Source organism: Phoca vitulina, unplaced genomic scaffold (assembly GCF_004348235.1).
Source record: "Phoca vitulina isolate PV1807 unplaced genomic scaffold, GSC_HSeal_1.0 scaffold11, whole genome shotgun sequence".
NCBI classification, from domain to species: Eukaryota; Metazoa; Chordata; class Mammalia; order Carnivora; family Phocidae; genus Phoca; species Phoca vitulina.
The window spans coordinates 47,042,238-47,150,219 of NW_022589714.1; the positions used below are offsets into that span (position 1 = coordinate 47,042,238).

The 107,982-nt window shown below is 49.5% G+C and overlaps 3 protein-coding genes across 5 annotated transcripts in view; all 3 read right to left on the reverse strand.

Annotated features, from left to right (window-relative positions):
* The window catches only part of LOC116635817 (E3 ubiquitin-protein ligase makorin-like), a 5,887-nt gene extending 2,631 nt beyond the window's left edge, over window positions 1–3,256 (reverse strand). The window contains exons 1-5 of the mRNA XM_032410122.1: window positions 3,251–3,256; window positions 2,827–3,070; window positions 884–978; window positions 528–700; window positions 327–437 (exon numbers count right to left, since the gene is read on the reverse strand). Coding sequence (XP_032266013.1) covers window positions 327–437; window positions 528–700; window positions 884–978; window positions 2,827–3,070; window positions 3,251–3,256 — 629 coding nt within the window. The remainder of the gene's footprint in view (window positions 1–326; window positions 438–527; window positions 701–883; window positions 979–2,826; window positions 3,071–3,250) is intronic.
* A 12,448-nt stretch (window positions 3,257–15,704) lies between these two features.
* PPARD (peroxisome proliferator activated receptor delta) lies at window positions 15,705–95,712 on the reverse strand. 2 transcript variants are annotated; one of them, XM_032409962.1, is made up of 8 exons: window positions 95,586–95,712; window positions 91,484–91,567; window positions 30,036–30,266; window positions 21,550–21,704; window positions 20,653–20,791; window positions 19,216–19,418; window positions 18,587–19,037; window positions 15,705–17,834 (listed from the first exon to the last, which is right to left on the reverse strand). In XM_032409962.1, the coding sequence occupies exons 3-8, from the start codon at window positions 30,163–30,165 to the stop codon at window positions 17,587–17,589; spliced, it is 1,326 nt and encodes a 441-aa protein (XP_032265853.1). In that variant the 5' UTR covers window positions 30,166–30,266; window positions 91,484–91,567; window positions 95,586–95,712; the 3' UTR covers window positions 15,705–17,586. The 2 variants fall into 2 exon arrangements, with proteins under 2 accessions (XP_032265853.1, XP_032265854.1); XM_032409963.1 differs by lacking the exon at window positions 91,484–91,567.
* Window positions 95,713–103,958: 8,246 nt separating this feature from the next.
* DEF6 (DEF6 guanine nucleotide exchange factor) overlaps window positions 103,959–107,982 on the reverse strand; it is a 20,492-nt gene continuing 16,468 nt past the window's right edge. For both annotated transcript variants that reach the window (XM_032409966.1, XM_032409964.1), the window contains 6 exons: window positions 107,789–107,897; window positions 107,285–107,583; window positions 106,039–106,205; window positions 105,733–105,931; window positions 104,743–104,833; window positions 103,959–104,544 (listed from right to left, as the gene is read on the reverse strand). In XM_032409966.1, coding sequence (XP_032265857.1) covers window positions 104,321–104,544; window positions 104,743–104,833; window positions 105,733–105,931; window positions 106,039–106,205; window positions 107,285–107,583; window positions 107,789–107,897 — 1,089 coding nt within the window. In that variant the 3' untranslated portion in view covers window positions 103,959–104,320. The remainder of the gene's footprint in view (window positions 104,545–104,742; window positions 104,834–105,732; window positions 105,932–106,038; window positions 106,206–107,284; window positions 107,584–107,788; window positions 107,898–107,982) is intronic.

The window sequence follows — 107,982 nt, forward strand, 5'->3', positions numbered from 1 at the left end:
GGGAAAGGGAAAGGGAAAGGGAAAGGGAAAGGGAAAGGGAAAGGGAAAAGAAATCAGAAGTAGAAGCCAAGCAGGGCTTTTCATTTTGCTGAGAAAACCAGAGTTGCCCTGCATTGACCCTGAGCCAGGCTGGCAGAGAAACTTGGGCTTGATCTGCTGCTGCTGTCTCTGTCACTTTCCAAAACAGTGGAAAGAGCTCACATCCTCACCTGCCATCTCCATGGCTCTGAACTTCTAGGATTTGGGGGATCCCAGGCTGGGAACCAAGGCTGAGCCGGAGTAGAGCAGGGGCCGCCTTCCCCTCTCCCCTAAGCTGCCAGGCTCACCTGGTCCGAGCCTTGAAGTTCCCGATGAGTTGCTCCTTCGCAGCCCCCTTGCTCACCCAGAATTTGTGGGGGATGATGTAGCTGGAATGGACCCGGCACTGGGGACAGGCCCTGCGGGGGTGGTGGGGCGGGAGAGTGGTCACGAGCCCAGACCTGTCGGAGGGGTTTCCCTCCTCCTGCCCAGCTCCTCCTGACACTGACTTGATGACGTCCGGCGGGAAGGTCCGCTGGCTCCTCCTCCACGTGCGCAGGCAGCCCAGGCAGTGGGCGTGGCTACAGTTGGGCAGGATGCCGAAGATCCGCTCAGCCTCTGGCTTGTCCCACACCTTGTCCATGCAGATGCCACACACAACGTCCCGACTGTCCTGCTCCCTCTGCAGCCACACGCAGGGTCAGGGCACATCCACATCCACACCCCCACTCCCCCGCCCCCCAGACACACTGCCGCCGCACATACAGCCCCGGGGACCACGGAGCCCTCCTCCGGCTGGCCTGGGCGGCTCGGAGGTCCAGCCTGGCATCCTCTGCCACTGCCCCTCCCCCACAACCTGCTGCACCTCCTGGTCCAGGCTCTGAAGTGGGGCCACCAGCTCCCGGAGGGGGTCTGACGTAGGCTGATGCTCGCGGGACTCGCTGTGTTCCACGTCAGCAGCTGTTGGGGGAAACTGGATCCATTCATTCATTCATTTACTCATTCACGCAAGCTCCACCTCCACGCACACAAAGTCCGGCCCCCAAGTAGCTCAGAATCCAGGCAGAATTGCAAGTCTCTGGTACAACCACTGAGAACCATGCGGTCCGGTAACAGCAGCTACTGGCCACGTGTGGCTAGTGAGCACCTGAACTGCAGCTAGTCTGAACCGAGAGGTGCCGGAAGTGTAAAATGCACGTATTTCCAAACTGAGTACCAAAAAGACTCTAAAATGTTCCATTAATAACTTTTTTATGTTGATTACAGATTGGGATAATATCGGATATAGAATCTTTGATAAATTGGGTTAAATAAAATATAATATGAAAATTAAACTTCACCTATTGCTTTTTACCTTTTTTTTTTTTTTTTTTTAATAGTAGGCTCCACACCCACACCCAGCATGGAGCCCAACGCAGGGCTTGAATTCAAGACCCTGAGATCAAGACCTGAGCTGAGATCAAGAGTCAGACCCTTAACGGACTGAGCCACCCGCTTGCCCCTGCTTTTTACCTTTTTAACATGGCTACTAGAAACATTTAAATTGCATATGTGAATTGGGACCACTTTGGAAAAGAGTTTGGCAGTTCCTCAAAATATTAAACACAGAGTTACCATATGATCCAGCAATTCTACGTCTAGGTTTATACCAAAGAGAAATGAAGACATATGTCCACACAAAAACTTGTACATGCATGCTTATATCAACATTATCCATAATAGCCAAAAAGCAAAACAACTCAAATGTCTATCACCTGATGAATTAATAAAACAAAAGGTGGTATTTTCATATAGCAGAAGAGTATTTGGCCATGAAAAAGAATGAAATACTGGGGCTTCTGGGTGGCTCAGTCATTTGAGCATCTGCCTTGGGCTCAGGTCACGATCCCAGGGTCCTGGGATCGAGGCCCGCATCGGGCTCCCTGCTCAGCACGGAGCCTGCTTCTCCCTCTGCCTCTGCTTCTCTCTCTCTCTCTGTCTCTCATGAATAAATAAATAAAATCTTTTAAAAAAAGGAATGAAATCCTGATCCATACTACAACATGGATGAACCTAGAAAACATTATGCCAAATAAAAGAAGCCAGCCACAAAGGGCCATATGGTGTGTGATTCCATTTATATGAAATGTCCAGAACAGGCAAATCCACAGAGAAAGTAGTTTAGTGTGTGCCAGTGGCTGGGGGGGGGGGGGGGGGATGTGACTGCTACTGGGTTTCTTTTTGGGGTGACGAAAATCTTCTAAAATTAGTGGTGATGTTCATAGCACTCTGAATATACTATCTTACACTGGATTGTATGCTTTGGTGAATTTGTGAATTATATCTCAACAAAGCTGTTAAAAAATTATATGTGTGACTTGTATTTCAGTTGGACAGCACTGAATTAGAGCAGTAATTAAAAAAAATAACCACATTTAGTGTTTACTCTATGCCCGGTACTGTGACCTAAGCACATCACATTCATGAACTCATTGCCCTTCACAGGACCCTGGGAGACAGGTTCTGTTATCAGTGTCCTTTTGTAGATGAGGACACGGACATCCAGAGAGGTTAAGGGACTTATCCAAGATCACACAGCTGCTGAGTGGTGGAGCCGGCTTTTGAAACTAGGTGGTTTGGCTCCACAGACACCATGATACTCCGCTTCTAAAACATGGACAATGACAGAGCTGGAGGCAAGTGTCCCTCTAGCTGGGAATCTTGAGGTAGGAAAGGGATAAAAGAAATATAAACGTTGCTCAGAGACAGCCCAGGAACCCTGGTCTCAGATCCCACCTGTGTCCCCCCCAAGGGCCACTGATGACTTACATGATGGTGAGAGGGAATTCCAGGGACTGCCGCCAACCTCCTCGGCCTTGCTGGCCAGCCCCGCCAGGCCAGGCTCCATGCTCCAGCGGGCCCCGGGCCAGTCCCAACCCACAGCCACGGAGGGCAGGTAGGGGGGCTCGGAGCCCCTGCGGGTCAGCCCCAGCCGGGGTCTTGGCAGGGTGACACGTGGCTCCGAATGGCGCCGGCCCCATTCCAGGTGGCCAGGGGCTGAGGGTGCTGATAGCTGCATTGGGAAAGAGATGTGCGAGGAGATCAGATAGACCCTCCAGGGCTCGGAGCGAGCTCAGCCTAGAATTTGGAGCTGAGAGGGGAGAAGAGGCTTTGGGAAGATGCATGGTGCATGGAGGGAGGATTCCTCCTGTGTCCCCCACCCTCTTCCCCGTTTTAGGAGAGGAGTGCTTACCTGCATTGGTCTCCGTGGAAGCAGAAGCCTCGCTGGAAGTATCTGCAGACTTGGGACACCTTCCTGTCTTGAGCAAAGTAGTAGCTCAACCCCCAGCGATGGGCCCCTCGGGCAGAAGTCCTAAGAGATTGAGTCATGCTCAGCCCCTTTGTGATCCTTAGACAGAGAGGCTGTAGGATCGCAGAGCACGTGCTCTGGAGTTGGTCCTGCCTTCAAATCCTGACCTTCTGGGGTGCCCGGGGTGGGCAGCTCAACCTCCCTAAAGCTTGGTTTCCTCACCCTTAAAATTGGGTTAGCAATGCTTCATTGTTACCTCAGGATTGTTGCGGGGGGTTGTTTAAAGATTTTGCACGATGCACGTAGTGGGTGCTCAGGAAATCACAGTGATTACTCTTCCTTCCTCCAAGCACAGAGTCTTTCTGGAGTCAGAACTCGGGGTTCAAATTCCGGTACCAGGGCCAGCCTCAGGGGCATAGATCTGTGTCGTCACACAGGGGCCCTGCCCTTGCTTTAATGACCTGCTGTTGCCCTTTTGAAAGGATTATATTTAAAATATATATATATATATTTTTTTTTAAGATTTTATTTATTTATTTGACAGAGAGAGAGACAGCAAGAGAGGGAACACAAGCAGGGGGAGTGGGAGAGGGAGAAGCAGGCTTCCCGCTGAGCGGGGAGCCTGATGCGGGACTCGATCCCAGGACCCTGGGATCATGACCTGAGCCGAAAGCAGACGCTCAACGACTGAGCCACCCAGGCACCCCTAAAAAGTATTTTATTTGAGAGAGAGCATGAGCGGGTGGCAGGAGGCGGAGGGAGAGGGAGAAGCAGGCTCCCCGCTGAGCAGGGAGCCCGACGCGGGCTCGATCCCAGGACCCTGGGATCATGACCTGAGCTGAAGGCAGACGCTTAACCGACTGAGTCACCCAGGGGTCCCTGAAATGATTACATTTTTGAACAAGGGCCCTGATGTTTTTTGGAACTGGGTCCCACAGATTACATAGCCAGTTCTACCTGATACCACTCCTTCTTGGTTGTGTGAGCTTGGACCACTTTTCCATGCCTCAGTTTCTTTATTTGTAAAATGGGGATAATATTAGTACCTATTTCATGGGGTGAGGTCAAATTTAAATGACACAATATATTTAAAAACAATATATGGGGGCATCTGGGTGGCTCAGTAGGTTAAGCGTCTGCCTTCGGCTCAGATCATGATCCCGGGGTCCTGGGATCGAGCCTTGCATCGGGCTCTCTGCTCAGCGGGAGTACACCGCTCTGCCACTCCCCCTCCTCTCATGCTCTCTCTCACTCAAAAAAATAAATAAAATCTTCTAAAAAATAAAATAATAAAGACAATATATATAGCAAGCCCTCAATAAATATTAGCGGTTTTCATCTTCATCATCACAACTACAGGGGCTTTTGAGGGACAAGGTGGGAGGCGGAAAAGGGAAGGAGGAAGCTGGATGGCAGGTGTTTATTGAGACTCTACTACATGTTCAGGCCTGGGCCAGGGCGCTGGGACAGCTGTCCACTCTTGTCATGTGTTTCCTTGCCTGGAGGGCAAATGAGACCACACATGAGGTGGCCAGGGCATCAGGGATGCGGACAGAGGCCTTATTCTAGTTGCAAGAGAACACAGACTGCTAGCTCAAGCTGAGGGTCTGCCGCAGAGTGGCCAGCACCATTCCCCAGAGAAGGTCCAGTGGTGAGGCCCGGGCCGAGACGCAGGCAGAGGGAGAGAACGATGGACGACAGGCCCCCGGGCTTGTCAGTGAAGGTGCCAGATTGTGGGTCACATGCTCCTTCATTTACAACAACAGCGTGGGACCCCGGGATGAAGAACCTGCCTGTGGAGCTCCTGCCGAGGTGACAGAGCAGAGAACCAAGAAATCAGGGCCACAACTAGCGGAAGGGGAGCGAGACATTCACCTCAGACACAAAATTTCGAGGGATGCCCCCCAAAAACCTCACTAATACAAGAAATAATATCTTAAAGATCAAAATTCATGCCAAAAAAACCTACGATGACCAAAATATCAAACTTTGAAACAAAGAGAGGATTCAATCCCACACAATTTATCTGATTTGCCTCCCCCAGTCCAGGCCCTGCAAGAAGGGCACAACCGACCCAGACAAGCACAGGCCGTGAGAAGGGTTCAGCCAGGGATAGACAGCTGGTAAGGTGGGGACCGACTTTTGACAGGGTGGCCAGGGAAGGCCTTTGAGGAGGTGCGAGAGGTAATAATCATTATTCCAGTGAGGGTTGTTCTGTTATTACATAATAATATAATAATAATAGTAGTATGGGGGCGTCTGGGTGGCTCAGTCGTTAAGTGTCTGCCTTCGGCTCAGGTCATGATCCCAGGGTCCTGGGATAGAGCCCCACATCGGGCTCCCTGCTCGGCGGAAAGCCTGCTTCTCCCTCTCCCACTCCCCCTGCTTGTGTTCCTGCTCTCGCTATCTCTCTCTCTGTCAAATAAATAAATAAAATCTTTAAAAATAATAATAATAATAATAGTAGTATGGTTGCTACTTTTATGGAAGCTATTGTGAGGGCCAGGAGTGTAATGTAAGATCATTACACAGTAATTATTGATGAGAGACCACTATGTAAATTTTGGCATAATTCAGAGGAAATTCAAAGAATGTGCTTGTGTGCTTGCGTGCTCTCTCTCTCTCTCCCTCAAATAAATAAATCTTTCTTAGAAATTGATGTTGAACCCTGGCTTCTTCTAACAATAAGCAATATTTATCCATGGACACATGAGCTTTTGCGGGGGGAGAGAAAAAGCAACTGTCCCGTCTATCTCAGGAGAAAATTTTCTTTCTTTCTGTTTTTTTTCTTTAGGAGAAAATTTTCTAAAGAAATTTTTTTGTTACTTAATTATTAACTGTTAAAGTATGTAATATATTTAAGTTGTTTTGATCAATTGAGTACTACTAATAACAACATCCAGAAAAACATAAGTTTCACAAATACTTTTGTTGCAGGAACATAGAATATTGTCATCAGTAAAAGATGGAATCTGAGAATAAAAATATGTTAAGATAAAACTCTGTGAGGAAGTGAAATAGAGAAGGCACTCAAGGAAAAAAAGGAATTATGTAAAACTGTAAGAGCCTGTATTTGGGGCGCCTGGGTGGCTCAGTCGGTTAAGCATCTGCCTTTGGCTCAGGTCATGATCCCCTGGGGATCGGGGATCAAGCTCCCTGCTCAGCGGGGAGTCTGCCCCTCACCCCGCACTCTTGTGCTCTCTCTCATTCTCTCTCTCACTCTCTCATAAATAAATAAAATCTTAAAAAAAAAAAACTGTAAGAGCCTGTGTGTGTGTATATATATACACACACAAACACATATAAAATACATATATATTTTTAGATGGATGACATTATATGTAAAATCTCTCTGGTAGTTAGGTGCCACTGGATACATGAAAAGAATAATGTACTTATTCACAGCCACCCTGCTCACCTGCCATTTCTGGTCAGCTGCCCACACAGCAAGTTCACTGGCAAGACCCACAGCCAACAGCCCAGAATACCTAGGATTGAGATTTCTACTCAGAATTAGAGCCTGCCCCAGCCCAGTGCTCCATGGTACCTTGTCACCATTCTCACTGCCTGGCTTGGAAAAAGTGAGAAGCTGATACAGGACTGAGGGCAAGTTCTTGTGGGCTCAGGGCTTTGAACATATCCCTCAAAATCTTGCCTCAAGTGCCAGCCTTGGAGAGGAAAGATTCAGAAATGACAAAAAGCATTTGATTTAGTGATATAACTTCTCTTTAAACACATCTTTTAAAAAGCTCTTTTGGATTTTTTTTTTCCTAAAAAGTTATTGTTTTATTTTTTTAATAAACTTTTTTTTTTTTTTAAGATTTTATTTATTTATTTGACAGAAAGAGACACAACGAGAGAGGGAACACAAGCAGGGGGAGCGTGAGAGGGAGAAGCAGGCTTCCCGCCGAGCAGGGAACCCGATGCAGGGCTCGATCCCAGGACGCTGGGATCATGACCTGAGCCAAAGGCAGACGCTTAACGACTGAGCCACCCAGGCGCCCCTATTGTTTTATTTTAAAGTGGGACTATTTGGGGCCACCAACTACCTCCTTCACAAGCTGAGCGGCTCAGCGACAAGAGCTCTCCAAGCGTGTCCACAGGGGGCGTCAGCCCCTTCGATGAGCCACAAGAAAAGGGGCTAGGGGCTTTGTGATCAAATCCATTTGAGTATCTCTTCCTTCTATATTTTCTTAGAGTCATGCTATATATCGTTTATTGTACGTGAACATATAAAAGGTTCTGGTAGGGGCACCTGGGTGGCTCAGTCGGTTAAGTGTCCAACTCTTGGTTTCAGCTCAGTCATGAACTCAGGGTTGTGGGATCGAGCCCCATGTGGGGCTCCGTGCTCAGTGGGGCGTCTGCTTGAGGATTCTCTCCCTCTGCCCCTCCCCCAACGCTCTCACACACTCTAAAATAAATAAATAAATCTTAAACAAACAAACGGCTCTGATAAGCCCTGCAAAGGAGCCTGTCCCATCTAACCCAGCATTGCTTAAACCTGTTTTTATTGTTATTTGTTTTGGGCCCTGCACCCACCCACCCTTAATGTGCCAATGAAACACACATTGCTTGTGAAAACACCAAATTAGTTCATTTAATTTTGAAAACAAGCCTTAAAAGTCAGGAGTCTTTTTTTGTTTTCCAAATCTGAGGCTCAGAGAAGTAAAGTAACTGACCTGGGACTCGGAACAAGAGCTAGGACCCAGGTGTCCTCATTCAGCCCAATCGTTCTCTAGGTAACCAAGATTCACTTGTCAGGCGTGAGGGCTGCCTGACTGGGGGAATTTCTCAAGCCAAGCTCTGAGGCCAAGGGGGAGGGACAGAGCAGCCGAAAGGCCCAGGTAATCCAGGCCTGGGAGGCAGCAGAAGGGGCTTAGTGCCTGGGTTGCTGGAGCAGTGAGCATACCCAAAGGAATGACTCTCTCATGGCATAATGTTCAACCTGCCCTGTTTCCATTCAAACGTTTACGAACATCCGGCTCCATGCTAAGTCCTGGGGCTATAGAGGTGACAGGACATCAGATCCCACCCACTGTTTGGTGTTTCTGGGCAGAGAAATCTTTGCTGAGTGGAAGAGAAAGAAGGCAACTGGGGAACGGTCAGACCTGAGCTAGCCCTGACGGAGCTGTGCAGCCTGGGTGTGTCTTTTCTCCTCTCTGGTCTCAGTCTCCTCCTCTGGGCTATGAGGGCATGGGAAGTGATCTCCAGACCCTTCCAACAGTGGGGTGGGGGCAAGGAAGCCCCTCCTTGGCCTGATGCACCCCACATTCTTAGACACTGGGCTTTCGAAAGCCAGGCCGAACCTCAAAGCCTTTTCTCCCACCTTCCCTGGGTTCCCCTGAGACCCAGACCCCCTACCTGCATGGCCGCTGGGAGCCGGGGCTGCTCTCTCTACCGTGGCCGCTACCATCTGCCCGCGTGGAGCCCATTCCAGCTGCAGCCCCCAGTGAGAATCAAGCAGGCTGCTCCGGTGCACCTTTATCCTCCCTCTCCAGGCAGGGCAAAAGGAGGAGGGGCTCCCCAGCCAGGCCTGCCCCTTCCCTTGGCCCCAGGTCTGCAGAGGGGAGGGATAGAGGGCGGAGGCAGGACGGTTGGGAGGCTGCGGGGTTGAGCAGCCCAGTCCAGGCTCCAGGAAGTGGGTGGGGTGGAGCATGAGGGCCTTCAGGGATCCCTAGGTGATTACTGGAGTAAACTGGGGAATGGTTTAAAACTTCAAGGGTGCAGAGGGGCAGGGTGAGGAGGGGATACAAGGACCTGAGACCTAGGACCAAAGGTCTCGGAAGCTGCGAGTCTCAGGGCTGAGGAAGTAATTTGTGGTGTCCGGGAGGGGTTTACCACTGAGGAGTCCAGAGTGGGGCCTCCCTCAACTCCAGGGCTATGTAAACCCCACATGTGGAGCTGAGGTTGGTGGAGAAATCAGAGGGTGGGCTGGGAGGCTTTGGAGCGTTCAGGAGATGGTATAAGCCAGGCATGGGGTCCAGGGAGGCCTGTCCAGAGGGGCCACGTACTGGACAGATCCAAGAGGCTCTGGGGACCTGCCTCTGGGACCAAGATGTTCTTTCTACAGAAAGTCGCTGTGGCCTGGTCTATGTTTGCCATTGAAGCCAGTTTGCTCCCCTGGGCACAGAAATTAGAAGAGTCTATGCCTCAGCTCAGCAAGGGCTTCCATGAGAGGTGGCCAGGAGGGGGTTTGCCCAAGGCTTTATCCAATGAGGACACCTCAGATTGGATGACAGTCCGTCCACCAAGCAGAGCCTCTCTCTTGGGCAGGATAAAGATCTGGTGGATTCATAGCTTGCCGTGGGGAGAACCATGGGTTGGGCCCAAGAAGGATGCGGAGATAGGGGAAGGAGGACTGTGAGGTTTAACAGTCCTGTTCTATTTATTTTATTATTTTTTTAAAGTAATCTCTATGCCCAACGTGGGGCTCGAATCTCAGGATCCCGAGACCAAGAGTCGCACACTCTTCTGGCTGAGCCAGCTGGGCGCCCCTCTGTGGTTCTATTTCTAAGACTCCCTCAAGTCCCATCTTATGCCTCCGAAGCTCATGCTCTCTCCACTAGACTGCACTGTCCCCTATGGAAGAGAAGTTTAAGAACACCAAATAAGAGGAATTCACTTAAAAATTAAAGGAGCGGGGCACCTGGGTGGCTCAGTCGTTAAGCGTCTGCCTTCGGCTCAGGTCATGATCCTAGGGTCCTGGGATCGAGCCCCGCATCGGGCTCCCTGCTCGGCGGGAAGCCTGCTTCTCCCTCTCCCACTCCCTCTGCTTGTGTTCCCTCTCTCGCTGTGTCTCTGTCAAATAAGTAAATAAAATCTTAAAAAAAATAAAAATAAATAAAAATTAAAGGAGCAATTTTAAAATTGAATTTAAACAACTTATGTCTATCAGTACATTGAGATCATAGATTGGGACCAATAGTCTTGGACATTTTTGTTATTTCCTTTACTTTTGTTGGCTCAACATTATTATAAGACCACTGCTCTGAACACTGAGCTATGGAGTCCACTTTGGATCAAAATTATTACGTTTTATGTCCAGTTTTTATTTTAATTCCAGGTAGTTAACACACAGTGTTATATTAGTTTCAGGTGCACAATATAGTGATTCATCACTTCCATCCATCACTCTGTGCTCATCACAAGGGCCCTCCTTAATCCCCATCACCTATTTCCCCCCATCCTCTTGACCCCCTCCCCTCTGGTCACCATCACTTTATTCTCTAAGAGTCCGTTTCTTGGTTTGTCTGATTTTTTTCCCTTTGCTTGTTGGTTTTGTTTCTTAAATTCCACACACGAATGAGATCATATGGTATTTGTCTTTCTCTGGTGGACTTATTTCACTTAGCATTATCCTCTCTAGCTCCATCCATACCGCTATAAATGGATCAAAATTATTTTTAAAAAATTTTCATCGGTGCTGCCAATCTTCCCTCTGTGGAGGCTGTGACCACTTACACTCCCACCAGCAGTATGGGAGTGCCTGGTGTTGCACACCCTTGTTGCCAACACGATGTCATCACACTTGTTAGTACTTGTTAATTTGGTGATTTAAAAAACAGTATCTCGGGGCGCCTGGGTGGCTCAGGCGTTAAGCGTCTGCCTTTGGCTCGGGTCATGATCCCAGGGTCCTGGGATCGAGCCCCACATCGGGCTCCCTGCTCTGCGGGAAGCCTGCTTCTCCCTCTCCCACTCCTCCTGCTTGTGTTCCCTCTCTCGCTGTCTCTCTCTGTCAAATAAATAAATAAAATCTTAAAAACAAAACAAAACAGTATCTCATTGTAGTTTTAATTTTTATTTCTCTTATTATGGGTAAAATTGAGCATCTTTCCATGTTTGTTTTTTAGGTAAATGCTATGCCCAACGTGGGGCTTGTAATCAAGACCCCGAGTTCAAGAGCCCTATCTCTACTGACTGAGCCAGCCAGGTGTTCCAAGCATCTTTTCATATGTTTAAGAGGCATTTCTTTTTCTGTTCATATCCTTTGACCATTTTTCTATCAGTTGTTGACCTTTTATTTATTGATTCATAGGTGTTCTTTATATATTAAGGAAATTAGCTCTTTGTCTGATTATGTCACCTTTTTTTTTTTTTTACATGGTTGATTTAAAATGTCTTATGGTTTTAGCTCTGGGAATTAATTTTTAAGATGTATGTATAGTAAGGTGTTTCATTTTTTATTTTATAGACTCTTAAGTTTTGTGTATGCTGCATGAAACTTAGAAACTTTTGTGTATATAATAGACTTGAAAGGTCTATCCACCTCAAGATTATACAAAAACATGGGGCCCCTGGGTGGCTCAGGCGTTAAGCGTCTGCCTTCGGCTCAGATCATGATCCTGGGGTCCTGGAATGGAGCCCCGCATCGGGCTCCCTGCTCAGCGGGAAGCCTGCTTCTCCCTCTCCCACTCCCCCTGCTGTGTTCCCTCTCTCCCTGTCTCTCTCTCTCTGTCAAATAAATAAATAAAAAATCTTTAAAAGATTATATAAAAATCTTTTCCCATGGGTTTCTTCTAGTTTTTTTTACACTGTAAATATATCAAGTGTATCCATTTTCCTGTTGATGAACGCTATTTTGTTTCCAAGTTTTTGTTATTGCTGCAGTGAAAACCTATAGGAGTCTTTATGTAGTTTTGTGGGTTTCACACCAGGGTATGGTGTCAGGTTGGTTTCTCCAGGAAATACATTTGGAGGGTTACTTGCAGGACACTCTGTGGGGAGTGCTCTTTGGAACAACAGCTGTAGGGAATTGGAAGGAGGCGGGACGGCATAGAGAGAGAAGCTAAATTACAATGTAGTTGCAGCAGAAGCTTGGACTCTGGAGCTGGGGTGATCCTTCAAGCTGTCCCAAACAGGCAGGGTGGCTTGGTCTCATACCCCAGTGTTGGCTATAGGCTGCCCCTGGGAGGTGAGCTTATCCTGGGCAAGGCAGCTGCCTTCAGCAAGAGCACTTTCCGGAGAGGAAATCCGCTGGGCACCCTGCAGCCATGGAAACTAAGGGCTACGTTCCCGGGGGATGGAACCTCCCTGACACCCCCACAGCCCACAGGCACATTTAAGCTTTACTAGGTTTTGCTAAGCTGTTTTTCAAGTGGATTATACCAACTTCTACTCGCTTCTCAGTGTGTAAGAATTTGTACTGCTGTTCTTCCTGTCGACATCTTCCATTTTGGTTTGCCTGTACTATTTTCTGGATAATTTCAATAGGTCTTTCTCGAGGTGCAAAAATGACCTCTTTGGTGGTATCTAACCTGCTTCTTCTTTTTTAAAGATTTTATTTATTTATTTGAGAGGGGGGGGGGAAGCATGAGAGAACACAAGCAGGGGGAGTGGGAGAGGGAGAAGCAGGCTTCCCGCTGAGCAGGGAGCCCGATGCGGGGCTCGATCCCAGGACCCTGGGACCATGACCTGAGCCGAAGGCAGATGCTTAACGACTGAGCCACCCAGGAGCCCCTCTAACCTGCTTTTTAGATCGTTGGGTTTTTTTCTTTTTTCTGGAAGTTCTAGGTATTATTTTTTTAAGATTTTATTTATTTGATTGAGAGAGAATGAGCAGTGGGGAGGAGCAGAGGGAGAGGGAGAAGCAGACTCCCCGCTGAGCAGGGAGCCCCACACAGGGCTCGATCCCAGGACCCTGGGATCATGACCTGAGCTGAAGGCAGACACTTAACCAACTGAGCCACCCAGGTGCCCCTGGAAGTTCCAGGTATTTCTTTAAAAATGTTTTTTTCCCTTAAAAAACAAATTTCTCCTTATGGTTTTTGATTTTTTCTTTGTATTTTTTAATAATATAAACGATATTTCTTTTTTTTTTAAGATTTAAAAATTTTTTTAAGGTAATCTCTACCCCCAGTGTAGGGCTCGAACTCATGACCCGGATATCAAGAGTCACATGTTCTATGGACTGAGCCAGCCAGGCGCCCATATTTATTTCTTATAATATATTCAGGTTATATTTTTGGATGTCCCCAGGTGCTCTAATTTCACTGGTTGTTATGGCTATTTGTTTTCATGCAGGATTTTCTTCATTTTTTTTTTTTTTAATTTTGTGGGAATTCTGTACTTCCTGCCTGTACATGTCATCCAGAGAGGTTTTGCATCTGCTTCTTCCGGGCTCCCCAGGGATATTACCAGCCTGAGACCCTGTTTCTTTCTTTCTTTCTTTTTTTAAAGTAAGCTCCACTCTCAATGTGGAGTTTGAACTCACAACCCTGAAATCAAGAGTTGCATGCTCCACCCATTGAGCCAGCCAGGCACGCCCCATCTTTCTTTCTTATTGAAATAAACGTATTGCATTAGTTTTTTGTTTTTTTTTTTAAGGATTTTTTTTTTTTTTTAAATATTTTATTTATTTATTTGAGACAGAGAGAATGAGAGAGACAGAGCACATGAGAGGGGGGAGGGTCAGAGGGAGAAGCAGGCTCCCTGCCGAGCAGGGAGCCCGACGTGGGACTCGATCCAGGGACTCCAGGATCATGACCTGAGCCGAAGGCAGTCGCTTAACCAACTGAGCCACCCAGGCGCCCCTTTAAGGATTTTATTTATTTATTCGACAGGGAGAGAGCAAGAGAGCACAAGCTGGGGGAACGGCAGGCAGAGGGAGAGGGAGAAGCAGACTTCCTGCTGAGCAGGGAGCCTAACGCGGGGCTCGATCCCAGGACCCTGGGATCATGACCTGAGCCGAAGGCAGACGCTTAACCAACTGAGCCACCCAGGCGCCCCTTATTGCTGAAGTTTTAAAAGAACTATTACAAAGATAGTAGCTTCTAATTCTCTTAAGGTTGCTTTCTTCTCTTTCAGTCTAACTGATTCATTTGTCCTGAGTATCATTAAAAAGAGATCGACTTGCTCCCCAAGTTTTGCTCATGGGTAAAAAGCAGAGGTCCTAAGGCCCTGGATCAATATGCCTCTTCCCAGCTGAGTGGCCCCAGGCACACTTGCTAATCTCTCTCATTGTGCGTCCTCACCTGTAAAGGGCAGGTGATGGTATTTACCTGTAGGGTAGTGGTGAGAATTAAGAGGTGACGTATGTAGAATGCCCGACACGAACTAGGAGCTTAATAAAGAGTATCACTTAGTGATATTAACAAGTTGCCAGAATGAAGTGATGCTGTCTCTTTGCAGCCAGGTAACAACAGAAAACTCGCACAGAGACAATACCTTCTCCCTCAACTGAGTGCTATCTAGTTCTTTGGTATCCTTTACTCTTACCTCTTTAGTGCTGGGAAGAGGACTGGCCATTAACAACTGAGCCAGTCTTCAACTTGACGTGAGCAAAATCAATCAAGCAAACCAGAAGATTCCATCGTAAGCAAGGCTATCAATTTCAGAGACGCCCCTGTTCTAAGCATTCCTCTTCCTCCTCCTCAGGTCCTCCTGTTCCCCTGGGCCTGTCCCTCTCCTGGCTGAGATGAACCCTATGGGGCTTGACAGAGATCAGATCGCTCCGGCCAGCAACAGAGAAAACAGGGAGGCAAGTGTCAGACTTGAAAGGGACTCTGATGGCGCTTCTGGCGGGAGCGGCTGAGTTGCGTGGAGCTCCAGGCTTCCTGCTCAGGGCATGAGGTCCCGGGGGCAGAGCAGCGGCCGTGACGGCCGGCACCCTGGCAGCCCTCGGTGTCGTGAGCGTGGACTCTGGTCCTGCAGTCACCTTGGCGGGCGGCTCCGGGCTCCTGGTTTCTGCAGTGTCCGTGGGGATTCTGGTGATGCTGGCCACTAGATGATCCCATTTCCCACACAGCCCTAGGGCTGACGGTGTCTGCCCAGTTACTAACGGATGGCCTCAATTTCCCCCCTTTTGATCTTTCACTCCTTTTGATAGTTTGGTCACAATTTCCTAGAGTACATTCCCCACTCTGGAATGTTTCGGGGTGTCTGTTTTCCTGGCTAGACAAGCACCGAAGTCTGCCCTGAACTTGCCTCACTGCAGTCGAGCCCATGGGCTGTGGAGGGCCCGGCTCTCTGTGAAGGTGGCACCCCGGGAAGTAAAGGTGAAAACTAGGGTGCTGGCTGAGGAAAGCCCTGGTCTCTTGTGCGGGTGATGCCTCCTCCAGGGCCCTTCGGAGCCCTTCCCAGGCCCTCCTCACGCCAACAGAGTTGGTACCACGGCACCAAAGGTGTGTGTACCGTTCTCCCACTCGTCCCCCAGATGCCCCGTGCAGGGCAGGCACCTCAGTCCTCCACCTTTGCTGACCGATGAGTGGAGAGCAAAGCAGGTGATTGGAAAAGGTGGATCAGCTCTCCTGGCCTGCACCCCCAAGTCTCATTTGCCCAGCCTGGTTTCCCCCTTTGCACACTGGATAGGGAGGAGGGGGAGGAATCCGATCAGCCCCCAGGAAAAACCTGTAAAAAACGGAGTCAGCCTACATCAATTCTTAAATATTTAATTCCCATTTATTTAAAGTTCTGTCAGTCTGTGTACACTATTTATATTAAAAACACAGGAAGCTGGGGATCCTAGCAAAAATATACATTTCGATTTTGGAGATTGTGTTCGGACACTGAGAAGAGCCATATCCTCAGCACCAGGCCTGGGTGGGGGGGCGGGGGGGCGTGGTGGCGGAGGGGGTGGGGGCAGGCACAGCATCTCTCCCTTCACGGCGCTGGCTCAAAGGGAGCACCCTAACCCCGATCCTTGGTCAGCTGGGGGTGGTGGTGGGAGCTGTCAGTGGAGACTGATCCTAGGGCATGGAAGGCAGGGGCAGATGGACGGGACTCTAACCTCAGGTCTTCCCCAACCTTTCTGAGACCCTCACCAGTCCCTCACCCTTCCAGGCCAGTTTCCTTCCTGGTGAAGCAGGCTGGGTGGGCTGACTTCCTGCTCAGACACAGCATCCAAGCTGGGCTTCAGTCCCTCCTCTGAGGCCGAACACTTCACCTGGGAGGAGGGGAAGGGTAGATGCAAGGGCCAGAGGAGTGGGACTGGGCCTGGCAAGGTCCTTGGTCACCAGAAGCTGTGTAGGGGGAGTTCCCGGTGACCGGCTGGGCTGAATACAGGGGAAAGGGAGAGCAGCAGAACTGTTGGGACAAATGGATGTCACACTGAGCGGGATCAGTTTATCCCTGGCACCTCCCGCATGAGCAGGTGCTGGGCTGGTTCAGCAGGGCACCCCTGCCCACCAAGGGATCTGGGAACGAGGGCGCAGCTCTGCCCACTCACCTGGAGGCCCCTCTGGCCCATCTGCCTCGGGGAAGGGAGGGTGAGGGGTGTGGAACCAGGTAAAGTGATTCAGTGCTTGTGTGTGCTGGAGTGTTGGGGGGTGGGGGCGTGCGTGAGCTTCCTCTGGGCTCCTGGTTGAGGCTGAGGCCAGGAACTCCTGAGAAACAGGAGTCATGGGTGGTGGCTGCTGCAGAGTGGTGGGAGAGGGGCTGCCGATGACCCCAAGGCCTGGGCTCAGAATTAAGTACACCACTTGCTGCCTTTTCTGCCAACCTCCGCCTCCCTTGAGGCTTGCTCCTCTTCAGTGGGGGCCCCCACCTGAAGGGAAGCCCATCTCCTTCCAGGCTAGGGGTGTCCCCTGGCGGCCAGCGCAGGGGACCATCAGTGACACTGGCCTGGAAGACTGGTGAAAAGAACAGAGAGGGCGTTGGTAATAGTGGGGCTGGGGTGTGCTGCTAGAGAGGGGTTGGGTGGGTAGGGGAGGGCGGTGACAGTCTGGGGGAGGCGTCCTGGCCCTCAGGGCAGGGCCCCCGTGACTGGGGGCCATTGCTGCAGTCAGCCCGGGCCCTGCGTGGCTTCCCCAGGAAGCCGGGCCCAGAGAGCTTAGTGTTTCTTTGGCTGGCCCATGTCCTTTGCTGTGAAGACAGGAGAAGTGAGGTGCCTACCCTTACAGGTGACTGTTGGTGCGGAGGGCAGGCCCATTCCTCCCTGCTCCTGGGGGACAGGGGACGGGGCGGACAAAAGCAGAGGACCTGTTCCATGCTGCTGGTGAAGTAACACAAACTGTCTCACAGAAAGAGAAAGAGGGACAGACATAGGGATGGGGAGAGAGAGAAAGGGAAGGCCAGGGAGGAAGGAAGAGGGGAAACCTACAGAGAGGAAGAGAGAGAGAGCGAGCAAAGAAATTAGAGAAGAGGATCTGAGAAAGAGGCAGATGAAGAAGGGGAGGGAGGGAACGCAGGGAGCAGGAGGCCGTGTGTCTGAGCGCAGGAGTGTGATTCCACTGCTCCGGGCCCACGTGCGCCCAGGGCTCCGGGGCTGCTCTCCGGAAAAGTCCCGTGAGTGGCGTCTGTCCCAGCTCTGTCTGCCCGCCCCCAGAGGCCCTGGGCGCACGCCCTCAGTACATGTCCTTGTAGATCTCCTGGAGCAGGGGGTGCAGCGAGGTCTCCGTCTCGGTCTTCTTGATGCGCTGCATCATCTGCGCGTGCTCGGTGACCAGCTGCCGCAGGTCAGCCATTTTCTGCAGCAGCTTGGGGAAGAGGTACTGGGCGTACGGGTGGTTGGCCTGCAGGTGGAACTCGAGGGCACGCAGGATGGTGTCCTGGATGGCCTCCACCTGGGGCACGTTTATGAGGCCTGGCCGGTCTGTGGGGACACAGGGCAGAGGTGTGGGAGGGAGCAGGCATGCTTGGAAGGCTCTGGGGGCGGCAGAGGAGCTCCCCTGCCTCTACCCAGGGGACAGCAGACCTACTGCTGTGACAGACCCAAGCCCTGTTCTGTCAGTGACTGTTCTACTGAGTATTCTAGCCCCTCCACCCCAGGTCCCGGCCCATCTCCTTCATTTGTTTGTTTTTTCTTCTGAAAAAGGCAGTATGACCTCATGGTTAAGAGACTCACTGTCTGGATTCAACTCCCGTCCCTACCACAGGCTAGCGAGGAGGCTGTGGGCGGGCCACTCGGCAGCCTCTCTGACTTCAGTTTTGTCATCTGTAAAACGGGGTGACAGAAGTACCTTCTGCACAGGCTGCTGCGGGGACCAAATGAGTTATAATCTAGGAAAAGGAACCAGAACAGTGCCTGGCACGAAGTAAGCTCTATGGCACTGTGAGCAGGATGATTATTCTAGTTATTGCAGCGGAATCTGAAAAATGCAGGCAAAATATGGAGAATTTCTCCACCGTCAGAAATCATCCCCGTTAACATATTGGCATTATTTCTTTGCAGTCTTTTTTCTGTCTCCTCTCCATCGAGAAGAGGGAGCCGGTCCTCCATGTAGTCGGAGCATCGCGTGTCGCACGGCTCTCATCACAGGGCACCTCCCCACACTGTGCGCGCTCAGGCCTGGCGCCCCGCGGTGGGGGCCCGACCCCCAGCAGGGCGGCCCCACCCTCACTTACCTCCACAGAGAATGATGGCCGCGATGAAGAGAGCCAAGTCACTGTCATCAAGTTCCAGGGCATTGAACTTGACCGCAAACTCAAACTTGGGCTCGATGATGTCACTGAAGGGCTTCCGGAGGCTCCGCAGGAACTCCCGGGTGACGAACCCAGTGCCGTTGGCCACCAGTAAGCCATCCTTGTTGACGATGGAAGCCAGCATAGCGAAGATGGCCTCGTGCACACCGTACTTGAGAAGGGTCACCTGGTCGTTCAGGAAGAGGCTGCTGAAGCTGGGGATGCTCTTGGCAAACTCGGTGAGCTCCCGCACGGTCTCGACCGTGGTACACTGGCAGCGGTAGAAGACGTGCACGCTGATCTCCTTGTAGGGGGGCAGGCCGGTCACCAGCTGCTTCCACACCAGGCCCTTCTCCGCTTGCCACAGTGTCTCGATGTCATGGATCACAAAGGGCTGAAAACCAGGCCCCGTTAGAGGCCAGGCCTTGGGAGGACCCCCGCCCATGTGCTCCCCATGCCCCCAGCCTGTACCACGAAGTGAGGGGAGGGAGGAGGCCCGGTTCTCCCAGCAGTCAGGCAGGCGGCGGCAGGGCCCAGAGCCCGGGGCTGCCAGGCCAAGCAGTGACACTCACCGCCGTGTGGCTGGCCTTGCCGGTGAGGATGCCGCGGGCCTTCTTTTTGGTCATGTTGAAGTTTTTCAGGTAGGCGTTGTAGATGTGCTTGGAGAAGGCCTTCAGGTCAGCCACCTGTGGGTTGTGCTGATTCCCCTCGCTTGCCGTCAGCCCTGCCACCAGCTTCCTCTTCTCGGCCTCTGGCATTCGGCCAAAGCGGATGGCTGTATTGGGGGGTGGGGGGTGAGGGGGGGTGATTGAGGAGCCCAGGCAGGAGCTAGCACCTCTAACCTCCTTGTCTCACAACAGGTATGTGGGCCAAAAATGGAGACACGTTTTTTGAGCCCAGGACCCTCAGAAGCTCTATGGCCAGCACACTGGAATGTTGGGGGACCCCTCCAGAATGCAAGCGCTGGGGGACAGGGATTCTGTCTTGTTCACAGTGCCTGGCACGCACACAAAGGCCCTAACTCCTCAGGGAGTCAACTGAGCCACTGTGCCTGGAAGGCAGTGCAGTGTGATGCGTAGGAAGACAGTTTCTGGTGTCAAAGGCCTGTGCCTGAGTTCCAGCTTGGCAGAAATAGGCAGGCTATTTCACCTTTATTCATAAGAAAAATGGGCTAATACTGAAATCTCACTGGACTGTCAAAAAATAAGAATATTCACACAGTAAGCACTAAAAAGTTAGTCATTAGTAATGGAACAGGATAGAAATCTGGCTTCTCTAAGAGAAAAAGTGAGAAGAACTGAGTTGGCCCTGAGATCTCCTAGGAAATCCGCTCAGCCCACCCAAGGAACAGAGCTCGGGCAGATACAGACTGAAGGGTGGGACCAAACCCCAGATCTGCCAGGCCCCACCATCTAGGAAAAGCTTCAGGTGGAGGGCTCGGTCCCGCTACCATCTAAAAGGCAAGACAGGGTAGCTGTGAGTGGAGACATTTAAACAAGAGGCTCTCCCCAGTCCTCTGGGAGGGCAGGGCGGGGTCTGACCCAGACAGGCAAAAGGGGCAGGTGGCTCTGCAAAATCCTACTGTATGGGGTCTGAAGACAAGACTCTGTAGGAGGCCCAAGTGCAGGGCGGGATCTGTCTCCCGGGAGAGGCCAGCCTCCAGGAAGCTCCTGCCTGGCTCCTGGCAGCGGACCCGTGTGGTCCCTCACTGGCTCCTGCCTGCCTTCAGTAACCAAGGAGAGCTGAGGCGATCCCCAGCTTGGGCAGTGGCTTTTTATGCTGTCTCGGGTCACCTGAGCCAGGCTTGAGGTGCTGGGTCAATTCCCAGTCCCCCTCTGGGCCAGCGAGGGTGAGCGCCCCAGGCCGGGGCCCCACAGCGGACGCGGAGCCGGAGCCGTCCGGGGAAGGCCGGTCTTCGCCAGCTGCTGCGTCAAGCCGCACCTGCTGCGCGCAGGGCACCGCTCCGAGGGCCCCCCCACCAGGCCACGCCAGGCCCGGGCGGCTCTCACCGTTGTGCGACATGCCGAGCGCCACGCATTTCTGGAAGCGGCAGTACTGGCACTTGTTGCGGTTCTTCTTCTGGATCTTGCAGATGCGCTCGCACTTCTCGTACTCCAGCTTCATGCGGATCGTCCGGCGGAAGAAGCCCTGAGGGGCGGGCGAGAGGTGAGGCAGAGCCACAGGAAGCTCAGGGTCCTGCTCTGCCCCGTGGGTTCTGTGACGTCAGGGGCCCCAGTTCTGGGTGTAAATGTCAACCTTCCTGAAATCTGGAAGTAATTGGGAGAAATTTCTTTTGGAGGGGAGGGAGGAGGATAGTAAACAACTCTAAAGCCTTTGAGATCTATCTATATTTAATTCTTTATTTTAAATGCTTCCTTGTGAGTTTGGTAACCTAAAACTGTATTGTGGGTAATCTGGTTTATTCATAAAAGTATCTGGTTCTAGGTATTTTCTAGGCGGCGGTGTGGTAAAATAATATGTACAATTTTGATGGGCGTGCAGGTAGGAGGATGAACCTGAAAGCACCCCTGGAGAAAGAAATGTAAAGTTTCCTTTTTTCCCTCAAAAAGGCCCTTCCGGGCCTTGAGGTGCAGGAAACACTGCCGCCAGGGTGATGGTTGAGCCCAAGACCCTCATTCTGCCCAGCCGGTGTTCTAGAGCTATGTCCCCAGGGGGCGCCAGCAGCCAGCCAGCCCACATGAGAGGCTGGGGCAGTGCTGGACAGGGCAGGCCTCACCAGGGACCAGCAGGACCCAGGGCGGTGGCCTGGAATGGGCCCAAGGGCCTGGCAGCCGCCCAGGTGAGAATTCCACAGTGGGGACTGTGAGGGCCCGGCCTCTCTGGCAGGTCAGCTCTCCGTGTAAACACAGCCCCAGCCGCCAGCCACCACTCGCCGCGGGCCCTACCTTGCACCCCTCACACGCGTGAACACCATAGTGGAAGCCCGATGCCTTGTCCCCGCACACACGGCACTCCATGTTGAGGCTGCCACACGAGGCCCCGTCACAGCCCATCTGCAACTGGTCCAGCAGTGAGGGTGGCGAGGAGCTCCGGGAGAGGTCTGCAGACACACGACACAGGGGTGCCTTCATATTCGGCCAGGACGGGGGTAGGGGAGGTGACCAGAGCCCATGGGGCAGAGCAGGTGATGGGAAGAGCCCATGTTTCTTAAGCAGCCCTCACTCAGCTCAGACACTTAAGAGCTATGTGCCTCAAGGAGTCAACCTTTCTGAGGATCGGTTTCTTCATCTAGACCATGGGGCTTTTCCTCAGACCTGACATACAGCAGGCGTTTGGGGAATGGCAGCTATCACTATTGGGGGGGAAGTCAGAGCCTTCCTGGGCTGTACTCACCACTGGGGAGGAGGAAGGGGTGTGTGTGTGTGTGTTTTGGGGGGGATGATTGTGTTTTGGGGGGAAGGGAGCAAGAGGAGGAAGACAGAATCTCTTCAGACTGAACTTGGGAAGTAGCCCTCCTAGCTTAAGAGGCTCCACTGTGTGGGCCCATGTAGGGTTGTATGAAATGAGTGTTAGGGAGACTGCAGCCCTCCACCCACCTCTCCTGGGAAATTCGATTCTTGTGTGGACTCCAGAGATGCTGTAAAGGATATCTCAAGAAGCTCAAATCCATTCTTACAAAACTTCCTGCTCAAGTAGAAAGAAGGCAGGTACCATTCATGCTGACTGGGCAACATACTGAATTTCCCCAGGTTTTTTTCTATTAAGTGTACAAGATGTTTGAACCAGGTGTTGTAAGTATACGCAAGGAAAGCACTAGACTAAGGCAATGACTTCAGGGTGTATGTGCTGTCAGCTGACTCGGTAAGAATTTCTGGGAGTCTCTTTGGAATCTCTCCCCTAGACACTCAGCCATGAGCCCGGCCATGAGCCCGGCCCTGAGCCCCAGTGTCCCGGCCCAGGGCCAGCTGCATGACCCCACATGCCGCCTGTCCTGCCAATCTGCTGTTCTCTGCTCTCTTTCCTGATGACTGAGCAACCTCCTCAGGGCCAGGGGCTAAATCCCCAGACCAGAGAGTCAGTGGCTCAGAGCAGGATGGCACCTTAGGGAGACCCAGGCCGTGAAGCTGAGCCCAGACTTAACATTTCCCAGGCTGGTGTTGCTCCTGGTCTGTCACCCAAATATAGGTCACTCCACAAAATATCTTGATTTCCCTCCCACAGAGTAACCCACCCTCCCTAGACCGAAGTGTACTCCACTCTTCTCACACCTTCCTCAGCTCCGCCTTGGGCCCTAGGAGTGACAGCAGGAAAGCCTTCAGCCAGACCCTACCTGGGCCACAGGGAGGGGAGCATGAGCTGACCACAGAATAGAGGACCAGACAGCCCGCTGCCCTCCTGGGCTGGTAAGGGCAGGGGTGTGAGGTAAAATAGCCTGTCCCGTCCCAGGGCCTTCGCTCCCGACCATCGGTCATTCCAGGGGGTGTAACGACCCGCCTCAGCCCACAGATGGGGGAGAGTGGGCTCCCTCCGTCTCCTGGGCAGTGCTGCAGGGGGGCCTGCAGCCTGGGAGGGCAGAGCCACTCTGGTTTTCTCCATAGCCTTTGCCACCACACGACAGTCCGTGTGTGTTCACTCAGCGTTGGGTGCCCTCTACCAGAACGTAAGGGCCACAGGGCAGGAACTCTGCCCCCAGGGTGCTGCTACGGGATGGGAGCAGGCACGGGACAGTGACTATGGAGCAAGTAAGTGGACCTCAAGCTCCCTGGGTTGGTCCTGCACTCGGCGCCAACCGGCTGCAGGGGCTGGGCAGTCTCCGCCTCGCCTGGATGCCTCCGAATAGGGGCAAGAGAACTCATGTTATGAGCTGTCAGGAGAAAATGAGATCACGTGTGAAAACCCTTTGTAGAGACCTGTGTGGCGGCTGAGCAGGAGGGTTTCCAGCCCTCCCCCCTCTGATCTGTGTGGTCTGTGTGCATGTTCCCTGTGTCACTTCGTGTAAGCAGCTGTGTTTTGTGGCTTACACATCTGCCTCCTCTGCTAGACGTGGGACATCTCTAATCACGCCGCCTTTGGATCTCTAAGCTCACCTCCACCACCGAGTCTTGTCCGCAGCCACCAACCTTTTGGTGGTGCCCTCTGTGTTCTCCCTCCTGGCCTCGGAGGCCGGGCAGGGGTCTGGGCACTTGCACTGCACGTGGCAATGCCACCCTCTCTTTTCATTCAGCGGACATTTGTGAGCACCCGCTGTGTGCACGGCAGGATCCACACCCTGCCCTCGACTAGCTGAGGTGAGAATGAGCTAAGAAAGCTGGAATACGACACGGCGAGTGGCAACACTGGCTGAGGGGCGGGCAGAGGGTGCAGGACTTGGAAGGCGCCACCACCAAGCCTGAGGCTCTCGGGGAAGGTGACTGCTCCCCTCTTGGGGCTCAAAGATGAGATCTTTGGGAGACTCCAAGTCAGCTTCCAGATGCTCGGGAAGAGCAGGCATGAGGGTGAAGAATGTGACTGAGTTCAAATCGGTGTCTTAGGCTCAACACCCAGCTCTGCCCTCTGGGCCTCAGTTTCCTCCTCTGTAAGATGGAGAGGACAGGAGTATCTATCTGAGTCATGGTGAAAAGTAAGAGTTACTACAGAGAAGAGCCCTCGGACCTGGAAGTTCACATCAACATCAGTGTGAGTTAGGACGGTGCTTATCAGAAAGCTGCAATTCTGCACTCCCCAAGCTCTGTACCCTACACAGGCAGGGACCGTGACCTGTCCTCCTTCTGGCTGGCTGTACCTCTTCCCCTGCAGCTTCACGGAAATCCAAGGTGGGGGTGTCTCTGCTTGTTGAGGCCCGGAGAGCCCCCAGGACCAGACCAAGCCTCCTTTCACTTCCCCTGGCCTGCCACTGGCCCGTGGCTCAGGAGCATTAGGACCGCTGGGAACCCTGGGAGAAGCCAAGATGCTCCGGCCCCACCAGCCCCTGAGGCAGCCTGAGCTCCGGATCCTGAGGAGACACCCCGGGCGAGTGTCTCAGAGGTTAGTGCTGCAAACGAGACTGTGGAGAAACAGGCCCAGGGCACTATCAGGGCGCTGGGCCATGGCTGTCCCGCCCCTGGGTCGTGAGCAGACACAGGCTGCAGAACCTGAAAGCAGTTGGCAACGCTTGGTGGTGGCTGGCTAGTGGAACAAGGGCACCCCCTGCCCGTCTGGAATAAAAGAACAAAAATAACTGGCAGGCGGAGAGAGGCAGGGGAGATGAGACGCTAGGATGGGCAGACGTGTATGCGTCCTCCAGGGGTAGGTTTTGTGCCGGAGTGCATGTGCAGTGGGGATACTGAAGTGGTGGGGGCTTGGGAGTGGGTTTGCTTTCCTTTAAAAAAAATTTTTTTTTAAGATTTCACCTATTTGGGGCGCCTGGGTGGCTCAGTTGGTTAAGCAACTGCCTTCGGCTCAGGTCATGATCCTGGAGTCCCTGGATCGAGTCCCGCATCGGGCTCCCTGCTCGGCAGGGAGTCTGCTTCTCCCTCTGACCCTCCCCCCTCTCATGTGCTTGCTCTCTCTCATTCTCTCTCTCTCAAATAAATAAATAAATAAATAAATCTTTAAAAAAAAAAAAAAAAAAGATTTCACCTATTTGACAGAGAGAGAGAGAGCACATGTGCAGCAGAGGCAGGGGGAGAAGCAGGCTTCCCACTGAGCAGGGAGCCCGACACAGGACTCGATCCCAGGACCCTGGCATCATGAGCTGAGCCGAAGGCAGATGCTTAACTGACTGAGCCACCCACGTGCCCTGGGAGTGGGTTTTCTAAAGATAAAGGTTCTGTTTCTTCCTGGCTGATCACCTGGCTTAGGGTTTTATCTTTGAATTTTACCCAAAAGTAATGATGGCAGAATGCTCCCCATTCTAGGGACCAGGTTCTGAAGGTCCCACTGCCTTGCTGATGACCTCCCGGTGGGAGACTGGGATTCTGAGAGGCTGTCCCCCTTACCAGGAGTCCCTGCCCCTCAGGTATGCTGGGTGGGGACACGGGCCACGCCAGTCTGAGGGCCGTCTGCCTGCACAGCGGCTCTCCCCAGCCAGCCCAGCATCGTCCTCCCCTGGCTCCTCCTGAGCTCTCAGGAAATATACTTGCTCACCCAATGGCCATCATCTGGGCTCTGCCCTGCCTCTGAACTTCCACTCCAGACACACCCTGCCTGACCCCCCCAAGCATCTCATGAAGGCCCACCTCTCCTTCTACCCCAGGAAGGGAGGGGGAAAGAACCAGCATTTATCGCCCACCCCCCAAAAGCTTGTTAGTATCATTCAATATCACCTTGGAAGATAGTAACAGACACCATTTAAAGTTGAGGAAACTGAAACTTGGTGAGGTTAAGGGACCTGCTCAAGGTTACCTGTCTAATACCTGGTGGGACTGGGCCTTGAACCTAAACCTGACTTCCCTGTGAAGAGTGCGTGTCTATACTAATAATCTCTTTTTTGTGCACGCCTCCCGTGTACCAGGCGCTCTGCTGGACCCTTTATACCATTAATCCCATGGGAACCTTAAAATAACCCTTCAAACAGGTCTTCTGACCCTTTTATAGGTGAGGTTAAGTAACATGCTGACAGTGGCATTAACCAGATCATTAATTTTATGTGTCACCTTGGCCAGGCCATGGTACTCATGGTGACCAGTTTTTGGTCAAACACCAGTCTAGATGTTGCTGTGAAGATATTTTTTAGATGGGATTAACATTGAAATCATTGCTCTCCATAATGTGAGCAGGCCTCAGCCAATCAGTTGAAGGCCTTCTGGAAAAAGACCAAGGCCTCCCTAAGGAAGAAGGAATTCTGTCTCTGGACTGCCTTCAAACTTAAGATACAGCCTCAAGTACCCTGGGTCTCCGGTCTGCTAGCCTGTCCTGCAGAATTCAACTTGCTAGCCCTCACAGTTGTGTGAGCCAATTCCTTACCTGTGCGCACGCGCACGCACACACACACACTCTATGTATGCACACATCCTATGGATTCGGTTTCTCTAGAGAACCCTGACTAATACAGTAACAGAGTTAAGAATTATAACCTAGAACCACCTAACCCCCGGGGCTGAGCTCTTACTATTCATTAGTACTAATCAATAATTCATGATCATGATAACCGATTAGACATGTCACTGCTGAGGATGACACCATGCCATCATTCAAATGTTTAGGCTCAGCGTAAACACTAACCCCAACACCCAGGCAGTGAACTATCAGTTGCACCATCTTGGATTACAAGTTCAGCAAACAGACACTATTGACCTTACTCAGATCATTTACGTATGGATGAGAGTTCTCTTGCATATCTAGTCTCTACTGCTGGACGTACGCTGTTGTCATAGCTGTGAGAGTGGCCAGGAGGGGTCAACACTATTTACTTTGCTGGCAGAGTCCCACAGGCAAATAGCTTCTGAAGTCAGGGCCAATTCTGTGGGACTCTGGAGCTGGGTTACTAAGCAGCCTCCTTACTTCTGTCGTCCTGTTCACCTGCACAGTGGGCTTCTCAGGGCTGGCGTGCAGCCTTGTCCTCAACTGAAAGGCCAGCCCCTGCCTGGACACCCACTGAGTGCTTGCGGAGAGAGGAGGTGCCAAGGCCAGGAGGAAGGACACTTGATCTTCCTCAGCCCCAGCCCGCACTAAGACCCCTGACCTCTTCCTAGGGTGTGGATATGATACCCATCACTGAAGTAGGAGGGGACAGCTGCCCCCACCCCTACCCAGCTCGGGGACCCTGGGCGTGTGAGTTTCCTTGTTGCTGAGTGCTAATGGGGAGATCTGTCTTGCCTGCCTCTTTGTCAGATGTTGAGCTCGGGACAGAGATGCAGAACCTCTGAGGGGTCAGAAGGGAAGCAAACTAGGGATCTTCTTGCTGTTTCAAGGCTCGAGGCTGTGTCCCATCCTCCTGAATTCCTGAGGGGACTCGAGGCCAAAGTCACAGACTCATGGGGCAGGGTAGAGAACCTTACCCGGCCAGCCCTTGAGGTGGGCAGACTTTAAAGGCAGAGCCTGAGAACGGAGAAGTGAAGGCACCAGCAAAAGCCACAGCTGACAGTCACCGACTTGAGATTCCTGCCCTGGTTTGTGTGATTCCCAGCACAGGACGAAGCTCTGTCTCCAGGGTCCCTCACCTGCTGGCCTTTTTTGGGAAACAAAACTGCTTTACCTTTTTAAAGAAAAGCCACGCGTTTGCTTCTTAAACGGTGAGAGTACTGTAGACTTGAGAATAATACGTAATGGTGTGCACCACCGTATGATGCATCCTCTCCGCCATGATCCTACTCCCCTGAGTTAATGGCACAGTCCTTTGCATGTACACTCTTCTAGTGCCTTCCATGATACAGATTTTTAAGCAGTGGGATCCCCCATTTGGCAGGAGCTCTTTTTCCTGTCAGTAGATTCAGACCCACCCTATCCTTGTTAATGGCTACACAGCATTCCACAGTGTGGCTCTACCACAGTTTACATAACCAATTGCCCACAGATGGGCGCCTGCCAATTTTTTGCTTCTCTGAGCAGTGCTGCAGTAAATAAGTGTGGAAATCTCTGTGCACTCTGAGCGAGTATTTACATGGGATACATTCCTAGGAGGGGAACTGCAGGGTCAGAGGAATGAAAGAAGCGTTCTCCTGCATACCCAGGCTGCCCTTCCACCCTTGGTGGCTGGAGGGCCCTTAATCCGACAGGCTAAATGACATCTCATTTTGAAGATGTCTTCTTTGATTGGTGAGTAGACTGAAAAACATTTTGTTTTCCGGCCATTTGTATTTGTCCAACCATCAACTGCCTGTTTCTATTTTTCTGTTGTTTGTCTTATAGAATTTGCGGGAACGTTTTCTATACAATGGCTTTAACACATAATGATTATATTAAAAAACCTCCTCCTGTTTCAATTATTGAACAGGGAAGTCTTTCTACCTCTATTGTTTTATTGGTAAATGCAATCCATTAAAAATCACATCACACATAGCACTGCAAGGGTGGTTGGGCAAATTTTTCCCAGACATCTCCCTAAATCCCACTGATAAAGCTCCCCGAGATGCCATCCCCACGTCCACCTCGCCCTGCCTGTACACCCAGGCCCTGTGCTCTGGTCTGCACGTGAACAGGAGTATCATGTGGGGATACGGCCCCCACAAGGGTGTGTAGGAAACTCTGGTTAGCCATTCCTCTTCTGAGAAAGGCTGGTCTCTAAACTCATTCCAATCACCAGCCAACTCCCAACCAGGGGTTGGGAGATACTTTTTCTTGAGTCCTGAAATCACACCAAGCCCACTTTGGTCATTCCTGGGTATGTGGGTGGGATCAGAGGGATGGGATAATGGCCCTCCCCTTACCCTACCCGCCACGTGCCCCGAAGAGGAAGAAGCTCTGCAGAATCCAGGAACTTGTTCTGCAGGTTCAAAGTAGTGTGGCTCCAGGATTTGGGCCTTCTTTAACTATAGGCCAGGCAGGAACCTGCTCTCCTCAGCAGCCCTGCCCTACCTTAACTCTGACACAGGGCTCCAGAGACCATCCTGTGGGGTGGGCCTACTCCTCTGCCCTCAATCACCACCCATGGCCGGGATCTCCTTCAGCTGAAACCAGCGGTGAGATCAGGATGTCCCTTGTGGAAGCGCATCCTCTCGTGACCCTGAGTTCCCTCTGAGGGTAAGGGAGCAAAACTCAGCTGAATGTGCTGGCGCTTAGGTGGAGGGAGAAGGAGAGAAGCGGGGGGGTTCAGAGAAGGGGCCAGGGACAGGGAAGGGGCAGCATCAGCAGCAGGGAAAACCAGGGGCCAAGGAGTGGATTCTGGGTGCCCCTGAAGGTGGACGTAGCATGATGATGATGAAGAAGATGGGGCGAGAATAACACAGGGTCCCAGAGAAGAATGTCTACACTGCTAACAATGGATAAACAAAAGGGGAACCGACAAGTGAGATAAGAGCAGCTAAAAACTGGCTAGCTGCACAAAAGTAACCTTAATTATAGTCATTCGGACTAGCCGCTTAGCATTTATGCCTAATTACGGGGCCGCTCAATGATGAGTGTCAGCAGCAGGTCACTGCAGCTGTCGTGACTGATCGTTACAGCCGCAGGTACAGCTGATCTTTCCAGCGTGCTGTTAATGCAGATTGGCTCCGGATCCCTTGGGCAGCAGCAGTGGGAACCAAGCGGATGACGACACGCATTACAAATGCAAACTCATTTAATTCTCACAAAAGCCCCTGTCCACATCCCCTACAGGCCCCGTGGTTTTCACAGAAAGAAGAAGTGCAACTGGCCCGAGGTCCTGCAGCTGCAGGGCAACAGAACAGGGGTGTGAACCCCGGCTGTCTGGCTCTGCCCCTCTGTGCCCCATGATGCTGTCTGCAGAGGGCACGGTTCCTGCTCGGCCCACTCGGCATCCTCTACCCTGTGTCCCCCGCCACCCCCTCCTCACCTGTACAGCTGCTGGAAGGAAGTGAGCGCTCTGGTCCTCCATTGAGTTCTGGGGCTCCTTCTGCCTCTGCCACTTCCTTTTTCTCCTCCTCTTCCCGGACCTCAGGGGCTTCCCCCGGTGGCTGCTCCATGGCTGATTTCCCCTCGGCGCCACGCCTGCAGGCCCGGTCATAGCTCTGGCATCATCTGGGTCTGAACGCAGACGGACCTCTACAGGGCAGCTGCCATCAGCCTGGGCCAAGGAGACAGGGAGAGGATGAGAGGGTGTGAGAAGCGCATGTGAGAGGGCTATCATGGGGCGGGGGGGGACAGCAGGGAGGGGGCTCCCCTGCTCCTGCTCCTTCACGGCAGGCACGCCTCCTCCCTGTAGTGCTAGCCCATGGGCTCTGCTCCTTGCACCCCGAGTCACTTCCCCTCCTGCCCTTTGTCTGCTTGGTTCCTGAGGCAGGTCTGTGGGGTTCCGAGCAGTCTCCACAAACCAGACAGGGTGACACACCCCTGCACCACCTTTCCCTGCCTCCTCGGCCCCATCCTGCTCTTGGCGCCACATCAGAATGACTTCAGGGGCTTCTTCCAACTCTGTGGTCCTCCTGGAGGTCCTGATATGCATTATACTTCCTAACCCCCGCCCTGTCCCCTCCAGCACTCAGGCTCTCCTACGCCGCAATTCCTGAAGGGAGTAGGTCCTATCCTTCCTGTGTTTGGGTGTGGGGGGACAAAAAGACCGGAGCCCCTGCGGTGCTAGGCTCACAGCTGGCAGCAGATCTGCAACTGGACGCTCAGCAGCACAGCCATCAGGTAAGGGGAGATGTGCTCCGTCCAGGAATCTTTCCGAGGTAGGGTTACTGGGTGGTGACTCCTCTGTGGAGGAGGCAGTTCCAACCCTTGGCAAGTGACATATTGCCCACAGATGCCACCATCAGTGGTAAGACCATGAGATGTTGTGGGGCAGTCGTCCTGGCAGGGAACAGTAGGGAGACACCTTGAGACTGGGGTGGATTTTGACCAGAGATGGCACGGAACTTGTCTTGGGGACAGAGCATGAGAAAAGACTCAGAGGCAGCACAGCAGGGAGTGGTGAGGAGTCCCGGTGGCCAGGGAGTGAGCACTGTGGGAGCGAGGATTTGGAGGGACGGCCGGGAAGGTGGGCTGTGTCCAGGCACGCATGCATGACTGACTCTATCCTGAGGCAGTGCAGGCTGTGGGAGGATTGAAAGCAGAAAAGACCTGCTTTAGGGCGCCTGGGTGGCTCAGTTGGTTAAGCGACTGCCTTCGGCTCAGGTCATGATCCTGGAGTCCCGGGATCGAGTCCCGCATCGGGTTCCCTGCTCAGCAGGGAGTCTGCTTCTCCCTCTGACCTTCCCCCCTCTCATGCTCTCTCTTTATCTCATTCTCTCTCATATAAATAAATAAAATCTTAAAAAAAATAATAATTAAAAAAAAAAAAAGAAAGAAAAGACCTGCTTTAGGGAAATCCAAGCATCTGTGGGCCTTCTGGATGTGCCACGGGCAGCTCGAACTCAACCTATCCAAACAGAACCCACCATCTGCCCCCAAACCCGCCCTTCCTCTGGTAATCCCTACTTTGGTGACCCACATGTCCATCTACCCGCTTATCAAAGCCAGAACGCAGGGGTCAACGGAGACTCTTCCCTCTCCCCCACTGCTCTACACTTGCAAACTTGGCTGGACACTGCAACCACTGGGGAGTTTTTCAAAATATGGATGTCTGGGCCTGTCCCCAGAGATTCTCATCTGATGGTTGTGGGGAACTGCTTGGGCACTGGAATCTTTATTTTTAATTCTCCTGGTGATTGTCATGTGCAGCCGAGCTTGAGAACCACTGTTCCACAGCAAGGCCACTTCCAACGGACAGTAAATCCTCCCTCTCTCATCATTCCTCTCCAGCAGGCTTTCATTTTCCCTTGTTTGGACTGACGACAACCTCTTCAAGTTTGTCAACAAAAGGCAGTTTGGAAATTCAGCCCTCAAGTCTAAGAGCTGGGAGTTGGGAATCTGGAGCTGTGGGGAGCATCCTCATTGATTTGACAGTCACGGAAGGGATTCAGTTCACCAAAAGAGAAAGCAACGTGTCAAGGGAGGTCAGGGGAATAGGCACCAGAGCAGTGGCCAGACGCAGGAGAGACGTGGGACAACCAGACAACTCAGAGTCATGGGAAGGGCTGTTTCACGGGGGAGGGCTCAACCGTCTCAAATGCTGCGGAGTTGAAGGGTGATAAACTGACACATGACCCCTAGATTCAGTGACCACCAGGTCATCAGTGACCCTGTGAGGCAAGTTTCAGTCAAGTGGTTAAGATGGAAACTGGGGCTCTGAAGAATAAGTGGGAGGACAAGAGGCAGGACGGCAAACGGAGACTAGGTTTTTGGTAAATATGTCAAGGAAATAAATGTACTGCCTCGAGAAAGTGGCAAAGCCAGGAAGAAGTTTTTGGACTAGAGGAGACTCAAGTAAGCCGTGGGTAGAGGAGAGGTCTGCAGAGAAAGACCGTCTGAAGATTCCAGGGGGAGGCTGGGGCAGAATGACTGATGAGAGGGGACTAATTCAAGGGCACAGGAGGAGGAAAATACAAAGAAGTATCGTGGCAATTGGGGAGGGGGTGATTAAAGCTCATCCAGGATGGCCTCACTGTTTTAGTTAATAAAGTAGGCGGGAAAGTTGTCCACTGAGAGTAAAAGATGGGACTTGCAGAAAGCAAAGAGGGTGGGTGGACGCACTTTGGTAAACATGACAGGGAATTAGCTGGAGAGCAATAAAAAGAACTGTAGCAAAGCCACAGTAATTAAAACAGTGTCGTACTGGCACAAGAATAGACAACCAGTGAAAGAATACAGAGTCCATAAATAGATGCAAACACACATGGAACTTCAACATGTTACAAAGACAGTACTTCACATCAAAGAGAACAAATGGATTCTCCAATAAACAGTAATGGGACAACGGAGTAGCCATCTGGAAAAATTAAGATGGATCCCTACCTCAAACTTTATATCAAGATGAGGTCCAACTAAATAAAAAAAAAAATTTTTTAAGTTAAAACAAAAATATATGCATTATTGCGCACCTGGCTGGCTCAGTCCATGGAGCACACAACTCTTGATCTCAGGGTCATGGGTTCAAGCCCCATGTTGGGCATAGAGACTACTTAAAAAAATTATATATATATGTGTGTGTACATACATATACACATATATATAAACTTTCTACATGGTAGAAAAAAATCATAACAAAAAACAGATAATAAACTGGGAAAAAATATTTGCAACTCTCATCAAAGGACTAATTTCTCTAAAACATTTCCTATAAGTAAGTAGAAGCAGGGCACCTGGGTGGCTCAGTCGTTAAGCGTCTGCCTTTGGCTCAGGTCATGGTCCCAGGGTCCTGGGATCGAGCCCCGCATCGGGCTCCCTGCTCAGCAGGAAGCCTGCTTCTCTCTCTCCCACTCCCCCTGCTTGTGTTCCCTCTCTTGCTCTCTCTCTGTCAAATAAATAAATAAAATATTAACAAAAAAAATACAAATTAAAACAATTCTCAAATACACTTTCTACGATCAGATTAAAACAAATGCTAACACGTTGCTAAACATGTGGGGAAACACAATCTCACACATCCCTGGTGGAGAGGTAAGCTGGCACGACCTCTGAAGAGGGTAATTTGCCTACATTTCTCTAAATTATAGGTGCGTATATCCTATGACCCAGACATTCCACTTCTTTGTGGAAATCTTTGTGACATTTCTGTAACCTTCCAGTTTTTTCAAAACAGAGTTTTTTTTAAAAAAGCTAAAAAATTCTGGCTTTCTGGTTTCTCTTGAAAATTGGGCAGACCTGGCCACTGGGTGCCTGCATGGCCCCGACACCATCCTGGGAGCTGAGCCGTGGCCTCCTCTTCATGTGGACAGGTGCTCGCCCCCGGCACCCGCGCTCTCGGCTACTTCCTGCGGTCACTCCCTAGGCTGCTTCACTCACGTGCACTGCATGAGGTGTCCCCTCCTGTGGGAACCCGAGTCTGGTTAGCATAAATCAGTTCCTCAAGGATCAATGACTGATCATCAAACTAGACCCGGAGCAAGGCCAGGGAGGGGCTCCCGCCACGTGGCTCCGATTACAAGTGGCAGCCTTCTCGTTGTTTACCTAACGCCATTCCCCCTTCTTCCTTACTGAGGCCCGATTGCTTTGGATCAGGCACGTGCTTAGCCAAACGCTCCATTTCCCAAGCTCCCCTGCGGCTACTGTGTTCACGTGACACAGTGCTGACCAATACGTAAACAGAAATCTACTGGGAGGGCCTTCTTACAGGTTTTCTCCCGGATCAAAAGAGACAAACGTTTACCTTCCCCCCTTGCTGCCTGGACTAGGAATAAGGGCCCGGACGCGGAGCAGCAGCAGACAGGTTGAGAGGGCAGGGCGGGAGCAGAGAAGGGGTCTCGGGCCGCTGCTGAACCAGCCGTGGAGCGCCTGTCTCCAGACTCCTTGCTGCGGGAGACAACGAAACGCCTGCTTTACGAGGCCCTGTTTGCCAGACTTCAGCTGCCGGCAGCTGAACACAATCCTAACTGAAACAACACGATATCGGACACTTAGCTGAAGAGGAGAATGGCATCGTGGGAGGGGGTTGACACCGACACTGGGAAAAGGACCTTGGTGATCACCGGGGGCAGTTTGTGGACATTGTGGCATGGAGTAAACTCTCCAAAAACATCAGTTATTCTCTGAACACCAAGGACCAGAGACCCCGGTTCATCATGCTCCAGGACTGAAAAGTCTGGGGCAGGTGAGGGGTGAGAAACCCTCAACCAGGCCTGTGCCTGGGGGCTACAGGAGGCTTCTCAGGAGCAGCACCAGGGTCTGGGCAGCGTGCTGACAGAAGGCTCAGACAACGTGACTTCGACAGAGCTGCAAGCACAGCGGTGGCAATGACCACAGGGTAAGTAGTGTGAGGCTGAGAACAAACTGCTTCTGGATCTGCGGAGCTTGGCTGTCAGTGGACACGGGGAAATGCACACCAGACTGTGGTGACGAGAGCCGGGGAGAGAGGGACATGAAGATTTGGGGTCCCCCTTAGCAGCTGGAAACAGAGGAGGGAAAACTACAACCCTGTCTTGTATAGATAACTTGACAAAATATTTTCTCGCTCATTCCCTCATACCCTCCGATCCTCTGGGTGACTCTGGGGAGACGGGACAGAGTTCACAGTCAGTCCTGAGTCCTGGAAGGAGGGGTGGGAGGTGACTGAGCCCCCGCTACACGTCACGTCTGGTGCATGAAAGACAGGCTCTGCTCACTCCTCCCGAGCTCCCACAGGCAAGCCCTGTGAGCTGCCCTGCGGAGGTGAGGGAAGTGACAAAAAGCTCAGGCCTGCGGAGCCTGACAGAGTGTCTCTCGGAGAACAACGCGAAGGATAAAGCAGAAGACCACAGGGTTTCAGACACAACGGGGTCTGAGCCTGGCCAGGCTTCCGAGGAGCCGCGTGCACTGGGCCACCTTACGCACCTCTGACGCCTTGAGCCTCAGTTGCTGCTTCCATATACCTACTGGTAGAAGGTTCTTTCACATGACCAGAGGAACTGTTATCAGCTTCCGGGGGTGCAAGTGGATGCCTCTTGAAACAGATGCGGTTCTGGGCTCTGGCTAGAGTTCTGGATTTGGGGCCACGGTCCCTGGATTCCAGGCAGATGTTCGTCCCCTGACTGGAGTTGTCTCTTCTGGCTGGGACCAGCGGAAGGGGGAGGGGAGGAGCAGTCTGGTTGTTCTAAAACCCACACACATCCCTTGGGCTGTTTCATGTTTAGATGTAACCGCTGTGCTGCAGCCCATCCCTGCACTTTGCCAGAAACCATCCATTTTCACACAGCCCCGGCTGTTCCATTTACAGCTGAGGTCTGCCCATCTCCCGGCAGCCATGGCCGCCCCGCCCCCACCCGGTGGCTCTTCTGCGCTTGCCAGGTCAGGAGCCACTTTGATCCCGGGGGCCCTCCCTCCACCCCACTGGGCCCACGCCCGCAGGCTGGCCCTATCCCTGCAACGGACCTTATTTCCCTTCCTTTCTTCAGCCCTAGCACTTAAAGTAGCACACCCTGGCACCAGGTCTAACTTTGGTGTGGCTGAGAAGCCCAGGTTTTTGCTACTGCGACCCCCATTACTGTGCCAGAGCCAGAAACCCCGATTGTGTCCCAGCTTCACCCCACTTACGAGGTTGGTGCTGTCAGCAGAGAGGACAAGGGTCCTGCAGCCAGAACAAGGAGGTGCTGTTCTGTTGCCCTTGGACAAAAAATGGAGTCTCTAGCAAAGGAATTTCTTATAAAACAAATGCCTGACTACCCTGATTCTGGCATGCACACATGTGTGTGTTGTTTGCATACATGCTCACACAAGCCTGTAGTGCAAGCAAACCCAGTGCTCCCATTCCAGTACCCTTTTTTTTTTAAGATTATTTATTTATTTGAGAGAGAGAGAGCACCTGTGTGAGCAGGGGGAGGGGCAGAGGAAGAGGGAGAGAATCTCAAGCAGACTCCATGCTGAGCATGGAGCCAGACGCAGGGCTAAATCCCACGACTCCGAGATGAATCACCTGAGCCAAAATCAAGAGTCGGACGCCTAACTGACTGAGCCACCCCTCCAATACCCACTCTCTTGCCCCAAGAAGAATGTCTGGCCTTCTGAGGGAAGGTGGGGGGAGGCGCATGCTCCATCCATTTGCCATTGGGCAGGTCTAGTTCATGGGCAGAGGTAGGAGCTTGGCCCAAGTGACCCAGAGCTGTACAGAGGCCTGGTCTGGGGCCGGAGCAACCAAGCCACCTGGGGCCCTAATCCATCCCCCAAGGTCTGGACATCCTCAGGAGGTGGAGCACCCCTGCCACCCACCAGCAGGCTGCATGCTCCGACTGGGCTCAGGCAGTGTGCTGGAGCCCCACTCATCTCTCAGCGCTGGGGTGCAGCCTGACAGCCTTCTCCCTGCACCAGAGCCTAAGCTGGGTCACAGCTCTAAGCCTCCAGCTCCCCACCTCCATCACAGTGGTACCAGCTTCCATTCTCCCAGGGCTTACTATATACCAGGCTCTGTGTGCACAGACATGTAATCCTCACAACAACCCTAAGAGTCAGGTACTGTTACTACATCCATTTAACTGATGAGGAACTTACGCACAGAGAGGGAAAGTAACTGGCTCAAGGTCACACAGTAACTGGAACAGCAGGATTGGAGTCCAGGCAGGCTGGTTCAGGTGTTAATCACTGCACTGCGTGCCTTGTGTGTGGTGCTGGGTACGACTGTTATGTCCAGAAGACCGTATGTGCCTGCCCTGTTGGATCTAGGAGGGGCTCTTAGCCTCGGTGTGGAGCCATCACTGTTGAATTCTTTGTCTAGCTGCCAATCCCCAACTGTTTTTCTGTCAAGAATACCCTGGGTCAAAGTCCTTCTGGATACTCCCTGCCAGAAAATGACTGCCGTGTGCTAAAGACAGCCATAGGCTCTGGTCCCTGGCTCCTTCTCCAGCCCCATCCCACTCGCCCTGTGCGGCAGCACCACTCTCCGACCCTACAGGCTCGTACTGGCCTCAGCCTGGCATGCTGCCCCCTCCACCTCTCTCCTTCAAGAGTGGGCTCTCCTGCACCTCCTCCCTGTGGAAGCTCTCGCTGACCGGCCCCATTCTGTTCCTTCCTAAGGCAAACCTGAGCCGGGGCCCTCCAGATCTGCGATCACTGCAGCAAACTGCACTGTCAGGCAGCTGGTCTGGCCTCACCAGGCTGTTCTCAGTTTCCCAGACAATGCCCTCTATCTTGCTGAGGTAGGTCCCCAGCACCTGGCACAGTGCCTGGCATCCAGTGAGTGCTCAGCACACACTTGCTGGACAAATACACAGACATTAACCTTAGGCACAGTGTTTTTTCAGTCTTAGCATTGCCACCGTATCGGTTTTCGTGTATTATCACCCCTGAGATGCAATACTCCATAGAAGTTAATTCCAGGCGCTTCTGTGTCAGGCCGGATTCAGACCTTGGCTCTGCCCCACCCTCTCTGTGACTTGGGGAGGAGACTAACTTCAGAGTTCCTCAGCCCGACATCTGGGACGCTACTCCCTAGCGTGAGCAGAAGTCAGGAGGTTTAAATAACCACACAGCCAGGGCTGAGTAGTGCTGAGTATCCGGTAAATGCCCAACAAATAGGGACGGCGGCTGCTGCCGTGATCATCACTGTTGGCTCATCTTCAGGGATCACAGGGAGCAAGTGACATTCCAGGTCTAAAAATGGGCTAGCCTACTGGAATTCCAGGGACCTAAACTGACCCAGAATTTCCCAATTCCCTGCCTTACAATCAACTGTGTAGAAGAGAACCGACAGGGAGCTCCCTACTCTGGGCACGTGCTTCTCCTTCAGACAGCTGGGCCCAAACCTTCCTCCGCTTCCCGTGCTCCCCCGCCCCAATGCAGATGACCCAGTTGTTGCCCTTTCCCCCCTCACCCACTGCAGGGGGATGAGGGTCAGCAGTCTCCAGATCAAGGGCAGAGGTTGCCCCATATCCCTGGCTAGCGCTTTCAGGATCAGCAGTGAGAGAGGCCATGGGAGAGTGGGCCTGCTTGGCTCTGTCCCAAGCTTTCCCATCAATCATGAATCCGGGTACTGACCCAGTGCCCTGGTTTTCCAGGCCAGCAACTCCATGGGGCTCTTTGCTCCCCATTTGCCAATCCAGGTCACCCCATCCCTCTCAGGGCATAGGAGAGGTCTGTGTGGCCTTCTTGCTGGCAGGCCACCTGAAACCAACCCCCCAGAAGTAGTGTGGGGGCTGGTTTTATTCAGAGAGATCTGGAACCAGAGAAAACACAGGCAGGAGGCCACCCTTGCCCCTCACATTATGTAACTTTTCCAGTTCCACCAAGAGTCAGCCCCTAAGCCCTGCGGAGTGGAGCTGAGCTAAAATAAAAGGAAAAGCCACCTCAGGGAGCTACTGAGAGTGTGGCAGGGAAGAGATGTGAGTGTGAAAAAGAGGGCTCTTCACTCAGGATCCGCGGGACCTGAGTATGCTGGGGGGCCCGGACCCCCAGCCATCACCTCTCCCACTGTAAGGGTTAAGGCGCTGAGCACTGCCCTGGCTGCCTTGGGCTGAAGCCACTGAAGACTAAGGAGATACCAAAAATCTCCAGTTTTGGGGCGCCTGGGTGGCTCAGTCGGTTAAGCATCTGCCTTCGGCTCAGGTCATGATCCTGGGGTCCTGGGACCGAGCCCCATGTCGGGCTCCCTGCTCAGCAGGGAAGTCTGCTTCTCCCTCTTCCTCCCCCACCCCCATCGTGCTCTGTCTCTTGTTCACTCTCTCTCTCAAATAAATAAAATCTTAAAAAAAAAAACAACCCTCCAGTTTTTACAGACAACAGAATCTCAGTGATGTCAAAACATGTACATAAGGCAATAGAAACAAAACTGGAAAGACATGGCCCAAACTGAATGGTATTTTTCTCTGAAGGGTCCAGTTATGTGCTTCTTTTCTTTTCTTTTTTAAAGATTTTATCTATTTATTTGACAGAGAGAGACACAGTGAGAGAGGGAACACAAGCAGGGGGAGTGGGAGAGGGAGAAGCAGGTTTCCTGCCGAGCAGGGAGCCCGATGCGGGGCATATGCTTCTTATTTTCTTATATTTTTCTGTGTTCTCCAGTTTCTTCACCATGAGCATAGGTTACTTTAATGATGGGAAGGGATGGGGGGAGACATTTAAAGAAGTGTGGTGGACAAAGAAAACGGAATCATATGCTGAGATACTGCTGTGGTAAAAGAAAGGCCTGCCCAGAAGAGACCCAGATCTCTCCTCCTGGAAGCCTGAGGGAGGAAGGAGGACCCACTGCTGCTCAGAGAAGGCTCCTAAGGTAAGGGTGGTTGTGCCAATGGGCAGAGGGCCACACCGGGGGACCTTTCCAGAACACTTCTCGTCTGAGGGCCTCAGGTGCTATGGCTCCTAGTGCTGTCAATGCCCTCCATTCTTCTTCTGGGCCCTGCCAGCTGCTTTCATTCACTCACTCAACAAATATTTGTTAAGTACCTACTATCATGTGCCAGGCTACATGAGGCAAGCAAGCAACACAAATATGGAACTAGGAACCACAACCAGGGCTCCGAAGGACAAAGGCCAAGCACAGTGGGGGCACACTCAGAGCGTGCTAGCCTAGCGTGGGTGGTCAGGGGAGGCCTCTGACTGAGAGGCAGGCCTGCAGGGTTCTGGGCCATGGGGAAGAGAGATGTGAAAAGGCCCCACGGAGAGAAGAAGATGGCATGGCCCCTTTGAGAGCACAGGAAAGCTGGTCTAGCTGGGGCTGGAGATCACTTCGGGCTTCAGAGGGCAAGCTGAGGATGTGGGTGTTTATCCAAAGAGCAGGAGAGTGCTTAGGAGGGTTGTGAAGAGGACGGGCAGCATCAGAGCTGCATATGAACTTCTCGGGCTGCTGTGGAGGACGGGTTGCAGATGATTTCAGCCGGGCTCTGAGAAGCCAGGGTTACAGCAAACCTAGCTGGGCACCGATGGGAAGGAGAAGGCCGCCTCCCAGAGCCCTGGAAGGCTGGGCATGGGACGCAGCCGCCTAGTCATTCCTGGGAAGATCTGCGCGACAGAGCGGAGGGGTGAGGCCCTTCCACGGTGCTGTGTGCTGCTCCAGCTGCCCCATCTGTGCCTTCTCAGTAAAACATCAGTGCAGGGTTAGATGACCTCCAAGGCCCCTTCCTGCTCCGACTTCCTTGGCTCCAGCCTCCTAGCACTGTCCTGGTCTTACTGATTCCCAGCTGTGACATACACACGGATCTGGGGAGCAGACGTGGCACGTGGCACTGCTTGGCAGGAGGCTGACTGCCGCAAGTGGCCATGTTCCTGGGCCCGACAACTCCATGCAAGCCCCCCAAACTCCCGACACACAGCTCTCACGGCCAGCACGCCAAACTGTGGGCCAGTGGCCCCGCTCGGGGAGCTACGTGGCGACAGGGCACAGGCCAGATGCCACTACACATACCCTTTTCTTCTTAAACAACAAAGACCAGGACACCGGCCAGCCCTTTAAAGTGCACGAAGCGCCTTCGGGTACACAATCCCATTTAATCAACCCGGTGGGAGGGCGGCAGACAGACTAATGTGTGTTGAGCACTAGAATGGATTATTTCACTTTGAAACCATGATGACCCTCCCAGGGAAGCTCTAACTCCTGCTGGCCACATGAACAAACTGGGTGAGGGAACAGAGGCTGGTGGCAAGGGAGGGGCAGCGCACTGAGGGGGTGGCCAGGTCTAGCGAGAGGGAACGAAATTCTGCCCAGCCCAGGAGAAATGGGACTCACAGTTGGAAGGGGGAGGCAGAAACGGGGGTCAGCAGGGCTGAGTGACTTCTGAACCTCTCCAAAGGGAGGGGAGACAGGAAAGAACCCTATAGCTAAGCCAGGATTGGTCAGTCCTGTCCAGGAGAAACTGTGGCTCCCAAGTTCAAGCTTCACCTTTAACAGTGTTCATGTCCTTTGACCTTGTAATTCCCCTCATAGGAAAATGCACTGCGCTCTTCAGGGCAGTGTTATTTATAATAATGAAATTGTTTTTTATAATAATGAGAAATATTTATAATGAAAACGAACAGAAATGACTCTATGCCCAATACAGGAATGGTTACATAAATTAGGCACCCCCTGAAAAATGGAGTACTATACAGCCATGGAACTCATGTTTCCATACAGTATTTAATAACTTATTTTTAAGTGAAAAGTAATAAAATACAAAATTACATAGACAGCATGATTCCCATAAAAATGACAAGAGAAAGAATGGAAGGAAGTTCCCTTGTATGCATAGGGTGGTAAGTGATTTACTGTTTTTATGTTGCTGTACTTTTTGAACTTGATGTACCAAACATGTATTATCTTCATCTTACACTTAACCCATCAGAGTATGTGATACCATTGCTGGATCCTCCCTCCTTTACATCTTTTCTTACTTGGCTCCCAGGCTTCCTGGCTGCTCCTACGCAATCTCTTTTGCTGGTCCCAGTCAACTCCCAATCTGAAGGTCTCTTTCATTTTCCAGCTACACTTGCCCCCTGCATGATCTTAAACTGGCTCGTAGCTTTCAATACCTTCAATAAATATGCTTATGACTCCCACATTTATTTCTCCAGTTCCAGCTTCTCTGACATCTCCACATGGATGCCCAATGGTATCCGAATGGAGCCCTTGACCTTCCCCCAAGGTCTTTTCCATCTCAGTAAAGGGCATCTCCAGCCTTCTAGTTGGTCAGGCCAAAACGGTGGAGTCAGTGAATCCTGTGGGCTCTGCCTTTAACAAACACCCAAAACCGAGTCACTTCTCACCACCTCCACTGCTATGATCCTGGTCCAAGCCAACATCCTCTCTTGCCTGGATTATTCCAACAGCCTCCCAACTGGCTTCTCTGCTTCTGGCTTTGCCCCCTACTCTCCACACAGCAGACTGATCCTTTTAAGTCAGATTCTGTCCTTCCTGTGACCAAATCCCTCCAGGAGCTTCCTGCCCATCTCTACAGTGGCCTGCGAAGCCTTCCGGAACGGGGGCCCTGCCCTATGGCTCCCTTCCTGGCATACTATGCACAGGCACACGGCCTGCCTGCCGGTGGTCTTTGCAGCTGTTCCCTCCAGCTGAAAATGTACTTCCTCAGGGCTCTGCTCCCATGTGACAGTCAACCTGATGTCGGGGAGGGTCAATGGCAATGAAAAGATGTGACCAGCAATGGACCCATGAGCCAGACCCAGGTGACTGAAAGCTCCCCACCCCCTTCCCAGTCTTTGGAATGTGCGTTCTGCTTGTCTTTCCCACTCTCCGGAGGCTGTTCCAAGGACACGGCCTTGAGATAGTGATGTGGTATTGAAAACAACGAGGTATACATGACTGACTCCAGTTAAGACCTCTTTGTAAGCTTTTAAGATTTGGTGGGTGGATGTGCAGCTCCATTTGTCTTGCTGCCACCCAAGATAAGCCTTGCATGTAAGCTCCCTTTCCTTATTCAAACTGCCACTTACTGAAGAACCATGAGAGACCTCTGAAAAACAAACTGAGGGTTCTAGAGGGGAGGGGGGTGGGAGGATGGGTTAGCCTGGTGATGGGTATTGAGGAGGGCACGTTCTGCATGGAGCACTGGGTGTTATGCACAAACAATGAATCATCGAACACTATATCTAAAACTAATGATGTAATGTATGGGGATTAACATAACAATAAAAAAATTAAAAAAAAAAAAAAACTGCCACTTACTAACCTGGAGTGGCCTGCCTCTTTCTTCGGTCTCTGCCTGCCCTCTGCTCGAAGGGACGCCTGACCACCTAATTTAAAACCATCCCAGCCCACCCCCAGGTAATTCCATTTCCCTTCCTGCTTCAATTTTTTCCATAGCTCTCACAACCATCTGGAATGGTGTGTGTGCATGCATGTATGTGTGTGTGTATGTGTGTGTGTGTGTGTGTGTGTATATATACACACAAAAGTTATTTTTAGGGGCGCCTGGGTGGCTCAGTCGTTAGGCATCTGCCTTCGGCTCAGGTCATGATCCTGGGGTCCTGGGATCGAGCCCCACATCGGGCTCCCTGCTCTGTGGGAGGCCTGCTTCTCCCTCTCCCACTCCCTCTGCTTGTGTTCCCTCTCTCCCTGTATCTCTCTCTGTCAAATAAATAAATAAAATCTTAAAAAAAAAAAAAGTTATTTTTAAAAACTCATTTGTTTACTGATTGTCTCTCCCCAAAAGAATATAAACCCCACAAGGCAGAAATTTTCACCTGTTAGATTCACACTGATCTTCAAGGCTTACAGCCACTACTGGGAGACAGTCATTGCTCAATAAATATGTACTGAAGGAATGAATAACTTTTTATAACTGAAAAAAAGATTTCCATTCATGGCCCAGCCTGAAATAGCCCCACAGAGATCTGTCCTCAGATTCTGTTTTCCAGGGGTATCCGAGCCTGCTCTCCAGACCATTCAAGAGAGGAGCTCATCAGGCTTACAATAAACTGGTAGAAATGCACTGTAGGGAAGACAGGAGTCCAGAAACAGCTGGTTGAGGGTACCCAGGTGTGGTCCAGGCCAGCTTGTTTGCTAATCTGTCAGGTGACCTTGGGAGGAGATGGTTCATCTTTCTTGGCTTAATTCACCTCCCCGCCCGCCGGGAGGGAGTGTTGGGTGCATCTATCTCCCACCTCCCCTTTGATTCTAAAATCCTCTCACTGAGCAGACCCTACGGGTAGTAGTCAATGGAAAAAGGCCTAGGTCACTCACAGCCTTTAGCTCCTCTCAGGGTAGGGATGGGGAGATGGTGACAAATCCTCAAGTGCCTTTAAAGTGTTTACACTCCAGTCAAGGAGGAAGAGAAGACCATACCTACAAAAACCTCAAGAAAAGCTGCACACAGACGGGGAAGGGGGTGGGGGGAATGGCTAAGAGGAAATGGCTTCTGCTGGAGGCCTCAGGGAAGGTTCAAGGCTAAGGAGAGCTGGGTTGTCCAGAAATGATCTCAAAAGTAAAATATGCTCATCAGAGAAAACATTTAAGAATTCAGAGAAGAAAATAAAATCAAGGAGTGGGGAGATTGCTTTTTAAATACAGACTGAGGGGTAGGGTGTTCTAGGTTGGGGAAATGCAGGGTCTTAGGCCCAGGACGGGGTAGATGGAGAGAGACACAAGCAGACAGGGTGGCAGGGACCAGAAAAGGCTGGGGAAGGAAGTCATAGCCAAACCATAGCATAGAGAACCTCCTCTAACTCTCACATGGGGCCTACCCAACTTCTGCGTGAATCACACTGTACAAAGTGTTTCTATGTGCCGGGCATTATTGTAAGCTCCTTACATGTAGTGACTCACTGGGGCTTCACAAGTGAGAACTATGAAGCAGGTACTATTATCATTCCCATTTACCGATGACAAAACGGAGCAGGAAAGAGTGAAGTAATTTCCACGCCCAACTGAGCCAGGATCAGGATACAGAGCCATGAGCCAGTGTGCCTTCAGGGTGGGAGCTCTCAACCTCTCCAGTGGACTGCTTCTTGCCTCCACTCCTGAGCCCCTCTAGTGCTAAAAAGGCTCCTGTATCCTGGCAAGTAGACCCATCCTCCAATGAACCTCCACTCCTGGTCCAGTCCTGCCTGATCTCTAGTCACCAAGTCCCTACCTGCACCTCCTCCCCCCTCAAGCCGTCCTGTCCAGGTGAGACCTCTCAGTTACCACAGCAATTGTCACAGGACCCATTCTCGACCCTCCTCCTCCTTCGTTTATCATGCCCTCCTACTGTGTGGCTCCTAAAACCCCCAATGGTCAAGATGAAGCTAGAGCATTGGAGTGGCAATACTTTAAACCTATCTTTCCTCCTAAGTCAGTAAGGGGCCAAAGTGTCATGAGACGCTTTCCTCTAGGTGCTGTTTATTAACCTTTGGATAAGGCAATTCGACAAATTACAGTGACTGCCTGGGCCCTGCTGAAATCCAGACCCCCAGCATGACTCTTCTCTGTCTGGAGGTGAGAAGAGAGTGGATACGGTGGGGAGAGCATTAATGCTGGGCTATATGGCAAGAGTATTCCCAGCTCGGTCTTTAATATGCTGTGTACCTCTGGGCGACCTTCTAACCTGTCTGTGCCTCAGTTTTCCCATCTGTGAGATGGGATTAGTATCCACACGCCTTCCCCAACGGAAGAAGCAAGGCTCTGGTGAGATATTCAAAGTGAAAAACATTTGTATTATACAATCTATACACCAAACTATCAATGGTGGTGATCTCTCAGGGGTAATATTTTGTTTCTTCTCTTATGGCTTATGTGATTTTTCTAAATTTTCTATAATGAACATGTGCTGTGTTTAGTAAGCAAAAAGAAAAAAAAAGTTTTAAAAGCATGATACAAACAGAAGACATCATTATTTTAGAGAAGCAAGATGAAGCAGAAGAAGCTGAAGAAGTCAATCTCATGCTGCGACCTTCTGGCACATTCCTGCCACGGAGCTCTCTGCAGAACCCCCAGAGCAGCAGGTGGCCCACACGTGGGGCCATGGCAGGATAGCCCTGATATGCCGCTGGGAGGGGATGGCGAGGAGTCACGTTGCACATCTGCCTCACACCCATTTCGTTTAAGACAATGATACAGAGCCGACACACGTTTGCCCAGTAACCCTGGGCAACTGCAAAGGGAGAACAGTCTGGAATGGGAGAGAGGAAGGAGATGTGTGATGGTGGGAAGATTAATAGTTTTTATGAGTGTATAGTTGTAATTGTTTTTAAAACAGGCATCAATGTCTTTTGCAAGGAAGCTGAGGAGAAGAGCCAGGAGTCTCCTTCAAAAACTTCTTGCTTTCTCCCTAACGAAAGCTCTGGATCTCACTTGAGTGAAACCAGCTTGGGAACTAAGGGTGAATGTGGACACCGGAGAAAGCAAAGCTTGCCTGGTGTTGGATCTCAAAAGACATTTTCAGAATTTGCTTTCTGTTCTCCCTTTCCTTTTCTTTCTTTTTAACATTATTTGAGGGGGGGGGGGGGGGGGGGGGGGGGGGGGGGGAGGGGGGGGCAGGGAGAGGAAGGGCAGAGGAAGGGAATCCCAAGTAGACCCTCCCTTCCCCCCGAGCGTGGAGCCCAACATGGGGCTTGATCTCATGATCCGGAGATCAAGACCTGAGCCAAAACCAAGAGTCAGATGCTTAACGGACTGAGCCACCTAGGTGCCCTCTCCCCCCACCCCCGCCGCTTTCCTTTTCAAGTACACACCTATGTGGTTGCTCTCTAAGGTCCCAGATAAGGGCCTAGTTAACAAATATTTGAAAAGCATGAAGTCCCCCAAAGAGGAAAGGGAGAACCAGAGGTGAAGGAATGAAAGGACAAATCAAAAAGAGTATTCAAATCTCAGGAACACCAGAACATACTTTTTCAACATCAAAGCACCTTAGAGAGTCAGAAAACTGGCCCACGCCCTCACCTTCCAATTTGCATATCGCTTTGACAACAGCTTCTGGATTTTACGCCTGCATGACAGACAGCCTTCAGAGTTCTCAGTGGGAAAGCTGGTCAAAAATCTGCCATCTCACTTCTCAGGACTCAGAGCCAGGACGAGGATGTGCAGGACAAGATGGGGAAATACCAGGCATGGAGCGACTTAGGGATGACACTTGGGGAATTCATTCAGAGAGCGGAAGGCCTCACATGTTGGGTCATGTCAGGCTCCTGATACAGATTTCTGCCCTATCCGGCAGGAGGAAGAAGGGGCTCCCTTGAAAGAATCAAGTAAAGCACTGCCACTGTTCCCCGAGTGTTACCACCAGTGATGATGGGGAGTCTTGTCTGTTCCTCTGGGGTTCTCTCCAGGAGGACCCTCTGTCCCTGCCTACCTGGGGGTCTCTCCAAGATGCAGTGCCCAGGGAGGCCATCAACCGGGATAGAAGAACTCCCCAGAATTCCCCTCTGGGCCCACAAGGCACAGCTTGCTCCTCGTCAGGCCACTCTGGCCCTGCCCTGAATTTGGCCACTTCCCCGGAGGCCTGTGAAGACAAACAATTCAGGGAGAAGCAGCAGGAACTTGGGAAGGCTGCCTCTCCCGGACTCTCAGCTCCACAGCAATAGGACAACTGGTCCTGACAAACCAAATCCTGACTGAGCCAGAGCCACTGTTTTCCTCACAACAACTGCTCCCAGGAAGGGCACGAGGAACAGACATTACTCACCAAGTGCTCAGGTGCTACTCGCTTTGGAGAGAGCTGCTAACTGGGAAGATGTCGGTCTGGTGGGCTGGTGGGCCGCCAGAGCAGCCCTGGAGTACTCCAGAGTCACTGCCGCAGCCTTCCTTTCTGCTTGCCTCCTTGAGAACCTCCACCCAAATCCTAGGGCGTCCAGAGCACGCAGGCAGTGTCTCCCCACCCACAGTGACCTGCTTGGCAAGGTTCTGCACACCTTTCCCCCATTAATACTTCCTGTCTCCCTCCCTCCCCCCAGGAACCCAGGCAGGCTGAGGCAGTACCCCCTCCATCCATCTAGACTGTCCTTGGAATTCACGGGCCAGTTTGGGGATCCTGGGCACTGATCCTAACAAAAGCCAAGGCCAGGTCCGGGAAACCTGCACTTACCTGTTTGGGGAGGCGGGGGCTGGAACAGGGCCAGTAGCTCACCTTTGTAACATCCACACAAAAGCATTTATTCCAAAGGTGGCTGAGGAGAGTCCAACAGCCCGCCTACCAGCTTACCTGAGGTGCTTGGGCCTTCCTACAGAACAGCCTGCCACGTGCCAGGGAGGAACCTGCACACGAGAACCACCTCTCTCTGACCTCTCACCTCGGACCCTGCAAGGGCTGGTGTTCTGCTGGATTCTGAGCAGTAGTACTTAGAGCTCGCTGCCACCATGACAATGACGGGGCGCCTCCGAGGAGGCAGACTGACGTTAAGGACAAGGGCAGGGCTTTGGCTCCAAAAGAACAGTCTGTGAATCCTAGCTCTGCCACTCACTAGCTGAGTGGCCTTGGGCAAATTGCTTCACCTCTCTGAGTATCTATTTCCTTTTATGTACAACTATTCAGCCCAGAGAGATGATGTAACTTGTCTACAGTTTTGGGGAGAGATGGTCGTAGAGCTTGGTCCCCCATCCCAGTTTCCTGGCTTCCAGGGCCTTTTTGAGAACACCAAGATGCTTCTCAAGAGCAGGTGCAATTGACAGAGAAACGAGTCAGTGAAAAGTTCCTTCCAAAGTTCTCTGCCTTAAAACAAAAGTAGCCTTCCCAGACACCAGTTTAACCAGGTGATTAAAGTTAGCATCACCTTTACTGGGGCCAACTGGGACCATCATGTTGCCTGATGTGGAGCATCAGGAAGCACTCAATACCTATCTGGGTTCTCACCAAAAAAACGATAACCAGAATCTACTCGCAAGGAAATGACCGAACAAATATGAAATGTGGACAATCGATGACACAGTGTCAAGCAAATGAACAGACTGTTAGCAACTGGTGAATCTTACTGAAGGAAACAGATGTTCACCACACTATTCTTTCTACTTGCCTGTAGCTTGGACCTATTAAATGAAAAGCAGAGAGGAAAAAGGCAGTTCTGCCTTCCGCTCACCCATGACTCTTAACAAAGACTCAGTTGTATCATGTTCTGTTATCTATCCAGTGTCCGGAATATAAAAATCCAAGCTTCTCTGCTTGTCATTCTTGAATGACACTTCTTGGCACAGCAGAGATCTCACAGAGTTTTCTAGGTTCATCTTCCACAGAACTCTACAACCTGAACCACCTTCGTCAGCCACAGCTGTTTACACACTGCTTCCAAACAGCCAGCCATTAGTTGGAAACCCATTTATTGAGCCAACAACTTTCATGGAGTACTCTCTAAGGTCATGCACCCACCTTGGGTAAGGCACCAAGCCAGGCCCCAGAGACACTGTAATAGACAAGACTCGGTGGCTGCCCTGTGGATCTTATCTGCTAGGGAACCCTACAATAGTTGGCACAATAGTTGGCTTTTGTCAAGTCCTGCCTTTTGATCTCTCGCTCTCTCTTTTTTAAGTAGGTTCTACACCCAGCGTGGAGCCCAATGCGGGGCTTGAACTCACGACCCTGAGGATCAAGACCTGAGCCAAGATCAAGTCAGATGTTTAACCAACTGAGCCACCCAGGCACCCCCTGCCTTGTGATATCTCTTGACTATACTTCCATATAAGACTTCCTTCTCAACATTTCTTGGGAAATTTACCTATTTTATTTAATCCCCAAACTTGAGAAACATCAATTGAAACGTTGGGAAAAATAGGAAAAAGTATGATAATACTCTGGTGAGAATTAAAGCTTAACAATCAATCCAGAGATGTTACTGGTTCGAAGGAATCCACTGACTTCAAGTCAAACAAGAGCAAGAAGCTAACATGCAGAGTTGAAGGTTAAGGCTGGCATCTCGGAACCAGGGCAGGAGTGCGAAGGAGAGAAGTGGTCACAATCTAGTCGAGTCTTGCTTGTAGCCACTGCCACGTCTAAGTGTGTGTTTATGGCTCTGTTTGCCATTAATGGTGAGTCATTCTTGTAACTATGTATTAATATATTTATATACATAGTATGTACAAATCCTACAAGTACTATTCTAATGAATAAGTTTGGAAGGAAAATAAGTCCCTAAATTGGCAATTCTGACACACAATTTTGTGTAGTGCTCTAAATTTTGTTAGGAGATCCACCTGTTAGGTTATTCAAATACACTCAATAATGTTCACTGGCATTTTCCAGCATTTGACTATTTGATATGGAAGAAATACAGACAAAAGATGTGAATATTGTGGAATTCTAGGACACAAAATCAGAAATGGATCTAAAATCTGAATTAATAAAGCATTATTGATTAGTAAAAGCAGTAACTAAATCAAAATTGGGGCAAGCAAAGTATTTTCATCACTAAAAAAGGAAATGAGCCTATATGAAGTAATATGTACCTCAATGTCTGACTCGAAGATGCTTTTGGACACTTGCATAACAAACAAAAACCAATCTGATTTGGGATGCCTGGCTGGCTCAGTTGGTTAAGCGTCTGCCTTCGGCTCAGGTTATGATCTCAGGGTGCCGGAATCGAGCCCCACATTGGGCTCCCTGCTCAGCGGGGAGCCTGCTTCTCCCTCTCCCTCTGCTGCTCCCCTGCTTGTTTTCTCTCTCTCTCTGTCAAATAAATAAAATCTTAAAAAAAAAAAAAAAAAAAGAAATGGGCAAAAGATTGAATAGATACTTCACTGAAGAAGATAAACAAATGACAAGCACACAAAAAGATGTTCAACATCCTTAATCATTAGGGGAAAAGCAAATTAAAACCACTACATACCTATTAGAACGGCCAAAATGAAACAAAAAGTGACAATACCATGTGCTGATAGGGTTATAGAGAAACTGGAACTCTCATACATTGCTGGCAAGGATTCAAAATGGCACAGTCACTTTGGAAAAGAGATTGGCAGTTAAACATATTCTTACCGTAGGTCTAGCAATCCACTCCTAGGTATTTACCTAAGTGAAATGAAAATCTTTGTTCAAACCAGCATGTGAATGCTTTTTCAAAACTGTCAGGAACTGAAAACTTAAAGGCCCCTCAACTGAAGAATGGATAAACAAACTGTGGTCCATCCTTACCACAGACTACTACTATTCAACAATAAAAAGGAACAAATGCAGGCAATAACAACAGATGAATTTCAATACATTATGCTAAGTGAGAGATTAAAAAATGCTATGTACTTTATGACTCCATATGACATCCTGCAGAAGGCAGAACTATAGGAAGGGACAGTACAGCAGGGGTTAATGATATGGGGAGGTTTGACTATGAAGGAGTGGGTCAAGGGAATATCATTGTTTTGAGGGGGTCATGGCACAGTTCTTTATCTGGATCATGGTGGTGGTTTATGACTATAAATTGCCAAAATTCACAGAACTGCACACTAAAACGGATGAATTTTAGTGTCTGGAAATTTAAAAATAAAATTTTGTAATTATTTAAGAATAACTTTTAAATATTAAATGTTTGTGGTATTATCTTTAAATCATTCAATGATTTCTTTTTTTTTTTTTTTAAGATTTTATTTATTTATTTGACAGAGAGATAGAGAGAACAAGTAGGCAGAGAGGCAGGCAGAGGGAGAGGGAGAAGCGGGCTCCCCGCCGAGCAGGGAGCCCCATGCGGGGCTCGATCCCAGGACCCTGGGATCATGACCTGAGCCGAGGGCAGCCGCTTAACCGACTGAGCCACCCAGGCGCCCCCATTCAATGATTTCTACTGGGCATTCATTTTGTGTTAATGTTCTCATCCTTTAACATTTTCTATTATCAAGTATCCGTATCAGGTAGAGATCATTTTTACATGTTAATAAAATATATAATATAGTCTTGTCACAATACAGTGTTCCTAATAATAATAATAAACCATGCATTTAATATTATATCTTTTTTCATTTTTTTACAGAAAAACCTCTGAAACTTTTACCATAGAAAAATAATTCAGTTTATTATGGTCTCTCATTCTTATTTAAAAACTCATAAATCCAAGAAACAACAAGTGTTTCTGCCCTACAATCCAGTAATCGTACTACTGGGTATTTGCCCAAAGAATACAAAAACAGTAATTCAAAAGGATACGTGCACCCCTATGTTTATAGCAGCATTATTTACAATAGCCAAATTATGGAAGGAGCCCAAGTGTCCATCGACTGATGAATGGATAAGGAAGATGTGGTATATATACAATGGAATATTATTCAGCCATAAAAAAGAATGAAATCTTGCCATTTGCAACATGGATGGAGCTAGAGAATATAAGGCTAAATGAAGTAAGTCAGTCAGAGAAAGACAAATACCATATAATCTCACTCATATGTGGAATTTAAGAAACTGTAAAACAAATGAAAAAAGACAGAGAGACAAACCATGAAACAGACTCTTAACTACAGAGAACAAACTGGTGGTTAGCAGGGGGGAGGTGGGTGGGTGGGGGGTTGGTTGAAACAGGTGAAGGGGAGGGCGCCTGGGTGGCTCAGTTGGTTAAGCGACTGCCTTTGGCTCAGGTCATGATCCTGGAGTCCCGGGATCGAGTCCCGCGTCGGGCTACCTGCTCAGCAGGGAGTCTGCTTCTCCCTCTCCCACTCCCTGCTCTTGTGCTCTTTCTCTCACTCTCTCAAATAAATAAATAAAATCTTAAAAAAAAAAAAAAAAAAGAAACAGGTGAAGGGGATTAAAGAGTGCACTTGTCTGGACGAGCACTGAGTGATGCACAGTATTATTGAATCATTATATTGTACACCTGAAACTAATATAACACTGTATGTTAACTATACTGGAATTAAAATAAAAAACTCAATAAAAATTCAAAAAATAATACAAATAATAAAAACTTATAAACAAAGGTTATGAAAGATACAGAATAACTTGTGATTTGGGCAATTCCCGGGAAATTCAATTCCTTGTTCCCAAATCCTGAAAAGTTAGGAGCTGTCGGGAATTTGGAAGCACCAGAGCCTTGACACTTTCCCAGGCAGCCTTGGCTATGACCCCCATGGTAACCTTCTACCCACCTCTAGCCGGAGCCCTTCTATTAAAAAATTGTTTATGGGATTTGGGAAGTATGCGCACCAGCAACTGACCTAGACTCACTCCTAAAGGGGGAGATGCCAAAAGGAGTAAGTCAGAGACTGCCCTTGAGGACAGCTAGCACACAGAGAGCTGTGTGATGGAGGTCACATGGGCAGTGGACACTTTGGAGGAAGAAATATTTCCAACTCAGGAGAAGCAGGGATCGTTTTGGAGTAGTTGTTAGGGCCCTTCTTCCAATGGGCCAGAAGGCTGGCAAAGGCAACTCCCAGGGAAGGCCAAGGTGAGCCAGGCAAGGCAGCTGAAAACACCAAGCACGTCTGGGAATGGAGAGCTTCTTTTGGCTGGGAGCCCACCTCTCTGATGGACAGATAAGGGGCCCAATATGGCCGGCCTTGACTTCCTACTTCCTAAGTGGGACTTAATTCTGAGGCAAGGGGGAAGGCAGAATCAGAGAAGTGTTTTGGTTCCAAGGCCTGTAAGACCAGAGAGAGGCCGAGAGACTCTCACTAGGGGGTTTCTGAAACAATACCGTTGAGAGAGGATGAGGGTCCAAAATCTCATCTCTCATCCCTTCCAAATGCTACACTGTGTTCACCTGGAACTTTCCAGCACATCAGGCTCTCTGCTCTGGGCCCCCGCACAGGCTGTTCCTTCCATCGGCGACACCTCACCCCTTTCTTAACCTAACACCTCCTCATCCTTCAAATCTCAGCAAATAGAACACTTCCTCAGATAAGCCTCCTGCAATGTGCTCCTAAAGTCCCTGTATTTCTGTTTTTTGTTTTTTTTATTTAAATTTTTTTATTGTTATGTTAATCCCCATACATTACATCATTAGTTTTAGATATAGTGTTCCATGATTCATTGTTTGTGCATAACACCCAGTGCTCCATGCAGAACGTGCCCTCCTCAATACCCATCACCAGGCTAACCCATCCTCCCAACCCCCTCCCCTCTAGAACCCTCAGTTTGTTTTTCAGAGTCCATTGTCTCTCATGGTTCTTCTCCCAAAGTCCCTGTATTTCTGCAAGCACAGCCCTTCCCACACTTTCTTGCTACTGCATTTTACTGATTGATTTATTCTGGGGATATGCTATTTATTTATTTGCTTGTTTCCTTGCTTTATAACAGGAAATATAACATACCCATGATTACAGGGTGTGGTTTGCATTAATCTTCAGTGTGTAGCTCCACAAAGTCTTACATTTATATACACTACCACAAGATCACCCGGCTCAAGATCCCAAACGTCTCCAGCTCCCCAGAAGGTTCTTGATACCCCTTCCCAGTCAGTGCCCCGAATAAGAGGTAACCACTAGTCTGACCTCTATGAGCATCAACTAGTTTTGCCTGTCATGCATACAGTGTCTCCTGGCTGGAGTTTGAGGGCCCATGGAGTTGTTCTGTTGCTCTATGGACCCCAAAAGGGCTGAGCACAGAGCAGGCCTGTGAACATCTACTAACTGAACGACGAGACCAGGCTAGAAGGGGAAGCCAGAGTGCCCGGGCCCGGAACCCCGGCCATGCTTGCAACTCCATGCCTCTGCTCATGCACTCTCCTGCCTGAAATGCCCCCCCTTTTTTATCGGTCTCATTCCTACCCCCCATCTTTTTTAGAGGTTTGGCTCAAGTTCCATCCCCTTTGGGGAAGCTAGCCCTACGGCCTCCTCCGCCCACTGCATTCATTCCCCAGAGGCTGCTTCCCAAGTCCTTTCCGAGTATATGTGGATGAACCTCTCAGTCCTGCTCCCCAAACAATCGGAGTCTCTCACAGCAGAGACGCTGTTTTACTCTTCATTAAATGAGAACCAACCTCTCTCACCTCCTCACTGCTCACAGAGTATCCTGAGCTGCAAAAATTTATTCTGGTCTGTCTTCCTCATAGGGCTAGGAGGATCACACCAGAAAACAGCTGTAAGAATGTTCTATAAGCCACAGTTCACCTGACAAATCTAAGGCATTGCTGGAAAATTATTGGCTAAACTATACATGCACCAAATGTACAACAATAAAGATTAAAAAAAAAAAAGAATGCAGGGGCTCTGTATGTGTTGATGTGGAAAGATTTCAAAGATATACCTAAGCGAAGAGCCAGGTGTCCAAACAATTTAGTGTGCTCCCCACTGCCACAGGGGATAGGAGGAGGAAGAGGAAACATACATACACACTTGAGTCTGCGCATGGAAAATTTCGGAAGAATACACAGGAAACTGATCACCCTCACCTGTACCCCTGGGTGGTGGGGCCGCAGTCCCACAGCCAGCCAGTCGCTTTTGGTCCTATAACTGTCTCGCCTGTCCATGGGGTATTTTTATATATATATAGACATTTTAACATAAAAACAAGGTAAACTGACTAAAGTTCATCCTGAGGGTAAACTGAGGACAGCCTGTTGACACCTGGACTCAGGCCCCAGAAGCCAGGTACACATTGCAATAGGCCTGATACCAGGCAAAATTTCAGCACAAGTCAGAGAGATGACAACAGCCTGTGAGCTCACCCGGGGCAACCCCTGGGGCCTCGTAAGGAGCAACATCTGATGCAATTCTACCTTTTGCTTAGCAGCCCAAAGCTGGGAGCTGAGAGCCTAGGGCCACAGCGGGAGCAAGGGATCCATGGCCACAGGGGGCAAAGTGCTGCCTACCCTGCCGTGTGGCTCAAACTGACCTGGGCCTGGGAGGGGCCTGGCTTCCCCACCTCCCGACAAACATGCGCACACAAGGTTGGGAGAAGCAACCCAAGGGAGGGGGCAGAAGGACCAGGGCTCCCAGGGGGCTGCTGGGCTTCGCAGCTCTGAGAGCTCCATGCAGCACAGGCAGGGCTTCCGGGGGTGGGGGAGAAAGACTGCAGCAACCTTTCTGCAAGGGCCTGTCTCTTTCTCTCATCTGCAGGGCTGCCCATTTCTGAAGCCTCACCCTTGACCTTGATGAATTACAGGACCTTCAAGGTCAACCAACAAACTCCAGCTGCCAGGTGAGCAGTGAGGTGGATTCGTTATCACTTTCCTGGTTTATGTTTGGGTGGGCTCTTGGTTGACGTCTCAACCTTGAAGTTAGACTCCTTGAAGCTATCCCCTCACCCCCTAATGAGCCCCCAAGATCCACACACTCCAAGTACCTAATGAACCAAATACTGTTCAACCGAGTGCCAAATATCTCCCTGGATCACCTCAGATGAATTACTACAACAGTCTCTAAGAGGGTCCCCTGCCTCCATTCTTTGCTCCCTCCCCAGTCTGCAGCCAGAATGACCTTTTAAATCACAAACTGAATCATATCTACTTCCGTGCTTAGAACGTCTCAAAAACTTTCTGCCACCGTAAGACCAAACCCATCACTGCTGTTTTCACACACTGTGACCACATCTTTAGATCTCTGTCCCGGACTCCTCACCTGCTGACTGCCTGAACACTACACAGAGGCCTCGCGGGGCCCCATCACGCCTCCCAAACACCAGTGATCCCCAGGTCAGGCCCCAGGCAGCCCTGCCCCTCGTGCCCAGCAGATGACAAGTGCTCATGTCCTCTCCTGTTACCTCCCCCTGCAACTCCTCTGACGCTCCTGTACTTGTCAGTGGGACGCCATCCCTGTGTCACACGGGCTGCAATACCAGCATCAGGCCCTCCCTCACTACTGACTTTTCAACCATCCTCTGTCCCCTTTCCCTGACTTTGCGCCCCCACCTGGAACTGCCCCTAGGCACCCCCTTGCTGCAGTCCAGCCTCCCTCCTTAAGCCCAGACATGATCTGTCACAGCCCTGCCCACAAGTCTCCTGCAGCTCACTGTGCTGAAAAAATAAAATCCAACTCCTTCATGTGGCATCCAAGGCCTCCCACGCTCTGGCCTCAATCTATCATAACAACCACCGTGGGTAAGAGCAGTCACAAGGAGTGACGTGGACCAAGTGCTTCCCACGTGCCTCTTGATCTCTGTAACAACCAGGATTACAATTTGGCAGATGAGGAAACTGAGGACAGCAGGGTTAAGTCACTTGCCCAGGGTCACAGTCAAGCTCATAAGGAGTGCACTGGGTCATAAATGACAACCTTTTAACCCATTAGTCTTCCCTGAAGATTACATCCTTCAGGGCCAGAATACACCTTTAAAAACAATCTTGGCAGCAAGCTTCCTGTTGCCTCCGTGACATCCCAAAGAGAACTGGGCAAGGGGTGGAGGAGGAGAAAGGGCAAGTGGTGTTCCTGAGATCAAAATCAAAGAGACCACAGGTCAAGGAGACACCAGATTACTTCACGTGCATGAAATATTCATGCCTATTTTATGGGACTGGGAGAAGGATTTTACTCCTCTAAGAGGTTTCGTTTTATGACAAGCTGCCAGGGGCAGCACAGCAGAGCCAAGGCCAGGGGCCTGGTGAGGAACACCCGTCCCGATGCGGGGCCCGTTCCTGGAGCACCGTCTCCTGGCAGTGCCACACCTGTCCCAGGGCAGAATGTATGGCTGCCGCCAGCCTCCAACTGCCTGTGGGCCTGCGACCTGGACCTCCAGACGCGTGGCCTCAGCCCAGAGCTTCCCACTCAGCTGCCCACTGTTCCCACTTCCTCAGGTCCTAGGGGCTGTTGCGGGGCCAGAATGAAGGGGCAAAAACAAGCCCAGCAACGACGGGGACAGCAATACAAGGGAGAGCAGGCAGAGGAGAGGGCACAGAAGGTGGGTGTGACAAACTCAGGAGACTGCCTGGGTGGCTGGGCGGGTGTGGGAGGTGTGGGAGGCGCGCTTGCTTGTGCCTTCCTCCACGCCACCCCTCTTCTTCTACTCCCCTCACTCTGTGCTGTACTTGTTTATGTATCTGTGTCTCCCCTCTGGAATGGGGACCTCCTGGCTGGTCCTAATAACTAGCAGACCGTAGGTGCTAAATTCATGCTGAGTGAATCGCAGCAGACCTTCCTTACAAGTTGTTAACCCTGTATCTACTCTCCCGTTGCCCCTTAGTTACAGAATCCTGATTTTATTTCAGGTGGCAATGTGTCCAGCTAAAAGACTTCTTGGCCTCCCCTGCAGCTATGGGAGGTCAATGAGGGAAGTAGAAGCTATTGGGTGGGACTTCTAAGAAAGCTCCTGAAGAGGGAGAAAGACAGCTTGGCATAGGTCTTTTCTGTCTCCCCTCACCCCCCTCCTTTCTGGAAACCTGACTTGATGGCTGGAGCTCTGCAGCCATCTTAGACCATGATGCAGCCCTGGGCTTGGAAGCCACACACTAAGGATGGCAGAACAGAGGCTGGCCCTAGATTGCCTTCCCCAGATTTCTTTTAAAAACCTAACAGAGAACAAACTTCTACTGCTTTAAGCCACTGCTCTTTCTGATCGCTGCTTACCAACTGCCAAATGCAATTTGCAATTGGTTCATGAATAAACCAATTAGACGTGTTTTCTTAACTCACTCATTGCTGACTTGCAGTTCAAAGGCCAGTCACCACCTCTAACCTCTCTGATCCTTGCAATAAAACAATGACTGGCCATTAATTTGGGATACCAGGAAGATAGAGGGACGGAAACAATACAAGGATGCGGTAGTACAAGGTGGGGGAGTAGGGGATAAAGATGGCAGCAGGACGGGCAGCAGGAAAATGAGGGGCAAAAAAGAGAGGGATGTGGGGAGAAAGCAGGGTAGGAATAGAGGGCAAAGTGTGTCAGAGAAAAGGAAAGGGGAAGACGAGAAGCAGGGCAGAGACCATGCAGGGAAGGGGAAGGGAATGGTGTCAAGATGTGCCGTGACAGCAGTCACCATTCAGAGAGCACTTGCCGTGGCCTGGGCATTATGCCAGCCACTGGATGATCCTCTCTAATCCTCATCCCCCTGAGGTAAGTGCTATCCTGCCCATTTTACGAAAGAGGTAACTGTGGCTCTGAGATATTAAATAATTTCCCTTCAGTCACAGAAAGCGGTAGAGGCAGAAGACATTCCTGAAGTAGCCTTAAAAGGGAGGGAGGGGAGACGTCACCCTTCCCTCTTTCTTTCTCTATCCTACTGCCTGGAATGCAGATGTGATAGCTAGATCCATGGCAGCCATGTTGGACAATGAGAAAGACAGTCACACCCTAAGAGTGACAGAGCAAGGAAGTGGAAGGAGCTTGGGTCCTTTATGATCTAGTGGAGGTTCCACAATTACCTGAGACTATAGACTATGTAACCCACTTGGAGTCCCTATCCATAAATCCACCTATAACGGCTTCAGACCTCAATTTGCTTGATTTTCCTCCAATCCTCAATAACAGATTCCAAGGCCCACTCCCAGAGACCCTGATTCAGCAATCACTTTGAGATGTACTCTCCTAGAAAAATGGAGTCAGATTAGAAAAGGCAAAGAAACAATCTGAGGGTCCACAGGAAAATCCCTAATGCCTCAAAAACAGCAATTGCTGGCTGGTGATCTGCCCCAGGAGACCAGCAAGTGCCATTATAAAACTAACTTGTCATTACGTAAAGAAATGGAAGGAAGGACAAATTCATAAGGACACATTTGGGGCCATTCCTCAGAAACCTAAAAGGTGGCCCTAGTCATCTCAGACCAGTCTGTAACAGTGCTAGCAAATCATCCAAGAAAAAATAAGCTGATGGTCCAAACCTCCCCAAACAAGAGCACTAGGCTGTTGTGAGGGCCAGATTTGCACAGAGCAGCACCACTCAGAATTGGTCTTCCACGGTCGGCTGCAGCTTCCTGTGTGCTAGAAATTCTCTCCAACTAGTGTCTCAGGAGAAGGGCTGTGTTGTTACTGTTCTGGTGTCTTCAGCAGGAGGGCCCAGCAGAGTAGTGAGCACACAGGTGCTTAATTCACAGCTACAGATTGAGAGTCATCAGGAATGAACTAAGGGAATCAGGGGTGTTGGCCGAGCTGTCCACCAACCCCTAGCCCTGTGTCTCCGAGTCAAGGTTGATTCCTGAAACCCCGGCCAAGGGGACTGAGAGTCAGTGCTGTCACTGCTCATCCTTCCTACCAGACTACTGTCTGCCAGACACCCTCCAGGGAACTTCAAAGATCAGGTTCCCTTCTCTTATGAAGCTATTCCTGTTTTGGAGTCCCAGGAGTCCAGAGGATTCATGCAAAGCCAAAGAGGGCCGGCACAGGCCTGTTTAGCTCTGACCCAGGCCTACCCAACCCACCCTTTCTAAGGGGATAGAAACCTTAACTAAGTCATGGGCATAGATGACCCATAGCTCTGAACACCAGAGCTTTTACACCCTGCTCCTGCTCTCCTTGGAGGCCCCAGCACAGAATCATCTACTCCTAAAGCAACTGTCCCTTTCAGAAGTGCAGTCTTATTCTAAAGTTAAAGGTCCTTAGGGTCCACTACGGATTATAATTAGTTTGTGCTATTCTGCCTGGCACTTGGAGAAGCCAAGTTTGGGGATGGAATGTGGGCATGCATCCTTAAGGCTGGAAACCACCTTAATTTGCAGGATTTCGTGGCTTCTTCTGGCTGCTGTCTTGCCTTAAGTCTCTGGCACCAGCAGCTAGATTGAGAACTGCTACCTGGTGTCCCCGCCACACTCCCATCAACTTGGCATAAAACTTGCCAAAAAGACAAACTTCCTGCTCTCTCTCTCTCTCTCTCTCTCTGCATTTGTGTCTCCTGCCACTCCCACCTTTCTTCTATTCGACCAGAGAAATTCAATGCACTTCAATTCCACAGGCAATACTGAGCAGCCACCAAGTGACAGAATGCCAGGAGCTTCAAACAAGGAGCTTCAAGACCCTGTTCTCAAGGGGCTCAGAGTCTGGCACGGAGACACAAACAAGCAGCCACCCCCAGAGTGATAATTACTATAGAAAGAGACTCCAATCACAGAACGAGCAACGGCCACTCTGTCGAGGGGGATCAAGAAAGGAAGTCAAGGGGAGACAAGCACTTCTTGGGAGGAACGAGCATGTGCAAAGATGCAGAGGTCTGAGAGTGTGGCCTACTGGAGATAGCAACCATGGAGGGAGTTAACAGGGATTAGGTTACTATATGCCTGATGCTGCCATTTTACAGATGAGAACACTTGAGGCACAGAGATAGTAACTTGACTGAAACCACAAGTTACAAAAGGATGAAGACAGGTTCCAAAACTAACAGTTGGACTCTGAAACCTAAGTTTTCAAACATCACAGTACATAGTGTGCAAAGAGTTCAATCTGCTGAAGTGTAAAATTTAAGAGCGAAGTTTATGCAGGGGCGCCTGGGTGGCTCAGTCGGTTAAGCGTCCAACTCTTGATTTTCGCTCAGGTCATGCTCTCAGGGCCGTGAGATCCAGCCTTGCGTTGGGCTCCATGCTGAGCATGGAGCCTGCTTAAGATTCTCTGCCTCTCCCTCTGCCCCTTCCCCTGTTCTCTTGCCTGCGCGCTCTCAAAAACCAAAAACAAAAACACAAATTAAAGAGCTAAGTTTTTGCAGGACAGGCAGAGGCTGGATCATGAAGGGCTTCATACACTAAGACCGGTGACTTGATCTTTCAGCAATCCAGTAGACTGAATTATTATGAAAGACCTTCCCCTTCCCACTACAATCACACAGAAATACCAGATAAAACAACAGATATCCTTCAACATACAGCCAAATTTGAAAGAAAGAGAAATACTCCATGTGCCAGAAATAACAAGAAAAATGGAAACACGAACAGTTAGTGGAACTGACACCAAAATGACCCATGGACTTCTGAACCACATCTGAAGTGGCTGGCTGTGGCTGGCTGTGGCTGGGAGCCCCGATACCAAGACGAGAGCCTCAAAGGGCTGCCCAGTTTAAGAAAGCAACAAGCAGCTGGCAATTTCTCCAAGGCTCTACTTACTGGAGGATAAGTCTCCTACAAGAAGCTAAACTACTAAGCTAGCCCCACGCATAGATATGAATCTGATTTGACACTAATAGAGTGGTGAAGAGGCACCAAACTGAGAAATGAACATAAAAACTGAGCCAGAGGATGCCTGGGTGGCTCAGCAGGTTAAGCATCTGCCTTTGGCTCAGGTCATGATCTCAGGGTCCTGGGACTGAGTCCCTGCTCATCGGGGACCCTGCTTCTCCCTCTGTCTGCTGCTCCCCCTGCTTGTGTGCTCTCTCTGTCAAATAAATAAATAAAATCTTAAAAAAAAAAACTAAAACAAACAAAAAAACTGAGCCAGTACCACTAAAACACCAATGGCCCCACCAGAAGCAAACTGCTCTTAGGGATACTTTCACAACCCAAGACACAACACTTACCCATAAAGCAGAGTCCTTCGTGAAGATGAGCTCACAAACCAAAGTTACAAACCACACAAGGAAATAAAACACCAAGAGGGAGAGACCAAAAAAGAGTAGTATCATCCCCATAATCAGAAATAATAAAACAATCTGAGACTAAGAAATGAGAACATTTAAGATCATTAAAGAGATAAAGCAGCAGAGAAAAAACAGATACAGAGACTTGGATGGTAGAATGGTCAACATATACCTAAGAGGAATTCCAGACGGCCAGAGTAGAGAAAATGGGAGAGAACTGAAGAGATAAATGACTGACAATTTCCCAGAATTTTATTTTCACTTATTTTTTAAATTTTAAGTAGGCTCCACACCTAATGTGGGGCTTGAATTCATGACCCCAAGATCAAGAGTCACATGTTCTACTAACTGAGCCAGCCAGGTGCCCCTGAGAATTTCCCAGAATTTAAAAAAGAATTAAATGTAAGATGTTACGGGGCGCCTGGTGGCTCAGTCGGTTAAGTGTCTACCTTTGGCTTAGGTCATTATCTCAGGGTCCTGGGATCAAGCCCTGAGTCCGGCTCCCTGTTCACTGGGGAGTCTACTTCTCCCTCTCCCTCTGCCCATCGCCCTGCTCATTTTCTTTCTCTCTCTCAAATAAATAAAATCTTAATAAATAAATAAATAAATAAATAAATAAATAAATGTAAGATGTTAAGTATCCTGGACTTCAAGAGCTGTGTGCTCCTCCAACCAGCCAGATGCCCCAAGATGTATAATTTTCAAACCAGTAATGGGAATAAAGAAAACTCAAGCAATCTAACAGAAGGCAGGAAAGGAGAAAAATAGGCAAAAAAGGAAGGTATATGGAAAGTATGCAAAAACATGATATATTTAAGTCAAATACCAAAAATGTAAATAATTATACTGACTTAAGACAGATTTCCAGATTTGATTTAAAATTTTAAATGCAGCCACATTCTATTTATGAAAGAAAACTCCTGGAACACGAGGACACAGAAGGTTGAAACTCAATGCAAATAACAACCCCAAGCTGAGATAGCACTAGTGTCATCCGACTTTAAGGAAAAAAGCAGAAGAAATATTTAGAAGGAAAAATTACCAAGACTTGGTAACTGAATAAAAGAGGCCTTGGGGAGAGGGAAAAAATGGAGGGTGATCGAGGAAGTGGGGACGTCCTAATAAGGCAGGGACTGCAGGAAGAGGAGGTCTGGCAAAAAACATAGGGGTCATTTTGGGGCATATTGAGTTTCAGGAACTCTAGAGACCCCCAGGTGACAATGTCCTATGAGCAGTTACAGATAGTCACAAGTTCAGTGGGTTATTCTGCAGTTTTCCAGAGAAGATTCTTAACACTCAGTATTAAGAATGTACATAATTCCTGGGGGCACCTGTGTGGCTCAGTCAGGTAAGCATCTGATTCTTGATTTTGGCTGAAGTCATGATCTTAGGGTTGTGAGACTGAGCCCCACACTGGGCTCCACACTTGGTGTGGAGTCTGCTTCTCTCCCTCTCCCTCTGCCCCTCCTCCCTCCCTCTCTCTCTCTCAAAAAAAAAAAAAAAAAAAAAAAAAGGAATGTAAATAATTCTTGTTTCTTTCTTAAAAAAAAAAAAAATCCAAAAACAACCAAACCCAAGTGCCAGTACCAAGACTTATAATGACCTTGGCAGTAAACCTGTGTCTCCTTTTGATGCCTGGCCCATCCAAACAATGCCCCTGTTGGATGGTGAGAGAGGCAGTGATAGACTCCACGGCCCAGGGCTTCTGGAGCCACTTCGGGTCCCATGTACAGAGTGGAAAGCTCTTTGGAAAAAGGAACCCTGTATCTCGCGGCCATGAGAAAAAGACTCGCTAGAAGTGGGGGTCAGGAGCCAGAGGGTCCCTATGGTTTGATAGCAGTGGGTTGACTACTCCCACTGCTGAATCCCAAGGTTCAACTCCAGTAATCAAATAGTTACCCAATGCCTGATCCTGCTCCCAGGGAATGTGTGGTGGTAGAAAGGATAACCATGACACAAGAAAGACTGTAACAACCCCCATAACAGAAATACCAAGAGCTCTGGGTTTAAGAAGGACAAGCTCCCCTGCGCAGTTCAGAGGAAGAATCATGAGTTCCCGGGAAGAGGCAACATTGGAAATGTTCTTTCTCCATGTCCCCTTGTTACATAATTCCAGGGGCACCAGCATTCCTGCAGTTGTGCCTCCCAGGGGCTCAGGGCCTCAACGCACTTACTGCTCCCCACGGTGGAAGCTGGTCATTCTAACGATATTTATTAGTACTTACAAAGAGGCAGGCACGCGCTGAATGTTTTATGAGCATTCTTTCATTTAATCCTCTCAATTACCTCCTAAGGTGTGTACCACTGTTATTCTCAGTTCACAGGTGAGGAAACTGAGGGTTAGAAAGGCAAAGAAAACTTTCCCAAGGTCACTGAGGTACGGTCACAGAGCCTGAATTTGAACGCAGGTCGATATCCAGAGCCCACATTCTTTTTTTTATTAAGATTTTATTTATTGGGGTGCCTGGGTGGCTCAGATGGTTAAGCGTCTGCCTTCAGCTCAGGTCATGATCCCAGGGTCCTGGGCTCAAGTCCCGCATCAGACTCCCTGCTTAGCGGGGAGTCTGCTTCTCCTTCTCCCTCTGCTGCTCCCCCCTGCTCGTGTTCTCTCTCTCTTTCAAATAAAAAATAAAATCTTAAAAAAAAAAGATTTTACGTATTTATTTTAGAGAGAGAGTAAGAGTGTGAGCAAGGAGGGGGCAGAGGGAAGGAGAGGGAGAGAGAACCTCGAGCAGACTCTGCGCAGAGCCCAACATGACCGAAGCCAAAACCAAAAGTCGGAAGCTCAACCGACTGAACCACCCAGGCACTCCTCCAGAGCCCACATTTTTAATTGCTTTGTCATACCACCTCCCGTATATATACATGCTCTGCTTACGCTCCTAGAGGATCATGTCATCATAGACCCCTGCCACGGCTGGCACCAAGCACAGATGAGAAAGCTGCTGCAGGACGACAGAGGGAGGGGCTGGATTTGAGGCAGAGCTCCTGGGCTTGTCCCAGCTTGAGCGCTCGCTGCAGAGGCGGAGTGAATCGCTCCAAGTATAAAGCAGACAGTGTCAGGCACACTACTACATAACCTAATCCACACAACAATCCATCAGCCCCATTTTCCAGAAGAGGAAACTAAAGCTCAAAGGGGATACATAATCTGTCAGAGGCCCTCAGCTAATGAGTGAGAGAACCAGGATTCAAACCCAGACCTACCTCCAAGGACCGCACTCGTAGCTGCTGTACATACAAGCCTTGAACATCTCCAGACCCAAGAGTGAGGGCGAAGAGGAAGGCAGAGGACCCTGCCTTTGGACTCGAGAAGACTGAATGAAATAATGAACACGGAATCACTGTAGACTGGGAACACTGTCCCTATTTCAGGCCGAGGTCAGCGAGCGCAGGTTTGTCCCTAGCCGCAGCGCAGGCAAGAACCCCACAAAGAGCCTTTTTCCGAAGGTCACACTCACAGGTTCTAGGGATCAGGACGTGGACATATCACTTGGGCAGCCACTATCCAACCCATTAGAGGTGAAATCAGAAGAGTGGGGATAAACATGGAGAGAATGGGAGGGACACCTGAGGATGGGAGAGGAGAGAAGGGTTCAAGCTGTCATGCGACTCCCAGGAACTGACAGAATGGCATGTTATGAATAGAAATGGAGACGTGGGAAGGGCAGAGACAGGGCCGTTCTGCCCTGAAAACTGAGCACTCCAGTAGCCAGGTGGACATGTAGGTCTGGCATTCAGCAGAAAAGGATTTGTGGCAAGAAGTTCAGTATTTTGGGGTGCCTGGGTGGCTCAGTCAGTTAAGCAGCTGCTTTTGGCTCAGGTCATGATCATGATCTCAGGGTCCTGGGATGGAGCCCCGCATCGGGCTCCCTGCTCCTCGGGGAACCTGCTTCTCCCTCTCCCTCTGCCCAGTCCCCTACTTGTGCACACGCTCTCTCAAATAAATAAATAAATAAAATCTTAAAAAAAAAAAAGGAAGAAGTTCAGTATTTTTCCCTATAAGGGAAGAAGGTCCTAACCAGGAAGGGCCAAGAGGGTGAGAGGAGCAGAGAAAGGACAGAGCACGCAGCACATTCACGTGCAGACGGAGGAAAGAGGAATAGGAAGCAGGGCAGCAAAGACACAGAGAGGAAGGAAACCGAGGCCAAGGCAAGGAGCGAGACGCTGGCCTTGGAGAGGGCAGGGCTGATCTCTTTCTGCTGCATATTTCTGCAGCCTAATACGGCAGTGGGCATAGAGCGGGCTGAAGTAAGAATCAAACAGTGAACAACTGTGTGAGAGACCAAGTAGGAGCGATTTCGGAGACGCAAAGAAAAGAAGTGACGGCCTCTGTAGCGCTTGTGATGTCCGTGGTTCCAAGAGGCAGCATCCCAGGAGAGAGACGCGGGGGAGTGGGCGAAGGCTTGGCGGAAACTCTATGTGGAATGTGATCCGAAAGCCACGGGAGGTGAATAGGAGAAGCAGCGAGCTGCTGTGGGAGAAGGTGAATGGCTAGGGCTCTAACTGACCCCACACAAGGACACAAGCACTACCCCGGCCATGCGGCTCTTCCTTCAAATCCTGCATATGCTCCATATGCTGCCCTAGAGGACACGCAGACGCCACCGCTCATCTGTGGAGACAAGGACTGCCGCCCCGACCTAGGGAGACCTGCCTGCACCCCTGGCAGCTCCTGGGGGCGGCTCCTCAGCACGGGCGGGTAGCTTGCTTTCCCAGACAGGAACTATGCAGACAGGGGCAGGGACTGCGGCCAGTAGGTGACTCAGGCAGTGTTTACCAGCCAGGTGGGTGCCCACCACCTTCAGAGGGGCAGACTGGGCTGACTGGGCTGTGTCACACTTCCTGGAAGCATTTCTTCAGTTCTATTTTTGAAGACACACAACTTCCAGAGTGACATCTCTCCTGATGACTTCAAAAGGCATTTCAATCAGCAGCCGGAACCAACGTCCTATACATACTTGACCAACCCAACTCTACTCACTCCCCAACACGTCCACACGTGACAGGGCAAGTGGCCGGAAAATGCCTCGCAGCCTCTCTAAGGGCAATAGGGAACGGTGCAGTACCACAGGGCCATGATGAGGACCCAGGAGGTCAGAGTCACCATCTTACCCAATAGGCAGGACTTCTGTGGCCCACAGAAGGGGGCACGTGAGCTCGGACTCCTAAGCTAACTGGCTCACAGGTCAGAGAGTGCTGTATTACAAAAGATCACAGGGCTTCTTTTATAAATTAACTTTATAAAGTCAAGCACTCTTGTAGACTGCAGAGAGAGGGTAAATTAGTATAACTCTCTGGAATTTGGCAGTTTGGTGAAGTTTACCAATGGCCTTAACATTTTGGTTCATTCAAAATTATATAAACACACAGACACTCTTAAAACCGAATACCTACCAAGTTGCCAGGAACGATGCTGGGGAGTAGGGAGACAATGTTACCAAGAGAGACCAAGTGACTGTCCTCAAAGGGCTTCTGTTCCAGTCAGGAATTCAGACAGTTCAGAAATAAGGTTTTTTTTTTTTTTTTAAGATGTTATTTATTTTTTTATTTTAGAGAGAGAACGCACATGCAAGTGCGCAAGTGAGGGGAGGAGCAGAGTGGGGAGAGGGGGAGGGGGAAAGAATTTCAAGCCCCCTCAATGGGGGGCCTCAATCCCATGACCCCAAGATCATGACCCAAGCAGAAACCGAGAGTCTGACATTCAACCAACCGAGCCACCCAGGCGCCCCGACAGTTAAGCAATGAATTAACAAACAAGATGATTTCTGAGTACAGGAAGCATTAGATATAATAGCAAAAGATGATAAATAACCATCAGCAGGACTGGTTAAATAAATAAGCTCAGATACACTCATAAGATGGAATACTGCTCTGCTTTGTTAAAAATGCATTCTTGGGGCGCCTGGGTGGCTTCAGTAGGTTAAGCAGCTGCCCTTCAGCTCAGGTCATGATCCCAGAGTCCTGCGATCGAGGCCCCCACCCCCACCCCCTGGGCTCCCTGCTCATCGGGAAGTCCGCTTCTCCCTCTTTCCCGCATTCCCCCCCATGTGCGCTCTCTCTCTCTCTCTTGAATCTCAAATAAATAAATAAAATCTTAAAAATAAAATAAAATAAAAATGCATCCTTGAAAACTATATTCAAATTGTTAGTGATATAAATGTTTAAAGTATCACAATTATGTTTGGTGAAAGAAGACAATTGCAAAAGCACATATTGTATAACCCCATTTCTATGAAATGTCCAGAGAAGGCAAATCTGTGGAAACAAAAAGTAGATGAGTGGTTGCCTTGGGCTGGGGGCAGGGGAGGAAATAATGGGGAGTGAATGCTAATGGATACAAGACTGCCTTCTGGGATGATGAGAAGGTTCTAAAATTAAATTATAGCAATGGTTACACAACTCTGCAAATATACTCAAAACCATCAAATTGTACATTTGATGGTGAACTTTATGGTATCTGAATCTGCTAAATAATAGTATCACAATATGACTTCGGTGTGGTTTTCAAAAAGAGGGTGTAGGGAGGTGTGTGTGTGTGAGAGAGAGAGAGAGAGAAGGCATGAAAGAATGAATATTCATGAAAATATTAACCATGGTAATTCTCTGGGAGGAAGATTCTAAGGTAGCTTTTATTTTCTTCTTTATACTTCTCTGTATTTTCCAAATATTTTAAAATGTAGACGTTAACTGTTTAACTGATCAATCAGCCAGGGTTTTAAAAGCTGTAAGAGGACCTTAAGTAGATCCAAGACACAGAACTAGAAAGGTCTGCCTATTGTCTTACCTTGGGTATCGCTTCTCGGCCTTTTGGCTAAGATCAAGTGTGGATATATCTGCGGTTGTCACAGTCTTTGCACCAAAGATAACCAGAGGGCTAAGCAAACAAATTTTGTATTTCAGATAAATCAGACCAAATAGGTCCCAGTTAAGAAGGGTCTGCCAACCGCAGGCAGAGCTTACTCCCCTCTACAAATGCTTTAAAAGAAAACCAGTGGGGCGCCTGGGTGGCTCAGCTGGTTAAGCGTCAGACCTTGATTTGGCTCAGGTCATGATCTCGGGGTCATGGGATAGAGTCCCATGTCAGGCTCTGTGCTGGGCGTGGAGTCTGTTTCTCTCCCTTTCTCTCTCCCTCTGCCCCTCTCCACCCGCCCCCTCCCCCAAAAAAGAAAGAAAACCAGTTGTCACCATAAAGCTCAGATACTATCAAAGAATGCAGAAGAATATCAAAGATTTGAGCAGATGCGGTCAAAAATCTCCTGGACGTGTTAAAGGGGTCATTTCCTGGTTGTGAAGTGTGAGGCCCTCAGGACAATCGCTGTCACGTCCCACTGACTCCTCTGATCAATGACCTCAGAGGCACCTTTCTGAGAAGTCAGTGGTCCCCCCAATCAGGCTTGCCACCTCAAGTCAATGGGGAGTTTTAAATGCAGATTTCTGGACATCATTCCTGGAAATCCTAATTCAAGAGGCCTGAAGCAAGGCCCAGGAATCTACATTTTTTTCCAAAATTCCCTGACGCATCTACCAGCTGAGCCACGTCTGGGAATCATGGGACTAGATACTGTCTGAGACATCCAGTGACCAGGCCAGCCTGCACATCTGGCTGCAAAGCCACAAGGATCCCACTCGGCCAGCGCTGGGGATCAAAAGGGTACTAAGTGCAGAAAGGGAAACTCCATGGGGAAATTCCATGCATGTCTAGCAATGAGTGCTAGAGCCTGGGGAGGCAGCTAGTGAATCCCTATGAAAAAGCCTGTTTTAGAAGGTTCTCTCAGGCCCAGTGATCTTGGATGTTCACCTGGGAAAAGAGGGTAACCAGTACAACTTCTACTCTGGGAGACTAAAAGAATCATTGCCCTCTAACAACACAAACATGAGCCAGCAAGCTTTGCAGCCCCCAAGGAATCAGAAGCAGAAAGGGACACGGTGAGGTGTGGCAGAAAGAGCTCTGGGTCTGAGTCACACAGCTGTGGGTTCAAATCCCCGCTTTCCATTACTGGCTACCTGTGGATTAAAGATGGCTACCATCCCTTTGCTACTCCTCCCATCAAGATGTGGAGTCTAGTTCCGCTCCTGAATCTGGGCTGGCCAGTGACTGCTCTGACCAGCAGACTTTGGCAGAGGCCCCACCACAGAGTGTACAGGCTGCTGAGAGAATGTGTCAACCTAGTGTTCAAACAAACAACCCCACAGTAAGTACCCTTTCACCAACAAGCTCCCACTTTTGGAACCCTTTTTGGCCAAGGGTACCCCTTCATATACAAAGTACAGGAACTATTTACAATTCCCCTACAACTGGGAGGGACCCTGCCAACAAGTGCCCAATGTTCCAAGGATGACTCACCTTCTCCCACCACACCAGTGTCCCCTCTGGCCTCTCTTCTTCCTGCTACAGTGTCTTCTTTGTCCTAGTCACCTGGGTTCAAAAAGTCAACCTCTCAGGCTCCTCTGTCTCTTTTCAGCATCCAGGAACGGCCAAGACCTCACCTCTCCAGTCACCCCCACCTTTCCAACCCCATGGCCCCCAAAAGACAGTCTTCAAGGCCAGGCAGACCTGAGTGCTGTTCTGCAACTTACTAGCTGTGGACCATACACAAGCTTCTTATCTCTTTAAGGCTTAGTCTCCTCAGCTGCAAACTAAATTTGTAGTCCTTTCAAAGATAAGAAAACCTAGAGGTTAAGTACATAGTACAGAGAAGGTGCTCAATACGAAGCAACTGTTTTCACCTAAGTTAATACAGATATCTCCTCAGCTAATTCTCTTGCTGTGTCTCTCTCTCCATTTTGACTCCTCTAGTATAATGCTAGCACATTAATTGTCCAAGATGACAGCTACCACATGATTCTCCTACTCAAGGGCCTTCTGCTGGCTCCCACTGTTCTCACATCAATCTCAGCTTCTCAGCCAAGCGTGTCGGATTAGCTACAATAATGGCTGCCCACTGTCATGCTGGCCTGCCCCAGCCAATCCCATCCTCACTACGACTTGCTGCTGGGGGCAGCCTTCTAAAATGGCTCACAATAATACCTTCCTCCTGACCCACAAAAACTGCAAGATCACAAATGTCGTTTTAAGCCACTAAGTTTTGGGGTCATTTGTTATGAGGCAATAGATAACTGATACTCTTGATTTGCCCGAACACATCTAAGCTGTTGCTCCTTTACTCACACTTGCCCTTCCCACATCCAGCCTACTGCGATCCTTTCCCGCCTGCAAGGCCCACCTCCCAGGCCAGTGCTCACCCCGAGGCATCAACCAGCTTCCTCCAGGAGCCTTTCCCTCTCCGCCCACACGCTTCCCACACACATCTCCATCTCTGCATCTGTCACGCAGTATCATTGTCAATCTGTTCATCTGGGTGCAAAATGACACTGGGTGCAAAATAATGGCAAGGTTATTCACTACAACAAAAGACTGGAAATCACCTGTACATCCATGAATAAATAGAGAATGGCACACCCGTAAACAAATGAGGGAGCAGTTAAAAAGAATGAGGAAGCTCCACAGTGTATTGGTATGCCAGGAGGGACAACATACTATACGTGAAGCAAGGGGCAGACTAGTGATCGCAGCGGACAGCCATCTGCCTGAAAGGTAATAACGTAATAATAGAAAATATATAGGTACATGCTCATAAATGAAAGTGACCAAGAGGGCTGCCTCCATGAGGTGGTACTGGGCAGCTGAGAGACAGGGGAGGGAAAGAGGGAATACCTTCTGAATTTTGTAGCATGTCAATAATTACCTATTCAAAAATAAACAGCTCCAAAGACTGACAGCTTTCCCCCTGAGATCAGGAATAAGATAAGGACGTCCATTCTCACCAGGTCTGTTCAATACTGTACTGAAGATTCTAGCCAAGGTAATTAGGAAAGAGAAAAAAAAAATAAAAGTTATCTGGGTTGGAAAGGAAATAGTAAAACTACATTACCAGATAACATGATCTTACATGACATGATCTTAGAAAATCCTAAGAAATCCACTAAAAAGCTATTAGAACTAATAAACAAATTCAGCAAGGTTAAATGATACAAGATTGATATATAAAATTAATCATAAAATCCTCAACAAAATATTAGCAAACTGAATTCAACAATACATTAAAAGGATCAGATACCATGATCAAGTAGGATTTATTCCAGGGATGCAACAAGGATGGTTCAATATCCACAAATCAATCAACATAATACACTACATTAACAAAATGAAGAGTAAAATCATATAATCATCTCAATAGATGCAGAAAAAGCATTTAACAAAATTTAACATCTGTTTATGATAAAAACTTAACCAAGCAGGTATAGAGGGAACATGTCTCAACATAATAAAGGCCATATATGACAAGCCCACAGCTAACATCATACTCAGTGATGAAAAGCTGAAAATTTTTTCTCTAAGATCAGAAACAAGACAAGGATGCCCACTCTTGCCACTTTTATTCAACATAGTATTGGAAGTCCTAGCCACAAGAATTAGGCAAGAAAAAGAAATAAAAGGCACCCAAATTGGAAAAGAACAAGTAAAACTGTCACTCTTTGTAGATGACATGATACTATCATAGAAAACCCTAAAACTTACACCATGAAACTAATAAATGAGTTCAGTAAAGTTGCTGGATACAAAATCAATATGCAGAAATCTGTTGCATTTCTATATACTATAATGAACTATCAGAAAGAGAAATTTAAAAAATTTACAATTGCATCAAAAAGAATAAAATAGCCAGGAATAAATTTAGCCAAGGAAGTGAAACACCTATACTGTAAAAACTATAAGACACTGCTGAAAAGAACTGAAGACAACACAAATAAATGGAAAAATATCCCCTGCTCATGGATTGGAAGAATTACTATTGTTAAAATGTCCATACTACCCCAAACACTCTACAGATTCAATGCAATTCCTATCAAAATATCGATGGCATTTTTCACAGAACTAAAACAAATAATCCTAGAATGTTAATGATACCACAAAAGACCCTGAATAGTGAAAACAATCTTGAAAAAGAAGAACAAAGCTGGAGGTATCATGCTCCCAGATTTCAAACTACACTACAAAGCTACGGTAATCAAAACAGTATGGTATTGGCACAGAAACAGACACAGAGGTGAATGGAACAGAAGAGAGAGTCCAGAAATAAACCCATACTTATATGGCCAATTAATTTACACAAAGAAGTCAAGAATATATAATAGGCAAATCTCTTCAATAAATGGTGATGGGAAAACTAGACAGCTACATGCAAAAGAATGAAACTGGACTACTTTCTTACACTACATACAAAAATAAAGTCAAAACAGATTAAAGACTCAAATGTAAGATGTAAAACCATAAAACTCCTAGAAGAAAACATAGGCTATATAAGCTCTTTGACATTGGTCTCAATAATATTTTTTTTTTTTTTGGATCTGTCTCCTTGGGCAAGGACAATAAAAGCAAAAATAAATAAATGGGATTACATCAAACTAAAAAGCTTTTGCATAGCAAAGGAAACAATCAATAAAACAAAAGGCAACATACTGAATGGGAGAAGATATTTGAGAATGATACATCTGATAAGGGGTTAACATCCAAAGTTTGTATGAGTTTAAAGAACTCCTACAACTCAACAGCAAAAACAAACAAACAAAAACCAATCTGATTAAAAACTGAGCACCGGAACTGAATAGACATTTTTCCAAAAAAAGATACACAAATGGCCAACGGGCACATGAAAAGACACTCAACATCATTAACCATCAGGGAAATGCAAATCAAAACCACAATGAGATACTGCCTTACATTTGTAATAGTTAGAATGGCTATTATCAAAAAAACAAGAAATAAGTGTTGGCGAGAGTATGGAAAAAAGTGAACTCTAGCACACTTTTGGTAGAAATGTATATTGTTGCAGTCACCATGAAAACCAGTATGGAGGTTCCTCAAGAAATTAAAACTACTATATGATCCAGCAATTCCACCTCTAGGTATTTATCTGAAGAAAATGAAAACACTGGGACATTAAATTAAGTGTCCAACTCTTGATCTCAGCTCAGGTCTTGATCTCAGGGTTGAGTTCAAGCTCTGCGTTGGGCTCCACACCCAGTGTAGAGCCTACTTAAAAAAAAAAAAAATGGGGCACCTGGGTGGCTCAGTCAGTTAAGCGTCTGCCTTCAGCTCAGGTCATGATCTCAGGGTCCTGGGATAGAGCCCCACATTGGGCTCCCTGCTCAGTGGGGAGTCTGCTTCTTCCTCTCCCTCTGCCCTTCCCCCTGCTTGTGCTCTCGCATGCTTGCTCTCTCAAATAAATAAAATAAAAACACTAACTTGAAAAGACATATGTACCCCTATGTTCATTGCAGCATTATTTACAATAGCCCAGATATGGAAACAACTTAAATGTCCACTAATATTCTACACAATGGAATATCATTCAGCCATAAAAAAGAATGGAATCTTGCCATGTGTGATGTGAATGGACCTAGAGGGTAGTGTGCTAAGAACTAAGTCAGACAGAGGAAGACAGATACCATACAATTTCACCTATATGTAGAATCTAAAAAGCAAACAATCAAACAAAACCGGAAGGGTAAATTCATAGATACAGAGGACAAACTGATGGTTGACAGAGTGGGTGGGGGGGGAGTGGATGAAATAGGTGACGGAGATTAAGAAGTACAAACTTCCAGTTATAAAATAAACAAGACACGAGGATATAATGTACAGCATAGGGAATATAGTCAATAATACTGTAACAATATTTGTTTGGGGACAGATGGTAACTAGACTTACTGTGGTGACTATTTTGTACTGTATATATTGAATCACTTTGTTGTACACCTGAAACTCAATACAATATTGCACGTCAATAATCATTTTTTAAAAATCAATCATATTTCCACACACTAGCAGTGAACCAAGAAGTCCAAAAGTCCGAAGTCTATTAAGAGTCCTAGAAGTAGAGGAAAGAGACATTGAAGGAAACAAATAGTAGAAAATGTCCCAAGGACTCTTCAGCCATTAGGGCCCTGCAAGAATTAAGGAAAGAAGACAAATACCTAGCTATATCCTGTTGATATGCCTAAATTCCAAGAATAAAGAAAATCCTTACATCTTTCAGAGCGAAAAAAAACCAGATTACTTACTTACGAAGTACCCAGAATCCAATTAACTTCATTATTCATACTGAAACATGGAGCAGTGACCTCAAAATTCTAAGGATTCTATACTCAATCAAGCTATCAATCACAAGTGAGGGCATGGGAACTCTTGTACACTGCTGTTGGGAATGTCAAACAGTGTAGCCACTACAGAAAACAGTACGGTGGTTCCTTAAAAAATTAAAAATAAAATTAGCACGTGATCCAGCAATTCTACTTCTGGGTATATACACCCCAAAACACTGAAAGCAGGGCCATGAACAGATATTTTTACATCCATATTTATAGTAGCACATTCACACAGCCAAAAGGTGAAAGCTACAGATGAACGGATCGTCAACGGAGGAATGGATCAACGAAATGTGCTAGGGGCATACCTTACACTTACTGCAGGTTCAGCTCCAGACCACCGCAATCAAGCGCACATCACAATAAAGCGAGTCCAGTGTTTTTTTGTTTCCCAGGGCAAAGAAGGAATGCCCACACTACGCTGTAGTCTATTAAGTGTGCAAGAGCACTATGTCTTAAAAATGGACATACCTTAATTACAAATCACTTTATTGCTAAAAAATGCTAACCATCATCTGAGCTTTCAAGGACTCGTCATCACTGATCACACAGATCACAACAACAAATATAATAAAAATGAAAAAGTTTAAAATATTGCAGTTATTACCAAAATGTGACACAAAGACGTGAAATGAGCAAATGCTGTTGAAAAAATGGTGCCAGGAGACTTGCTCCACGCAGGTTTGCCACAAACCTTCACTTCATTTAAAAAAAAAAAAAAAGCAGTATCTCCAAAGCACAATAAAGTGAAGTGCAGTAAAACAAGGTAAGCCTGTATATACATACAATGGAATATTATTCAGCCTTAAAAGGTAAGGACATTAACATAACAACATGGACGAACCCTGAAGACAGGATGTTGAGTGAGGTAAGCCAGAGTCACAAAAGCAAAACTACTGGATGATTCCACTCCTGACCTACTGAGCCTAGTCGAATGCCTAGAGACAGAAAGTAGAACAGTGGTTGCCAGGGGCTGGGGGCAAGGGGTGGGGTGGGGCATTATTTACAAAGTTTCATTTTTGCAAGATGAAAAAAAGTTCTGGAGATGGATGGTGGTGATGGTTGTACAACAGTGTGAATATACTAAATGCCACTGAACTGTACGTTTAAAAAATGGTTAAAATAATAAATTTTATGTTATGTATATTTTATAATGAAAAATAAATAGCTAATCAACCTAATAAACAAATAAATGAGTGAGGGCACTGTGCAGCCACTTTGGTAGTTCCTCAAAATGTCAAACACAGAGTTATTAGCACATGACCTGGCAATCCCATCCCTAGGTATACTCCCAAAAGAACTGAAAGCACATGTCCACACAAAAGCCTATAAATGAATGTTCGTAGCAGCCAAAAAACTGGACACAACCCAACTGTTGAATGGATAAGCAAAACGCAGTATTTCCCATCAAGTAGAAATAAAGAGGAATGAAGTACCATTACGTGCTACTTAGACAGCAAGTACACAGATGAACCTTGACAACGTTACACTGAGTGAAAGAAGACAGACACAAAAGGCCACACATTGTATGATTCCATTTATACAAAATGTCTGAAATAGGGAAATCCATGGAGAAGGACAGGTTAGTGGCTGAGGGGAGAGTGGTACTGGGACTAACTATTAATAGGTACAGGGTTTGTTTTGTGGTGACGGGAATGTTCTGGAAGTAGCGGTGATACACCATAGTAAGTATACCAAAAACCACTGAGGTGCACACTTTAAAGTAGCGTATTTTATGTTATGTGAAGTAGATCTCAATTTTTAAAATGCTGGAGAAAGATACAGAATGTAACATAAACCGGGCGCCTGGGTGGTGCAGTCCGTTAGCTATCTGCCTTTGGCTCGGGTCATGATCCTGGAGTCCTAGGATCGAGTCCGGAGTTGGGTTCCCTGCTCAGCAGGGGAGTCTGCTTCTCCCTCTGCTCCTTCTCTCTCTCTCAAATAAAAAAATAAAATCTTAAAAAAAAAAAAGAACGTAACATAAACTGCTCACAATCTGCCTCGTGGCTCAGTGATTCGAAAGCTTGTCTCTGTCCATGCCCTCTCGCCCTGCAAGGCAGCCTGTCTGTCCCCTCCACCCCCTGTGTCCCCCGGCACTCTCTGGTTGCTCACCAGCCCCGCATCGCCCCCATGACTTCCCGCTTTCTGACTCTTGGGCAAGGCCTGCCCCCGCCTCACCAGACCCACCCCTTTCCTGGCGGGTCTCCACCTCCTACATAGACCTACGCAGGACCGTCTGGAGGCTGAGACACCAGCCCCAGGAGTCACCCCAGACGAGCTGCCCAATGACGGGGACCGCAGTTACAAGCGTGTGTCAGCTGAGGGATTTGGTTTCACGCAGGAACTTAATTATAGCTCAGGAATGGAGGAAGGGAGAGGAGCAGTGCAGGCTTGAGGGGACGGACAGGAAGCTACCCTGCTCTGTGGTCCAGACAGTATCTGCCAGGTCGCACCAGGACTGGGATCCACAGGAAAACAAGTATGACCCAGTCAGGCCCACAGCAACACACAGCTTATGGAAATCATCCTGTTCGTAATCACGAATTCCTGGCCCCACCACGCAACACCAGCCTGTGTGCAGACCAGAGTGGTCCAGAAAAAACCTGAGATGCCAAGTCTCACTCACCCTCAGGGCTCAGATAGGCCTTTTCCTCACCTACTGCCAGGGACCCCATTTTACTCTGTGAGAAATAAAGGGGAGGCATAGCTTATTCCTCCCAGAACACCCCATCTTTAGTTTTCTCCCTGACTCTGGGCTGTTTTTCTAGAATGGAATCTGAGCTGCTGAGGATGCTGGGAACATCTTCCCTATGCCCGACTAGTATGCTCAGACCCCTGCCTACCGCCCAGTGAGGTACCACGGAGCAGCTAACACACGGTGTCAGCAGGGCCGGGTCTACCAGACCTGTCAGACCACTTGGCCTGGACCCTGCCAGGTGGGGAAAGTAGACCAGATGCAAGTTCATGGGAAGAGCAGGGCCTCGGTGGAGGAGCATGTCCCACTGAGACATATTTCCTTCTCCCTGTTTCCGACCCATATCTGGGCTCCTTATTCTCTACGCTTCTGCCTGGTTATCCTGTTTGCCCTGTCAGCGAGGAGTCCCCACTGCCATCCGCAGCTGCCCTGATCCCCCAACCTATCATCCAATTCCTTCTCCAGAACCAGGGACCCAGGCCCTCCTCTCTATTATTCTTCCCAAGCACCCCCCTCCCCCCAAGCTGAGGCACGGTCCTTCCCATCTCCTCTCTGTGTACCTTTTTTTCTGAAATCATGAGAGGGTTCTCCCTAAAAGCCATGAAAAGAAACCTTCAGACTGGAGGCGGTATCCTTTCTGGGTTTTGTATGGAAGGAGAAAAAAAGGCAGACGGGTGGGGAGGGAGAGCAGACAGGGAGGGGGGTAGGGAGAAATACGGATGGGGACAAATAGGCACCTTTTTCCCTCTGCCCTTTAAACCATCACAGCAATGAACAGTCATTCAGTCCTTCCCAGATGCCTCCCTTTGGGCAAGATGCCTTTCTTTGCTCAATCACAAAGGGCAGGGAAGGTTAGAGAGCAGACAGAAGAAACCACCTGAAAAATGGGAAAGGCAAGTCCCAGAACTGACTGTTAAATAATATCCCACTTTTCAAAGAAAACCAAGTAAGTACACACAGAAAATCTGAAAGAACATAGACTAAAATTTACAGCAGTCACTTATGGATGCTATGATAATGTATGACTTTTAGTTCCTTCTCAGTGCTCAGCTGTATTTTCTTTTCTTATTGAAGTATAATTGACATACATTAGTTTCAGGTGCACAACATAATGATTCAACATTTATACCCAATGCAAAAAGATCTGCACAATAAGTCTAGTCACCATCCGTTACCATACAAACTTACAAATATTTTTTTCCTCTGGTAATGAGAACGTTTAAGATTTACTTTCTTACCAACTTTCAAATTTGTAATACAGTATTATTGACTATACTGCATGCTATCCATTATAGCCCCATGACTTAAGTATTTTTTTTCTTTTTTTTTCAGACTTTACTTGAGATATACATATAGAGAGAGAAAGAGTGCGTGCGAGCGCAAGCACTTGTGAACAGGGGAAGGGCAAAGGGAGAGGGAGAAGCAGACTCCCCGCTGAGCAGGGAGCCCAACGTGGGGCTCGATCTCAGGACCTGGAGATCATGACCTGGACCGAAGACAGACGCTTAACCGACTGAGCCACCCAGGCACCCCGACTTAAGTATTCTAATTGTATATTATGAATAAGCACTATTTATATAATTAAAACATTTTAAAATAAATTAAAAACCACACACATGGAAACGCTTGTGCCCGAGTGCCAGCTCCAGATCCTAAGAAACACTGTTTCCCAAATACCCATAATACTGGCCACTGGCGGTATCTGATGAACTTCTGAGCCCCCAAGTACAAGTTTCCAAAGATGTCCTTCACTGTTACTGGCTACAACAGCTTGCCAGTGGCAAGCTCCTCCTTCAGAACCTTGGGCCCAAGCACCCAGAACCACCTGGTAATGTCTGCACCCATGGGACACATGCCCCAACCCCTCCAGAGCTCACAACCCAAAGCCAGAGCCTCAGAAAGGTGCAAAAGCAAAACCAGGGCCGGGGGCTGTGGACTGCAGGCAGCTGCCATGGGAATTACTCTGTGGGGTCTTGCAGGCAGTCACTGACTACAGCCAACATTCTGATGGAAACAGGACAACCAATAGTCTTGAAGTTCTGTTTAGTCCAACCAACATTTACTGGCATCCACCGCGTGGTGCGAGGTGCCAAGGGTCCAGAGATATGCTAACAAAATAATCAACACCTAATGAGTGCCACAGCTGTGCCTTGACATGGACGAGCTCTCTGAATCCTCAAGTCCCCCGAGGGGTAGGGTCTACGGTTCGCTCCCCGACGTTACAGACAAGGAAGCCATCAAGGCATAAAGTGACTTGCCTAAAGCTACCAGTGGGGCCAGAACGGAGACCCACGGATTCTGGCTCCTAACCAGGACCCCATATTCCCTCGAAGTTCTTGGCCTCAGAAACAGCCAGTGAGCTAAAAATATAAAGAGTGCCACATGCTACTTCCTGTTCCGCTCCAGGGGAGAGGCTCATTCCCTTCTGATAGGCAAAGAAATGAGGAGCGCAACTGTCCCTCTGTCCAGGACCCCCTGGGCCTACGGCTGACCTGAGGAGCTCATCAAGGCAAGCAGTTGAGCACAGTCCCCAGGGCCCAGCCGAGGGCACCAAGATGCCACCTAGGCCTGCCTCTGCCTCTTTTGATGCCCAATGCCTTCCTTGCACCCCAACCCCAGCCTCCAGCCAGAAGTGGGAGCAGAAATAAAAAGAGCTCTCTAAAAATAAACCAGGGATGGCAAGGTACAAGAAAGGAGAAAAATACAAGGCCACTGCTGGTTTGAGCCCAGTGTCCTGCTGGACTAGGTAGGGCCCACACTGCTGAGCAGGACAGGTCCAGAGCCCCGATTTCCCCTTCAGCCTCCGCTCACGGCCTGCAGATGCCCATGTGCACACACTCATAAGCACAGGGGGTCCAAAGGGGTTTAAACCTCAGCTCCATCATTTGTCAGGTGTGTGACCTGAGTAAGCTGTTTATCGTCTGATCCTACACCTCCTCATCTGTTAAATGGCTATACCAATACGCGCCTTTGCAGGCTGTGTGAGGGACAGTGAGCTCATCCATGGCATGACGTCTGGGCCAAGGGAGAAGCCGAATAAAGGCAACTTCCCTTCCTTTCTTCTCTCCCTATGTGCATATCTGGGCCCCCTTCTCCTTCTTCTCTCCCTTCACCAGACTGAAAACGGGCTGATTGGTCACTTGGATCAGAGATTGTTTTTTTCCTCCTACAAGTCTCTTCCACTCTACATGCCTGGCCCACCAGTTGGCCGGTTATTTCTTCTGGTTTGAGGGGGGCTGCACACTACCTTGAAGCAGATCCAGGGAGACACTAAATGCAGCCATATTCTCAGGACCTCCTCTTCCCACTGACCTGGAACAAGACTCTGCAGGGGGCTCCAAAGCCTGCCAACATTTGGTTCTGCTCAGTGACCAACAAGACACTCTGCTGTGCTCGAAAGCAGGGAGTGTTCTTGGAAGTCAATACCAGTCTGGCCAGTCAAGCAGGTACTTTCCAAACTGGAAGAATTAGATTCAACCATCCATCCTCCTTGGCGAGGCCCTGCTGTGTGGTAATCAAAGACACAGCTTTACACACCTGGGTTCAAATCTCAGCTCTGCCACTTACTAGTTGTGCAGCTTTAGGCAAATTTCCTAACAGTCTGAGCCTCGGCACGCTCATCTGTAAAAAGGGTGTGATGACTCCTACGTCTCAGGGTTGTGGGCATTAAACAAGGTGATGCATGGGAAGTAATTAGCACAGTGCATTCAATACCTGAGAGCCACAGCCTCACTTGGCTCCTGATAGCTACTGACTTCTGTCGGGAATGGGAAGGGGATTAGACACAGGTGAGCCCAGCTCTCAAAAGAACTCACAGTCCGAGCCTAGAATGTGGACAGTAACTCCACCATAATATACTATGGTAGGTGCTGAGCCAGAGGTATGAGAAAGGAGCCTTACTAGGACCCCCAGTGGAGGAAGTGGAGAGAAGGAGACATATGGAAAAGATTCTGCCAAAACCAAAAACCTCAGTTGTCTCCACTAAGCTTCAACCAAAGGGAAGAGCAAGAACTAGGAAAGGGGGCCTTAAGTTTCCTTCTACAGATGTCTGACTGCTGCCCCGTGAAATGACTTCCCAGACAGGGCTCTGGGGTAGGTTAGTGCCAGGGCTACTCTGGGAAGCAAGCCGCTTAGGCCGGCCATCCAGGCACTCTTCCGTCTGACAAGAGCTCGGTGAGCACCTCTGCACAAGGCACTTGCCCATCAAGAGCCAATTTCTGGGGAGATGATCTAAGTGATAACCATAAACATGCAGTGGCACCAGCTTGTGCGCTTTGCTCTCTTTTTCCCCGCAGCCCTCAGCCTCCTGGTTGGGTAGCTGGGGAGAAGGCAGGCTATGGGGCCGCTCCTGGGAGGACGGGCAGGGAGGTGAGTGAGCTGTTAAGAATTTCAGGTGGGCATCTGTGGGACCACACTGAGTAGCCCAGGTAGAGTGGAGTGTGAAGAAGTAGCAGGCAGGGGGGCCTGGAGGTCCTCATGGAGCTGAGGAGGAGAGTGACTCAAGTGAGGACCCCCAGGAACCACCCCAGAACTGCCTGGGGAGAGCAGAGCGGCCAACCTGCATTTCTAGGAACACGGCTCCACACTTCCACAGACAGTGGAGCTGCTTTTATTATTCAGCAAGAAGAGGTTGCTTTTTTCCCTCTTCTAATATTTTAAGTTGACTATATTTACCTGCTGATGTGCCCTAGGTATGACGTGACAAATATTCTATGGAATGGAACTGAGGAACACAGGCATAAAGACTGAGAGGGGGTGTGAAGAGGAGGAAAGGAGGGAAGAGGTTAAGGGCCAGGTGACGTGAGAGATTTTACACTTCTTTAGGGTCAACAGTGATCTGGCCCCAGTCACGTCTCTGACCTCATCTTCTAGGCTCTTCTCTCCTCATTCCGCTCCAGCCACTGTGGCCTCCTGACTATTCCTCAAACACACCAGCCATGTTCCTGCCTCAGAGCCTTTGCACTTGCTTTCCCTCTGCTTGTGAGATTCTTCCCACACATGGCTCCTTCTTCTCTTTGAGCTCAAATACTACCTTCTCAGTGAGGCCTTCCTCAAGCCCTCTATTTAAAAGTGCGACTACGCTTTCCTGCCTTTTCTTAAAAGATTTATGTATTTATTTATTTGAGAGAGAGAGAGCGCTCGCGAACAGGGGGCAAGAGGGAATCTCAAGCAGATTCCACACAGAACCCGACACCAGACTCAATCTCATGACCCTGAGATCATGACCTGAGCCGAAACCAAGAGTAAGACACTTAACCAACTGAGCCCCCCAGGCGCCCCTTATTTTATTTTTTAAGAAGGCTCCATGCTGAGCTTGAACTTATGACCCTGAGATCATGACCTGAGCCAAAACCAAGAGTCGGACACTTAACTGACTGAGCCACGCAGGTGCCCCTCCTGCTTTATTTTTTATGATACAGCATTGACCACCATCTGACATGCTAGCTACATAATTCTGGCTCTTTCCTGTTCTCCACCATAACCACCATGAGAGCACGGGACTTTTTTATCTGCTTTGTTCACTCCTTCAGCCCCAATGCCTAGCACATAGGAGGTATCTGATCGCTGCATATTAATGAGTGGAAGATGGAAGTGGAGTCAGGTTTAAACTAAATCCTGGAGCCTCAACAGTCTGAAAGAAACCCTTTCTTACTCATCTGACTGAAGGTGTGGGGTGACTTCCAAAAGCAAGGATCAGACACTACCTGAGGCCTTTTCTTTTACTCCCCAAGAACTCCCTGAAAGGTTCCTCCAAAGAACGTATTGCTTCGAATATTAGTCTGGGAAAAGGCAGGACCTAGAATCTTGAACCGCTATAATTCTTACTGAATGAGGGCCAGCCAAGTCACCCCCTGGGCCTGGAGTGGTTTCCTATTGCCACTGTTACAAATTACTACAAACCCAGTGGCTTAAAACAAAACATATTTATTCTTTTACAGTTCTGGAGGCCAAAGTCCAAAACTGGTTTCACTCCAAAATCAAGGTATTGGCAAGGCCACGCTTCCTCCAGAGGCTCTCGGGGAGCGTTTGCTTCCTTGCCTCTTCCAGCTTCTAGAGCTGCATTCCTGGCGCTCCCTGGCCTCTTCCTCCATCTGCAGAGCCAGCGGGAGAGCATCCTGCTGCAGCAGTCACGCTGCCTTCTTCTGTATCAAATCTCCCTTTGCCTCCATCTTCACAGGACACCCGTGACTGCACTTAAGGCCCACTCGGATAATCCAGAATAATCTCCCCATCTCGAGATCCTTAAACTAATCGCATCAGCAAAGTCCATTTTGCCATATCAGGTAGCATCCACAGGTCCCAGGGGTTACGGCCTGGATACCTTCGGAGGCCATGACCCCGTCTACACCATGGCAGACGGATTCCAGGAATGTGGAAGAAACAGAGTTCAGACCTCTGGTCCACATGAAAGAAGGACCAGAGCAGGAATCTTGGCAGCGTCCTGGGCCAGGGTCTTTCTTTTGCTATCACTGCTTGCTATTATCTAAGGGGTGGGGAATTAATTTCATGGAACTGAGCATTTTGGCCTTTGGAGGGCCTCCTTAGAGAAGAAGGGTAATCTCGAACCTGGACCTTCCAATGGACCACGCAGGAGTTCATCCTAAGATGCAAGTGCTGAGGGCCAAGGGGAACCTACTGGATCTCTGGACTGTCCTAAAGGCTTTTGCAGGAGGGGAAGCTGGAAAGAAATGACCCAGACAGAGAAGCTCACGATCAGGGACAGCAGGTAAGCCTTCTCTCATGAGAACTGCCTTGGGTAGAGGGTTCTGAGAATCCATGTGGCTTCGGAGAGAGGAGGAAGACCGCTGTGATCAGAGCACCAGATCAGCTGGTAATGTCTGATGCCAGGAACAGACAGGTTAATGGTAGTCTACCTGCGACATATTACCAACTCTATTCTACACGGCGCCTCTGGCAGCTATAGGAAGGTGCTTTTGGCCCAGACACTGAAATACTTGGAAAAGCAAGACATGACAAACACAACCACTCCAGGACATTGCTTTACACCTTTGGACACTGTCCCTCTGTTGCGCGGCTATCAGTTATGACTTCTTCCTGAGGTGGAACACGCTAGCTCATTGGGAATTATTCATAGTTATTGACAATGATTATCATTGTGAATTATTTCACTCCTCCCCAAACCCTCAAGGGCCCAGTGAGGTGACTGAGGAGGAAACATTTCCAGTGTAAGAGCTGCATGCTTACTGTATTGGTTCTACTGCTGTGATGTTCACCAGGGGGCCCAGATGGCCAGGAATATTTAGTAGGCGAAGCGGCAGGGCAAAGGCTATCAACCAGGGGTGAGTTCGCCCCCTAGGGGGTATGTGGCAACGTCTGAAGACATTCTTGGTTTTCACAACTGCTGCGGGAAAGGGAGGCAGAAGCGGGGGAGACGCTATTAACATCTAGTGGGTACGAGCCACGGATGATGCTAAATATCCTACAGCGCACAGCCAGCCTACTCAATAAAGAACTCCCCAGCCCAAAATGTCTCTAGCACTGGAAGTGAAGAAGGTGAGAGACGTGAACAAGGCAATGTTGGAAGCAATTAAGGGAAACTGAGGAAAGCATGCCTCCTCTGCTTGTTTGGACAAGGGGATGATAGGTAAAGCTCTGGGCTCTGGCACATGGACGGACAGGCCGTTTCTGAGGAGAGGGTGGGCCTGCAGACCGCTACATATGTAGGGCGGCCGGCTTGGCAAAAGCTGCCGTTGGGAGAGCAAAGCTGGCCGGTACTTCCACTGGAGTGGTGGCCAAATAAACGTGTGCCTCTGAGGTTACAGCTCTCGGATGAGGGAAGTACCAGAGGCAGTGGTAAGACAAGGCTCAAAGAGTTACAGAAGATTACAATGAAGGCAGTGAAAATCGGTTTTTAGGCACCTGTTAGTCTAACAGTAGAGAAATGAACTCAAGCATGAAGTGGTTTTCCCCCAACACCGGGAGCCTCTCCCTTCAGTATCCTCCCCATGGGAGAACTCTTTCACAGGCGTGTCACCAGGAGCTGTGGAGAATTCGCCAGCGGTCTCGGGGAGCTGCTGAGATGATGATAAGGCTGGGTGGAAGTTAGGCTTTGAAGATTGGACTCGGAAAAAAAAAAAAAAAGAAGGGGTGTCACGATACACTGCCCAGAACACCAGCTGTTGAAGAGAACCTGCAGGCTCCCCCACACTGAGGCTGGGCTCCCGTGGCCACAGCCGGAAAATCAGGGAAGGAACTGTTTCAGACAGGCATGTCTTTCTGAGCTCCCCACCTCAGAAGAAAGGGGACAAACCAGCACCGCCCGAGGTTCATTTTAATCATTAAGTCAGGACCCCATACACGAGAGCGAAGAGTCCCCCCAGGTCTCTCCAACAGCAAATCCGCCCCAGCTCTTCCCATGGCCTCTTCACAGACAGAAAAGCCAGAGAGACGGGGTGAGGATGGGAGGTGCTGAAAGCCAGAGGCCAGGGCCCCAGGGAAGCACAGAAGGAGCCGGCTCTCCGCCAGCTCTACAGTCTGCCCAGAGTCGTCCCTCAGCCGCGAGCAGTTCCTCCGATCTCGACCTCCTTCAAATCCCTTTTGCTGCTTGCTCCTCTTGACCCCCTTCTTTCTCCCTCTCCCTACCATTCTCGAATTTGTCCCCCTCTTTCTTCCTCTCACTCTTCTCCTCGCTTCCTGGCGGTCTATGAGCGCAAAACTGGGGTATATTTGAAACATCGTCAGTGGCTGCACGTGAAGCTTTAGCTTTCTTTTGCTTTTTCTTTTAACAAATTATGATTTGGGGCGCCTGGGTGGCTCAGTTGGTTGAGCGTCAAACTCTTGGTTTCGGCTCAGGGTCGAGGGGTTGAGCCCCGAGTCAGGCTCTGTGCTGTGTGTGGAGTCTCCTTTGAGATTCTCCCTCTCCCTCTGTCCCCCCCCCAGCTCAAATAAATAATGATTAACCTCTTATTGTGCCTTGACAATAAAGCCTCACTTTAGTTGCCTTCTACCTTTTGTGAAGCTTTTGATCTCTCTCATGTATCAGCATCCCTAAATAAGGAGGGAGGAGGGGTTCCTCCAGCCCTGCTCTGGGTACTTCATCTGTGTGGCTGAAAGATCAAAATCAATAATTTTAACAGCAACCAGAGGAACTCATATTTAATATGAGGAAGAATTTCCTTCCATTCAGACTACTGCAAGTCTCCTACCTAACCTCTCTACCTCCGTTCTCCCTCTACTCAAACCACCTTTATGCAATACTAACACAATCATTCCTTGCTCCAAAACCATCAGTGGCTACCCACTGCCCCAAAAACATACAGTGCAAATTCCTTTACCTGGCATTCAGCCTGCTAAGAACTTCCTAACTAAAGGTGGTCTCCAGGAACGGAAATTGTGGGAAGGTGCACTTTTCTCCTGGAAGTGTCACCCATATACAGGCCAGGCTACGTCACATAAAGGATGCTCCGAAGTAGTAGCTGGCCTCCAAGCCTTCGCTCCCCCCCAGTGAACCATGTCTCTCGGTATTCATACCCTTGTATAGTCCTCTGAATCTGAACCAGTCCTGTGCCCAAGAAAAGACAAAGGAATTGACACCGTGTCACTTGCAAGGCTAGGTCATAAGAAACCTTGCCCTTCGTGCCTGGATGTCTCAGTATACTCACTCTGAGGGAGCTTCTGCTCAGAAGCCAGCCACCGTGCTGGGAGAAGCCCGAGGCACGTGGAGAGGCCACACGTGGGTACTCCAGTCAACAGCCAGCATGAAGTGCCAGCCACGTGAGTGAGCCGGTGTGGGTGTCCAGCCCGGCTGAGCCCCCACGACTCCTGCCCCGGCCTCCATCTGCCTAAAGCAATACACCCCAACTGAGAACTGCCCAGATGAGCCCAGTCCATCCAAAGAACCATGAAAGATAATAAAGTTCCAATTTCACTTAAGAATGTGCTAGACAAGGGGCACCTGGGTAGCTCAGTCAGTTGAGCGGCTGGCTCTTGATTTCAGCTTAGGTCATGGTTGCAGGGTGGTGGGGTCAGGGCCCCACGCACTCAGCGGGGAGTCAGAGCCTGCTTGAGGTTCTCCCCCTCCTGTCCTCCCCTTCTCCCTGCTTGTGTGCTAAGATAAATAAATAAATCTTAAAAAAACTGTCCTGGAGGAGACAATAAAAACTGACTTTATTAAACTGTGACCCTTAAGTACATGTCTTTTAAATATTCTTTGTAACAAATTAAGAGTGACATGGTTGTCTCAAGAAAAACTGTGAGATTGAGCTGTAAGCTAAACTAGTCATTTTTTTCATGAAACAACATTTTTACTTGAAAGAAAAAAGTAACACATTATAATTATTTAGACTTTGACTATTTGACAGACTTTTTCTTGAAAATGGAGATTCAATTAAAAAAACCTGACAGCATGGGGACACCCATGAGTGGCTCAGTTGGTTATGTGTCCTACTTGTGGTTTTGGCTCAGGTCATGATCTCAGGGTCATGGGATCAAGCCCTGTGTCAGGCTCCACGCTCAGTGGGGAGTCCGCTTGAGATTCTCTCTCGCCCTCTGCCCCTGCCCCCCACACACGTGTGCACTCTCTCAATAAATAAGATCTTTAAGCAAACAAACAAAAAACCTGACAGTACATTACCAGTGATAAAAATCAAGCTTTCAAGAGAAAATCCAAATTATGGAAAACTCGTATCCACCACTCTGAGCTTGACAGCTTCCCAACACTTGAACGCTTTTCTGTTGAGATCAGTGGTATTAATATGATTTATTGATATTGTAAAATGAAATATGTCAACATTTAGAAGATTTATATGACTCAGTGAACCAATATTTTCCGGTGACCAATGTAAAGTAAAAGATCCATTTAAAGTACAAGATGGACCAATGGATTTTAATGTTACAAGTATGAAAACTCCGTTGGTAAGGTTTCAGACTCCACATTCCAGCTAATCTTTAAGAAACTACCACTTGTCCAGTTTTGGTATCGTATCAAAGAAGAATACCCACAATTATCTGCAAAAGCTATTAAAAGCTATTACCCCCCTCTTTCTCAACAAGCTATCTGTGTGAGGCCAGATTTTCTTCATAGCCTTCAAATAAAACAACATATCTCAAGAGACTGAACATTGAAGCAGTTATGAGAATCCAGCTGTCTTCTATTAAGCCAGACATTAAGAGATCACCAAAAATGTAAATCAATGCCACTTCTCTCAACTTTGTTTTGAAAAATAGCTATTCTTTCTTAAAAATGTCATTTGTGGTAAATGTAATGGGTTTATTATTATATTAAATGAATTAGTAAGTTAGTAATTTAAAAAAATTCCTCGGTTTTTAGTTTCTACTATGGTAAACAAAAGTTCTTGGCTCCCTAATAATTTTTAAGAGTGTAAAGGGGTCTTGAGGTCAAAAAGTTTGAGAATCACTGTTTATGACGTTCTAAAGTTGACCTCAGCGGCACCTGGGTGGCTCAGTCGGTTAAGCATCTGCCTTTGGCTCAGGTCATGATCCCAGGGTTCTGGGATCGAGCCCCGCGTCGGGCTCCCTGCTCTGTGGGGAGCCTGCTTCTCCCTCTCCCTCTGCCTCTCCCCTTGCTTGTGCTCTCTCTCTCTCTCTCTCTCTGACAAATAAATAAAATCTTAAAAATAAAGTTGACTTCAAAATAAACCAACTTTCTTTCAAGGCCCAATCTGAAACCCAGTTTCTTCAGGGACAAAGCTGATCCAAAGTGATGACCTGCTCCTCCAAATGAGTATCCCTGCACGGTATGTTCTCAGTACCCACCAGCTCTCTTCATATTTTCAAAATCTTTTTGTGTATGTGTCTTCTCTCCCCAGCTAGACTCCACACACTTGGGGGGGGGGGGGAGCAGCCAAGGACCGTATCTGAAACATCTGTCACAGGACCTGACCCACAGAAGTGCCTCAGATGGGAAAGACTAAGATAACGACCAAACCACAGTCTTCTGAGATTAGCACTGGAAAATCTGATAAAGCCCTAGCCTCGCCTTTGCTGGTGGAAACTAAGAAAGAACACTTCTCGCTGAGAGTGGGAGCTCCAAGCTCAGGGATAAACTGGACAAGTAAGCCCTGGACAGGTACAACTGTTGCCACTGTGGCCAGCTGCTGCTGGAACGAATGACAAAGCAACGAACTCAGTAGCTCTCCCTTCCACCTGACCCCTCTCAGGGAACCTCCGCAGCCCCCCACATCCCCCTTCTTCCTCATTCACATTTCCTTCAGACGAGAGGACTGGGTCTGGGTTTGACAACAGGAGGGGCCCCTGCCTGAGGCCTTCCTGCAAGATCCACAAACAACCTGACCCCCCCCCCACAGACTGACAGACATATGGGCTCAGCACCCTGTCTGGCAACAGGAAAACCCACAGGGTGTTAAAGGCAGAGAAAGGGAAGTGAAGCCCATAAACAGCTGCTGGAACCACTGAACTTCAGAGATTAAAACAAATCAGACAGGAGCCCATGTTTCCCGTGGCCCCAGCAGGGACCTCACCACAGCCTGGCCTCCCAGATAGTTGAGACAATGAACATCCAATTCCCTGCAGCTCCCCTTCTGGGAGTTTATAAAATCCACCAGGCATCCTGAGAACAAACAGGGAAACAGTAATGAGCGGCCCAGAGCATTGTTCAGACTGGTGAAGACCTGCTACGCCAGCAGAGATGGAAGAAAAAACTCTTGTGTATTATGCCCAGATCTCATATGTGCCAACGAACTTTGGACCCATGAGGCAGGAACTGCATCTGGGTTTTTCGCTATCATCACTTCCCACGTGTCTAGTACACTGGCTGGTACACAGCAGACACTCAGAAATGTCTGTTGCATAAAGGAAAGAATGCTAGACACCATCTTTGTGGCCTGGCATCCATATGGACAGAGGAGAAAAGTTTGAACACTGATTCATTCAACAAATATTTGAGCATCTCCTCAGCACTAGGCAGTCCTAGACACAACAGGAAGCAAAATAAGTCCCTGCCCTTGTGGAATTTATGTTTTAATGCATGTAAAGGTGAGCAAATCTCAATGCTCCCCAAAAAACTACATAAGCCATAGACATTTAATAATTATTTAATAAGTGCCCACTATGTGGAAGCAATGAGTATCAAATTTTATGATAGGCACCTGGGATGTGGGAACTCAGCCCCAGTGAAATTGTTTCATCTTTTAGGCCAGGATCCTAAATCTGGGATGCCTCAGTCGGTCGTCAGAGGTCCTGGGTAAGGAAAACGGGATTACCTCTTTGGTGCATCTGTCCTCATCTGTCGGTGAACAGAAGCCACTGCGTGAGGACCACGTGCATGCCCAAAACACCACGCAACACTGCAGGACAGAAGGAAACCCAACATTTTCAGCTGAGAGGCACCAGAGGTCAGAAAAGCAGCGTTAATGTTATAATTCAACACTAGGACTCGGGACGCCTGGGTGGCTCAGTCGTTGGGCGTCTGCCTTTGGCTCGGGTCATGATCCCAGGGTCCTGGGATCGAGCCCCACATCGGGCTCCCTGCTCGGCGGGGAGCCTGCTTCTCCCTCTCCCACTCCCCCTGCTTGTGTTCTCTCTCTCGCTGTGTCTCTCTGTCAAATAAATAAATAAAATCTTTAAAAAATAAATAAATAAATAAATAAATAAACACTAGGACTCAAAAACTGCTTGCAGGTAAGCTGGCTCTTTCTCTGTCCCTCACACACACACACACACACACCCTGAGATGCTGTTATTCTGAGCCTGAGTCAGCAAATATTTCCCAATCCTGGAAGTAGTCTGCTCATCTCCAAGTAATCAGACACCGGCTTGGCTGATTTTACCGGGGTGAGGCAGAAGGGGCTGGCAAAGTGAAGAAGGACCTGGAGCCCAACATCCTCCACAGGTGGCAGCTCAGAAATGGAGATGCCCTGAGTCATGCTTGAGTCCTTGACCAAAGCCCTGTGGCGGGACTAGAGTCGCACCCGAATCACCAGCCCTAGAGCTATGAAGGCCAGGAACCATCTGCCAAGAAGAAGACCCACATGGCTGAAACCTGACGCAAGGGGCCATCTCCTCCCTGCCAGGCTCCAGCAAGCACCCAGCCCTCCTCTGACGTGGTGAACTGCAGCTGCTGTGAGTGGCTCCTCCCCCTGGACCCAAAGGGACAGCAAAATGCTCAGGGACATCAGACCACCTACAAGAAGCAGCCGCTGTGCCATCTGGGACAACGTGGCACAGACGAGGGCATCGCACACAGAACTTCTGACATGACACAAGCCAGGGCCTGGTGGGACAAAGTCCATGGAGACGCTGGGTGGGGAGAGGAAGAGAGTGATCCCAGCGTGGACAGTGCAGGGCAGTGGGGCAAGTCCTGGCATTTCCAGGCCCTACTCAGGCGCTGGAGGCAGGCCCTGCAATTCAGCTCCCCAGCCAGCAGGGAACACTCTAGGAGGTGGGCCGCAGGGACAGGCGCTGTAGCTGAGGCCTTTAGAGGTGACAGGTCCGACTCCTCCTGAGAGAGAGGAGCTGCACTGTCCCGGGACACGCCAGGATCTGCAGGCCCTCGGGACGGCTTGCACAACAGCCAGAACTGCTGCACTCTATCCAAAGCAGAAGCCTGCATGCTTCCCAGGTCAGCGCGCAACCCTGGCTAGCCTCTATCAGCCCCTGAGGGAAGAGATCTGAAGGACCACATGTGGGGTAAGGGCCATTCTTCTGGAACTGGTAGAGGTATACACCAAAGGAGGAAAACGGTGGAGAGGCAGAGAAGAAAGAGCCAAACAAAAAGAACAGTCCATTAAACTAAGGAGTTGATGGGCTACACCCTCTGTAGAATGTCAGGGGCCTGCCCCTGTCTGCCCACACCTTTGAAAAAGAGAGAAGGCTGACCCAAATTCTGCAAAACTCACTGAATGGGAACTTGGTCATTGATAACCCTGACCATCCACCTAGGCCGCAGGGTGGACAAACTGCAAGAAGCTAACCAGCCAGAGCTGGCGGTGCCCAAGCTGTTCCATAAGGACTGGACTTGACCTCTTCTTAAGGCCCTCTCACCTGCTGCCTCCGTGGAGAGTACCACTAATGGGTAAGCAAAAACAGAGGAGGAGCAAACCTCTCAAAAGAGTCAGGTAAAGTCCTTGGGAGTCAGAGACTGGACTAACTTACTGCCAAACACACGACCTCAGCTTCATCAGAATGACCCATTAAAACCCTGGAGGGATGCTCTTCATAAGAACAAGGGACCCCTTTTGGTCCATTCTGCTCAAATCCCACCCAAGTACTGCTTAGGGAGGGGCTCAGGGGTCAATGGAGTGGGGACTGGCTCAGATGCCCACAGTCCTATTTCTTTCACAGAAAAGGGTCAGTGCACAAGAGGATTCCAAAACTTTAAAGTCCGGTCTAAGCTGGTTCACTTGGCTCTCCACCACAGCTCCTGAAAGTTGCCAATTCTGTGTCCAATTCTGGCTCAAAGACAGAGAGCACGATCCTCAAAAGAGAAGACCTAGAAACCTGGAGCCAGGTGAAACAACAGGCCTTCATTTCTAAACGTGAGAGTGGGTAATGCTTTCAGAATCCGCCAAGATCAGACTGGGCAGAAACAGAGGATAATGTTGTTTCCTAAAGATCTCTCCAGGGGACCAATGCCAAATAAAGGGGCTCAAATTGAAGGCATCTGAAAAGAACTTTCTGCCTGACAAGAAGGTTAAACCCCCAGATACACTAGGAAGGTGGTAGGCTTTCTGGCCCCAGAGAGGGTATCTTGGTGACGGGACAGAGACACTGACTCCGTCTATCTAATGTAGCCCCACCACTTCCCCAGGCAGATATCCACCTGACAGGGCAAAGGGACCAGAACCTAGGGTCAGCCTCCCTCTTGGATCCTCAGGAAATTAAGCTCTCAAGGAAAATGGGAGGGAGAAGAACCTTCGAGAGAACCTGCTCAGTGACTTACATCAGAGGCTCTAACATTCAGTGGATCAGAGATGCACGAGTGAGAATCAGAAGCTGGTTCCGGTGACCAATAAATAGGACAGATGCCTGCTAGCCCCAGGGCTATCGGGCTAGCAATCTATTTCAAAACTCAAGTAGGAAAAAAATTTCTTGGAGCCAGTACAGAGGAAAAAGGTTAAGGCATTCTCTGGGGCACAACTTCTGGAGACTCCTCTTAGCGTTTGGGGATGGGGCACAGGGCGAAGGGTGGGAGTGAGGGCACAGATAACCTGGAATATCATGGTGTAACTGTGCTTGGTAGATCCAGAGTGGAAAGACACAGAGACTGTTTCCTGGAAGGGGAAAAGAGTTGGATGAGGCCTCCAGCTACCCCTGGCACACACCCAAGTCAGCGGCTGCTCTCTCCCCGAGGGTTCCTGGAAGTCTACAGACCCATAAAGGGGAAGTATTAAAGCTGAGATTGTAAGAATGGTCTACAAATTGGACACCATCCCTGATGCAACACCCAAGTAAATGCTCCCACAAAGACATGCCTGTTACTTACCTCAGCCCTTACTTCAATCAGGGGCTGGACACCCCCCACCCCACCCCAGAGGTATCTCAATAGCAAGTCAAGGGAAAGCAGAGTAGTGTGTGGAGCTAAGGCTTCTCCCTGAAGTAGAGGCAAGGGACTGGGAGGGAATGGGAGCTAGATGACAGGAATACAGGGGACAGGGCTTAATCAGAAGGAAATTAGAGAAACGGGCAAAAATAGGGCCTCTGAGGGTAGCCAGAGTTAGGTAGACACGGATTGCTGGCAAAGGGCTGAAAAAGCCTAATAACACCGCGAAGATGACCGGAAACCGTATCCTGAGATGGGCCAGGCAACGGGGGAAGGAGGGGACAGGGATGGGAAAAGAGAGCAAAGACAGAGAGGGCAAGGATGGGAGGCCGAAGGCACGAGATAAAGATAACGAGAGGAGCAGAGAAGATCCCCCAAGGAGACCCTGGGTAGAGAGGGCAACGGCTTTGGAGACACCAGAGAAGGGATGAAGGAAGAGGTCAGAGGCAACGGTAGGGAATGAGAGGACCCCGAGCCTTAGACCCGGCTCTCGGACACAGAAGTGGGAGGAGACGGAACCACTAGGCCCAAGAGGGGGCACAGAGTCGGGTGGGGGAGGCCCGCGATTCGGGCTCAGTGATGGGGGTCCAAAAGGCCGGGGGCTCAGGGGCGGCGGGGCGCCAGGAGAGCCACAAACCACCGCGGACCCGCCGGGGCCGGGGCCGGGGTGTCGGAAAGCCGCAGCGGCTCGGCCCGCGGACCCCTGCCGCTCCCCCCATCCCACTCCCCGCCGGGCCTCCCGCCCCGGCCCCACTGGCCGCCTCAGCCCGGGCCCGCCGCCTCCTTGCACCGCTTGCCTACCGCTTCCCCCGACCCGGACTGACCTGTCCTGGCCGCCTCCCGCGCCGCCGCTGCCGTCCCGCAGGCTCGGCAGGATCCTCCGAAGCCTGCCAAAACTTTTCCCATTAATCCCCAGCTCCGCGGCGGCCGCGGCGTCACACGCTGCGCGGCCCGGACCCGCCCCCACCATCCTGACGTCACCGCGCAGCTCGGTCCCTCCCCCTCCACGCCCCCTTCCGCCCCGGCCGGGGCCAATCACCGCGCGCCCTGGAGTCTCCCCTGATTCTGCACTCCGCCCACCGCAACTCCCCAGGGCCCGCCTGCAGCGCCCTCTGGTGCAGGCTTCGGGCGCGGCAGCTGAGGGAGGAGCAGGAGCGGGGACGTTCCAGGGCCAGTAAAACAAGTTCGGCAAGTATCACAAAAGGGAATTTAAAGCTGGGAGGGAATTTAGAGGTCGTCTCATACAGCCTCCACGTCCTTCCAGTGAAGAAACAGTCCCAGAGAAGGTGAGTGACTTGCAGTGAGAAGCAAGGCAGGGGTTAGAACATGGGTCTCCAGACACGCCTGGAGGAGTCATTGCTGCTTGTACTTTTAATGAAAGGGCTTTCCTCCCTCCACAGGCTTCTGCAACTAGAAATTTATGGTTATGGAGTTTTTACCTATCTTCCTATGTACTTATGTAATATTCTTGCCCACCTAAATGGGGAGCATCCTCCTTACTGTTGTAGCAAATTCTGCTCTTGCTTCCTAACCTAGTTTTTCGAGACCTGGAAGGGATCTGTTATCCCAACCTGTCCCTTCAGATATACCATAAAAAGATACCTAGCAGCTAGTAGGTAGTATGGAAGAAGTTGGGTTTGTCGTCTGGCGAGGAACAAGACTTGACTCACAGGTATATGAGCAATGGGTAACTCCTTTCTCAACACCGTCTTTAAAGTTAAGGCTACCTCTCCCCTCTCGAATACATTCCTCAGGCCACACCCTCATAGAACCATGAGTGATTTTTTTTTCCTGCTTCTCTCCCTCTCTTTTTTTGCACTTTTTGAAATAAATGTGCATCACTTTTGTAATTCAGAAGTCAACGTCCTTGCCCTTCGAGATTGAAGTAAGAGTGAATTGTGGAGGTCAAAGCCTTCCCTAGATTTCTGCAAATTTCTGGGGATTTGTGTTCTTTTAAATCTCGCTGCCTCCAGGCTCTTGTTTCTGCCAGGCTGTTGTAGTGCCACAGTTCAAAAATGTAGAGATGAAACTCAGCCCTTCCTGAGAACTGCCCACCCGTCTTCCCACACAAAACTTTCATGGGCAGAGAAGACATTATGATGCTTCGGGCCCTGGAGCAGGGTCACGTGATCACACGATGCATCCCAAACAGTTTAGATTCACACACCAGACATTTTTATTTATTTATTTATTTATTTGACAGAGAGAGACACAGCGAGAGAGGGAACACAAGCAGGGGGAGTGGGAGAGGGAGAAGCAGGCTTCCCGCGGAGCGGGGAGCCTGATGCGGGGCTCGATCCCAGGACCCTGGGATCATGACCTGAGCCGAAGGCAGACGCTTAACGACTGAGCCACCCAGGCGCCCCGTCACACCAGACATTCTTAGGGTCTTTTCTGAACAATCCAGATGAGGTTTTCTAACTGGCCCTTCACCTTCTTAGGGTCTTGCCTTCTCCCGAATCACTACCTCTCCTCCCTGCCCCACCAATCTCTCCTCTATCCCACCCTCTCTGGAGAAAAACAAATTCTTCCTGATTTCCAGGCAGATAGAGACAACTTAACCCTTTCTTTGTTGCTAGGGTTCCTGCCAACACTCATGCCCTAAAGATCTTACTTTCTACCCCTAAGAGGCTTATTTCTCATAATAAAAATGGCTCCCTTCCTAAGAGAAATTCTGGGAGTACTCTCAAGATACTACATTTTCACCTCATTTCATTTTTATATTAAAAAGATATATAGAGAATATTATATTTAATAATTATGTACTTAATATTGAGACCACATAATTCCATTGCTCATTGCAATATTATTTAAAAAACGAAAACCTGGAACCAAGGTCATTGTCAACAACAGAGAAATGTTTAGTAAATAATGTTGTATGCTCCTGATGGAATATTATGCTCTGTAAAGTTGGTAAAAAAAAAAAGGGGGGGGAATGTTATCATATGATATACGTGGGAAAATCTGATGATATATATATATAGCGTATATAGCTATGTATACTGTTTGGGAAACAAAGACGGATAGGAAAAAACTGAAAGGAAACACACTAACGTGTTGTCAGCAGTTGTCTTTGGGGTGTGTTTCTAGGAGTTATTATCTTTCTACATTTTTATTCTGAGCATTTCTTTTTCATAATCGAAACGTGGTTGGTTGGGTTTTTTTTTTTTAAGAAAAAGGAAACATCTTCCTTATATTAAGCAGAAATTTATATCCTCTACTGTGTCTATCCAATAGTGTCAGTCCTCTCCCTTGGAGGTAAACTAAGGTTGTTTTCCGTATCAGAGACCTGATTTTATTTTTTAAGATTTTTATTTATTTATTTGACAGAGAGAGAGAGACAGGGAGAGAGGGAACACAAGCAGGGGGAGTGGGAGGGGGAGAAGCAGGCTTCCCGCAGAGCAGGGAGCCCGATGCGGGGCTCGATCCCAGGACCCTGGGATCATGACCTGAGCTGAAGGCAGATGCTTAACGACTGAGCCACCCAGGTGCCCCGTGAGACCTTCTGATGTTTGATCCCATTCCCCTGTATCCTCTCTTCTTCAAGCTACAACATCCTCAGTTCCTCGTATAAAACGATGATGGCTCCCTTTGCCACCAGATGGCTAGCCTCAGAATGTGCCATTTTGTGTATATCCATCCTCTTCAAGGCTTCTTGGTTTTTGGCCACCTCACTTCTGAATCGCCTTCCCATATTTGGGGGCTCTCCCACTTTAGACTCTTCCTCCACTGTAGAAGCTCCAGAACGCCAGGCATTTACTTCCAGCCCCCTTTACAGCTAGGGCAGAGCCCTACAGCCGAGGCTCCACCGGAAGCTGGGGAGAGGAAAACCTGGGAAGCACACAGAATCCATTTGGGTAAGTGGCAGAGCAGCTGCTCCACCTAATTTCTAGCTGTAAGCAGCAGCAGTTGTAAGAGCGGTGTGATATTAGCCATGGAATCAGCATGTGGTATTAGCCATAGAATCAGCAGCATCTGTACCCAGACGAAGCAGCTGGGGGTCTTCATAAAAACTGTCGTGTGCCGTAATTTGAGGTATTGTTTCTGACCGTACAGCCTCCGAGCTGGCTTTCTCATCCTCCCAATTATTTAAAGAATTCTATACTCTATTAACAAAAATCCTTTTTTTTTTTTTTTTACTTAAACCAGTTTTTGTTTCTTGAATCTTCTTTTTTTTTTTTTTAAGGTTGTTTTGTTTTGTTTGAGAGTGAGAGGGAGAGAGATCACAGAGGGAGAAGGAGCACCACTGAGCAGGGAGCCCGATGTGGGGCTTGATCCCAGGACACTGAGATCATGACCTGAGCCGAAGGCAGATGCTTAATTAACTGACTGAGCCATCCAGGTGCCCCTTGAATCTTCATTTTGACCAGATTTGTCCACAGGCACAGCTTAAAGGGGGAAACGTTGGTCCCTGCCAAGCCTCTGTAACCTTTTCCAGACCAGCCAGAGAGCTCAGGTACCAAAACCTGTTCTGATGCCCAATCACAGTATAACTGAACAATAACTTAGTGTGGAATAAGGCTAGATCTGATTTGAATTAGATTCCAGCCTCCACCACAGCTATTTCAGGCCCCAGCCAGTTGGTGGGAGCCTCGCTTAGCCTCCTAAAATCACCCTCCTTGGTATTTCTCTTCCTCCCCATCTCACCTATGAGAGGGGCCAGAGGGGCAACTCTCAGCTGGCCCCTCTCCAGCCTGGATAGACACACTGTGCTGGAGGAGAAGGCATCTTGCAGATCCTGGCCACAATCTGCAACAAGGCTGTTGCACTCCAGCCAATTGCCCTACGTCCCCACTCCTCCTCACATAGAAGCCGTACTGGGATGACTTGGGACCACAATGGCTGTGCTCTCCACGTGGTCTCCAGAGGTGACGAGGATCTCCGAGGGCATCAGAGATTGGATACGCTCTCCTTTGTCCGGGATGTTGGAGAGGAAAGAGGAGTTACTTTTTAATCCTGGAATGAAAGACTGGAAAATATCTTCTCCTGCCCCTAGTTCTGTCCCTCAAGACTGAGAGCCTTTTGTGCCAGTTCCAATGTGGACCGTATTCAGGCATCAGGGTGATCTGCCTTTCAGTATCTCATACCTCAACCATCAACGCCTCCCTGTGGCCGGTCATAGAATATTCAAAAGCCTGGAATGGACCCCATTTACAGGTGAGGAAAACCAAAGCTTAGGGGTTGGCTTGCCACCTCAAGTCTAAACTCTACCTGGTTTCCAAGAATGTCTATAATCAGGCCTCATTCTACTTTTCTAGTCCTTTCTGCCTTCATGGTAGTAGTCTTCAAATTTTTTGCCTCTCTATTCCTAAAAGAATATATAACTATGCAGGTCCTTGCACATTTTTAAGGTGACATCTAATATTTTTTGCCATTAGTTTAAAACTTAAAATGTAGAGAATGGGGCGCCTGGGTGGCTCAGTTGGTTAAGCGACTGCCTTCGGCTCAGGTCATGATCCTGGAGTCCCAGGATCGAGTCCCGCATCGGGCTCCCTGCTCGGCAGGGAGTCTGCTTCTCCCTCTGACCCTCCCCCCTCTCATGCTCTCTCTCTCTCATTCTCTCTCTCAAATAAATAAATAAAATCTTTAAAAAAAAAATGTAGAGAATGAATGTCATTTCTACTATTCTATAAATATTGACATTTTCACATAAAACTGTGTTACTACCCTTTTAAATGTATTGAATAAGACCCAAATCCCATAGTGATGTGAAGCTTACCATCACCCATCTTAAAAATACACGAAGAAGCTCTTCTTTATCAATAAAAAATGTTACATTGTCTATTTTTCTCCTTGTACTTGCATTTCCATTCCACTTTCCCCTCAAAAATCTGATCAATGTAACATATATTTTGCTTAAGTCTTTTATTGATTACTGTATTGTACATCTCTGCAACCAAAATATGTATATACGTTGAAATTAAAAAAAATTTTTTTTTGGATTTTATTTATTTGAAAGAAAGAGAGCACGAGTGGGCAGAGGAAGAGGGAGAAGCATGCTCCCCACTGAGGAGGAAGCCCGATGGAGGGGCTCGATCGGGGTGGGGGGGGCTTGATCCCAGGCCTCTGGGATCATGCTCTGAGCCTAAGGCAGATGCTCAACTGACTGAGCCACCCAGGTGCCCCAAAATTTAAAAAAAATTTTTTTTAAAGATTTATTTATTTATTTATTTGAGAAAGCAAGAAAGAGAGAGTACATGAGAGGGGGGAGGGTCAGAGGGAGAAGCAGGCTCCCCACTGAGCAGGGAGCCCGATGCGGGACTCGATCCCAGGACTCCAGGATCATGACCTGAGCCGAAGGCAGTCACTTAACCAACTGAGCCACCCAGGCGCCCCAAATTTAAAAAAATTTTAAGTTTCATGTAACTATAAAACTCTGAGAAATTTTTTTCTGGTTTGTTTGGCCATTGCAAAATTAGTAATACACAACTGATCAAAACAACATAAATACTATGATTTTTATAAGTATTACACATAAATACAAAGGATACATTGGAAATGTATTTTTTTTTAAGATTTATTTATTTTGAGAGAGAGAGAGAGAGCATGAGCGGGAGGGGCCGAGGGAGAGAGAATCCTAAGCAGACTCCATGGAGCCTGACGCTGGGGCTCGATCTGATGACCCTGAGATCATGACCTGAGCCAAAACCAAGAGTCAGATGCTTAACCAACTGTGCCACCCACGTGCCCCTAGAAAATGTTTTCTTTTTTTCTTTTTTTTTTTTTTAAGATTTTATTTATTTATTTGACAGAGAGAGACACAGCGTGAGAAGGAACACAAGCAGGGGGAGTGGCAGGCAGAGGGAGAAACAGGCTTCCCGCCGAGCAGGGAGCCCGATGCGGGGCTCGATCCCAGAACCTGGAATCATGACCTGAGCCAAAGGCAGACGCTTAATGACTGAGCCACCCAGGCGCCCTCATTGCTATTTTTTCATTTACACTTCATTTTCATTTCACATCAATAAGTAGATGGGAATTGAGGATTTTGATATAGCAGTGGCATCTAAATCTCAGTTGTTTACCAAAAAAAAAAAAAAATCACAAAGATCTACTATGAAAAGATACTGTTAATGATTTTTCAGCTGACAATGCAATTAAATCCTTCTAGGTTTTGAAAGCAAAGATTTAGAAACCTCCTGACTTGAAAACAAAAAGAATTTATTGTCCGGCTTTTAAGCCATTCATTTTCTCAGCACCCACAGCCAGCACCAGAATTGCAAATTGCTGCTTTGTTTAGTGTTCCAGGGCATTCCGCCCCTCTCCCCCCAGCCAGTCCACCATTGAAAGATAATGGGTGAGCGAGTGGTGAACCTTGTTACAGAAAGTAGGGAAGGCGACAATGAAAGATGACAGCGGTTTTGGGTGCCTCAGTGGCATAGTCGGTTAAGCGTCCAACTCTTGGTTTCGGCTCAGGTCGTGATCTCGGGATCATGGGACTGAGCCTCGCGTTGGGCTCCTCACTCAGTGCGGAGTCTGCTTGAGATTCTCTCTCCCTCTCCCTCTGCCCCTCCTGCTTTCTCTCTCTCTAAAATAAATAAATCTTAAAAAAAAAAAAAAGAGGATAGCAATTTTGGTAAAGAGCACGCTTGGAAGTTGAGGATCTACAAATTGATTTTCTTAAAACTCCTTGTACCCTAGAGATACCCCACCTCCAATTAGAGGACCATTGACTTTCCCACCAGAGGAGGGATTCCCATCCAGAATCCAGATTTCTTGTGCTCATAGATGTATTATGTTTCTTTCTACTTAATGTTGTTTCCATGTTCTCCTACTCTCCTTCCTTATGAAAAATTTTAAGGGCCATTGTGAATCCCTTTGTCCCCACCTGCATCCCAGCTCCTACCTAATGCTTCCTTCCCTTTCTTCCGAATTCCTATTGCCCTTAGAGTTTGAAGCTCACTTCCCATCCCACAATATGCATTGTGTTATACTGGTAGTTTTGTTTCATGACACTTTAAATAGACTGTAATGAAGTTCCTTGCAATAGGGCTTGGTGTCCTTGCAAAAGCAATGAATTTTGATATCAGCTAGCACATAAGCTGCAGGAGGGCAAGGACTCCATCTGTTTTGTTCTGTGCCGTGTAGCCAGCACCCAGCCCAACACCTGGCATGTAAGAGCTTAATAAATAATTCATTGAATAAATGAATGGACTTGAGTTTGAATCTTAGCTCCTTCATCACTTTTAAGCTGCGTGACACCCAGTCATTCCTTTCAGAATTGAATCATTCAACAAGCACCTGTTGCAGGCCTGCTAAGAGCCAAGCATTGTGCTGGGCCCTGGGGATGTAAATTGAAGATATGTCCATGCCCTCAAGGAACTCAAGCATCTGGTTATGGAGGCTGTTACATGAAGTGAGGTGGGAAGGACAGCCAGTGTGCAGGCCCAGGGGAAGGAAAAGGAGGGGAGCCGTTAGCAGATCTATAAAGCAGAGGCATAGGAGGCTCTCCTGGGCTAGGGCGTCACAGGTCTCATGTGCCACATGTGGGAACGTGAACTTGACCTGACCGATTAGATATGGGGCAAGATGGAGAAGGAGTCGAAGGTGAGCACACAGGAGGAAAATATGAAGGCCCTAGCCGTGGCAGTGGCCATAGCCATAGAGAGGGAGGGATAGCTATGAGAGAGTGAAGGAGGATCTGCCGGATTTCATGATGGGCTGTGTACCACGAGGGGTATGGGGGGGAGGAGCACCCTAGATTTTCAGAGCTCTGTCTTAGGTGACAAGGTCAGTGAGTCAAATAAAATGGGAAAAGAAGCGAGTTTGAAAGGCTTTGGGCAAGTTACCTGACCTCGCTGGGCCTCAGTTTCTCCACATGTAACATGAGAATAATAATATCCACCTCTCAGGGTTGCCACGACAATGAAATAACCAGGGAAACTGCAGGGCATAGACTAGACGCTCAGTAACCACTTCTGGGTGATACTAATAACAGTGCTTGCTTGTGGGCCGAGCACTTAATCCTGACAACAGCTCTGTAAGGCAGGTACTATTCGTAGCCCTGTTTTACCAACATGGGAACTGAAGCACAAGCCGGTGAGCAGACTGGACCAAAGTCACCCAGTTAGTAAGTGGCAGAGTGTACTTGCCTCGCCCCTGCATTGCACTTTACTCTTTCTGGGACCTAGAACTGGATTTGAGGCAGGAAGAGCGAACATGGCAGGAGAGATGGACGGCAGACCTGATCAAGGGTTCATTCCAAGAGCAGTTTTTATTTGGAAATGCGCCTCCACCACCTGGTGGCCGTCTGAGGGCACACGCCGTTGGCTTGCTTGTCTGCTCTCTTATCCAGCCCAGGGCACAGGGTCCTTGGGGGTAAGGCACAAGATTAAGTTCTCAAGGATCAACATCCCAGACAGCCTCAGTGGTCAGGGGCCTGGGGCTGGTGCCAAAAATGAACTAGGCTCCATTCTGGACTGTGTCATGGCTGGAGGGCCGAGGGGGCTCCTGGCACCAGGACTTCAGCTCCCTCTTCTGCGGGGGCTGGCATCACCCACAGGCCAGCTGTGGCCAGGTTCTGGTGGGTATGAGGTTGGAGGGCGGGAGGGGATAGCAGAGGCTAATTTTCTGGTGCTGGGTCCAGTTTATCTTCCTGAGGGGTAGAAGCTGAGATGGGAGCTTCGTCCCCACCATTGAGGGACTTCTGCTGCTCGCTGCTGCTGGGCGAGGGGGTCCGGTTGCCCTGGGATCCCCAGCGGGTCAGGCGCTTTAGGGAGGAGTCGCGGCGGGCAAGTAGATGTGGCTGGAAGCCTGTGAAGGAGCTGCTGGTGGTGGGACGCTTATCTGGCAGAGAAAAGGCAACTGCAAGTAAGGAGAAAGGTGCACGCGCAGGGGAGAGGTTGAGGGGCCTTGCCTCAGCCCGTGGGGGAGACGAGAACCTCCTCTCAATCCCACATGGCCTCTCTAGATCTGAAGGGATCCCTTTCTCCCTCCCTTCCCTGCCCCACTCCAGAGAAAGCTCCAGGGTCTACCCCTTCTCACCTCCAGGCTCAATTGGATGCATGAGCCGGTTCATCTGAACATTCCAGTGTTTCACGTTGGTGCTGGCCTGGCGCAACTTCTGCTGGGCAGCCTGTGGGAGCAGGGCCAGCGGAGAGCGGGTCAGAGACACCATCCTAGACAGGGTATCTTGACCTTCTCGAGTTTGTAGGCCTCTTAGAATCTGACATCTCCCCAGGAAAACTCATATATGTTCTTAAAGAGTTATATAGATGAACAGTTAGCTTCCAATTTCAGGGGTCTCATGGACCCCCAAAGGGTCAAAAATAGTCATCATTACAGTTTCCGTTCATTAAGCAGCTACGATGTGCTAAGTATATTTATTATTTTAGTTAATCTCCAGAGCAGAAGTTAACAACAAAGTGCAAAAGAAGTTAAGTGACGGGGTGCCTGGGAGGCTTAGTCGGTTAGGCATCTGACTTTGGCTGGGGTCATGATCCCAAGGGTCCTGGGATCGAGCCCCTCGTCAGGCTCTCTGCTCAGGCGGAAGCCTGCTTCTCCTTCTCCCTCTCCCTCTGCGTTCTCCCCCTCTCTCTCAAATAAACAAATAAAATCTAAAAAAAAAAAAAAAAGAACATCAAAAATCAAAAAAACAAAACAACAACAAAAAAACCCTCTTCTATGGAGATCAGAGCCAAAGTACAGGGAGAGCAAGGTAGGCGCTTGGAAGAGTATGAGAAAAAAACTTTGCCCAGATTCATAATAATGATAAAAATAGCAGCTAATGTTTCTTCCGCACTTGCTACATACTAAATGTCAGCCATCAGCTCCTTTAGTCTTCAGACCACGCTATTAGAGGCCCCTTTCCCAGATGAGGGATTTGAAACTCAGAGAGGTTAGGCAATTTGCCTGAGGTCACACAGCGGGGAGACGGAAGAGTCAGGGTTTGAGGGAAGGCCCCAGATCCTGCGCGTGGAGGCGCTCACCCCGCCGGCCTCCATCCTATCCCCCCACCCCCACCCCCGGCCTCACCTCCACGTCTTCGTCGGCCCTCTGCCGGTTCTGCCGCACCTCCTCCAGCTGCAGCTGGGCTTGCTGCAGCGAGCGGCTCTGCAGCGCCATCTCCTGCTGCAGCTCTTGCTTCTCCTGCTGCGCGCGCTCGATGTAGCGCTCCTGCTCCTCCTTCAGCTGCAGCAGCTGCTTCAGCTTCTCCTCCTCCTCCTCTAGCAGGCTGCGGGTGGGCGGGCGCTGCGTCGTCTCCAGAGCCAAGGCACCTCGCAGGCGCTCAGCAAGTGGGACGCCGGGGAGTCAGGGGAGGGGAACGAGAAGGGGTCCTACCGGGTCTGGGCTAGGCGTACGGCCTCCTCGTCCCGCCGAGCTTTCACCTCCAGGTGCAGGGCCTCCTCGAGCCTCTGCTGCATCTCCTCCAGCTCTTGGATCCGCTGCCGCTGCCGGGCAGCCTCCTCCTTCTTCAGTTCCATCTCAGCCTGCATGGAGGCCCGGGCCTGTGCCGGGACGCGGAGCCACGTCACTGGGGGCACCGCGTGGGGCAGGGGAGGCTGCAAGTACGCTGCCCTTTCCCCAGGGCTCCGCTAGGCTGGCCCACATAGATATCTCTCAGTGACGGTCTGGGGAGTTCCTTCATGTCGGGATTCCTTCCTGATCTGATCTCTTTGTGGGAGCCTGACTAGGTCAGATAATGGTCAGTGAACAGATGCTACATGGTGGGGGGGGGCCCAAGTCACCCCCTGCCTAGCACCAGCCTTAATAATTATTATTATGTGTTATAATATTAGGTATTATGACTATAATTAGGGCTAGTGCTAGGCAGGGAGTGACTATAATTATAATAATTGTTATAACAACTAAAGGTATTTCCTCATTTGATCCTCACCATACCTCTAGGAGCACAGTTAGCATCAACACGTCACTGATAAGTGATTGAGGCACAGAGAGGCTAAGTAACTTGCCTGAGATCACAAGGCTCCTAAGAGGCAGAGCTGGGATGGAATCCAGGTGTCTCTAACTCCAGCTCTAGATCTCTTAAATCCTAAATCTGATTGCCTCTACATGCCTAGTCCGCCTCCACATTCGTAAATCCCTCCTTCCTCCCATCCTGCATTCCCCAAACTGGTTTCACTGTAAACTTAGATCAAGTCTAGTCCAATCTAGTCTAGCGTTGGTCCAAACTTATCCCTGACTAGGGGGTCTTTAGCAGCATCTCTGTCCAAGCCCCGCCCCCAGCCAAGGTCTCCAAACCAGGCCCCACTCTACACCTATAGCACTCAGCTCCGGCCCCACCCCATCTTTCATCTCAAGCCATCCCTCGGCCAGGTTCCTGCACCCCCACGCCTTCCTCATCCCGCCCTTGGCACAGGTCCGGTCCCGTACGCATGTTTCCAGTGCAGGGACTCTGTCCCAAGTCCCTCATACCAAGCCCCGCCTCCACGCCACTCCTTCCCAGGCCGCGGGCTCCGCCCTCGGCCCCGGCCCCGCCCCCGGCCCTCCGCTCCCGGGCCCGGTCTCTCCGCATCCCTCTCCCCCCGAGCCCCGCCCCCCGGCCCCCGCCGGGTGCGGGCCCCACCTGCTCCGCCTGGCGCAGTTGGCCCTCCAGCGCCTGCTGCAGCTCGCGGTGCTGGCTGCGGCGTCGCTCCTCCTCCTCCTGCAGCAGGCGCTCGGCCTGCCGCTGGGCCTCCTGTAGCAGCTCCAGCTCCTGCAGCTTCCGCTCCTTCTCCTCCTGCAGCTGCTGCAGGCGCAGCAGCTCTTCCTCCTTGGCCGCCCGGCGTCGCTCCCGCTGCTCCCGCTGCTCGCGCCGCTTCTGCTTCAGGTCCTTGTGCAAAGACATCTTCCCCTCGGCCTGCAGCCGGATCGCGGTCTGGATGGCTGCGGAGGGACAGGGACAGGGTCGGCAGGGGGCTAGCCGGGAGCAGCGGGGTCCTCGAGGTGGCCCACCTCCAGAAAGGGACCTTAGAGGTGGCTCGAGGTAGTCTCCAGCCTCCCGCTGGGCAGTGTGGTGACCCCCTTTTCACGGGCAGTGTTGTCACCCCCCGAGGCGCGGCCAGACCCAGGCCGTCCAGCGAGCACTCACCCGCAGTCCATTCCTGGCGCTGGCGCGTGTCGGAGGCGCTCATCTCGTACGTGCGGGAGGCTGTCTTCACACAGAACATGCAGCGCTTCCCCTCTCGGTCGGGCAGCACCTGGGAGAGGGCCAGTGGCCCCACACGCGCTGGCTTCACTGGCGCCGGGGCCACACCGCCGCCGGGGTGCTCCAGCTCCATCCCC

Coding starts and splice junctions, on each gene's coding strand:
- PPARD (XM_032409963.1), bottom strand. CDS start 30,165: ATGGAGCAGCCACCGGGGGAAGCCCCTGAGGTCCGGGAAGAGGAGGAG. Junction 21,705..30,035: donor TCCTTCCAGCAGCTGTACAG/GTGAGGAGGGGG, acceptor GTGTGTCTGCAG/ACCTCTCCCGGAGCTCCTCG. Junction 17,835..18,586: donor GGCCATCATTCTCTGTGGAG/GTAAGTGAGGGT, acceptor GTGTCCCCACAG/ACCGGCCAGGCCTCATAAAC.